Below are 144,179 nucleotides of genomic sequence, written 5' to 3'. Positions count from 1 at the left end.
GCCGGGCAGGATGGCTCATGCCTATTATCCCAGCACTTCAGGAGGCAGAGGCAGGAGGATCACTTGAGGTCAGAAGTTCAAGGCCAGCCTGGCCAACATTGTGAAAACCCGATCTCTACCAAAAATACAAAAATTAGCTGGGCGCGGTGGCAGGCACCTGTAATCCCAGCTACTCAAGAGGCTGAGGCAGGAAAATCGCTTGAACCCAGGAGGCGGAGGTTGCAGTGAGTCAAGATGGCGCCGCTGAACTCCAACTTGGGCAACAGTGTGAGACTCCATCTCAAAAAAATGAAAGAAAAAAAAAAAAGAATAGGCAACGTCAACAGATTTATTTAAACTTATAACAATACCATGTTTTTATTACCAAAAATGAATGGTGTTTATGCCTTAGCGCTCATATAAGGATTTCCTGTGTTCTTTTATATGCTGCATTAAGGGCATTCTTGGGATGGCTGAAATAGCTACAGGTCAAATTGACTTCTCAAAGCACAATTCATTTTGTGATTCTGTGCATGAAAAAGAAACAAAATACTGAAGAATATTTTTGAACAATTCTCAAAGCCGCTTCTTTTACCACAATCCAAAAGCAGTTTTCTCTCCTATAATGTAATTTTTCCTGACTTCTTCTTCCAAAGAAGACTCTAATATTTGTGTCTTTTCCATATATCAGTTATTTTCCCTAGAGGGGAATCTGTGCCTCTGTAAATGGTGTTCTAGTTGATCTTACAGATTTGTTAGCATGTTACAATCTCAGACTTAAGAATAAGAAAATCTGCATAGGAATCTTTGCTTCACTCTTCTGTGAGTCTCCTCCAGGAAAACTTTCACTGGGTCATTTAGTAATGCAAAAGAAGAGTCTAAATTTGATTCTGAAAGAAAACTTCTGATTCCAAACTGTGCTACCATAGGGTTTTCCTTCTCACATTCATTATTTTCCAGGATTTACCAAGATGCTTTAGGAAGCAAGAGGGAGGATGTGACAATGTGGAAAATCTTACTCCTTGCACGTGTGTGCAATTTCCAATAAGATCCTTCAGGAATATGTATTTGCAGAACTTCTTATTTGATAATAAAATCTTGATCATTTTACTTTAGCCCACCTACTTAGTCCAAACGATTCAAGATACCACATACTAAGCAGCTTAAAAAAAAGAATACGATTTATTGGTTGAATGGACCAAAAAAAATCTTGAAACAATTATTAGAATATTCTATAATGGGTTCTGCCATCCTCCCCCTCAGGATGGATGTGGCTTTTAGCAGGAGAATTATTCAAATATTTTTTTAGGACACAGAAATCTGGCAGAAGAGGACAGGAGCTGAGAGCATCGTTGTGTTAGGACAGATGTAACATTAATTGCCTTTATTACGACTTCACCAGCTTTTGCCTATCAAAGAGCAGAACTAGGTTTTCCCGGCTGCTCTTTTTTAAGATTGTTCTTTTCAGAAGCATGGGAGAGGGGGCTTACTTTATCTCAAGATATAGACAAAGGAAGTGAGATCTAACTATTTTTGGTTCAGTTTCTTCATTTAAATTATTTCAAATAATTCTAATGACTTAGAAGATTCCGTTACCTGGGTGGTAATTACTCAAATGATGTTATATTTTAAATCATGATTTTGATTAATAATTCATTACTATTAATATCTGAATAGTGCAATAGGCTTGTTTTTGTTTTCTTTCCTTTTATAGAGAAGATAAAAATATATAGAAATAAGTTACCAATATACTCCAAAATTGCCATCACTTTTATAAAAGATCCACATTCCAAGTTTAATTACAAATACAACTGTAAGAAATTGCCATTGAACTAGAGTATAAAAAATACCCAGAGTACATAGATGACTGAATAAATCTTCATTTAGGGTTGAGGTAGCAGCAGCTGTCTACCTCCTTTCTTGACCATCTATGTTCTTCCAATATCCAGTTATCAGAATTTGATGCAGTAAGTGATTAAAGAAACTTATCATGGGCCAGTTGTCACCAATCTCCGCAGTGTCCCCCTGTGCTCCTGGAATTGGAAGACTTCCTAATTCCTTAAAGCGAAAGGATGTGAATGATGCTCCTGCTCTCCCTTACCAGCACCTCATGCTTTGCAGTGGAGAATCTGTCCTGAGACCCAAAAGATAGTGGCCTCCACATCGTGCTGCCAGGGCAGCTGCTGTGTGCACCTGTCCGCAGCTGCAAACCTTCTGTCCTTTGTTGGTGCTTCCCCGGATGCCCAGGTCTCTATTGTCATTGCTGCCTCTTTCTCCATTTGCTTCCAGCTTTTTCCAGGTAGAGAATAAGTATTTTTATTTACACAAATGACCTAAGTTGTTTTCTCTGTCTGGATTAAAATATACATGCAAATGAGACATATGAGATAAGCACTGTCTTTTCCAGACATTGCTGATGTTATATTGGATGTTATGTGAATACAAAATTCTTCAACCAAAGCCTTCATCACTTTAGTTAAGTCCAGAGCAGCCTGTCTGGGTTACATGCATGCCTGAGCTAATGCAGCCAAATAAGAAACACACACTTGGTTAAAATGTTTACACGATGAAGGAGAAGGGAAGACAAGTCCTCTGCTTGGATATTACTAGAGGAGAAAACCCAGACTCAAACACAGATTTTTTTTTCTTTTTTAAAAGAATTGAAGGACCCAGTGACATCAACAGGAGGTGTCTGGGGGTAAGGAGAACAGAAAGGGGAGAGAAAAATCAAGACAACTCAAATAAGTTAAAATAGAAAGGAGGGGGGTCCAAAGCGAGGAAGGAGAAGTGGAGGGGACCAAGAAACAGGGAAAGAGCCTCAGAGACAAGAAGAAAAAGAAAAGAACATTTTGAGCAGCCTTGGAACTCTCTGTATAACTTGAGGAAGGGACAGTTTGCAAAACCAGGTCCTACCTGTTATGTTGTGTGTCTTATGCTTGATTTTTTAACACTAAAATAAAAACGCTCAGCAGACAGGATAGAATCAACATGGCAGTTTATGTCCCTGTTCTCAAGAACATCAGGGGGCTTTTGAGAAGCATTCGAGGACATTGGCAACTTTATGATAATTCATGTTTGTTCTGCCCCTCCATGCCTTTCATCTTTGTGTTTCTCTCTGTTCTTGCTTATTCACCAATCCCACCCAAGGCATTCAGGTGTATTATTTACTTCCTGAAATATGTGGCTCAAGTGTTTGTTCCACCAGCAGTGGCATAGGAGCACGTCCACATTGTCCTATGAGAATGAGAAGTCATTCTGGAGCACAGCTCTTCCCACACTCTGGGCCCACACACCCAGCCCCACTCCATCAAAGGAGCCCCACTGCCTGCCCACCCACCCTGGGTGCTTTCTGGCTTGCAGTCCTCTTGGCAGACATGAGGCAATGATTGCTCCCATTTGTTGCCAGCCTTCTCCTTGTGGCCCTGCTGTTTCCAGGTAAAATGGAAAGGTGACCCGGGCTTGGGTGCCAGAATCTCTCTGCAATGGTCATCCGGGGTATGGGAGTCCAGGCTGGACAGGGAGAGATGAAGTCCTTGGAGCACGTATTCTTCGTGAAGCTTTGGGTACGAGTCTCTGAACTGGGTTCATAAATGGCACTCTGAATTGGCTGATGGCACTTGCTTCCCAGGGGAGAGGGTCCCTCCCCAACTCCATTTTCTTATCCTTTTAACAGTCCCCTTTCCCTTACAGAGAAGAACATTACATTTTAGGGAATCTTAACAACTGCATTAGTGGCACTTGAAATAAATTCTCTGGCTGCGCTGGCTTTGAGGAGGTGCTCAGACTCACTGTTCATGGCATACATTTCTTACAGGTCATTCACCTTCTCCTCTCTCTACACACAGGTGCATACAACGCATGTGCACAAATGTGCACACACATGGAATACTAGCACCCTTCCCAACTCCCCCACCCAATCACTCATGCTCACTCACCTGGTAGAGTGTAGGTACCTCATGCTGACGGGTCTGCCAGGTGGAGGCCTCAGAGCATCCTCAGCCATGTGTTTCCACTTGCACAGGATCCTCTCAAGCCAGACATGTGAACCACTCAGCCACTGAGGCTCTCAGAGAACTCGGGGAAGGAGCCCCTGGGCAAGGCACAAACGGGTCTCAGCTGCTACACCACCCAGTGAAACAGGACCTCTTACCACTGCACACATCACCTTACCAAGGTGAGTCAGGGACCAACACGTGCAACAAGTGCATCCACTGGGGAGATGTAGAGGGAACAAATAGATGGGAAGGTGTCTATGTGGTCGGGGTGGGTGAGCAGTCATTGCTTGGGGAAGACATGATGTGGGTGCATTGGGCTGCCCTGCCTGTCAGGGAGGCCACAGGGTCTCACAGCTTCCTCTGGGGCTGGATCACTGAGGGCCTCGTGGAATGTGGGAGTATTGAGGGGTCAAAAGGCAAATTATCTGAGGCCATGTCTGTAATTGCTGACTTCCTCCAAGAACAGGAGCCAGAGGAGACACTGGTGGAAACATGGCCTCCTGCCAGGTTACAGCCCCATGCCCTTAGCTTTGGAGGTCGTTCCCCTTCAAGGAATTTACTGAATACCTGCTAAGTTCCAGGTGTCCACTGAGGTCTGGGAAATGCTTCCCGAGGATGGGGGCAGAGAATAGACTGTATTGTCAGTCTACTCAGGCAAGGAGGTAGCAGGAAATGGCAAGGGACAGTTGAGCCCACAGCCACCCTTCTGGACTCTTCCAGAAAGGCCAGGCTTCTGGTCAGCCCCCAAATCCCTGGGCAGGACCAGCTTCAAATCCAGAAGGGCCTGGAGGAGCCTATAGTTTCCAAGATGCTTCTTTAATCCCAAGCTCATTGCTGATCCTAAGACAGGGAGAACTAGGTTAGCAGCTCAGTGGGCAACAGCAAGAAAGACAGGAGGGTGTTGGCAAATTGCTGTGACGTCCAGCAAATAAAGTCCTGCTGAATTTGATGCCTGCGGCATCCTACCCAACCTTCTATCCCTTTCTAATTGGCCCTCAGTTCCAAAGGACTCATTCATCTGGATCTCCTCCCAAGGGAAGGGAAAAAGAAAACTCAATTATTGCACAACAAATATAAACAGGTGCAATAGTAGGCATGTGTTACTTAGTCTTACAGTATTCCTATGAGACAGGATTATTCCTTCCTTTGGTTAAAGGAGATTTAGCAGGGCAGAGCTATATATCTGGAGTTGATGTTTCAGTTTGGAACTTGAAGCTATTAACTATGGAAAGCTGTTTCATATCCATGCCATCCCCACCCTGTCCCTCACAGCTGAAATGACCACTGTTTGATTGTGGAGATGGTCTTAAGAAGCTAATGTTGGATTTTTTTTTAATGCAGAACCTGCATCAGATTTAAAAGTTGTCGACTGCAAGAGAAGTGAAGGCTTCTGTCAAGAATACTGTGATTATATGGAAACACAAGTAGGCTACTGCTCTAAAAAGAAAGATGCCTGCTGTTTACATTAAAACTGATGTCGCTGATATAGAAACAAAGCTCTGCCACTTACCTGTTCTCCTGGACCACGTTGTCCCATCAGGTGCAGGATTTTTGTGGAAGTGTCTGAGCAGCAGGGAGCAGAGGTATTGCCACTTGTGCCAGACGGTTCAAATATTTCATTGTGGCAAAATAAATGACAAAAATACTACCTGTGACCTTACAGAAGATGACTTAGCTTGACATGAACAGAATTTTCAAAATCACACAATTTGTCCTAGTAAATGCGGATATAATAAATTATTGGAAAGAATTCAAATAATTTGTTCTTTTATTTAAACACTATTTTTTGAATACCTACTTCTATTCTAGGTACTGTGCAATGGAGTCCATTCTATTCTAAGTACTGTGAAATGTAGTTAAGGTGTTAGGTGTGTGGTCAAACGCATTCTCCATCAGCCCCATTAGCTCCTATATGCAGGCCAGTTCAAAGCCCTGTTCTCTAGCAGCAGCTGAGACAGCGTGCAGGCAAATGCCTTCTGGGAGAGACTGGGAGCTGGGAATTACTGCCTGTTCTCTCTGTGCTAAACCCGGAAGAACACCCACTGGAAGTCCTCTTGTGCCCCTTTAAAACTACCCATTTGTTCTCTGTGGCCTTGGAAGTCACAAAATGCAGAGCCCCATTTGTGATCCGATGGTGCTGTGCAGTTCCAGGCTTTTGGTGTCCTGAACAAAGAACTGGATGTGATACTCAAATAGCAAAGCAAGCAGCAAAAGTGTGTGAAGCGCAGTATTACACTCCTGGAGAGGGGAGAGTGGGCTAACTCCTGCCAAATGAGATCAGCATGGCTTCGGTGTACCTTGGGTTTTTTTATGTGTTTTTTTTTTCCTTCTCTTCGCAAGGCTGCCTGATCTTTAGCCGGTGCCTGCCTTTTGATTGATAGATGTGTTGCTTAGTTACTTTAGCCTCTGTGGGCTTGTGCGTTGTCTCCATCCCATAATTTTAAGTACATGCATAATAGGTAGTCCATATGCATGAGCTTTAATGAGCTGATTGTCATATGGCGTCCTGTTAAGGATAGTTTTTCTCTTTAATGTGCATGCCCATCGCTGAAGAGCTGCCCCTTCCTGGTTTGGTCTGGATCTTGCTGGCCATGGGGTCCTTGCTCTCTTCTTTATCTCAGTTTTTGTTTTGGCTGCTTCACTTCTGCCTCTTATCTTGCTTCTTGCTCACCCACCCCTTCACCTTGCTTCTGTTTCTGCTTTTATTCATTCTACCCATTATCCAAATTCCAGTTTCCTCTGTAATTCTCCTGCCTCACATTCACTTCTAGAGATAAGTGATTTAGGAGCCAGTCCCCCAGGTGGCAGCTATAAAACTATGCTTGATGTATTCTCCTTCTAGGGAGAAGCTGGAGACCTGGATTTTTTGCTGGAGCTAGTTAAGAGGAGCAGATGCAGTGCCTACCTACCTATACCTCTGTTCAGGCTCCCACAGGTCTACTGTTCACCCTGCCCCTTTGGCTCCCAGATGCAGACCCAGAAGTCAACCCTCAAGCAGCAGATGGGAAAATGGGTAGATAAACCCCTTGCAGGTAGAAATCGGGAGGTGGGCATTTGCCTGCCTGCTCTGGCCCAAGCCTAGGGAGAGAGCTGCCAAAAGTGCTTGCAGGTCTGTGTCCAACCATCTCTTTGGTGTCTGTGGTTTAGGGAGACCTGCAGATGCCCAGCTCTATCAACCCTGAGCTGGGTGATTTAGGAGCCAAACCCCTGGGTGGGAAGCATAAAGGTCAGGGTACTATATGTGTGGTCCAAACCCTTCACTCCTCAGGGAGAAGCTAGGAGTTGGGACTTCCTTACCAATTAATTGTGAGGTGCTATGCCTGGGATAGGGATTGTGCTGGGAGTGTGTTTCAGCTCTTCCCACCTGTTTTCACATGAATATTTTCTCAGTTGCTTGATGTGTAGTAGTCTTTCAACTAGTCTTTGCCTTTCTCTCAGAAAGAACCGATCTGTGTGTTGTTATTTCTTTGGTATATCCGTGGAAGGAAGATAAGGCTGCAGCCTCTTATTCCACCATCTTGCAGATATCAGTCTGGCACACCCTTGATTATTGTGTAGTTGAGCATTTTTTCATTTGTTTATTGATCATTTTTTCTCTTCTGTAAAATTTAGTAGTTTTAGTGGGTTACTACTTTATTCTTTTTTTTTTTTTTTGAGACAGAGTTTCACTCTTTTTGCCCAGGCTGGAGTGCAATGGTGTGATTTCGGCTTACCGCAATCTCCGCCTCCTGGGTTCAAGCGATTCTCCCAGGTTCAAGCAATTCTCCTGCCTCAGCCTTCCTAAGTAGCTGGGATTACAGGTGTGCACCACCACACCTGGCTAATTTTGTATTTTTAGTAGAGACGGGGTTTCTCCATGTTGATCAGGCTGGTCTTGAACTCCCGACCTCAGGTGATCCGTCCGCCTCAGCCTCCCAAAGTGCTGGGATTACAGGCGTGAGACACCGTGCCCAGCCAGGTTACTACTTTATTCTTATCCATGTACATGTGCTCCTTTTATATCTAACCTTACATATTCTTTCCTCCATCAATTATCTTCCCTTTGTCTGGAATGCCTCCTGCTTAAACCCCAGTTATCCTTGAGATATCCTCTCATTATAGTTCAACCATAATTTTCATGCTTTTCCCTTTTGTTCTCTACTTTGCAGATATTTATTTTTATATAAGTTTCTCTTTCTGTAGAGCCCTTCTACTTTTTTTACTATTTTTGGATTTTGAAGTTCAGTTATTAGATTTTTAATTATTTTTAAATAGTCTTATAAGTGCAAACAGTCTATTTCTTAACGTGTGACTTTCTCATGGGATCTAATTCTCATTTTGCTGACCATAGTTTCTCAAATCTCATTAGGAATAAATACATATTGATTTTTTAAAAACTGCATTTTCCCATTGAAATCGCACATATTCCAGTTCAGTTAAGTCTCTTCCAGTTTTTAAAAGTGCCGACTTCACTTCTGCTAGTTTTACACTGACGGCTAACATCTACTTGCTCATGCAGACCACCTGTGGTGGGTTGCTTTGGTAGGGTAAGCAAGCAAGTGAGAGGCGGCAAAGAATGAGTGTGGGTAGAATCTGCTGTTTGTCTTAAAATTTTCTGTCGGGTATCTCTACTTCAAAGAAGTTTCATAGATGAACAGAGTATAGATATCTGCAATAGCATAAATGGATATCAAAAATATAATCCTGCATTTAAAAATTGATATAAAAGTATCCATAGCATATAATACAATTTGTATTAAATCCAAAAATCAAAACTGAGGTTCTGGCTTCCACTAATGGTGAAGTAGCTAGTTGAACTAACACTCTCACAAAGAAAAATGATGAATACTGAATAAAATAGTATGTATCATTATAAAACTTCTATATATAATACATATATGAGATATGTGTGTATAAGAAGTGAATGAGGATGTCCCCTGTGCCCTCTGTAGAAGAGATAAGTATTGAAGTTAGAATCCAGCCCAATCAACACCCTCTTTAAAAATCAACACCCTCTTTAAAAATCAACACCCTTCAATGGGACACAACAGAATCCAGAGTCTCTATAACTCTTCTACACACTCTCTAGTGCACAATTTTCAAATTCGTGAGATGGGTGAAGACACATGAAAATGTAATACATACACAAGATAAAAAAGCAGGCAGTAGACATCTCCAAAATGTCCAAGATGTAATCAGCAGACAAGAATTTGAAGGCAGCCGCTGGGTGCGGTGGCTCATGCCTGTAATCCCAGCACTTTGGGAGGCTGAGGCAGGTGGATCACGAGGTCAGGAGATCGAGACCATCCTGGCTAACACGGTGAAACCCTGTCTCTACTAAAAATACAAAATATTAGTCAGGAATGGTGGTACTCACCAGTCGTCCCAGCTACTCTGGAGGCTATGGCAGGAGAATCACTTGAACCTGGGAGCACATCTTGCGGTTAGCCAAGATTGTGCCACTGCACTCCAGTCTGGGTGACAGAGTGAGACTCTGTCTCAAAAAACAACAACAAAAAAAAAAGAATTTGAAGGCAGCTATTATAAGTATGCTCATGATGGCAAAGGAAAATATTCTTATAAATGAACAAATGTGGAAACTCAGCAGAGAAATGAAAAATAGCCAAATAGAAAAATAAGAAATAAAAATAATAAATTGAGCTTATCTATAGATCGGAAACAGAAGACACAGCAATAGAAATTATCCAATCTAAAGATACAATTTTAAAAGTTTTAAAAAGTTTAAGGAAAACGAACAGAGCCTTACAGACCTGTGGGATGATTGAGTCTGAGAAAAAGGGAGAGACAGAAAAACTTAAATGGGGTACAAAAGTAAATCTACAAAATTTAAAGAAAATAAACAGAGCCTTAGAGACCCGTGGAATGACTGAGTCTGAGAAGGAGAAGAGGGAGAGAGAATAATTAGATGGGGATGGGGTACAAAAGTAAATCAACAACTAATGTGAAAACCTCCAAAAATTGTTCAAAAAATAAATGTTTATATCCAAAGCTCCACAAAGCCCTTTGGGTAGGGGTTTTGGGAGGGGCTCATAGCAAATGCTCTTTTTCCTTTTGATTGCTCATCAGTGCCTGAACCGTAAGGCACAAGCAATATGCACCTCATCATGAGAGCTCATGACAGCAGCAAAGGAAGCAGCAGCTCAGAAAAGAGAAGGCCACTGTTCTTGCTTGCATGACAGTAGCACTTGTCAGAGCAACTGAGTGACATGCATAATTCTCTCCAAAGTGAAAGTCACTTTTGCTTCTGCAGTTTTACAAAAGACCATCCCTGGGCCTGTCCTGAGAGTGTGCAATAATAAACAATGTTCAGATGACTACCCAGGCATTTAGTAATGATAACCAGATCAGATGAAGTGACCACAGGGATATAGCCTGACTCTTGGTAATCAGGACTGAAGTGCTGACTGATTAAGGTGCTGTGTTTTCACTGCCTTGACAGGCAGCAAACTGCCTGCCAAACACAGGCCAAACCTGACGACACATCAGGCTGGAGCAGAGTTAATTGACCATTTATGTCTAAGTGATAAGTGTGCTTTAGTGTGGGCAGGGAAAGCAACTCTTGATAAAGGCCCCAAACTGCTATTTAGACCAAAGCAAGATCATGCTACTGCATTCCAGTCTGGGTGACAGGGTGAGACCCTGTCTCAAAAAAAAAAAAAAAAAAAAAGAATTTGAAGGCAGCTATTATAAGTATGCTCATGGTGGCAAAGGAAAATATTCTTATAAATGAACAAATGTGGAAACTCCAAAGCACCAGCAACTGGTGCTTCTGACTGAGGTGGCTTCTAATGTATCAAGAAACCAGCAGGCCAAAAGCAGTTAAAGTTGAGCAGATGTCCTCAGTTATGGGTGGTTAATCTGGTTTGTGTTGTGAATTGTTTGAGGGAAAAATTACCCCCCTAGGTTACTGGAACAATTAAAACCATGGCACCAATCACTGGACTAATGAGATTGACAGCAGTTATTCATTACATATAATCATGGAAAGAGAGAATTATGTAAGGTAAACAGACACACACAGGAATTGCACTTGGGAGCAAAGAGAACAAACAGGAGTTGTCTGGGGAAGGCTTTGTAGTATCAAGGGATGAGATGCTCCTGGTTCCCACAGGAGGTTGTTGTTGATCCGTCTGAATAATTCTGTGATCTTGGGGGAAACTGAAACACATTACCCTACCAACTGCTAAGACTGCAATAACATACTATAATAGTATAATGCAGTAATGTACTATACACCATAATACTAATTACAATATGTTCTCACTTTGTTGATAGGTTCTTGGAAACTGACTTTAAGTGAAACAAAATATTACATACCTTAGGAAATTAACTCTTGTTTGTATCAATTAACCAGTAGTAAAATTGGTTTTATTATATGGTACATTGTTTTACTTAAAGTCTCAGATTCCAAGAATCTATCAATAATGTTAAGTGAGCACTTACTGAACGTGTATTTTAGTGATGTGTAATAGAAAGTAGCTATATAAAATATACTATATAAAGTATACTATTCATGTACAAAACTACATGTGCTACACATTACAGTCATGAACCACGTAACAGTGTTCTAGAAATTGACAGACCATATATATAACCTCGTTTTTTCATGAGTAGGTGTATGTAAGCCTACCTTTAAAGGCCAAGGGTGTTGAGAGATTGAAGAAAGAGGCTGAGAAATCAAGTTTCTCAGAAAGAAACATTTAAGAGGGACTCATGAATAGAAACTATGTCTCAGATGGCTGAAGATGGTGGATCCCCTCACTGTTACCTCCTAAACCCAGACACTTATCACAGGAAAGGAATGTGTAGGACAATTGAAATCACTATATAAATTTGCCTAAGGGTAGGATTAATGCTAAGTACCGGATTCAAGCAATTCTTCTGCCTCAGCCTCCTGAGTAGCTGGGATTACAGGCACCGGCCACCTTGCCTGCCTAATTTTTGTATTTTTAGTAGAGAAAGGATTTTGCCATGTTGGCCAGGCTGCCTTCAAACTCCTGAGCTCAAGCAATCCACCCATCTTGGCCTCCCAAAGTGCTGGGATTACAGGCGTGAGCCACAGCACCTGGCCAATGACAATTATTTTAAAATTTTAGATTTTGCAATCTTTCTGGCCTCTTGGATTTTGAGGAAGACTGAGCTTTGAAAATAGGTAACCCTCTATTGAGCAATGTGCAATAGAAGTAAAATGTGAGCCACGTGTGTCAGTAAAAATTTTGTAATAGCAGCATAAAGAAAAAGAAAAATTAGTAAAATTGATTTTGACAACTTAACCCAATATATCCAAAATATTTTAACATATAATCAGAATTAAATTATTTAAGATATATATATATATATAAAACTAAATCTTTAAAATACTTTCTTGTATTTTTACCCATCGTGTATCAGTTCATACTGTGTACAATACAGGTGCTCAATAACCCCTTATCGCCAGTGGCTGCCACATTGCAAGTGCATCTCTAAGAGCTCTGACTTTTCTGACCTTAGGGAGGTAAAGGGCCTGAATCCTCCTTTTCTGCCAGATGGCAGGGAATGCCCCTTCTCTGCCAATATCTTTCCTGTTTCAAGGGTAAGAGAGGTGGCACCCCGAGAGATGGATGGGGCGTACAAGAAACAAGTGTTCACAGGTAGGCCACTGTTGTCCACTGCTGCTGGGTGTAGACTCATCACTCCTCCAGAGATCAGACAGCAGTCCAAAAAAGATTGGGCTCCAGACGGGGAAAGCCTCATGGTTTTAGATTTGTCCATAGCCTTTATCTCCAGAATTTAGGTGTCAAAAGAATGGAATAAAGGCAAACTTTTTATCTTGCAATTTGGCCTTGGCAAATTAAAATAGAGAAAAATAAAAACATGTCACCATAAATACCAATTAAACACAAAGGAATGCAATAAGAACAAAAAATAGGATAAAATAGCCACAACAAACAAATAGAACCATTAACAACATGGAAATAGTCAATTATTTCCAGAATTAAAATGAATATATACATGGAGTAAATTTCCAATAAAAATACATACATTGGCTAAACAGATTTTAAAAAAACAACAAGATTTATTTTTTGCTGTCTATAAGAAGCTCACTTTAGATCTAAGCAAACAGATAGGCTAAAAGTGGCAGTACGAAAAATACTTTGTAGGAAAATTGCAATCAAATGACAGCAAGAGGGGTCATAATTATGCAAAATACACATTAAGTCAAAACTGAAATAAGAGACAAAGAAAGATATGATATAATGACAAAAAGGTCGATTCACTGGGGAAGTTGTATTAATAATAAATATATGCACACTTCACATAATGGTTCCCAAACATATAAAGCTAACATGGACACAAATGAAGAAAGAAACAGCTATGCAAAAATAGTAAGAGACATAATTATCCCACTATCAATAATGAATAATAAAGTCAGACAGAATGTTAACATGAGAACAGAGGATTTGAATAACACTGCAGACTGTATAAACCTAAAAGACATATAGAAAGCACTAGTCACAGTGAACAGAAGAAAAAGAAAAAAAACACTTCACACAACAACATTAGAATACACAATCTTTTCAATAGGTCATGAAACATTGTCCTGGGTAGATGACGTACTAGGATGTAAAACAAATTTTACTAAATTTTAAAATATTAAAATATGGGCCAGACATGGTAGCCCATACCTATAATTTCAGCATTATGGGAGGCTGAGGTTGGAGGATTGAGTGAGTTTAGGAGCCCAGCCTGGGCAACATAGGGAGACCCTGTCTCTACAAAATATAAAATAAAAAAAAATAGCTGGACATGCCTGTGCTTCCAGATACCAAGGAGGCTGAGGTGGGAGGAGTTCTTGAGCCTGGGAGATCAAGGCTGTGGTTAGCCATGATTGAGCCACTGTGCTTCAGCCTGAGCAACAGAGCAAAACCCTGTCTCAAAAAAAAAAAGATTAACATATTATAAATTATCAGTTTTGATTAAAAGGAAATAATATTAGAAATTAAGAGCAGAAAAAATACTGGAATATCTACAACCACGTAGAAATTAAACAACACACTCTTGAGCATGCTCTTCTTCAATGGTTGGAAGACAATATTGTGAAGACCTCCACAGTACCCAAAGTGATCTACACATTCAATGCAATCTCCATCAAATATTAACTGTCTTTTCAATGTGCAGAAATACCAAAACACTTCTAAAACTCATATGGACTCTAAAGGGACTATAAAAAGCCAAACAATCTTCAAAAAAAGAAATTATATCAGAGGCATCACACTCCTTGACTTCATAATGTATTAGAAAACTATTGTAACCAAACCATTTGGTACTGGCATAAAGGCAGACAGACAGACCAATGGACCAGAATAGGGCACAGAAATAAACTCCCATATATATGGCCAAATGAAGAGTTATTTGTATATCCATATTCATTGCAGCATTATTCACAAAGGCTGACAGGTGGAAGCAACCCAAATGTCCCGCAATGAATAAGCGGATAAAGAAAATTTGGAATATACAAATAATGGAATATTATTCAGTTTTTGAAAAGCAGGAAGTCTGATTATTTTTACACTAAGGATAAATCTTGAGGACATTATGTAAGTAAAATAAACTAATCACAAAAAGACAGACACTGTGTAACTCCAGCTAAATAAGATATCTAAAGTAATTAACCTCCTAGAAACAGAAAGTCGGATAGTATTAGTCAGAGCCTTAGGGGAGGAGATAAAGGGGTAGTTGTTGTTTTATGATTATGGAGTTTCAGTTTTGCAGCATAAAAACATTCTAGAGAAATGTTATGTCTCAATGCAAATATATTTAATAATATTTAACTATGTACTTAAAATATTTAAGATGATAAATTGTACATGTTTTTGACACATTAAAAATGAAAAACCTTCTACAAAGATACATATTTATAAACATTTTCAAAAATTACCTTCAAATCATAAAAATAACATAAAACCAATAAAGACACCAGGTGCAGTGGCTCATCTATGTAATCCAAACACATCGGGAGGCTGAGGAGGGAGAATAACTTGAGGCGAAATGTTGGAGACCAGCCTGGGCAACATAATAAGCTCTCATCTACAAATCACAAGCAGAAGCAAACTGACAAATGAAAAAATATATGAAACTTAAAACACCACACTCTTGACCTTGTGTTCAAGGGTCAGAAAAGTTAATATTGTTAAGATGTCAATACCACTCACAGTGAAGCAGAAATTCGAAGTATTTTCTATCAAGATCCCAATGCTACATTTTTTGCAAAAATATTATTTGAAGTCCTAAAATTCATATAATATCTCAAGGCCAGGCTGGAAGGGTTGCTGAGACTTTTTTTGTATAAATATTATTTTAAGTCCTAAAACTCATATGGAATATCAAGGGACAATGAGTAGCCAAAATCGCTTCAGAGAAGAACAAAGTTAGAGGTTTCACACTTCCTGATTCCAAAACATATTACAAAACTATAGCAATACAAATAGAAAGACAAATAAATGATGGGACAGAATAGAGAACCCAGAAGTAAGCTTTCATGAATATCATAAAATAATTTTTAATCAAGTTGCCATGACCAAACAAAAGGGAAAGAACAGATTCTTTAACAAATAATGTCATAAATCTGAATATCAAAATGGAAGAAAACGAAATTGGACTTTTTACTTGCACCATAGACAAAAATGTCTTAAATGAATTAAACACTTAAATGTAAAAAGATAGCTATACAACTCTTAAAATAAAATATCGAATAAACAATTTATGACATTTTTCTTGGTAATTTTTTTAATATGACATTAAAAGCAGAAGTAACAAGAATAAAAACAGAAATATCGGACTATATCAAGTGCCATAAGCTTTCTGGACATCAAAGAAAACATTGAATGGAGTAAAAATGCCACTGAAGAAATGATAAAAAATTGCAAATTATATATTTGATAGAAGATAATATCCAAAATCTATACTTCTAAACTCAACAACTTCTAATACTCAACAACAAAAAGTGAATAACCCTCTTTAAAAATGGGCAAAATGCTCAACAGATGATTTTACAAAGCAGATATACAAATGGTCAAGAAGAATTTGAAAAGATGCTCAAAATCACAAATCTTTATAGAAATAAAAAGCAAAACCCCAATGAGATATTACCTCACACTCATTAGGATGGCCACTGTCAAGCAAGAAAAAATAACAAATGTTTTCAAGGATGTAGAGAAATTGGAACATCGTGAACTGGTGGTGAAAAAAATAATAATGCAGCCATAATGAAAAATAGTAGAGAGGTTCTTCAGAATATTAAAAATGCAATTATCATATGATCTGGCAACCCCCTTTCTGAATATCTATCTAAATGTGCAAAGCAGGACCTGAAAGAATCATTTGCATATCCATGTTTATGACATAATTATTCTCAAAATCCAAAAGGTAGAAGCTACTTCAATGTCCCTTAACAGATAAATAAGTAAAGAAAATATGATATATACATACAATGAAATATGAGTTAAAAGGAAATTTTATCACATGCTACAGCAACAATAAACCTTTAGGACATTATGTTAAGTAAAGTATGCCAGAAAACAAAGTGACAGTGAGTGTATGATTCCACTTATGAGATAGCCTAAGTAGTCCAACTCATAGAAACAGAAAGTAGAATGTGTTTATCAAGGGCTCAGGAGAGGTTAAAATGGGCTGTTGTTGTTTAATGGGTATTGAGGTTTAGTTTTGCAATGGAAAAGCTATAGAAGCCTGTTGCATTACAATGTGGATATATAATACTACTAAATTATGCAATTAAAAATGTGTATAATAGTAAATTTTTGTTATGTGTTTATATTACAAATAAAATATTGTAAAGTGATACATAAAAGAGATACAGAGTTAGAAACTTTTCAGAAAGTTTCCTTAAAATTAAAAAGTGTTGTCGTTACACAAACATAATATAGATTTGTCAATAAATAAAAGGGTAAATTAAGACTATTTACATGACTACTTTCCTGAACAAGACCAAATGGAATTATTTCACAAATGCAATGTTGACATATCCAGTAATCAATCAATGTATTACAGAAATAATAGGATAAATGAAAGTAACAGAAAGATCCTTTCAACAGACACAGTGAGCATTTGACCAATCCAATATTCATTCACATTTAATCTCCCTGGAAAGGAGGAGTGCAAGCAAACTTCCTAGATCTGCTAAAGGGCCTCAATGCCTGTCAAAGGTCTGAGGAGGAGAGAACACAACCCACAAACTGCTCAGAGCCTTAGGAACATGCCTAGAGCCCCTTGTTTAATTTAAAAACAAGGCTGAGGTAAGAGTGGGTTGGCTACTAGGCTGGAGAAAAGTATGGAGGAGTGAAGACTGTCTGAGGGCCTTGGGATATCTCTGAAGCATTTTTTGGAGTAACTGAGCTAATGTCCTCTCAGTATTAAAAATATTAATAAAAACACCAAAGATATTAATAATAATACCAATAATAATTCATGCCAACGGCCCAGCATGTGCCAGGACTTACCTTTATTTCATGAGCATGACTCTGCTGAATCGTCAAGACAGACCTAGGAAGTGGGTGCCCTCATCCCCACCGTACTGGAGACTGACCTCATGCAGGCCAGATGCAGCAGGTCTCCATCGAGATCACACAGCTGGTGTGTTGCAAATCCCCACCAACCTCACCACCACACTTGTGTTCCTACAGTATCACACCTCTTCCCATTTGGGAATTTCTGTGTTCCGGGTCTGAGTGTCAGTGCTAAAATGACACAGGGGGAAGTGTGTGTCCGTACTACTGAGGATGCCCAGGCTCTACCACGTTTCATGACCCATGCTCTTAGGAAAATACTAGATCACTTGGAAATTCTCCAAAAGCTTTGTTCTCCTGTTCTTTCCTATCTCAGAAAGGGCCCCACCATATCTCTAGAAATTCTCTTGACTTGCCTAACATGTAGCGGTAGTTTTAAAGACCCTTTCCCCGTTTATGCAACAAACCAACAGTCCTATAGCCTTGTGCTCACATGAATCCCCAATCCACCTGCTTCATTTATTATTATTATTTTTTTTGAGACGGAGTCTCCCTCTGTCGCCCAGGCTAGACTGCAGCGGCACGATCTCAGCTCACTGCAAGCTCTGTTTCCTGGGTTGATTCCATTCTCCCGCCTCAGTCTCCAGAGTAGCTGGGACTACAGGCGCCCGCCACCATGCCCGGCTAATTTTTTGTGTTTTTAGTAGAGACGGGGTTTCACCGTGTTAGCCAGGATGGTCTTGATCTCCTGACCTCGTGATCTGACCCCCTTTGGCCCCTGTAATCACAGTGCTGGGATTACAGGCATGAGCCACCGTGCCTGGCCTACCTGCTTCATCCTTATTCCGCATCACTCAGTCGAAGCCACCATCACTTTCACCTGACCTGAGAAAAAGGCTCCTTGTTTCCATATTTGCCCTCTTTAGAACTAATTCTCCATGAAGCAACTGGAAAAAGCTTTTAAACATACGAATCTGATTGTACCTCTTGCGTAAAACCCTCCAAGGACTTCTCACAGCATGGAGAATGAAATCACAGTCAAGTTTGCATATCTCACCAGAACTCTGCGACTTCACGTCCTCCCTTTGCATTCTGCACACCCTCTCCTCTGCCACTTGTCTCTGGTTCCTCAAACTCACCCTGTTCACTCCAATTTCAGGGCCATTGCTCAATAGAATTCCCTGCCTGGAATTTTCCTCCTCAGAATCTTTGCATGTCATTCATTTTATACTCCTTGATATGGTTTGGTTGTGTTTCCACCCAAATCTCATCTTGAGTTTTAGTTCCCATAATTCCCAAGTTTTGTGGGAGGGGCCTAGTAGGAGATAATTGAATCACGGGGGCACATTTCCCTATAGTGTTCTGGTGGTAATAAATAAGTTTCACCAGATCTGATGGTTTTATAAGGAGAAACCATTTTTCACTTTACTCTCATTCTCTCTTCTCTTGTCTGCCACCCTGTGAGACATGCATTTCACCTGCCATAATTGTGAGGCCTCCCCAACATGTAAAACTGTAGGTCCATTAAACCTCTTTCTTTTGTAAATTGCCCATTCTCAGGTATGTTTTTATTAGCAGGATGAAAATGAACTAATAACAATCCACTCCACTGTTTGAAGCAAAACTCCTGGCTCTATGGGGTCTTCAATTTACTGAATGTTTCCTAGATGCTTGTCACTAATTCCCTGATGAGTCAAGAAAACTGCCACCTTAAGGTGCTCACTGGGTGACTGGATTGCTAACCTCAGTGCCCGCCACACAGAACCTGAAGCAGGGGTGGTTGCTCCTCTTAATGGTAAGAGCTCAGGGTTTCGGGTCATTGGGCATGTTCTAACTGTTTAATCTTCCACATTGAAACTAAAGGCTCTCTGGTAAAGGACATTCTTTATCTGGCTTCAAATCAGAAAGAATTTTAGCTGCGGATCTGTCAGATAATTCATTTTGGATTCCATGGAAAGGGTCTGTTCTCTGAAAATACTGACCACAATTAAGCTAGAAACAAAGACTGAATCCATGTGTAATGCACAGGTCATCACTGCATGCCAGACCTGTGCTTCTTATTGAAAGAAGCACGGTTTAGAAGGCCCCAGACCATTCTTGGCATGATAACTGCATTGGTCTTTGGCCCACTTCTTGAGGTATCCATCATCTCTCACCTTTAGCATAATAATCAGCTGACTCCAGCCACACCATGTGTCCCTTGAAGCTCATTCATGTAAACTTTAGGGTTTTGAGGCCACTTGCATTTTAATCACGTTGTAGCTTTTATCATTATATCTGTCAACATGGCAAACTGATTTTACTTCCTTTTTTTCTCTGGGTCCACACATGTTGGTTAGGTAATTTGTTGGTTGAATGTGACATTTCCCTCAGCACTCAAAAATCTTTCCTTGACTGACTCCAAGATGAAGAGAATATCACTGAGGTCTATAGGCAACCATTTTCAAACTTTGAGATTTCTCACTGACCATTCCTGGACAAGATGTATCTTTCATTTACTTAACTGCAACCCCAGGCAAATCTGGTTTTTACATTGTCTGAATGACAGTCCAGCCCAAAGAGGGGTTGTAGTGCTCAACTTAGTTATAGTGAATTTTATATAGAAGTTCTTGTGTCTATATCATCTCACTCTACTAGAAAAAAATGAAATGACTAGAAGACAGTACAGGTGACTAGACTAGAAAAAATGATTACTTAAAGTTATAGGTACTGGAATAGGACACAAAAATTCTGTGGATGTAGAGGGAGGACAAAAACCCCAAACCTAAAAATGAATAAATTAGACCCCAGAAACTACAGAAATGGAGGGTCATTAATAACTTTCTGTCTTTCTGAACTATCCCTAGTGAGGCCCAGAGAAGAGTTTGGGAATCTTGTTGTGCCAGGAGGAGGAGTAGTATTAGTTAGACCAAATGGTAGAACAGGACCTGTGGGTTCAGCTTCTCCTGGGAATTCCATCTCTCTGTGATGTAGGCATGGAACCTCAGTGAACATCCTGCATTCTCAGTGTCCAGCTGTCTGTGACCACAGTTGTTTTCTGATGATCAAGGACAACTGCTTTTTTTCTGAGAAGATTTAGCATCCCATGGCTGAGGTAAGCTGGATTCTATAGAGCACTGATTTCATTTTCTCATTCCTCTGTGAGCTGTGACTCTTTATTTTGTTTTTCATCTGAAGATGAAATTATATTTGTCAATGTTTGTGTAAAAAGATATATAAGTCTGGCAACTAGACCCCTAGAGGCAACCCTCAGCAGAAATTTTTCCCTGTTTATCTTCTCACTTTTATTCAATTATTGGCACAGAAAGATGCCCTGATATGTGGTCTCTCAGGAGTAATTAGAACGTTGGACTTCTAGAGAAGCTGGTGGGACAGGGTAGGGCTTCAAGTGAGGATCCAAGCTTCTGTCCAAATCTACCAGTCTATCTGTGTATGGTAGGTGGATTCAGGAAAGACCCTAGAGCTTTGCAAAAGATCATTAATAGAAAACAAAATCCCTGTAAATTAGAGTACTAGGGCACATATTCATCAGTCACCTTCAGTCATATGCTCAGGGCTGAGCCTCTGTGGGAGAGTACAGAGCAGTGCATGCCTGGGAAAGCCTCTGATCATGTGTGAATGGTGAGGCTCTGCCTCAAGGAGAAGTCCTGTGTCTGACAGAACATGATGCTTTATCAGGGGAACCAGCTCCCAATATTTCAACATAGGTTCTTTTCTATTTTCCCTAAGTGTCGGCCAACCTGAGAAATAAAGGGAAAGAGTACAAAAGAGAAACTTTAAAGCTGGATGTCCAGGGGAGACATCACATGTTGGCAGGTTCTGTGATGCCCCTTGAGCCACAAAACCAGCAAGTTTGTATTATGGATTTCCAAAGGGGAGGGGTGTATGAATAGAGAGTGGGTCACAGAGATCACATGCTTCAAAGGCAATAAAATATCACAAGGCAAATGGGGGCAGAGCAAGATCACAAGGCCAGGGTGAAATTAGAATTGCTAATGAGGTTCCATGTCCCACTGTGCATGCATTGTCATTGATAAACATCTTAACAGGAAACAGGGTTCAAGAGCAGAGAACCGGCCTGACTAGAATTCGCCAGGCTGGGATTTCCTAATCCTAGCAAGCCTGGGGGTGCTGCAGGAGACCAGGGCATGTTTCATCCCTTATCTACAACTGCATAAAGCAGATACTCCCAGAGCAGCCATTTTAGAGGCCTCCACCTGGGAATGCATTCTTTTCCCAGGGCTGTTAATTATTAATATTCCTTATTAGGGAAAGAATTCAGTGATATTTCACTTACCCATTTTTGGCAACAAAAGAAATATAACTCTGTCATGCCTGGCTCCCAGGCAGTCAGATCTAGTGGTTATCTCCCTTGTTCCCTGAACATCGCTGTTATCCTCTTCTTTTTTCAAGGTGCCTAGATTTCATATTGTTCAAACACACATGTTTTATGAACAATTTGTGCAGTAACACAATCATCACAGGGTCCTGAGGCAACATACATCCTGCACAACATACATCCTGTTACGAAGATGACAGGATTAAGAGATTAAAGTAAAGACAGGCATAGGAAATTATGAGTATTGATTAGGGAAGTGATAAATGTCCATGAAATCTTCACAATTTATGTTTAAAGATTGCAGTAAAGACAGGCATAAGAAATTATAAAAGTATTAATTTGGGGAACTAATAAATGTCCATGAAATCTTCACAATTTATGTTATTCTACCATGGCTTCAGCCAGTCCCTCTGTTCGGGGTCCCTGACTGCCTGCAACAATGCTTCTGGGCATGTGAGATTCAGTGCCCTTCCTCAGCAGAGGACCACTGAGTGAATAATTGTTTTAGATCAAGCATATGGAGGCCAACTTTAATTTGAATTTCTTAAAGACAGAAACAGAAAACATTTTTACACACTTTGAAATTGAGTAAGAGTGTCAGAAACTTCAGTAAAAAAAATCACAGGAGGAATCTCTGGGGTCATATTCATCCCCAGGGACCACAAAAATCCGGATACAATCTGTAAGAATTCACCTTTAAAAACTTGACTTTTTTCACCATACAGATTTATCTTTCATTTGATCTTTATTTTATTGCAGGTTATAATTAGCACATTCGTTTTTACCTTTATGATAGAAACATCGGATTCCTAAACTCAAAGTGTTAATGATGCCACCCCAACTGTAGTTTGTATTGCCAATTAACTTTTTGCTATGGCCTGATTTTGTGTCTACTTGTAAAAACTCATTTGTAAAAATTTAATCCCTAATATGCTAGTTTTAAAACATGGAGGCTTTTGGGAAGTGACTCACTCAGGAGGGCTTCATCTTCATAAATGTAATTAATACCCCATAATAGAGCTTGAAGGGAGCACACTTCTCCCTGCTGCCATGTGAGGCACAGCAAGAAGCACCATTTATGAGAAACGGGACACTCACCAGACACTGAATTTGCTGGTGTTTTGATGTTGAACTTTCCAGCCTCCAGAACAGTGACCAAACATTTCTGTTGTTTATACATTACCCAGTCTAGCGCATTTTGTTTTAGCAGCCTGAACAAAGGCACTTTCTTATGCACTGTGGTTTATTTTTGAATTTATGGTTCCACTGAACTACCATGTATTCATAAATCAACATGTCTCATAGGGTGGAATAGCCACTCTATTTTTTTCAGAGTTTTCTCAGCTGTTCTTATTTGTGTTTTCATCTATAGGAGTTTTGCAATAAAATACCTGCTTCCAATACCAGTTGGTATCTTTATTGGGACAAAATTAAATTTATAAATTACTTCTAAAAATTGATGATTGAGTAATATTGAGATATTCTACCTTAGAACATGATGTGGTTTTCCATTTGTTTATGCTGATTTTCTTATATTTCAAGGACTTTTTCTGGTCTTTATCATATGTTTTACAAATTTTTGTTAGATTTATGTATAGCTAGTTTATTTTATTCTGTCCTGTTAAAAAGTAAACTGTAGCACAATACAAATTTTAAAAGTTTTTTTGGCAGGGAATGGTGGTTTATATCTGTGATTCCAGCACTTTGAGAGGCCAGGTTGAGAAGATTACTTGAACCCAGGAGTTTGAGGCCAAACTGGGAAACATACTAAGACCCTGTCTCTACAAAAAAATAAGAAGAAATTAGCCAGGTGTGGTGGTGCATTCCTGTAGTTTCAGCTACTCATGGGGCTAAGGTGGGAGTATGGCTTTTGCTCAGGATGTAAACCTGCACAGAGCTTGGATTCTTTATACACATTCCACGTGAACAACAGAGCAAGAACCTGTTTCAAAAATTTTTTCTTGAGTAAGAAGCAACTTATAAATTGTGGAACACCAGAGCAAAAGAGGTTTAGCATTTCAATGGCAAAGTGTCAGAGGTAAGATTGTATCGAAAAAAAATGAAGTAGCAAACAATAAAATTCTTTGATTTATTGCAGTTATAAAATTGTGTTTTTTGCTTTACCTTATAGACATATATTACTATAAGCTTCTTGGGTACTTCTGATAACTTAAGCTTAAGTTATGTTTTTTTTTTTAATACAGGCATTCACAAAAAAATAGCTCACATTATGTTTTTGCTTGTTTGCAAGTCAACAAGATGAGGTCACTGAGGATGTCTAACTGATTCTGTCCACTCAGGAATGTTTTGGTCTACCCTTTAATTTTCTTTAAAATCATTTTGTAATTTTTATCTCCCACCCAATATATAACTTGTCAATTACCTTTATACATATGTAAACATCCTTTATGTATAATTTCTAGGTATAATACTAGCAAACATTTATTGTTACAGAGGCATACCTAGTCTTATTGCACTTTATTTTTCTTTATAGATATTGGATTTCTCACAAATTGAAGGTTTTTTGCAACCCTACATTGAGTGACTCTATTAACACTATTTTTCCAACATCATGTGATTTTTTTGTATGTGTATATCTGTGTCAGCCTTTTTTTAGCAATATAGTACTTTTTTTATTAAGGTTTGTACCTTTTATTATAAACATAGGCTATTTCAGACTTATTCTACAGTATAGTGTAAACACGACTTTTATATGCACTGGGAAAGAAGAAAAATTGTGTGACTCACATTATTGTGATATTTATTTTATTGTACCTGTCTAGAGCAAAAGCCATATATCTCTAAGGTGTATCTGTATATTTTAATTGAATTGGCTCCATTTGCTGGAATGATGCATCACTGTTCTTTGACTAAAACAAGAGTTGGGAGTGTGAAGGGTCAGGAAGAAAATAAAGCAGAAGTGAAGGTAAAAATCCTCCAACTCACACATGGAGTAAATAAAAATTCAGTGTGGATAAAATAAAAAACATCTAAAATTGAATATTCTCAAAAACATTAATGTTTATATCATTATGTATATGAAAATTATGAAGCAGAGAACAAAACAAAAAATACATTTAGGTGATGAAAGATTTCATAATCTCACTGTAAAATGCAAGATGAAAAATATAAAATGTAACAATATGTAAAATAAATGACAATATTTATATTACATTTAATATCCTACAATACAGTGTGATCAACTGAGTTGTATAAAATAGAAGAAAGTTTAAATTTAGAAAATTTAAGATGAGGTAAATATGAGTCAGGTGAAGGATAAATAATTATGATCAATTACATTTAACATATCTTGACTTCAATTTTATGTAAAAATATTATTAGTAAACACCTTGTGTGGTGATTTCACCATAATTTTATTAAACTGTAAAAATATATTGACATTTTCCCATGAAGAGTACTATTAAATGTTTGTGGATATTAGTGTTCCTTGGGTTCAGTGTGGGAGAGTGAGAGGCTACAAGCTTTTGTGAATTAACAGAGAAGAACATAATTTTATATTTATTTTGCTACAATTTAAAATATGCAAAGGCAAATGAATGATTGCATCTTAATATTTGTCTGATTAGATGGAAATGCCTGACTGTAATGAGACATCCAAGACATCAAACGTCTAACAGGAAATATATAATTTGTGTATAATCTTAGCCCTCTACAAAATGCAAGGTTCAGTATTTTGAGTATATTGTTCAAGTTCCTTTCTTATGACTGCTCAGGTTCTGTCATTTATTAACACTGTGCATCTAAAATCGTCACTGCTGGTCATTTGGAAGAATCTGAGAAGGAGCAGTTTCTTGCTTTCATTCCAATAGCGTATTCCCTGCTGAATAGGGTGAGGGTGCACCCAGCTCAAGCCTCGTCTGATCAACTGACAGGCTCAGTTATCTCCTGCCCAGGCAAGGGGTGGGCTTCTCTATCCAGAGCTGAATCCTCAGGGCCAGGCAGTGTGGCTGAAACAAGCCAGTTCTTAGCAGGGAAGACATAACCTGCCTGGGTGGCCATGGTGTAGAAGGTCTGCACCTGGGCACACAGAGGCCCCCAGAGCCAGGCAAGCTGAGTGAGCTTCTCCCAGGTCAATGGAGAATGGACCTGCTGCACCAACACATGGGATGGGTTCTGATAAATGGCCTTTGACTCACCTTGGAAGTTCACTAAGCTTTCCAAAGTGATGACTATTGAACTCCAGGAGCCTGAGACTTGTGCCTCTTGCTGCGCCCAGTGCAAGCCATGAAAGGACCTCTATGGTGGGCATCACAGGTGTCCTGGATTTCACTGCTTTGCAAAACGGTGGGGGACTTTAGTTTCTTTTTGAACATCAAGCTGCACTCTTCTCCTGGACAGTTCCCTGCAGAGGAAGCATGTGAGTGAGAGACTCTCCAGAACAGTGCCCACAGACCCTCATTTCCACAACCTCCCATGAACCTTCAGGTGAACCTCATTTGTCTCTTCTCCTTCCTGACTATTTTAATGAAGTGAAGCTTAACCCCTTCTGAGTCCCCAAATATCCTCTGAGTGCCAGGAGCTCCAAAATTATCTCAGTCACTAAGAAGCCCTCTTACTGCTCAACCCCTGTATAAAAGTCTTCTGCTTGTTTGCTCTTTATGGGGCAAAAAAAGCAAGATTCTACCTGCTCTGTCTTGGAAGCTGTCTTTGGAGCTGATTTTCCTTTACTTGGAGTTTCCCTCATGCGAGCTCTACTGTGGTTCTATTGATAAAATTAGAGTTTGAGTAAGTGCCTTCTACCAAACACCCTAGAAGGCTTAGTTTATCCTGGACACACAGAAAATGAAGTTGCAACCAAACCCATCTCTCCTCTGTTCTCCAGAGTCCAGAATCTATAAGGTCCTGGCTGCCAAAGAGCTCCCAGTTTCCTTGCCAGGGGAGACTGTTTTGCAGCACTGTCTCTTTTTACCTTGAAAGAGTCAAATTTTATCTGACCTCGCAGTGCTGTTTCTGGCTTTGAGCTTAGTTTCCTCAGAATTCTTTTCATTTGGATTAGACTTTCAGCCTAGTGCAACACGGAGTTTAGGTGACTCACCTCTCCCAGGCACAGAGTCCCATAGTCTGTCTCTGACAAATATTTGTGAATCAGCTTTTCAAGTGAAGCTCTTCCGCCAGTGTCATGAGTGAACACATTTCTCAAGGTCTCCTCAGAGATCTAAGCCATTTCCCATTCAAAATTTCAAAATAAAACCCTATCAAAGACACGTAGCTCAGTATCCCTGATTCCAACCCTCCTTGAAGACTTCATAGGAACAGCCTAAGGCCTTACCTGCCTTTGCATGTGCTTCTCACTGGAATGGGAGGAAGAGGTCTTGTCTTTTTCTATGAATCGTTTCTTCTCATCTGAGCCCTTTTCTCTAAAGGAGATCTATTTGAAAGAAGGCTGGTCAGTGGGGCACTGGATGGAGGAGCAGTGCAGCATCAGAGTTTTCATTTCCTTTTCCCATGTTCAAACTCAAGTGAAAGGTGCTCTCTCTCTCATGTCACGATTCAGAGTGTGAGTTATTCTGCTGGACCTGCCTTTTATATGTCCCTCAGTTGGGCATGGCTTATTCTTATTGGCTAAGTTTTCTTTTCCTGGCTCTCATTAGGGCCTCAATAAGAAAAGTTTCTTGCTGTAGTGTTACTAGGGACTTAGACATAGTTAATGGGAGACATTTTCTGGGTCTTGCCATAGTGTGAAAAATAAAAACAAAAAAACAGAGCCAGGGGCACAGGAATCAGAAGATAAGGGAATCATTTTATAATAATTTCTGTCCCAATTCCTACCTGGAATTATTTATGTTACTGCTTATTATTCAAGATGCAGAATTAAACATACCTGTAGAAAGTAAAAAAAGATTCCTCTTTAAAATTTCCCTTTTTGTTAAAGAATAATTCATAAGTGTTAGAGATAATAGTTTCTTTTAAAGACTAACTTCCTTCAAGCCTCCTTGATTTGTGCTAATAACTCTTTGTTATGCCCTATCCTATGTAGCTGTCAGATATAAGGGAAATAGTACATTCTATGTCCTTGTACTTTAACCGAGATATTTGTTTTAGATGTCACAGCTCAGAGCCTATGCCCCTTCCCTATTTTGAAATGTTATTACTTTTCTAAGTTTTTTTGCAAGCAACTTCATCTTTTTCTTTGTTCTCCCTTGCCTTTACCTATTTAGGAAAGTTTTAAGTTATCAGCCAGTCAGGTTTAGCTTAGACTGTGAGGTCCAGCTCCAGCCAATGGAGACAGGACACAGTTGCAGGGACAAGCTGCATAAAGCATAAAAATTGTTTTTCTCGTTTGTTCAAGTGTGCTGTCACCATTGTTCCATCTGCGAGGAGCACTCTTTTTGCAAAAAGTAAAATTGCCTTGCTGAGAAAAATTTTTGTCTGAATGCTGATTTTTCCTTGCGGTACTGAGGAACAAGTATTCTGTTTCTGAATAAACATTTTATGTATAACAATACCTATATTGAAATGTGTTATACATTTTGCAAAGAAAGAGCATTATACATAGTGTTAAAATAATGTACATAGATATTATAATTTCTCAAATGTTAGAAATGTCAAATTAAAATTTGGTTGATTATATTAGATACATACATATATGATAAAATAAAAATTTGGAGAAAAAGTAAATACCAAATAAAATGGCCCATTCTACCTTAACATGAGGGAAGATAATTAGATCAAATACAGTAGAATCAATTTGATTAGATTAGAGCTGATGGTAATTTAGTCAGCTTGTGATTCTTGAAGTAGCAAAAAGTCTAGGCAGAGAGAGAAACTTCTCCCGTTTCTCACCTTTCCTCAGTCATCCTGGGAGCTGTACTCTGTTCTATAGAATTTATTCAGTCTCCTTAGTGAAAATGGACTTGGTCCCAAACAGGTAACCCAACTGACCACAAGAAAAACAGCCTAGATCCTGAGCATTCAACTCCTGTCTTCGCACAACAGACACCACGTGAGTCCCGTTGAAGCCTGGTCATTTCCCAACATCCACCATCAGACATATTCCAGAGCAGCCTCCCAAAATTGTCTAAATGAGATGGGACAAGATATGGTGGAGCTCCAGGCTCAGGACAGCTGCCTCATCCCTTCCTACTGAGAAGTCTGTATCTGATAGTTAGGGCTCCCAAACTATAGAAGGCTTAGTGTATGTCCCAGCAAGTGTCCCCCAAAAGGACCTTCTTGTTTTTCCCTCTTCTAAGAAAACATGCAGGAATAAGACCTTCTGTGTTAGGGATTACTTGCCCTCTGCTCTCCAATTACTTGGTTGACTGATGAACTGATGCCTGAGGAGGGGAAAGATTCAGGGAAGAGCCTGTGCTAAGTGAGTCTGTGTTTTCCCAGGTGTGCTGTCTGTGCAACTAGTGGACCCCAAAAAAAATCTGGTGGTAGACAGACACTCCCTTACAAAATTGTCTGAATTTAAATAGGATTTAAATGAAACTTATAATACCATTATATATTGATACCATATTATCATATAAAATTTATTTGATATCTAAACCATTTTGATATGTTATAATATAAAGCAGTCATTCACACAAGAGCAGATAATATTCTTGGGTTCTATAAGTTTATAAGTTAAGGTTGTAACAAAATTTAACTCAATTTTCTTATAAAATTACCTAACAAAATTTTATTATATCATAATAATGCACATGAATTATATCACAATATATTATGATGTCACAATACATACGAATTATGATGTCAAAATATATTGTGATGTCACAGTGTACGCAAATATGATGTCATAATATATTGTGATGTCACAATATATGAATTATGATGTCATATGGTGATGTGCAATGCATATGAATTATGATGTCATAATATATTGTGATGTTATTATACATATATTATGATATCTTAATATACTGTGATGTAAAAATGTGAATTATGATATCATAATATATTGTGATGTCATAATATATACAAGTTATGCTATCATAATATATCATGATGTCATAATACCATATGTGTATGTATTTATTATATTTATATAAAGTAAAAAAATTTTGTCAGGTAATTTTATAAGAAAATTGAGTGAAATTTTGTAACAACATTAACATATAAAGAAGCTTATAATCATGGTGAAAGATGAAATAGGAGCAGGCATACATGGTAGAAGTGGGAACAGGAAAGATGGGGGAGAGATATGCCTCACTTTTAAACCGCTAGAACTTGTGAGTACTTCTTTTTTTTTTTTTTTTTTTTTTTTTTTTTGAGACGGAGTCTCGCTCTGTCGCCCAGGCTGGAGTGCAGTGGCGCAATCTCGGCTCACTGCAAGCTCCGCCTCCCGGGTTCACGCCATTCTCCTGCCTCAGCCTCTCTGAGTAGCTGGGACTACAGGCGCCTGCCACCACGCCCGGCTAATTTTTTTGTATTTTTAGTAGAGACGGGGTTTCACCGTGGTCTCGATCTCCTGACCTCGTGATCCGCCCGCCTCGGCCTCCCAAAGTGCTGGGATTACAAGCGTGAGCCACCGCGCCCGGCAGAACTTGTGAGTACTTCTTATGACAAGGGCAGCACAGAGCCTGATGAATCCATCCCCATAAATCAACCACCTCCCACCAGGCCCACCTGTAACATTAGGAATTAAAATTCAATATGAGATTTGGAGAGGACATCTAAACTATATCATATGACCATTAGAAAAACAGATGAAACAGATTCACGCTTTCTACTGTCCAGATACTTTCATTCCAGAGCAAATGGCTAAATAATTGAATTCAACATTCTGTGGTCAGAAGAGAGAAAGGAGGTGTACAGGGGACTTTGGCTACATTTGTTCCACTTCCCTTATGCTGTTGTGAGTTCTGATGTCATCATCTGAAGGGCTATTCATCGACAGAAGAACTATTGCTATTGTTGAGATTATTCCCATTTCTTTAACCTAAGTAAAAATAATTTTTTTAGTTGTTCACATAATATTCCTAAAAAACTCTAAGAATTTTGGTTAACTTTCTTGTTACTGTGTTATAAAAAATGACAGGGAAATGGCTAAATAGATTGAAATTACAGAAACTCTAGGAGTCAAGTTTGTCTTGGGCAGGATTAGGTAGACAGAACTGGAAATATTCCACCAGCATAGGCATCAGATGCATGGGGCCCACTTTCTGTTGCATCCCTGCTCAGATCCACCCTCTTCTAAGGCCTCATCCAGGTCTGGCCTCACCCTAGAATCTCCTTTCACAAAACTAGTTAAAGGAGACCAGAAATTTGACAGATGGATCCTGCTGCCTCTCCTGAGCTGGTGCCCACAATTTCCTGAAAATGAAAAACAGATAAATGGGAGCAAATAATTATCTATTTGTGAACCACAATTTCTTTTTCACTGAAGGCAGTTCTTCTACAGATATCCCACCAAGTAACCTGTTTTTTTTATTTCTGCAAATCCAGTAGTTCCTCTACAAGGCACAAGAAAGGCAATATAAATACCAAAAATCCCTCTGAACAGTCCACCCTTTCTCTATCCCTCTCATGTGTCTATATAGTTTTTTTCTACATATTTTCTTTTTAAGGTAAATAATTTTAAAAATGAAAGAAAAAATGGAAATGCTGGGCCCTTCATTTAAATCCTGGAAATTACAGAACACTTGGCACCCAACTCCCAGGGAGCCATGAGGATCCGCTCATGTCACGTGATATTTCCAGCACAGTGCTCTGTACATACTTCTAAACGCATAGTACATGCTAAATATACATTCTATTAACTCATGTGTACATGGTTTCCAAATGCAGACCTACTCAAACATTGATGCCTTCTCTAGCCTCTGTAAACTTTACAGAGCCAGCTGAGAATAACATGTTTCTGAATGGTGATTGGTGGTTTCCACTTTGGGCCAAAAGTATTTATGTTGTGGTAAGAGTGTTGGGTGTCAGGAACTCTGTGTGCTGTGCCTACTTTCTCTAGCTAGTACCACTACAATGGATGTACTGGAAGAAACATCAGCATTAAGAGGAGACTTTTTAAAGAAGTCAATTCATGGACCCCTTCCAAACCTGCAGAATCACATTACTAAGAGAGAGGCCTGGATTTGGAAATGATTTATGTGTACATTGAAACTAGAGAGACAATTCTTAGCTAAGTGTCTCTCAGCCTAGGCGTCCAACCATAGTCACATGAGCACTTTAAAGATAATACCATCACCTGTGCCCTCCCCACAGATTTTGTCTGTTGATCTTGGTGGGCAATGCATATGATTTTAACTAGGAAGTCAAATTGTCCCTCTTTGATGATTACATAATATTATATCTAGAAAAATCTAAAGACCACCAAAAACCTTTTAGATTTCATAAAAGATTTAATAATGTTTCAGGATACAAAAATCAATGTAGCATTTTTATACACTTTTTTATAGCGTTTTATACGGCATCGTATACATAATAATGAACAACCTGAGAACCAAATTAAAAAGTCAGTTCCTTTTACAATAGCTAGAAAAAAGGTGAAATAACTAGAAATACAATTGATCGTATAGGCTAAAGATATCCACAAGGAAAACTACAAAATATTGATGAAATCAATTGTACATGACACAAACAAATAAGAAAAACATCCTATGCTCATGGATTGGAAGAATTATTATCATCAAAATGACCATACTTCCCCAAACAATCTACATATTAAACGCAATTCCTACCAAAATGCCAATGTTATTTCTCATAGAATTAGAAAAAGTTAAATTCATATAGAATCATATACTAGAAGGCTTTAATAACCAAAACAGCATGGTACTGATATAAATAGAGGCCTAGATCAATGGAACAGAATAGATGACCTACAAATAAAGTCACAAACCTACACAAAACTGATCTTTTACAAAGTCAGCAAAAACATACACTGGGAAAATGACATCCTATTCAACAAATTGCGCTGGAAAAATTATATTGCCATATGCAGTAGTACGAAATGGGACTTGTCGCTCTCACCATATACAAAAATCAGCTCAGTATGAATTAAAAGACTAAAATGAAGACCTAAAATTATAAAAATTCTAGAAGAAATCCTATGATAAACTCTTCTGCACATTGGCCTGGACAAAGAATTCATGACTAAGATCTCAAAACCAGATGCAACAATAAGAAGAATAGACAAATGGAACTTAATTAAACTAAAAACCTCCTAAAAGGATCTTTTAATTAACATGTGAGCAGACAACCTATGGGATAAGAAAAATGTTTGTGAACTATGCATGTGACAAAGAGCTAATGTGCAAAATATACAAGGAAATCAAACAACTCAACAAGAATAAAACAAGTACCCTCATTTAAAAGGAGGCAAAGTATGGGAACAGATATTTTTCAAAAAGAAGACAATAATAGCCAACAAGCATGTAAAAGATGTTCAACGTTGCCAATGATCAAAGAAATGGCAATTAAAAACCACAATGAAATACCATTTTACACCATTCATAATGGCTAATTATTAAAAAGCAAAAAAATGAAAGATATTGGCAAGGATACAGAGAAAAGGGAACACTTACACATTGTTTGTAGGAATGTAAATTTCTACAACCTCTGTGGAAAACAGTATGGAGATTTCTCAAAAAGCTAAAAATAGAACTTTAGAGTTCTATTTTTAGAGTGATTCAACACTCCCTTTACTGGGTATCAATCCAAAAGAAAATAATTTGTTACTTAAAGAAGATACCCATACTCATATGTTTATTGCAGCACTATTCACAATAGCAAGGATATGGAGTCAATTTAAATTTATCAATCAATGATTGAATAAAGAAAATGTGCTATGCATTTATACATTTATGGAATACTATTCAGCCGTAAAGAAGAAAAACATTTCTTTTGCAGCAACATGAATGGAACTGGAGGCCATTGTTGTAAGTGAAATAAATCAAAACAGAAAATCAAATACTACAGTGTAAAATAAATAACACAAAGATTCATAGCAATGACAAATTAACATATTTTCAATCATATTAGATGATATTAAAACCATTATAAAATTTGCTGTTTTGTATCATAATAAAGAATCATAAATTTTAACTTCATTAAAAAGTTTGACTAGGCATACAGATACATGAGCAGCAGGTTTACCAGTAAACAGAGGATATACAGTATTTTCAAAGACCAAAATTATTTTATGTATATTTATTTATTTTGGTGGAGGGAGCAGCTTTATTTGCTGGGGATATAGTGGGGTCTTCTCTCTGGAAGGTGGGGTCTTCCACTAGTCACCCCCGGCAGTGGTCCAGGAGGCGCCATGCAATTTAGTGCTGGGGTCAGTTGTGGGCTGGGCCTTGGAGAAGGCGAACTGTGCAGGGAAGCAGTAGCTGTGGGTCCTCACCGCCCGCTCCGTCTGGATGCACTGGGTCTCCTGGTACTCCTCAGACTCCCGCCAAGCCTGCGTCTCTGTAGGGCAGTGACCCATCCGGCACGGAACCTTATCCTCGAAGCCCAGTTTGATGCAGGCCAGGCATTTCCGCTTCCTCCCCTGGGCTGGACTTTGCACTAGGGTTTCATCCATTCCTTATTCTGGCCGCTTGTCTTCCCGAGCTTAAATTCCAGCCTCGTATATGTTCCAGCTAGGAAGGGCTTGTCCACGGCGTCGTCCACACTTGTCTCCTGGAAGACACGGGCGGGTGATTCCTCCAGGGCCACCTGCAGGCCCCAGACGCTGGGCCCTGTGAGCTCCGCCCAGCTTAGGCCCCCCAGCACCCACCCACCGGGCCAGCGGCATCTGCAGCCGTCGATGCTTCCGCTGTCATCCCGGCCCTGCAAAGCGGGTGTGCACCCCTCAGCTCTCTGAGCCCGCCAGGAGCCGCCTCCTCCCCTGCCCTGCCCCTGGGGGGACCATGCCCCCAGAACTTTGGGCAGAGGCGAAGGAACCGGGAAATGTTCCTTCCTCCAAATTGACCCTGAGGTCCGCCTGGTCCTCTCCACTCCCTCCCACCCTGCCCACACTGTTCACTGGGCACTGCAGTTTCAGCAAAGTTCCCTGCCCCCTGCCTGTGCCGAGAAGCAGTCCTGTTGCCCACTCTCACCTTTAACCTCTTTTCTGGCCCATTCTCGGTCCCCACTGGGTCTCCAACACGACCCCTCTCCTCCCTACTGTCCCCAGAGCCCCTCTCTGTTTCTCCCGCTCAGCCTCCTCCCTGCTTGCTTCTTCCTCCCCATGTGGAATCTCCCAGCTTCCATGGGGTGCCCTTCATCCTGGGGCCCAGACAAAACAGATAAAATTATTCTAAATGGGAACATGTGAATTACATTGAATTCATGACAGCAGTAATTCATCTGGTCATATTTTAAAGAATTATGAAATAATAATAGCAACTATCAATTTAAAGTGTTAACTAGGGTTAAAAATGCCCACCATTTCACCACCACCACCACCACCAACAGCAACAAAACCTTGTTATAGCTAAGAAACTAGTAAAGTTGCAGGATACAAAATCAACACTGAAAATCAGTTGCAATTTGATTCAGTAACAGCAAAATATTCTGAAAAAGGAATAAACAAAACAATTCCATTTATAGTATTATCAAATAGAATGAAATAATTCATTAAATAGAATGAATTTAACCAAGAATATTAAAGATCTGCATACTGAAAACTATAAAAGGTTGATAAAAGAAATTGAAGAATACAAAATGGGAACTATATCCTGTGTTCATGGATTCTAAAAATTAATATTGTTAAAATATCTGTACTACACATAGTTATCTACACAGTTAAATAAATTTCTTTTTCTATTATTATACTTTAAGTTCTAGGGTCAAATTTCTATCAAAATTTTAATGCCATTAAAATAAATGTAGAGCAAACAATTGTAAAATGAGTAAGGAGCCACAACAGAATCCAAATAGCCAAATACTGAGAAGAACAAACAGGCTGAAAGCCTCAAATGTCCTGATTTCAAACTATAGTACAAAACTATAGTCATCAAAATAGTATGGTACCTACATAAAAACCAATGGAAGAGAATGGAGGAGCCAGAAATAGACTCACACATATACAGTCAACTGTTACCACGGAATTAGAAAAGAAACAGAAAATGACATCAAGAAATGGTGTACAAAAAACTAGATATGTGCTCACAAAAAGTGAGCTCTTTTCTTATATCATCCCAAAAATGAGTTTAAAATAAATTAAAGATTTATACATAAGAACCGAAATCATGAATTTTCTATAAAAAACAGGAAAAAGCTCCTTGACACTGGTCATGGCAATGATGTTTTCGATTCGACATAAAGAACACAAGCAACAAAACAAAAATAAGAAAGTGGAACTATACCAAAGTAAAAAGTTTCTGCACAATAAATAAAACAATCAACAAAATATAGAGATAGTATATTGGATGAGAGAGAATATTTGTAATCCATATGTGGGATAATATGATACTATCCAAATTATATGTCACACTAATCAGTATGAAAAAAAAACCCACAGCAGAACAAAGCAAAAAACAATTTTATTATTGATTGGGCAAAATATCTAAATAGCTATTTTCCATAGACTTAAAAATGGACAGCAGATCTGTAAAAGCATTCTCAACATCACTATTTATCAGAGTAATTAAAATCAAAATCACAATGAGATATTACCTTATCATGGTGTTAAGATAGCTATTATAAAAAATTCAAAAGATAAAAAGTGTTAGAGTGCAAAGAAAAGAGAATATTTGTACATTGTTGCTGAGCATGACCATTGGTGCAGACATTGTTAAAAAAACAGTATGGAGATTCCTTAAAATTTGTAAATTAGAAGTACCATTAATCTCAATTTGGAGTGTGTCGCCAAAGGACATAAAAACAGTATCGCCAAGGGTATCTGCGCTCTTCTGATACAAATAAATGGATAAACTGTGTGAGAGAGGTAATTTCAGCTGTAATAAATTATCTCATTTACAACAATATTGATAAACCTTGAAGACATTATGCTAAGTGAAATAAGTGAAATAGGAGAAAGACAAATACTGCATGCTTTTATTTGTGGAATCCAAGAGAGAGAGAGAGTGAGAAAGAAAAAGAAAGAATAAAAAAGAAAGAGAGAAAAAGAAAGAAAAGAAAGAGAAAGAAAAAGAAAGAAAGAAAGAGAAAGAAAGAAGAAGAAAGAAAGAAAGAAAGAAAGAAAGAAAGAAAGAAAGAAAGAAAGAAAGAAAGAAAAAACAGAGAGTCAAATGTTAGTTACCATGGGCTAGGAAGTGGGGAAAAGTGGGAAGATATACACATCTCAAAGCACTCTATTTTACACCCTAAATGTATACACTTTGCAATGTGTAAATCATAGCTCAATAAATGTGGAAAAAATTTAAGAGTAATCAGCAGGTCCTATCTAGCCACACGTAAACTTTATTTAAAACTCTCTTGGCCACTGTTTCTGGCTCAAGCCAGGAAGGACCCGAGCGCTTCTGGCCCCTTGACTTCTCCTACACTCCTCCTGCTGTTGCTATAGCTGAGGAAGATGTAATAGTTCCCAGGAGTTTTCTGGGAACTCCCTGCCCCGTTGGTCCTGTGTATCCCCCAAGAAAAATACACACCTCTTGCCTGCAGGTGGCATTTTTAACATCAGCTGTAGCCAGTGCAGACGGGGAGAAGGCTCGGCTCCGTGGGCAGCTGAAGGAGCCTGCTTCTGGGCCCATGCCAACAGGTGAGCCAGGTGCCAGCCCAGAAGCAGCCAGAAGCAGCAGCCGCAGCCCCAGGGACTGGGATCGATTCTGTGTGTGGGGAGACCCACTGGACCCTGCTGGCAGCCATGGAGAACCCTCTCTCGGTGCCTGGGAGCTCAAAAGTTAGATCTTCTCCCAATCTTAGTGCTTGGGGCTCTCCTCATCACACCCTTGGGCCCTTTCAGTCACTCAAAAAGAGACAGCCTGATGGGAAGTGGCTGTTCCCATTGGCCTGGCTTTCCTTTGAGACTGGGGATGAGGAAAATGAAACAGCAATTACCATTTCCTGGGTGTCCTGGGTGTTTATGGCAGGCCCTATACTTGGCATTAACATAAAAATAATAAGAAATCTCATTTACGCTTCACAAGTGTAAGTCAAACAATACCACCCTTATTTTACAGATGTGAAAAGAGAGGCCCAAAGAGCTCAAGCAATTTGCCCTACATCATATCCCTAGCAGATGGAGAGGTAGGATTCAAATCCAGAATTCTTAACCAGGACCCAACAGTTCTTCCACAATCTTAACAAGTACCCTCTACTTTCCTTGGGCCCCCTGTCCCCAGGAGCCTGGCCAGCCAAGACTCACATCTCCAGGTGAGTGTCAACCACCAGAAGTGGTTGTCTCAGGGTTACTGCAAAGGTATAAGGGTTCTCCAAAGAAACAGTACTAATAGAGGAGAGAGAGAGAGAGACAGAGAGACAGATAATAAATAGATAGATAATATATAGATAGATAGGTAATAGATAGATAGATGATCAATAGATGATAGATGATAGATGAATGACAGATGATAGATATAGATAGATAAATGATAGATGAATGATGGATACATGATAGATGAATGATCAATATATGATAGATGATAGATAAATAGATGAATGATAGATGATCGATAGATGAATAATAGATGATAGATAGATGATTGATCTGATAGATGATAGATGAATGATTGATATATGATAGATGATAGATAGGTGATAGATGAATGGTAGATGGATGACAGATGAATGATAGATGATAGATGAATGATAGATGACAGATAGATGGATGATCAATATATGATAGATGATAGATGAATGATCGATATATGATAATAGATGATAAATAGATGGATTATAGACAGATGAATGATAGATGAATTATCGATATATGATAGATAGATAACAGATGACAGATAGATAGATGATAGATAGATGAAAGATCGATAGATAGATGAGATGAGATGATTTATGATGGGAATTAACGCATGGGATTATGGAGGCTATTCTGAAATAAAATGGAAGTTTTGTCTTTGTGTCTGTTTGAGTACCTGCTCAGGAACCCTGACCTTAGTTCTAGAAATGCAACAAATTCTAATTTTTGGATTGCTAATTCAGGATTAAAGAGAATCCCGTACATTCCCACTTTATTATCAACCACCTTAAATGTGGAAAAAGGAACCTGTGAAATTATGGTTGAGGTGAGGGGTAAATATGGATAAAAAGAAGGGAGCTTCCCTGTATTCACCAGACTTTTATTTTGTTCCAGGGCTTATGACGGAGCCCAAGAGAGTCAGAGCAGCTTTCTACAAATTCAGCTGTCGCATTCATTTTCTTACACACTAGAGTTGCCACTTAAAAATACTCAAATAAAAAAAAATTGATGTTGACCATCTAACAGGAATACTTGACTCAGGTACTAAGTTACCAATTTGCTTCATTTTTGGAAGACATCTAGCATCTGAGCATTGGACTTTTCCTAGAAGTTCACTTGGTAACCTCAGGTAAGTCCTGGTTCATCCTGGAGAGGATCCGAGGGGAAAGCCTGATGGGACCCACGGCCGCTCTGAGAAGAAAGCGGTGCTGTGGGGTGCGGGAGGAGGAGGAGCTGGGAAGCAGGAGCGTCCGGGACTGGATCTAGCTGGAAAGGGGGTAGACGCTCTCCCAGAATCATTGTAGGGACCCTCTAGGAATGGGACGTTCCGAGAGGGGGTGTGTCTGGAACATTGGCTAGGGGTCCTTAGAGGTGATTTCTGGGAAGGGAAAGTCTGGGGCAGGGCTGTGAGGAGTCAGGAAAGAAACTGTGGAGTCCGTTCCTCACCCACTTCCTGAGCCCTAGGTTCCGAGGCCCCCAGGATTCGCTTCAACATAGGAGGCTCCAGCTAAAAAACAAGTCTGAAAGACACTGATCTTATCCAGTGTCATCTTACAGAGGAGTTACTCTATTAGTACTCTATTAGTACTGTTTCTTTGGAGAACCCTAATACATACACTCTTTTTTCCTGGCTCTTTGAGTATAAGATGATTGGCCAGGATTAAGAATGTAGCCTCCTCGGAGGTAGCAGTGAGCTGAGATAGCGCCACTGCACCCCAGCCTGGGTGAAAGAGGAGACTCTGTCAAAAAAAAAAAAAAAAAAAAAAAGCACTTAAGTAGCATGTGATGTGAAACAGCTGAAATGTTTCAAAATACATTCTCCAACAGAGAAACCAGAGAACCAGCAGCTACAGGCCCAGCTGAGCCTCATGGCTCTCCCTGGGGAAGGTATGGGAGACCACTCAGAGGAAGAGGAGGGAGCCCAGGAGGAAGGGGGGACTGTTAGCAGCATAGGATTGAGGAGTTTAGAACAGCTGGTCACTATGCCGACCAGGTTTCTGAGTTAAGTTCAGCATCAAAACTGTGACCTCCTGGGAGTGGAGAGGCCACCAGGTTGCCTAAGGATGGGTGAACTGGCCCAGGTCAGAAATGAAGCAGGTCAGAACTCCCCTGCCATACGGTAGTGGGACTGAGCCTGGGCAACATAGCGAGACTTTGGTTCTAAAAAAATAATAATAATAAATTACAGCTGCTCATTCCCCTCTGGGGAGGGACTGGCCCAGGTTATACAGTGAGGGTTGAGGCAGAGGTGGGCCCACCCTAATTCCCTTGTTGGGTTGTATGAGGACCCCTCTGGCTATGCACCATAGGAGATAGACTGGATGGGGGCAGGGGGAGAAGGAGGGGAGGGGAGGAGGAGGAGGAGGAGGAGAAGGAGAAGAAGAAGAACAAGAAGAAGGAGGAGAAGGAGGAGGAGGCACCTTGGCCCATGCCGAGCATCCTGCAGGACCTGGAAAGCCAGGAGTCCATGGTGAGCCTGACTCCCCCTGCCCCACCTTTGCCCCCTCCCTCTGTGTCCCTTCCCAGACCCTCTTATGCTTTTGGTTTCCTGCTTTCTTATTTATCTGGACCCTCACCCCTTTCCTGGGGAGCCAGTGTTCAGATACCATTTGACCTGTGACCAACAGGTGCACACTCTGAGGCCCCAAGCGAAGGGCTCCTCTCCACCTCCCTGCCCCATTGGTCCTGTGTATCCCCCAAGAAGAATGCACACCTCTTGCCTGCAAGTGGCATTTTTAACATCAGCTGTAGCCAGTGCAGACGGGGAGCAGGCTCGGCTCCGTGGGCAGCTGAAGGAGCCTGCTTCTGGGCCCATGCCAACAGGTGAGCCAGGTGCCAGCCCAGAAGCAGCCAGAAGCAGCAGCCCCAGCCCCAGGGACTGGGATTGATTCTGTGTGTGGGGAGACCCACCGGGCCCTGCTGGTAGCCATGGAGAAACTGCAGGTGAGTGAGTCTCTCCTGGCATGGGCCAAGAAGGGTGGGAGCGAGGCAGTTCGCTGCCGAGATGTGACCCCATTCTTTTGGCTCCAGAGCTGCTTTATGCAGCTGACGCAGGAAAAGGTGGACCTGAAGGAGCAGGTGGAGGAGCTGGAACATCGCTGCATCCAGCTCTCTGGAGAGACAGACACCATCGGTGAGGCGGAGGCCAGGGCACAGCAGGGGGAGCTGCCCAGCGGGTGAAAGGAACCCAGCATCTGAGCCCTGTCCTCTGGCAGGAGACTACACCACCCTCTCTCAGCCAGGGGGCAGCGCTGAAGGAGCAGCACCCAGAGGAGGAGGAGCACATCCACAGGCTAGCCCAGGACAAGGAGGAGATGAAGGCAGGGCGTGGAGCTTCTCCACCCGGGGGGGTGGCCGTGGGGTGGGTGTGGGTTCAGGCATGGCAGCTGAACACGCTTTCCTCCAGGTGAAGCTGCTGGAGCTGCAGGAGCTGGTGTTGCGGCTTGTGGGCAACAGGAACGAGGGCCATGGCAGATTCCTGGCAGCTGCTCATGAGCCAGCTCCAGGGGCCCCAGCCCCCCAGAGCTCAGGGCTGCCGACAAGCAGGGTGGTGAGTAGTGCCCTCAGGCGGGGTGAGCAGGCAAGAGCAAGGGAGGCTGGCAGTGTGCTCAGAGCCCTCCTCCCTCTCTCCAAACATCTTTGCCAGGTGAGCCTCGCCGGCAGCGTGGAGCCTGCACAAGGAGAGGCCGGGGAGGGTTCTCCCCGCGACAATCCCACTGCACTGCAGATCATGCAGCTGTTTGGTGAGATGCAGAACCCTCAGGAGCGCCCAGGCTTGGGCAGCATCCCCTGCATTCTGTTTTTCTACCAGGCTGACAAGAACCACGAGGTAAAATTACCCTCATCTGAAAGCCAGTTGCCTTCAGCAAAGCCAGGAGAAGGGGGGCTGGAGGCCCCGCCCCCACCATGTCCCTCCCACCCCTTTCCAGTCACCCCTTTACCCTTAGAGTAAATGGATTTAGCCATACTGCTTGACCTGGCATATCCTGTTTCCCTCACTGGGTCCTGGGGTTTGTGCCACTGAATGGGGACCCCAGAATGTCTGAGCTGGGCTGCTGGGGACCTTCCAGGCCTGTTACCTGCATGCTGCCTGGTGACACCTGGGGGATTCCACAGGTGGAATGGCACCCATGGGGGACAGTCTGGCCCTAATGGCCAACAGGCTCAGAAGCCTGATCTCTCGGTGCCTGGGAAGGCAGGGTGCCAGCACCCAAGGGCACTGACTTCGATCCAGCCCAGGTGACTTCAGTCCCATCCCCCTGCCTCCCTCACCTGCCTGTGCCTGGTGGCCTGTTCTGTCCCTCCCTCCAGAGTACAGATGCCCCACAGGCTCCCTCCAGGCTGACCTCATGGCCCTGCTCCTAGTGGCCAGAGCTGGCTTCACAGGATGAGACAGCTAAGCTCCAGGGGCTTTCCAGGAAAAGAGTCCCTTGGAAAGGATACGGACTTTTCACCGCTTCCAACAGCCACGAAACCTCTGAGGCAGGTTTGGATGCCATAGGATTGAAGGGGGCGGCAAGGGGTCCAGAGCTGCAGACAGCTGAGGGCGACCACTGGGGTCTGCTCAGGCAACAGCCTGGAGTAGGTGACCACGTCCAAGGCAAACTGTGACTAAAAGGAAGGGCTGGGTTGGCTGGGAGTAGAGGAGGCCATTCAGGGCTGAGAATCCCCAGGGGATCTCAGAGAGGGCGTGGAAAGGGCCATAATGGGAGGGCAGAGGTGAGGAGGGGATGATGAAGTCACAGTGCTGAGCTGGGGGCTGGGGAGGGAGTAAGTGGAGGTGGAGGGAGTAGCCTGTTTAAACCTGGGGCTCATCCCTATGAACACGAACTTCTGGCAAAAAAATTTTTTTTAAAAGAAAAACTTAATAAACTTAGGGGTCAGTAGGCCCTTGATAGGGGAGAAACAAGCCTTTAGAGTGAGCGAAACCCAGGACTGAGGGTATGAGGTCTGTGCTGAATCTCCTGGATTCAGGATTATATTCCCTGAGGGTCCGGCCGGAAGGCTGGAACAGACTTGGGCACCTGGAAAGCTGACATGGGAAACAGGTAGCAGGTGAGACAAAGTGGGTCCCTGATGCCAGGAGGAGAAGTGAGTGCTGGGCCTTGAGGCCTTGGGTCCATCCTAGGAAGTGCTGGAGGCTCACACAGGAGCCCTGCCTGGCTGGGGTTTCTGGGAGCCAGAGGAGGGAAGTTAGGTCTGGAGGGAGCAGAGTGAGAAGTGCAGGTACTAGCAGCCTAGAGACTTGGAGGGAGCCAGCAGTCTCGACTTTTAGCCAGGAAGGGACTTAGGAAATGGGTCGTTCCCTGGTGGGTTGTGGTTTGGAGAAGTCTAGAGGCTCTGGGGATGGTCGCTGACCTCCCTGGGGGATGGGAGGATGATCTCTTCACAGAAATTCATCAGCAGCCCTGAGGTCAGCGATCCCGATCCCATGACCTGACAGGTGCCTCCTGCAGCCCCTCCACAGCCACTTGCCAGGTCGTGACCCTGCAAGCACGTGTGTAAATGTGCACACATACGTTCCTGCTTTCCTCAGGCAGCACCTTGCAGGGTTCTGAGCTCTTTATTCCCACTCCTCCGTTTTGCTCGCTTTCCTGCCATAATTTCTGTGCCCGTGAAGCCTGCTCTTCTTCAGGAGATAGGAGGAACACGAGCTAATAGGGATGTGCTGGGCCCAGGCTGCAGGATCAGCCATGCTGCAGTCCTGCTGGTAGCCATGGGGAGTGGGGCTGACAGAGGGTCTCAATGGGAGGTGGAAGCACCTCCTCAGTGGTGCTGTCAGTGGACACGTGGAGGGTGATGGTTCAGAGGTCCTCTCTGTCCTTCCTTCTCCTGGCCTCCTGGAGGGCAAAGAATGAGCCTAACCCCTCACTGGAATCCCTGTTTCTCCAGAGGGTGTGGCATGTTTGTGGAAGGAATAAATGAAGGAATGGCTGAGAGTCCTGCAGTAGGATGCCATGGGCGGGGGCATAGGTGGGTTCCAGTAGGAAAACGGCCAGCTGTGTCCTGGTATCCAGGTCTGCATGGCTTGTCAGAGCTGATGGTTATTTCAGGCCTAATCTGGACAGACCCAGGGCTTAGGGCCTCCTTCCTTTGATCAGCTCTCATGCACACGCTTTCCTTTCCCCAGTTCCTCTTGACTAGTGCCCTTGTGTCGTGGGCAGCCTCCTGAGTGAAGGTGAGGAATCTCCCTCCCCCGAACTCATCCACATCTACCAGGAATTTGACTTCTAGGTGTTCTCCTTCCAGGCACCCAGCCATGTGGTGACAGCCACCTTCCCCTACACCACCATGCTGTCCACTGGGCGGCTGCCCGCCATGTCCATTCTGCCTTGGACACCTACATCAAGGTGAGGCACAGGCCTGGAGTGTGTGTGTTGGGGACAGCCAGGTCCCTTGGGTGGAGCTGAGTAGGACTGCCCAGAGTGGGAGGAAGAGGTAAATCACCTCTTGGGGAGAGCAGCACTCTGGGGCCCTCATGGAACAGGTACCTGTGGAGCCAGGAAGATGGGCAGAGGTTGTTGGCGTCTCTTTCAGATGCCCAAGACCTTGTGGGAGCCAGAGCATCTCCCAAGAGCATGGAGAGCTCGTTCATGAGCCTGGTCTGGTTGGTTTGGCTCTGGCTTTGACCAAAGACATCCTTAGTGCTAATCCCACACTCCTGGCTCAGATGGAAGGACAGTCCACTTTTCTCTCCCACTGCTAGAGGCCTGCAAAGCAAGGACCTGAGGCTCCCCGTGGCTGGGCAGGCCCCAGGTAATCACGAGTTGCCCTTGGCCCTGCCTCTGCTATGCACCTGCTCCCTGAGCCCGGGGCTGGGGCAGCAATGGCAGGCCCTTCTCCTTTACTTCCTAACCTGGTCACTGGCCATGCTGGCAGCACAACCTTCCTGGAGGAAGGAGAGCCAGCCACCAGGCTGTCTGACAGAGGTCTGTGTGTCTACAGAGATTTTTTTAAAACTTGCCCTTTTACGCATCCCTCCTCTCTAAACGTTTTGTAAACCTGGAAACCAGGGAAATGACCCATTTGGGCTTGGAAGTGACTGTTGATTCATTCATTTAACTTGTTTATTTTCTGTGTGCCAGGTGCCATAGTGGGCATAATGTGAATGAAACTTTGGTGCATGAAACAGGCATTTACAGTGAGGTGGTGAAGATAGGTAATCAATGTCAGACAAAAATGGGACATGTGCTAGAGAAGGAGAGGGTGAGAAAAGTCAGGGAACCAACTTGAACAGATTGGTCAGGGACAACCTCTTGGGGAGATCACCTCAAGGCAGAGTCCTAGAGGAGACTTTGGAGAGAGGAGGTAAGAACATTCTAGGCAGAGCTTTGGTCTAAATGCAGCAAGAAATCACTGCAGTGTTCCAACCAGGAAAATAAGAGAGTTGGAGCCATGTGTTTACAAGGTGGGCTGTCCCATTCCCAGGCAGGAAGGGGCTGGACCACAGAACTGGGGCGAGGTAGAGGTGCTTAGGAGGCTGTCATGAATCCTTGTGTGAGTGGCGGTGGCTTGGGCAGGCCCAGTGGCTGTAGAGATGCAGACAGGCACTTTTGGAATAGAACTCATGGACTTCGGGTGGATTGGCTGTTGTGGGGACAGGCAGTGAGGGAGTCACAGTGGGCTCTGCTTCTGTCTGGCCTGGGCATGTGGGCAAGCATGTAGTGATGCTTTTCACTGATGTGTGGGGAACTGAGGGAGGCCCTGGTTTTGGGGGGAAGCCAGGTTCTTGGGCTATGTCAGGGGAGCTGCCTGAGATACATCCAAGTTAGGCGTGTGGAGTGGGCAATGGTACGTGTGGTCTGGAGTTCAGAAAGGACTGGGCTGGTGGATATGTTTGGGGACATCAGCCTGCTGGCGGTATTTGACCAGGGAGGCTGCCCTGTGCCCCCTGCCTCTGTGGGGCCAGGTAGGCCATGGACAGCCTGGGGCAGCAAGGGCTGGGCAGAGGGTGTGGTCAGTGTGGCTGGGGCAGGGAACAGGACAGGAGAGTCTGTGAGAGTGGGAGCTTGGCACACTTGGAGGATCCTTGCAACTTCGTTCACCAGAGCACGTTGGGAAAAGGGACAGGGCGGTGGGGATGGAAATGGAAGCTCAGACGGCTCCTGGATTCTTCGGTCAAGGCTGAGGAGTGAATCCATGAGGCCCTGGGTCACCAGCTGTGGCCTTGGTGGTCAAGGACAGGATTGAAGCATTGGGAGTGAGCAGACCTGGAAAGGGGAGGGCTGTCACGCGGGGAGGGCAGGGCGCGGGGAGGATAGAGGGAGTTTCCTTGATGAGCTGGAGAGTGGTGGCAGGAATGGGTGCTGAGCAGGAAGTGCTTGGCCGGCTGCAGTTGGACTGGAGGTGGGGGGCGTGTCACTGGCGGTGATGGCAGGAAGGAAGGTATCAGTGCCCGAGGCCTGCTTAGCATGCCACCTCTGGGGAGCCCTCCCCATTTCACTCCAGGAAGGCGTCTCCCTTCCCATCTGTGCCATCCTCAACCTTAAGGGCCCATCTGGAGAGACAACTCCCTGGAGGAGACTTCTTGGGTTCCAGGCCTTTGAACAGGGCATGTGTCCTGTGGTGTGGTGGCGAGCGACTCAGCCACCAGAGGCTTTTCCTGGCTTCAGGGTTTTCCTTTGTTTGTTTGTTTTTTGTTTTTGTTGTTTTTTGAGACTGAGTCTTGCTCTGTCACCAGGCTGGAGTGCAGTGGCGCGATCTTGGCTCACTGCAACCTCCACCTCCCAGGTTCAAGTGATTCTCCTGCCTCACCCTCCCGAGTAGCTGGAACTACGGGAGTGTGCCACCACGCCCAGCTAATTTTTTTGTATTTTTTTTAGTAGAGACTGGGTTTCACCATGTTGGCCAGGATGGTCTCGATCTCTTGACCTCGTGATCCACCCGCCTCAGCCTCCCGAAGTGCTGGGATTACAGGTGTGAGCCACCTTGCCCAGCCCAGGGGTTCATTTTTAGACACCTTTGTCCAGATTTCCCAGCCCCTGACAGCTTCACAAGTTGCCTGGTTTTGACGTTACCTGTTTGATGAAAGCCCTTCCTCTTTTCTCCCCTTCCCGTGGTAGCCCGTCAGCTCTGCTCTGGACTCAACTCTCCTGCAGTGGGGGTTGGGACACGGAAGCCAGGGATTTGTGGGAGAGCAAGGGGCTTCTCCCAGAGACATCTGTGAGGCATGCTTATGTGGGCGTGGTCACCAGTAGAGGGAGCGAGGCCGGGCTGCCCACTGAGGAGGCATGGCCCAGAGTCCTGCGCTTGTTTTGGCGGTAGAATTGGGGTGTTTCCTCTGTCCCTGTATGTTGCCTGACCTTGCATCTTGGGGAACAAAGCCAGGGGAGAGATGAGGAAGGGGCTAGCTCTTTGTGCTGGCCACAGCCTGCCAGTGGACAGAGGCAGCTGTGTGCCTCTCTCAGCCCAGGAGAGAGCCAGGAGAAAGTATAAGGCTCCCTCCCATCCCTGCTGCCATCTCCACCACCCTGGGGACAGAGAGGAGATTACCAATGAGACCCGGTGCTTCCGACTGTCCCAGCTCCCACAGCTAGCTGCCTTTAACTGTGTGTGTGTGCCCATGCGTACACTCTTCCTCTTCTCTCTGGATCTGGGACTGCTGTGAAGGTTCTTCAAATGGAATGACAGCAGCCATCAGCTTTCTCTTTCAGGAGGGGTGAGGGAGGACAGGAGCCCTGCTGCCACGAGTTCTCGGGGGAGGACTGGGCAGGCTCACCTGCCTTCTCAGAGGCTGGCTGAGGGCCAGGGTGAAGGGAGCTTAGCTCTGGGTTTGGGAGGTGGAGCGCAGCTGCTCTCCTGGTAGTTGTAAATGTGCCTGAGCCTGGGACAGGATTGGTCTCATGGGACAGAGGGACCCAGGGGTCACTGCGAGAGGCCCAAGGAGAAGGATTTGTCAGGACTCTTGGCATTCTGGAAGGGATGGCTGACTGCAGCTTTTGTGGCTTGATTGGCAGCCTCTGGCTCTCTGGCCAGCCTTCCCCAGCTTGGCAGCCTGGAAACTGCTATAGGGACTGGAACTGTGCTTTTCTCTATAGAAACTGCTAAGGGCCCCCAAGCTGAACACTCAGTCCCCAGGAACCCGTGGGTACTGTGTGACCATCACTCCATATGGAAGTGCCTCAGCTTTGTCAGGCTGCTCCATTGGAGTCCAAGGAGGTGTCCTCTAGGACAGGAGGAAACCCCTCCTTAAGTCCCAGGAAAGGGTGTCTTCTGGCAGCTGCAGCACGGACAGAGCTTGCTTGAAATTGCAAACCTGCAGGGGAGAGTTGGGGCTCAGATGGGAGCCCAGGTGTTCGAGACCAGCCTGGGCAATGTAAGTGAGACCCCGCCTCTAAAAAAACAAACAAAAAAAATTAGCTGTACACCTGTAGTCCCAGATACTCAGGAGGCTGAGGTGGGAGGATTGTTTGAGCCTGGGAGGTCGAGGCAGCAGTGAGCTATGATCACGCCACTGTACTCTAGCCTGAGTGACAGAGTGAGACCCTGTCTCAAGAATAAAATAAATGAAGGGGCTCAGTGGCTCACACCTGTAATCCTAGCACTTTGGAAGGCCGAGGTAGGTGGATCACTCTACCTCAGGAGTTTGACACCAGCCTGGGCAACATGGTGAAACCCCGTCTCTACAGAAAAAAATACAAAAATGTTAGCTGGGTGTGGGGGCATACACCTGGGGTCTCAGCTACTTGGGAGGCTGAGGCAGGAGAATTTCTTGCCCAGCAGGCAGAGGTCGCAGTGAGCCGAGATCATGCCATTGCACTCCAGCCTGGGGAAGAGGAGTGAAACCCCGTCTCAAAAAAATAAAATAAAAGTTAAAACATTTTTTAAAAATGAAGGAAGGAAGCGAAAGTAAGGCAGTAAATAAGTCAGGCAGGGCCCCCAGACTGTGGTTCTCAGATGTTCTGGCTGTGCTGAGTGCCCTGTGGCTGTCAGCCTGTTGGGGGGTGGGGGTGGGGGGCGCTGCACTCAGACCCTTCCTTGCTTCACCTGGAGTAGTTCTGCCTGTGGGTTTTACAAACCGGGTGCCTTGAGCATTTGTATGGAAGGACGCTTCAGGGGCTCCACTGATTTGCAAACCTCTGTCCTGAGAGAGGGGCAACACGGGGCAAAGGCCACCTCTGGTCCCACCAGCTGAGTGTGTGTTCCCGATCCTGAGGATGCTGCGATACCTGCAGTGTGAGGGGGGCTGGAGGAAGCAGGGCCCGGCCCTTGGGCAGGTTGGGCAGGGGCTCCCAGGAGAGGCCGTTGTTTTGAGGGGAGCATGACTGATTGAAGGGGGACCTGGAGGGACCCTGGGGAGCTGTAGTTTGGAGATGTCCTGGGGTGGTGGTGACTGGACTCCTGAGTGGCAGATGATGGTGTGGCAGTACCAAGGGGCAGCCAGCTGGGAACTAAGGCCTGTGGGCCCTAGCAGGGTGCCTGTGGAAGTGGGCAGCCTGTTGAGCTGTGGGCTGGAGGATGCTCGAGGCAGCCTGGTCACAGCCTGTGCTCTGGCCAGTGGGTGCAGAACCCCGTGTGTGCTTCCTCTTAGCCTATCTCAGGGACCCTAAGCGAGATCTTGGTTGGTCTGAGTCCACGCCAGGGCCACAATACCAGTGGGCCATGGCAGGGTACAGGCAGGTGAGGGAGCCCGACAGGAATGTGAAATCTTCGGTCATTTCCCTCTTCCTGCCTGTCACCTTTGCCGAGCTAATGTGGGAGCTTCCAGACTTTAATCTTAACAAGGGAGGCCCTCTTGGCATCTCAGCTCAGTCACTCATTCAGTCACAGTTTACTGAGGTCTCTTGTATGTGTCATTGTTCTGTGCACGGTGGGACCAGCAAGGACGCATCACAGAGTCCTCATCCAAGCCAGCATCACCATCGTTTTACTGTGGGAGACTGAGGCCTAAAGAAGGAAGGTGCCCCGAGGTCAAGGGATGGAGCAGTGGCTGAGGCCAGACTGGATCCCCTAGGCTGAGGATCCTTCTGATGGCTACCTGCCTTTATTTTATTTTATTTTATTTTTTATTTTTTTGAGTCTCGCTCTGTCACCAGGCTGGAGTGCAGTGGCGCGATCTCGGCTCACTGCAACCTCTGCCTCCTGGGTTCAAGTGATTCTTCTGCCTCAGCTTCCTGAGTAGCTGGGACTACAGGCATGCACCACCACACCCGGCTAATTTTTATATTTTCAGTAGAGACGGGGTTTCACTGTATTGGCCGGGCTGGTCTTGAACTCCTAACCTTGTGATCCACCCGCCTCAGCCTCCCAAAGTTCTTGGATTACAGGCTTGAGCCACTGCGCCTGGCCGGCTACCTGCCTTATGCCACTCTGTCATGTACATAAGTGGGGCTGGATCCAAGAGGCTGAGGATTTGTCACCAATTTGGGATACGCTCAGGATGGTGCGCCGGGTGGGCCTGGGATGGCCGCACTGTGGCCCAACACCCCCTTGATCTTCTTTCTCCAACCCTGGTAGTCAGCGTTGGGGGCTGAGGCTTCAGGTCTAGGAGACTGCTGGGCCAGAGGCAGAGCACAGGGAGAGCCTGTGTGCCCACCTGCCCAGCAGGCACTCCTTGCTTACATGTCCTCCTCTATATTTCATATTTTTAAAACATCTCTTCAGGTGATTTTCTTTCTCATTTTAATTATTTGAAATTATGTTGATAGATTGCACTACAATCATTTTTAAGTTTATGGCAATTGAATTTTGCTTATTTTTCTATCATTTATTTTCTCTCATCACCTTTATTTGGAGTCTAGCATATGTGTAGTCCTATGCATGATATTCTATTTATTTTTTTCCATTTTTACTTGCACTGGTAGTATTCTCAATTCCAAGGCAATATGAGCACTAACACATAAGGATTCTATAATTTCCCCAGAAATAACTCTTCTCCTTAGAAGTCAACTGACTTCTTTGCTCCTGAGGCATCTGATCCAGTTGGGCAGTGGCTCCTGCAGGGAAGTGTGGGTCCTAGCTCTGTGGTGGCCCCTCTCTTCAGGTGTCTAAGACACCAACTGGTATCTAAGACACCAATACCAGACAGACAACAGCCCCTCTTCAGAGGCCTTGGTTTCAGTTCTGCAAGGCCCGTTTTCCAAGCTTCTGAGTTTTACTAACCTCCTCTTGTTTCCTCAGATTTAGGGAGTGGTATGTGTCTCCTGCAGTTTCTACTTCCATAGTACCTTACAATCCTTTCTGTCAAATCCCCTCTGTTAATATAACTGGCCGACTTCAATTTTCTGAGTGGTACATGCACTATTGATATCAACATGAATGCACTCTTTCTTCTTTCCTTATCTCTAAGTCACATTCAAATGAAAAGTAGAAATGAACACATCATCCAACTGCCATGGGCGACCAGCTTTGTATCTAGAACATTTAAGTCACCCCAGGTATCTTCCAGAATTTTTTTTATTCTAAAATTTATTCTTAAGTATGTCAACAAAAAAGAGAAGGATCACTACGATCAGTAGATTTTGCAAATTTTTTAAAGCGGTTTCTATTCTTTCTCTTGTCTCAGTGTTGTTGTCACCAAACTCATTACATTGCCTTTTACTCTATGGCTCCCTTGAAATAGTTTTCTTCTGAATTCCCTGCACTATTTCTTTATTACTGTCAAGGACAACTTGTTATTCTTAAGATGCTACAAGGAAAAGTTATGTTTCCTTAATTTTTACACCAATTTGTCAAGCAGTGATAGCAGTATGCACTCTTATAATATATGACTGGAGATCAGCTCGGGAGGAAGTCTAATATGAGACAATCTGCAGGTTATTTGAACCATTCATAAAGTGTGCAGATTTTCTAAGCTTCTCTGGAAGATCGATATTTTAAAATGTTTTCTCACTACTCACACTTATAAAGCTGTCTTTATGTGCGCCACAATCAATATTTGTCCACAGTATGACCGTAAAAATAACCCTAGACTAGGGCAATAGTTCCCAAATATTTTTGTTTCAGGAACACTTTATACTCCTAAAAATTATGGAGGATCCCAAAAGTGTTTGTCTATGTGGGTTATATCTATACATATTTATTGAGTTGGAAGTCAAACTTTAGAATTTAAACAATATTTTAGTTTATTTAAAACTAACACATATCGTAAATTACACACTTTTATGAAAACTGTGTGTTATTTCTGCTTCTTGCAGATCTCTTTAACATCTGGCTTTAATAGGAGACAGCTGATTCCCTTACAGCTGCTCTGCATCCAATCTTTTGTAACATGTTGTTTTGGTTGAAGGAAATGAAGACTCCAGCCTCACATTTATATCTAATTTGAAAACAGAAGAATCTTTTAGTAACATTTTCAGGTAGTTGTGAGTAGTCTCTTTTGATATTATACAAAAATTCAAGTGATCATTTCTTAAAGTTCAGTTGCGATGTGAGATCTGAAAGCTTATTAATGAACTTTATCTACTCTGTATATTACAATCTGCTGGTGTCTTGTACTTTTACCCCTCCTTGGTTTTGTAACATGATATATTATCCATTTGGAAACTCTTGATTTGTCGAGTTAAATGCAGTCCTCCTGAATGTTGGCATATTTTATTATATGTTATTAAAAACAGCTTTCATTAAAATAGCCACTGAGCTCATTTAAAAAGTCCTTAAGTATTGAGAAGTAATCAGACTCACAGTGGCAAATAGCAGTTTGCCAAAATTCTAATTTTTGCTTGAAAACTTGCATTTTATTATTGGCAATAAGCCTGTCAATTGTTTTCCTTGAAGTAATTGGCTTTTTTCATTTTGAAGACATTATCAGCCAAATGGACAAATCTGCACAATGATAGTTTATCTGCATTCTTTGAAGTAAAAATCGTGTTCCTGAAAGAAAGCCCTGCTTCTGTTTGCAACTCAAAATATTGCACATGTCCTATTACTTGAGAAAACCATTGTACTTTGTTATACAACAGAAATGCTTTATGTGTGCCACATTACATCACATAGAATATTTAAAAGATGTAGACTAATGGACCAAGATTTAATAAAATTGATAATTTTTACTGTTTCATGAAGGAAATTCTAAATTGAACCCTTTCTTTTTTTTTTTTTTAGACCGGGAGTGTATAGAGAAGTTGTTGGGTGCCATGGCCTTATGTAGGGCTAAGGCACAAGTAGCTTTGCTCACCTTTGCTTTTGCACCAACAGTGCAAATGTGAACACAGTGAAAGAAGTAAATAACACTTTAGTATAATAATAAAAACGCTGTTGATCTTTCTAACTCCTGAAAAGTTCTCTAGGACCTCTATGGGTCCACAGAATACATTTTAAGGACTGCTGCCCTAGAGCAATATTTTGATTTCACTCACAATTCAGAAATCTTAGAGGTAAAATACTAATTCATATCGGTTGGTTTTAAAAGCACACACTTTTTTTTTCTATTTTCAATAATTAGTTTAACCAATATGATTTTTTTTATTTTTAGTAAGAGTGTTATTTAATACCATATCTCATGGCTCAAATGGTAGTAAATGACCAAAACAGCAAAGGAGAAAGTAGCAAATGTACGTTTGGTCTCATCATAAGGAAAGAATAGTGCTAGAAAAATAAATGGTCTTTTTCTATATCATCTGTTGTAAGGACACTTTGCATGGAAAATTGGAAAGACTTTTTCTTTTATATATATTTATTCTCACCATGTTTGCCATTTTACCATTTAGCTACTCCACTTGTAAATTTTTATTACTAAAATTGTCTAATCTCATTAAAATGAGTTTATACCAGTAAATGGTGGTGCTTTTGAGTCTAAACAAAAATATACAAATTTCACTTCATCATATTTATGGTAGGTGGCTCACTCGAGCAATATTTTCCCATTCTGACATGTGCTGTCAGGATCTATGGACTTTCTCAAGAAAGAAAGAAATTCTCTTTGCAAAATAGAGTAAAAACTCAGCTTCTCTTCTGAATTTGTAAATTATCCTTTCCTGACACAGACATGAACTGCTGCTATCTTAAATCTTGCACTCCCAAAGGGAAGTGCGCCTTCCCACTGTCTTTTCTTTCTTTATTCTCACCCCTCCGCATATAAATCTAGTCTGCTCATGCTTTCCAGACTGTCTACACTTTTTACAGAATAGCAACAATGGATGAGACTACTGAAAAGATGTACCATGTTGGTATAGTAGCTATTATTTCAACAATGCCAAGGAATAGCACAGCAAAGGAGATGCAATCTTCCTAGAATTAGTTTTACTTTAAATGAGAACAATATTAGTAAATCTGATAAATTAACAAAAATAAAACCCTCTGGTTACTTCAGATAAAGTGCAAAGAAAACAAGCTCTTTCAATTTCCTCATTTCAAGTGAAGTTCACAGGGGAATCATTTGACTTTACAACTTCATGATATGTTTAGATGCATTTTTAGTACTTTGTGTATTTTTCATTGTAACATTTTAAATGACTGTTAAGGAGTTAGAGTGACCATCCACAGCACACATGGAAAAATGCTGCTTAGAAGCATGGGACTTTAATAAGTGAACTGATATTTATATCTTAGAATTTGTTTACTTTTTTGAGAATCTCATTAGAAACCTATGCTGGGTTATAAAATTCTTTTGGCAGGTTTCACCAAGTAGAGCCAATTGTCCTTTGTTTCTTTTGCTGAACCCAGTATTGCATAAAACTGCCAATGCACAACCAAGCTGTGGGCTGATGGAAAACAACATCAGCCAAGAGATTCACCTAGAAGCCAGCTAACGGAGCTGGGTTCCCTTTTGGTGTGATGGCATCAGGAGACCATCAGCTCTAGAAATAAAACTGAAAAAAAACAAAAAAACAAAACAAAAAAACAAAACAAAAAAAACTCTGGCAAGCTGTGTAGAGAAAGACTATGGCTGACAATACATAACTCGTCTTTATCTTTCCAAGGTGATGTGAGTGTTCTTAATTCACTTTTGTCTTTTTGGAGATGCCCAGAAAATAGTTCTAGGCATTTTGAAATCATCGCTAATAGAATAACAATACGTACAAGTAATATGGTGCTAGATTTTGAATGGCTGTTAGTAAGACAAACAGCTCCACAGAGTCAACTCTCTCCTTAATATCCAGTCTCCTAAACATTTTGCATTAGTCTTTCTTGTTCTCAGTACCTTACGTAATCACATTTGCATCCCATCTTTCCCCACCCCACCGTGACTTTTCCCTCCATTTAGAAGGGAAAGTAAAGAAAAATATTTTCTTACAAAATTCTTTTGCTCTCTCACTGTTTCTGCATTGACACAGCAACCAAGCCAGCTGTCAGCAGAGGCTGCTTGGTGCCTTGAAATGTGTATCAGCAGAACACATTCTGTCCTTGTGCCAGGGCAAATTAGAGGAGCAGCCAGCATGGTGGTTACTGGTTCTCGTAAGGAGAGAAGAGTCTACTCAGCACTCACTTTGCTATCCCTGCCCATCTGCCCCTTTCTGTCCTGACTTCCTGCTTGCAGGGATCCTTCTTTCACCTCTCTGGGGCTGGTGCTATGGAGCTCTGAACTAACCAGTTATTATGTTGATTGTGAGGTTTCAATGCTCCTCCTAACCTGCAAGAAATCATTAGAACCTGCTCCTTCTTAACCCCACACCACTGATTTTCAAACACAGGTGCGTTGTGTAAAGCGTGAAGCATCTGAGACTTTGTAGGTATGCAAGGGATCTTCTCATTTTTAATAAATATAAGGTAATTTTAACTAAAATAATCTCAAGATTAATTGTGAGAAACATTTAAAAATTGTATTTCCACCTCTTCTTAGGGCATCATGCAACCTTGGATATGGGGAAAGGAGGACGTTGGAAAAACTTCCAAGTGAATCTGATTCTGGACCCGTCCTTGACAACCATTTCTCTAGACCAGGAATCCTCAATTCTGGCTCTACCTTAGACTCAGCTAGGGAGGGCTTTTTGTTTGTTTGTTTGTTTGTTTTTTAATGTAGATACCCAGATCCATCCACCCCCAAAGATTCTGATTTACTAACTATTGGTATTTTTAAAAATCTCCCCAAGTGACTCTACTATATAAGTCTCAAGTAGAGGTTCTCCAAGTGTGGTTCCCAGATCACCATCACTTGAGAACACGTTAGAAATGCACATATTCAGACACATCCCAGATCTACTGAATCAGGAATTCTGGCACTGGAACCAGCAACCCATCTTTAAAGACCTTAGGTGATTCTAATACATGCTAAAGTTTGAAAACCACTGCTCTAGGCCAAACTTCAAACTTAAAAAAAATAGATATTTAGATAATACAGTTGAAGCTTAAACAACATGGGTTTGAACTGCAGGGATATTTTTTCAACTACATGTGGATGGGAAATACAGTATTTATGGGATATGAAACCTGAGTATATGGAGGGCTGACTTTTTCCATATGTAGACGCCAACTGCGGGGACTTGAGTATATCTTCCATCTCTTCCATGTTAGTATAATATTTGCACACGTATACCTTAGCAAATAATCTAATGCCATTCCTAACATAATGGTTGATTTGCTATGGGAAGAACATTTAATTAATTACAGTCATAGAAAATAATATAACCTCCCCACCAAGAGATGTAGGATGCAGTTAACCTTGCTACTCATTACTGTATCATGTTTAGTGTCAGCATTCTTTAAAATAAATGTAAGAACTTAAAAAATGAATAAAATGCTGAAAGAGGATGAGCACAAATTTATAGCATTTCTCATCTCTCCCCCAATATTACATGGAAAGGGTAGAAAATATGGCATTCAATACATTAAGCAGCTTTCTAAATGTGGCTTCCTTTCAAATTCATTTTAAAGTTTAATAAAGTTGTGACATTTATTTGGCAGTTATGCAGTAAGATATTTTTATATACCAATGCAGATTCTAAGAGTATACAAGTATCAAATTCCTTAGTCTTCATAATAACATTTGAGGTAGGTATGGCTACAATATAAAGGAGGGAAGCAAGACGAGGAGAGATGAAGTAATTTACCCAACATGACCCAGCTATCAAGTGGCTGAGCCTATGCCCTTAGTAACTACATTATATAGGGAAAATCAAAGCTGTGGATTGGTTCTTTAATGTCTTAAAACTTTATTTTGGTCAAAACTTCTTTTTCTCCATGACCTACATTTTTCTTCTTATTTCTCAAGTGTTTCTTTTTGCATTTGTTTATAATTTTTCATTGTTTTTTGGGGAAAATGTTTTATGTCACTTCTGTTTATGACTTACATTATGATTTTTCTGTTTTTAATCAGGTGGGGTAAGTAACTGAAAAAAAAATCTGCCCTTTCAATTACAGGATGTTTTGAATCTATTGTTTTAACTAAGTTGAGATATTATTTGCATAAGTAAAAAGAGATAAACATATTTCATTTTCAAATTTTCCAAGGCGAGATTAGCAGATTCCTCTACTTCTTCCAAGAAAGATGAATTTGACTATTGGAATAAAGTCTCCACTGAATTTAATCATTTTCCCAGGATTTGTTTTTCATATTCTTTATCACATTGATAGGTTTCTACATGTTGTGGGTTTAGCAAGGTATTATATAGAAGGGCCAGAAAACTAATGTCTTGATATTTCTGTGTCAAAATAGTCAGAGGAATTCAAGCTGTCGGGTGTCAGAGGAAGTCTACACCTTATAAATTCTTGGCCCAGTTTTGTAAACCTAGTGCTTTTGAATAAACCTCCAGTTTTCTCATTTATGATGAACAATGTGGTGTTTTCTTGCACCATAGTTTACATTTTCAGAAAAAAAGGAAGGATGAAAACAAGGGAAGTAAGAGACGGGTGATTTCTAAAATTCTAAACTGAGTACATAATAATTAGAAGATATATCAAAAGATTAAAACTGACTAGATGTTACTGAATATGATGAATAACTTAATAGGACTTATTTCTGCTGCTTTCCGACAGAACTGAGGATGGAGAAGTTTATTTGGACCAGTCAGTGTAGTTAGTAAGAGAGGTGATTGATCTAAGGGCCTATATTTTCAACCTCTGTCATTTTTTACCCCTCTACATTTTTATTTCTTATACCTCTGGGCACAAATAAGATCTACATGGCTGTGCAGGCCTGGGCCTAAGCTGGTTGGAGGCCCCACATTTTGGGCAGGTCCTCAGGTGTTCACTACTCTGCTCTTCTGTATTCAGTCCTGTGGTGCTTGTGTTGAGCCATTTGTAAATCCTGGTGTAGGTGAAAGTGCCTGACGTGTAGAGGGTATAGTGTCTTGGGTGTAAATCCTGACGAAACCACATTGCTGTATTACTTCAGAAAAGTGACTTAACCCCTCAAACACTCATTTTCTTCATTTATAAAACTAAAATACAAATATCCACCTTATAAATTTATGATGAGTCTATGATTAATAACAACACCAGCGGCAGTGATAACATTAACAATAACAGAACAATGCAATAGCCAGACCCTCTTCTGAAATGCCGAGCACAATATTAGCTCAACAAACATGATCTGGTATCTTCGTCAACTTCCCTAATTGCTAACAGAAGATAGTCTAGATATCAAGCAACATTAGATTAAGTTTTCTGCACAAGCAGATATTAAAGAACAATGTTGGAATCCCTGAGTTGGGTAAGGTTAAAACTTTTGCCCAAATTTGTATTTTTGCAACCTCTATTAATTTCTAGTGGGAATTATGCAAATGTCTCAAAGGATTGAATCTGGCCTTAAATCATTAAAATTTGTGTGTCTGTACTCCTTTAAGTGTTTTAGTATGATATCGGCTGTGCTTTGGGATACATCCACGCTTTTCAAGGCAATGTTAGGCTGCGTGCCTAACCTCAGTGAACGCAAGTGGCCAAAGGCCTGCACATTGTTAGGAATCCTAATAGAGTTTTATACAAAAATTTTCATGGTGCTATCAGCATTTCATCAGTAGTTGGACAATCTGGTTTTTATCAATTCAGATACACAGCTTATCTGTAGACAGCCAGAAAGTGAGCAGAATATCTCCAGGAAAAAAAATTATACTTTCAGATTGTTTCTTGGAAAACAAAAAATAACAGGAGTTAGTAATTCATGGCCAAGGAATGCAAACACCAGAGAATCAGCCATATTGGGAAGAAGTAAAATAATATTCAGTGTATTGCTTTCTTAAACTTACTGCAAAATGGCACTTGATAAAGTTGTGTCTGGGGCTGACTTTCACGAGACATGCTTTACATTCTAAGTGATGAGAATAAAGGTTAAAAACTTTTATCTGTATCCTTTTCACTAGCGATGCTCCCATTGTTTTGAAGTGTTAAATGTTAGCTATTACCACACATCTGCAAGTGCAGGGTGTAGAAGATTAGCTTGTTTAAATCAGCCAAAAAGTTGGTGATGCACCCTGATGACCCACATCTCTTCTTCTCCTTGAGCCAATAATGTGCATGAGTCAGAGAAAAACACACTGGTTCAGTCAACAGCAGCTCTTTTTCTTCATTTTAGAAATGACTGGGACTTAAGAGCTGGAAATGGCTTAAAAATATGTATCTAGTCCTTACCCTGTCCAAAGGCAAGCATATGGTACACAGTATTTTCATTATGAATCATATCCTAGAAAAAAAAATTTTACAACTTCCTCGAACACATTCAAGTGTCTAGATTCCACACACTGTAATTTATCAGTTCTTTCTTTTGCCACTTTTATCTAAATTTTTACTGCTGAAAGTTGCACTTATTTGACATCACTCTACTTTGTGCTGAAGAGACGGAGTCTCGCTCTGTCGCCCAGGCTGGAGTGCAGTGGCCAGATCTTGGGTCCCTGCAAGCTCCGCCTCCAGGGTTCACGCCATTCTCCTGCCTCAGCCTCCCAAGTAGCTGGGACTACAGGCGCCCGCCACCACGCCCGGCTAATTTTTTGTATTTTTAGTAGAGACGGGGTTTCACCGTGTTAGCCAGGATGTCTTCTATGTTCTTCAATGCTATCACTGACTATGGCATTTAAATCATCATGGTGGCACATTTTTGGTAAAAGAAATATGACTAATTATCTCTTTATAAAAACATATAGTGTTCACTAATGTGGCCTCCTTATGTGTCCTTCGAAGCTGTTTTATATCTATGAGTGTGTGGACAAACGAAATATACAGTGGAGAACAATAGAGACTTTGCTTTGCATTTTTCTTGCTCCCTAGAACGAACAGAATTCTTTGTTAGAGTTTGTGCTCCTTTATGTGACATCATCCTACAGTGTATGAGCTTTGTAGCCTATGGTAGGGATGCCTCCAATACCTTTCCTAAAAATAGATGAATGGGGCCGGGCGCGGTGGCTCACGCTTGTAATCCCAGCACTTTGGGAGGCCGAGGCGGGTGGATCACGAGGTCAGGAGCTCGAGACCATGGTGAAACCCTGTCTCTACGAAAAATACAAAAAAAAAATTAGCCGGGCGTGGTGGCGGGCGCCTGTAGTCCCAGCTACTCGGAGAGGCTGAGGCAGGAGAATGGCGTGAACCCGAGAGGCGGAGCTTGCAGTGAGCCGAGATTGCGCGACTGCACTCCAACCTGGGCGACAGAGCGAGACTCCGTCTCAAAAAAAAAAAAAAAAAAAAAAATAGATGAATGAGGCTGGGCACGGTGGCTCACGCCTGTAATCCCAGCACTTTGGGAGGCACAGGCGGGCGGATCACAAGGTCAAGAGTTCGAGACCATCCTGGCCAACATGGTGAAACCCCGTCTCTACTAAAAATACAAAAATTAGCTGGACATGGTGGCCCGTGCCTTGTAGTCCCAGCTACTTGGGAGGCTGAGGCAGGAGAATTGCTTGAACCTGGGAGTCAGAGTTTGCAGTGAGCTGAGATCTCACCGCTGCACTCCAGCCTGGTGACAGAGCAAGACCCCATCTCAAAAAATAATAATAATAAAATAAAAAAATAAAAAAAAGATGGATGACTCTGAAGTCATATGGTTGTTTGTTCAAGACTCTCTTCTTTTAGAAGCCTTAAATTAATATTTAGTGAAAAGGAAAAAAAAAAGATGCACAAATGTGGATGTAATGCATATATGGAAAGGAGGAAGGAATTTTCCATTCCTAAACACAGTTCCTAAATTTGATACTAAACTTAAATAAACAAATGCACCAAAAATAACTAGTGTGAAAATAATGGCACCTGTTTGGGCTGAGAAGGTATGGTCTCAGCTCACTTTTCCCATGTCTTCTGCTTCCTGTGTCCAGCATGTTCCCCAACCTCCTTAAGTAAATTATTAGAAGGACTAGTGGAAAATAAAGGATAGGTGAAAAATGAAGACAAGGTCCCAGGAAAAGTATTTACTCCAATCAACTTCCACTCTCATGAGCAATTACACTGAAGCTTTCATTTATTTGCCGTTGGGCTTAAGGCATGCTATGTCACAGTTATAGAATAATTCATATACATTTAATATAAAGATAGTTTCCGTTTCATTTGTTGGTAACATCTAGGTATTATTCTTGGTAATTTTGTTGTTGTTTTTTTTTGAGACAAAGTCTCGCTCTGTCACCTGGCTGGAGTGCAGTGGTGCAATTTCAGCTCACTGCAACCTCCGCCTCCTGGGTTCAAGTGATTTTCCTGCTTCAGCCTCCTGAGTATCTGGGATTACAGGCAGGCACCACCACGCCCAGCTAATTTTTCTATTTTTAGTAGAGACAGGGTTTCACCCTGTTGGTCAGGCTGGTCTCAAACTCTTGACCTCGTGATCCATCCACCTCGGCCTCCCAAAGTGCTGGGATTACAGGCATGAGCCACCGCACCGGGCCTATTCTTGGTAATGTTATATAAGTGAATCAGGGTTATTTTGGTTTGTCAGTGATGGAAATTGAATTCAGTCTTAATCTAAACATGAATTTATTGGCTCACATGATCAAAAAGCCCAGGAGGTGGATATAACTTTAGGTATGACCCCTCCAGACATATATTCTCAAACAATGTCTTCAAGAATCTCTGTCTTTCTCTTTGTCTTGGCTCTAGGTGAGCTCGCTCTCTGGGGTCTGTTTTTTTATCATCCTAATCATGAAGGTTCTGTCCTCCCAAAGGCCCAACTTCCTCATATCATCACCTTAGATTTAGGATTTCCACATATACATTTTGGGGAGAATCAAGTGTTCAATCCATAGCATTGCACAAGTTAAGAACAAAGTTTGTCATGAGACTTCTTCAGTTTCAGATGCCAGCCACAAATTTGAGTGTCTCCAAACCACCCTCACCTCTTCCTGGCTGGCTAAAAATCCAGGGCTTTTTACACCCACCTCAGGTTCAGTAATGTGCTACAATGACTCAGAACTCACTGAAGGTGCTATATTTATGATTATAGTTTTTTGAGTAAAGAGTATAGATCAGAAACACAAATGGGGAGAGGCATAGGGCAAGGTTAGAGTGGAGGGTGAGAAGTACACAGTTCTATGCCCTATTCTCCTGGAATCCAGGCATGTCACCCTCCTCCATATCAATGCGTTTACCAACCAGGAGTCTCCAGTGAGCCCTAGTGTCCAGAGATTTTCGTGGAATTGTATTTTGCAGGCATGATTGATTAAATCATTGGCCATGTGATTGGACTAAATCTCTAGTCATTCTCCGCTTCCCAGAGGTTTAGTTGGTGCAAAGTTCCAATGCTCTAATCACATACTTGGTCTTTCTGGTGACCGGTCCCCAACCTGAGGCTATTCAGGGTCCCAACCTGAGTTGCCCTATTAGCATAAAAAAGACTCTCCTTATCGCTTAGGAAATTCTAAGAGTTTTTGAAGCCTTGTGCCAGGAATGAGCAACAACAACCAGATATGTATATTTTGTATTATACCACAAACACATTCTTCTAATTTCTGAACTTTATGTGACATGGTTAGGAGAGTTAATAAATTGGTACACTTTTTTTTTTTTTTTTTGAGACAAAGTCTCGCTCTTGTCCCCAGGCTGGAGTGCAATGGTGTGATCTGGGCTCACTGCAACCTCCACCTCCCAGGTTCAAGTCGTTCTCCTGCCTTAGCCTCCTGAGTAGCTGGGATTACAGACACCTGCCACAACACCAGGCTAATTTTTATATTTTTAGTAGAGATGGGGTTTCACCATGTTGGCCAGGGTGGTCACGAAAATTGGTCCACTTTTAGTGAGAAAATTCTGCCTGGATTCCAAGCTAAAAATTGTTCTTCCATTAGGTAGAAATGTGGATGTCATGACATTTCTGCTGAAATAGCTGCCTAGTCTTCCTTAGCAGGTCAGGAACTTACTACGTAACCCTTTCAGGATATACTTTCAGGTGAGATGAAAAACTGCTTCTTAAAATTAAGTATTTATGTTTTATTGTAGGAATTGCATGTTTTAAGTTACTCACTAGAGGTAAAGCCTTAACTGATATTTAAATGTTTCTTGAGCCTCTGTTATATATAAGATACTTCAGATGCAAATTAAAGTGAAAAAAAAAACAGTTTCTCTTTTCTCTAGCTCTTAAATATGGATTTAAGAGCTGAGTAACAGTATATGTCACTCGTTTTCAAAGTTTATTCTCATCCATACAGAGCTATTCTTGTTGAACTATAAACTAAAGTCCTTCACAGAACCTCAGGACTTGGATTAACACAGCATAAAAAAAATTACCAATAAAGGATACATTACAAAGAATTTTACAAGGCAAAACACAACTGACTAAAATAACTAGGATAGACAAAGTATATGAGAACAGAGATATGAGAGACAGACTGTAGAAAGCTGAAGTTTCCTGTGAAGCCTACTCTGGATAAACAAAAATGAATAAAAGCCTTCTGTGTGTGGGGGGAATAAAAGAAGTTCTAAAATGTGTTTCAAGACACCATAGTTTACTCTCCATTTCAGCTGGAGCATAATGTATACATAGATGAGTAATAATTTATGGTATTAAGATATTCTATCTGGTTGGCAAAGGGAGGAGATGAAGAGTTTTGTTTTGTTTTGTTTTAGAGGGGAATTGAATGTTTTTAAGAGGGAGACTTGTAGGATGGATTGGGGCACATAAGACTTGTAGGCTAAATAACAGTTTTGGCCAGGCGTGGTGGCTCACGCCTATAATCCCAGCACTTTGAGAGGCTGAGGAGGTAGATTGCTTGAGCCCAGGAGTTCAAGACCAGCCTGGGCAACATGGCAAAACCCTGTCTCTACTAAAAACACAAAAAATTAGCTAGGCGTGGTGGCGTGCACCTGTAGTCTCAGATACTCGGGAGGCTGAAGTGGGAGGATCACCTGATCCTGGGAGGTGGAGGCTGCAGTGAGTGGAGATTGTGCCACTGCACTCTAGCCTGGGCGACAGAGAGACACCATGTCTCAAAAAAAGAAAAAAAATTAAAAATTAAAAACAGTTTCAAGGAAAATTGAAAATGTTTAGGCAGGAGGTGATTTCAACCAAGAGTGATAGTAGATGTGGAAGGAAAAGTAGAGAGGGACATTGTTAACTTTCAAAAGGATGTAGTCACAGCAGTTGACAAGAAGAAATGAAGAATAACTTAGGTGAAAATACCAGAAACTTGAGGAAAATATAAGATCACATTTGGCTGACATCCAATAATACTTTTTCAGGCAAAAGAAGGGTCCATTAAAATCAGGAGGCTCTTCCTTTGTAATGAAATATTTAGGTTTATATACTACTTGGAGAAAATCAAAGGAATTGGTTCTATTCACCCATGTATTCAAGTTTTTAAGAACATAAGATGACTCAAGAATGTATTGTAACCACAATCTCTTTGATAATCTACATTATTGTTAAAATACATTACTGCATATCAATGTTACACATGGAAATAAAGACGTGACATTGCAGTACCAAAGAAGCTTCTCTTTAGGTACCGTACTTTGTGGAGTGTATAGAACACTAAAGCCACATCTGAACAATACTTGCTTTATGAAGCCAATTAGGTAAGCAAACATCGTGATGGCATTCTTACAGCTGAAAAGCAGATTTCAAAATAAAACAAAACAGGAAGGCAAGTTTAAGGTAAACATTTTCAGGATGAACACCTATTTCAAACATTGCCCTGAAACTCCTCAACAGAGTTCAGCCAGCTGAAATCTTTTGCAGATTGCTCCATTCTTGGCTTCTGTGCAGCACCCTATATTGAGGCTGTCTACAGGAAGTCATTGATTCAAAACACTTCGGTCAAACACTTTTTTCGAGGCACTAGCCAAATAATTTTTTTTAAAGCAAAAATATTTTGCGGATAGACTCATTGAAGTACTAAGCACACTGCAGTCTGTGGCTTCTTTTCCCTGAAATCTGAATGAATTGAACAGTCTGGTCTATGTATGGTTAATTACTAGAAGCTTAAGGTTAATTACTATGTATTCATACTATTAATTCCCTTCACAAAGAGCTATGCTGGTTGGTTTACCACATCTAACAATCCACGAGTAGTCAGCCATCCAGCTAACACAAGAACCAAGTGAGGAAGAGACAACCAAATCACTGGCTGTTTGTGATTGTTTTCATTCTCAGGGGCCTGTTTTAAGGATGAGAGAAACTGATTTTCTCCTATTTTTTCCTGGAAGAGTTTGAGATTGTCACATAAAGTCTTTGTGTTCCTGATGAATAAGGAACATTTTTCTTACTTTTAGACTTCAAATTTCCTTTTTAACTTCTTATGTAGAGTTGGAAGCTTCACTGTACAAACTGATTTTATGATTGTGAGTAACTTGACTGATGAGGATAAGCATGTTTGGGCTCAGAAACCAATATCCCAAAATATGGTGCTTTGATATGCTGAACTGAAGGAGCTTCACGATCTGTTTGACCTTCTCCCAATTCATGTCTTTCAATTCCCTGTCTCTCCTGAGTATGGAATAATCACTCCATTTTAAGGTCAGCTGGTTAGCAATCTTAATTCCATCTGCAACCTTAATTTCCCTTTGCCAGGTAAACTATTTACAGGTTCTAGGAATGATGACAGGGAGTGACCTTTGGGAGGTCACTATTTGGCCTACCACAGTCATGAATGTATTTTAAAAATATGTGGCCCAGGCACGGTGGCTCACACCTCTAATCCCAGCACTTTGGGAAGCAGAGGTGAGTGGATTACCTGAGGTCAGGAGTTTGAGACTAGCCTGGCCAACATGGTGAAACCCTGTCTCTACCAAAAATAAAAAACTTAGCCTGCTGTGGTGGCACGTATCTATAATCCTAGCTACTGGGGAGACTGAGGCACGAGATCACTTGAACCAGGAAGTGGAGGTTGCAGTGAGCCGACATGGCGCCACTGCACTCCAGCTAGGGCGACAGAGTGAGACTGTCTCAAAAAACAATTTTTTTTTTGAAAAAAAAAAGAACTTTTAATGTATTCGTTGTCTTTCTACTTCTACTTATTATTCTCCATTCATTAGCATGTATTTGTTGAGCATCTGCCATATATACAAGGTAAAATTCCAGGCTTTGGGAATTCCTGAGAACAATTAAAACATTCTGTATTCCCATTGTAGTGGGGAGAGACAGGTAAAATGGCAATTGCTATATAACATAATAAACACTTGATAGTTGTTTCATCCAGTCTTGTTGATCATGGAAGATTTGATAAAGGAGAAGGATGAATCAAGTATGAGATTTGAGAGGTAAATGGTTTTAACGAGATGAAGGAGTCAGTGCAGGAGGGAAGAAGGAGTTTGAAACAGAAGAAATAAGATGTGCACATACTTGGAGGTGTGAAAGAGTGTGGGGGATGTTGGTGGAATTGCAAGTAGTTTCCTATGGCTGGAAGGAAGACTGAGGTGGCATAAGAGTCAGAGAGCCTTGAAATTCAGCTGGATAGTTAAGTAGGGGGCAGATTTTAGTGACTTTTGGGAAGGTGCTTGGTGACCTTTAGAGATGGTGCTTGTACTTTAACCAAGGACAATTGCGAATTCTCAAATTCACAATTCCTATTATACTATAAAGTGTAAAAGGAATTGAAATTACATTATACAGTTTTATACTATTGCTATTACACTATAAACAGAGATTCATTGAGATGTGAGACATGGAGAGATTTTGCCTTAGTACCCAAAAGCACTTCATTGTGATGTGAATCTAAGGGGTACAGTCTGAGTGATAGCAGTAGAGTAATGCCAGGATATTTCAGGGCTGAACATAAGTCACTTTTATGTATTTAATGGCCTGCTATAGCTCCAAATTCCAATAGTAATAAAGGAGTATGAAATGGCCTTTCCCATTGTTTGTTTAAACATAATTTTTAGCACCTTCATCATCTATTAAAGTACATTGTAGAAAATAAGTAATTAGTTTCCTTCTTATATTTGCATTCAAGATTATCAAGTCAAATTATTTTGTAATAACTGTAGTGTGAATATAACATGTTAAATAAAATCCAAAGTTAGTATAATACTTTAATTACAAAAAGCTATTATTTGGGAAAAATAGTCAATATTTCGGGGGGTCTACTCCCATCATACTAAATTCAACAAATTCTTCTTCTCTTTTTTTTTTTTTTTTTTGACACAGAGTCTCACTCTGTCACCCAGGCTGGAGTGCAGTGGTGTGATTTGCACTCACTGCAACCTCCACCTCCTGAGTTCAATCTCTGCTTCCCGTGTAGCTGGGATTACAGGTGTGCACCACCATCCCTGGCTAATTTTTATTTATCTATTTATTTTTATTTTTAGTAGAGATGGGGTTTCACCATGTTGGCCAGGCTGGTTCTGAACTCTTGACCTCAAGTGATCCACCCGCCTCAACCTCCTAAAGTGCTGGGATTACAGGCTTGAGCCACCACACCAGGCTTCAACAAATTCTTATTAAATTTCTACTTGTGTGTATGTGTGTTGCTTAATGTGACTTTTCATAAGTTAAATGTTCAAACTGCAGTTTAGTCATGGAGAAGATGATTTTGTGGAGTATCTAGAGTTTTTATTTCTCTAGTTCCATATATTCATTTTATTTAACAGATATTTATTGAGCATCTGTGTTTTTATTGTTTCTGCTGATTGTTTTTAATTCATGTAATAAACAATGAACTATAACTATGTACATTGACCGCACAGCTTAGTTAGGGAATCAGGCATGAACTAGAGGAATAAAACGGACCAATAAAAAAAACCCACTTAGGAATCATTAATACTCATTTAAAGACACGGTCAGCAGGAAGAAGATTAACACAAACACACATTTATTACCCTCCATTTTTTATTATTTATCTATTATACTCATTTATATATTCAAGCCTTCCATTAAGAAAGACAATTGTAAGTTTTCCTATTCTTTTAATTTACCAAGCTGGATTCAGGTTGTATTTCTGTAGTTAGGAAACACTTTTAAATGACCGTAAATCATGTTTAATTGTGTGTCTTAATTTTCTTTCCCTGTACTTGAAAAAATCTAATTCTGAATATATTTCATGACTTAAAGCAGTTCTGTATCATTATATCATTTACATATAGTATATAAACTGGCGGAGTCTTGTGACTAAAACTAATGAATACTAATCTTGTAATCTATATGCCCTGGAGACAATTGTATATAAGTCAATATAAGTCTATATAAGACAATTGTATATCAGTTTTTCTTATATACAATTAATACCGTGTATAATTTTCAGACAGCTTAAGTCCATTGATCACCATTACAGGCTGATTTAACTTAATTCATTTGCTCAGTTACAGAAGTATGCACACATAAAATGATGCTGCAAGCACCATTTGCTGTAATTGCATCATTTGTTCTTCTATACAGTTACATGATACAGAAGCCTGCGGTTCCTGAGACACTTGGCCTGATTTTCAGAAGTTTTAAGATGGAGTTTTCTTGATTATGTTGAACAAAGCCTTTCTAAACTAGAAGAATCAGCTTGCTTTCATGTTTACTGAATTTCTGTTCCATGATAATTCAATGCATAAAATTTACAGAGCTTTCAAAATAGGGAAGAATTGAAAATATATTTATAATTTATGATTTGCTTGGCAGGATAATTATTGTTCTGTTCTCTGTCATGGAATATGTACAATAACACTGATAACACCAAGATATATTTTTCCAATAAGACTTTTTGATATGTTGCTAAATGACTATTTGCTTTTAAAGAAAGGGGAGAACAACAACAAAAAAACTAATCCTCTAGTGTTTTTTTTTTCTGTTCTGGTATATTATTGTCAGTTTTAGTTTAACCTTGACAGAGAAAGCATGTACTTCTTTGTGACCACTCTGTCCTATTTACTTATAGAGTATGGGAAGGGGGAGTCTGTTTAGATGTTATCCAAGTTCACGGAAAAAAAAATAGTTAAATGTTTTAATCATTATATCTAATTGTACTAGAAAATAAATCACTGAAAGCAACGTGAGAAGTTTTTCAAACCCAATTTAAAATAAAGACTGGTAATAAGAAAACAGGAAACTCCCTGGAACATAATTTAGTAATAAGTCAAGATGTGATTTAGGACTTGTAGGTCCCAGCCCTGGAATGACGACTGCTTTTCTCTCATGATTTCCATGCTTTAGTTTCCTCGACTACAAATTGTTAATAGCATAGACTACTTCAATTACGCTGAGGCCATTAGAGTCCAGTGCCCTTCTCAGAACTGATCAATAAGCTACACTTATTAATGGAGACCAGTTGATTCTATTTATCATAATTACTCATTTGGCTGGGAAACATTACAATCAGTTCACACACGGCATTTGGCCATATAGGGAACTAGAACTTTTAAGAGTCATAATGACTTCTTTATATTTTCATACTTTGAAAGATGTTCTTGACATTCATCTAGAGCATTTCTTACCATGAATTCATTATTCAAATAAATATGATGTTTACCTTTACTTGGTTATAATTAGCCGTAGTTGCTTTTATAGCAATCATGACCGTAACTGTACAATGTAGAGAGTTTGGATCATTAAGAATCAACTATCTGGAAACACAGGAATTAGCCATCAAAACAGCATAATTTGTAGGATAATATGCAACTTTCTCTTTCATGTTGGCTTTGGAAATCAGTCCTTCCTTTATTTTGATACATAAAAATAAACAAAATTTTACAATTCTGTGACAATCAAAATAAGAAGTATTTTGTTTTTGTTTTTGTTTTGAGATGGAGTCTCACACTGTCGCCTGGGCTTGAGTGCAGTGGCATGATCTTGGCTCACTGCAACCTCTGCTTCCTGGGTTCAAGCAATTCCCCTGCCTCAGCCTCCCGAGTAGCTGGAATTATAGGCGCATGCCACCACGCCCAGCTAATTTTTTGTATTTTTAGTAGAGACCGGGTTTCACCATATTGGCCAGGCTGGTATGGAATTCCTGACCTCATGATTCGCCCCCAGTCACATATCCACTGTGAATTGGACCATTATATTTCCCTAGGAAATTTTATGAAGAATTATCTCCAAGGCATATAGATTAGAAGATTAGTATTCATTGGTTTTAGTCACAAGATCCTGCCAGATGGGATACCAAAATAACTTGAATCCTATGCCTACAACCTGTTTAATGTTCTAGTAATAAATTACTTTTATTGGGCACGTATCATGATTCCACTTTTGGAAAGACAAAATATTACATAACATCACAAAACAAATTTTGGTTACTGGGTTTCTTCTGCCTATGTCACCTCTTATTTATTAAAATGTTCTTTAATCTTAAATCCTCATCTCTGAGAATAAAATAGGGCTTCCTGGGCATATTTTTAGTATATGATTCTTGATGGTTGCTATGTCTTATTGTAATTAGATATTGCTTTGCCTTTTTTGGAATAGAAACTCTATCTCCATAAAAGTCATGTCAAATATTTGAGCTCAATTCTATTTTGGATCCCAACATGATTTATGTGTCATTATGTGTCAGATCCCTCTAAAAAGATCTGAAGTTAAATTCACAGGAACCGGTGTAATAGACCAAATAACATTTTGATGAACAATGGCATATTATTTCTAAAAGCTGTACATTATGGCACGGTTCTTGTGACACTTAATATGCTGAGTTTTCTTAGGTAATTAATAAACCAATTGTGATGAAAAATTTTAAAACCTCCTTAATCTTCTATTCATTAACCAACCTAGATCTTTATAAAATCTAAGGATTTTATAGATATTATATATAACTTCGATCATAGTTATGTGGATTTTTAAATTGTGCTGTTTGTATGATTCCCTCAGGGAATAAGGACAATGAAAATCATTTTCACCAATCACATGAAATAATGCAACACCATGAAATCACCAGTGGTATCCCTTGATAGCAGACTAGTTCTTCCATGTGAGGCAGAAACATGGAGGCCAGATTAGTTTTGCAATTGTCCTTTGACACCAGCAAGCTCATGACCAGAATTGGTTTGTTTTTCCAGGTATAAGGGCTACAGCCCAAATGGCTCTAAGTCTTTAAAAGTTTCACTCATCCTTATGTATTTATTTAAGGATATTTGTCCTCTCCAAAATATGGAAGGAGTTCCAGCTTGGTTTAATTCTCAAATATAAGTTTAGGTAACTTATCCATGTTTCCGATTTTGAAAAAACAAACCAACATTTCCTTGTTTCCAGATTTCTGTGTCAAGGTATATCATCGTAGGTTGACATCATATGAATGCATATCATTACACAGGCTTTTCTTTCAGTATGCATAACTTCTATTCAGAATCCATTCCACAATATTTATATTGAGAATATTATTTTTAATAACTAGAGATCAACAAAGAAATAATGCAATTTCTAGCAATAAAGTCTGAGTCTGAGAAGTATAATGAGCACCTTTTTTTTAAACTACTATGAATTTAACTTGCAAAGATGTCCCCTAGATGGTAATGCCTGTTTGCTTTCACAGTAACACTGTTGAGCTCTGTGATAAAGGGATAGTGATGTAAGCCCATCAAAAAGTAATTTGTATTTCAAGATACCTCTTTTTTTGATGAGTAATAAAGTTGGTACAATTGAACATGTCAACTGGAGTTGTGAGAAAGATTGTAGTAAAATGCAAGGTGGTTTTGCGTTTCAGTCTTCATGATTACCTTTATCTCCCTCATATTACAAATCTGGAGGAAATGCAGGGAAAAAAGGAGTCTGTGAGAAAAATCTCAGAATATAACCCTGCCCTCACTTCCTAGCAACATCAATGGCAACAGTGCTTAAATGTGCAACCTATTCTTTGTAAGTCAGATGTTACTTTCATGTAGATCAGTAAAAAACAATGTGAGAGAAAATGAAACCCTCATCCTAGTTCCTATTAAAGTCAAAATATTAAACCTAAACAAATAAAAATAAAAAATCTAAAATACTACTCAGAACCTACGTCTGTCATCATCAAATTTGCTTCAATCTTCAAAATCAATTTTTCCCTCACTCCTCGGTTTGCTAGCTTTCCTCTATCTGCCCTTCCTTCCTTCCCTCCCTCCCTGCTTCCCCCTTCCCTCCCTCCCCCTTCCCCCTTCCCCTTTCCCCCTTCCCCCTTCTGCTTCCTTCCTTCCTTCCTGCCTTCCTTCCTTCCTCTCGTTTTCTTCCCTCTCTCCTTCTTTTCTTCCCCCTTCTTCCCTTCTTCTTCTTTCCTATTTTCCTCCCTTCCTTCCTATTCTTTCTTTCATGAAACATTCTTTGTATGTCCACAAATGCCAGCTGTTAATGTATACATACAGTGAAACCAGCTCCTGCCCTCAAAGAGCTTGCAGTCTAATGTTGGAAATAGAAGAAACCACAATATACAATGACAAGAGTTCAGGTGAGGTTGGGAGATGGGGAAGGAGAATAAAGCAGAAAGGAGTAGGACTGTATTCTATACAATAAGAAAAAAAATTAAGAAGGTGAGTTTTCAGAAAGGCCTTTCCTAAACTGCTTTTCTCACTTTTGAAAAGAAAGATATGCTAGTTTCACCTATAGGGATTTTAGCTGCACTAAAAATAACTTTTTATCCTATGGTTTCAAAATCAGACTAAAGTATCTCCTTGGTTGCAGTTGTTTTGTATTTTTGTGTTCAAAATGGCAGGAGTCACTTCATCCCAGATGGCATTTCACAAGACTGCAAGCTCCTTTTTCAGAGACAAACCACCTTGGACAGGAAAACTTACAGCTGTTGGTTCTGTCCTCTGGGTGAATTAGTGTCCTCTGTTTCTTTTATGTAACTTGATAAAGAGATTGAATTTCAGCTGCATAAAGCTATAATTACGTTGTCACTACTTTCATGTTCTTTTATCAAAAATAATTAAGGCTGGGAGGAGGGAAACCCAGTTCCATTCAAAGCGTTTTAAAGAAAATGCCTGCTTAACATCAGTGTGACTACAGAATATGAAAATTTCTGGAAATGATTGGTTAGGGCTAAGCTGTACTTTAATGATTAAACACAGTGAGGAGTGATACATTTAATAAACATATTAACTCTAGGGACATGGGCATAGTAATGTCACACAAAAGTTATTATGTGGGTCAGTTAAATTTTTGTTTATAGAAACAGTATTTCCATTTTTTAGGGCTTCAAAATTTCTGGAACTTGTGCAATTACCTAAAATCTTTTTTTTTTTTCAATTGTGCTTTAAGTTCTGGGATTTGTGTGCAGAATGTGCAGGTTTGTTACCTAGGAATACACATGCCATGGTGGTTTGCAGCACCCATCAACCCGTCATCTACATTAGATATTTATCCTAATGCTATCCCTCCCCAATGCCCCCACCCTGCAACAGGTCCCAGTGTGTGATGGTTCCCTCCCAGTGTCCATGTGTTCTCATTGTTCACCTCCCATTTATGAGTGAGAACATGCAGTGTTGGGTTTTCTGTTCCTGTGTTAGTTTGCTGAGAATAATGGTTTCCAGCTTCATCCATGTCCCCGCAAAGGAAATGAACCCATCCCTTTTTCATGGCTGCATAATATTCCATGGAGTATATGTGCCATATTTTCGTTATCCAGTTCTATCATTGATGGGCATTTGGGTTGGTTCCAAGTCTTTGCTATTGTGAACAGTGCTGCAGTAAACATACGTGTGCAGGTGTCTTTATAGTAGAATGATTTATAATCTTTTGGGTATATATCCAGTAATGGGATTGCCGGGTCAAATGGTACTTCCGGTTCTAGATCCTTGAGGAATCACCACACTGTCTTCCACAATGGTTGAACTAATTTACACTCCCACCAACAGTGTAAAACCATTCCTATTTCTCCACATCCTCTGCAGCATCTGTTGTTTCCTGACTTTTTAATGATCACCATTCTAACTGGCATGAGATGTTATCTCATGGTGGTTTTGATTTGCATTTCTCTAATGATCAGTGATGATGAGCTTTTTTTCATATGTTTGTTGGCTGCATAAATGTCTTCTTTTGAGAACTGTCTGTTCACATCCTTTGCCCACTTTTTGATGGGGTTGTTTGTTTTTTTCTTGTAAATTTTTTAAAGTTCTTTGTAGATTCTGGATATTAGCCCTTTGTCAGATGAGTAGGTTGCAAAAATTTTCTCCCATTCTGTAGGTTGCCTGTTGACTCTGATGGCAGTTTCTTTTGCTGTGCAGAAGCTCTTTAGTTTAGTTAGATCCCATTTGTCAATTTTGGCTTTTGTTGCCATTGCTTTTGATGTCTTAGTCATGAAGTCTTTGCCCATGCCTACGTCCTAAATGGTATTGCCTAGGTTTTCTTCTAGGGTTTTTATGGTTTTAGGTTTTATACCTTTAAGTCTTTAATCCATCTTGAGTTAATTTTTGTATAAAGTGTAAGGAAGGTGCCCAGTTTCAGTTTTCTGTGTATGGCTAGCCAGTTTTCCCGTCACCATTTATTAAATAGGGAATCATTTCCCCATTGATTGTTTTTTTTGTCAGGTTTGTCAAAGATCAGATGGTTGTAGATGTGTGGTGTTATTTCTGTTCCATTCCATTGGTCTATATATCTGTTTTGATACGAGTACCATGCTGTTTTGATTACTATAGCCTTGTAGTATAGTTTGAAGTCAGGTAGCATGATGCCTCCAGCTTTGTTCTTTTTGCTTAGGATTTTCTTGGCTATATGGGTTCTTTTTTGGTTCCATATGAAATGTGAGGTAGTTTTTTCTAATTCTGTGAAGACAGTCAATGGTAGTTTGATGGGGTAGCATTGAATCTACAAATTATTTTGGGTAGTATGGCCATTTTCACAATATTGATTCTTTGTATCCATGAGGATGGAATGTTTTTGCATTTGTTTGTGTCCTCTCTTATTTTGTTGAGCAGTGGTTTGTAGTTCTTCTTGCAAAGGTTATTCACATCCCTTGTAAGTTGGATTCCTAGGTATTTTATTCTCTTTGAAGCAATTGTGAATGGGAGTTCACTCATGATTTGGCTCTCTGTTTGTCTGTTATTGGTGTATAGGAATGCTTGTGATTTTTGCACATTGATTTTGTATCCTGAGACTTTGCTGAAGTTGCTTATCAGCTTAAGGAGATTTGGGGCTGAGACCATGGGGTTTTCTAAATATACAATCATGTCATCTGAAAACAGAGACAATTTGACTTCTTCTCTTCCTATTTGAATACACTTTATTTCTTTCTCTTGCTTGATTGCCCTGGCCAGAACTTCCAAAACTATGTTGAATAGGAGTGATGAGAGAGGCCATCCTTGTCTTGTGCCGGTTTTCAAAGAATGCATCCAGCTTTTGCCCATTCAGTATGATATTGGCTGTTGGTTTGTCATAAATAGCTCTTATTATTTTGAGATACATTCCATCAATACCTAGTTTATTGAGAGTTTTTAGCATGAAGCGGTGTTGAATTTTATCGAAGGCCTTTCCTGCATCTATTGAGATAATCATGTGGTTTTTGTCATTGGTTCTGTTTATGTGATGGATTACGCTTATTGATTTGCATATGTTCAACTACCCTTGCATCCTAGGGATGAAGCTGACTTGATCATGGTGGATAAGCTTTTTGATGTGCTGCTGGATTCGGTTTGCCAGTATTTTATTGAGGATTTTTACATGGATGTTCATCAGGGATATTGGCCTGAAATTTTCTTTTTTTGTTGTGTCTCTGCCAGGTTTTGGTATCAGGATGATTCTGGCCTCATAAAATGAGTTAGAGAGTATTCCCTCTTTTTCTATTGTTTGGAAAGTTTCAGAAGGAATGGTACCAGCTCCTCTCTGTACCTCTGGTAGAATTCAGCTGTGAATCCATCTGATCATGGACTTTTTTTTGGTTGGTAGGCTATTCATTACTGCCTCAATTTCGGAACTTGTTATTGGCCTATTCAGGGATTTGACTTCTTCCTGGTTTAGTCTTGAGGTACTGTATGTGTCCAGGAATTTATCCATTTCTTCTAGATTTTCTAGTTTATTTGCGTAGAGGTGTTTATAGTATTCTCTGATGGTAGTTCGTATTTCTGTGGGATCAGTGGTGATATCCCCTTTATCACTTTTTATTGTGTCTATTTGATTCTTCTCTCTTTTCTCTTTATTAGTCTGGCTAGTGGTCTATCTATTTTGTTAATCTTTTCAAAAAGCCAGCTCCTGGATCTAAATTCTTGACTACCTCACCAAGTTATTCTAGGGTGGTTGTTTGGGAAAATGGAGGCTGGAAAGGAGTTGGAGAGGATAAAGGAAGATAAGTTCTGCCACTGAATTATCCTGTTTTACTCTATTTAAATTGCCTAAGTCTTTTTCTGATTTCTACATTCTTTCATGTAGGCCTGACTTTTGGGAGGGATTTCCTTTCAAACAACTAATATGTCTTCTCTGAACCTTGTTTGTTATTAATACCTAATCCACATATCATACTATAGCTATTCACAGATCCGGGTTATCTGAGTGAATCACTAAACTGTGCTCCTACAATGCCATCTTTTCCCTTTTACCACATTTATGTAATTCCATTGTAGTTATTTTTTTTCTTGTGAAGGCTAGGTGCCATTTGTCTTTTCTTGCTCACTCGTACATCCCAGAACATAAAAGAATATTTGGCATGATACATTTCTGTTCAATAAATGAATAAATGAGTTTGCTTGAATACACACAAAAAAAGTGTGCTCAGAAGAAATACAGCTTTTAAATGTCATTGTCATACTGTTGAAGAAATTTTTCATGTTGTTTTTGCTTTAAGTCTAATGGCTTATATGCAGAATCTTAGGGCTTCCATTTTGCAAAATTTACATTGAGTAAATTATACTTATTTTTCAGGAAGATATGATTATTAAACACCATGGCAGATTTTGTTTTCAAATATAGCCTATTCCTGTGCTTTTCTTGCAGTGTGATATTGACATTTCTCCAAAGAAAGAAGATATTTTTATATTCCCAGTACTGAATATGCGCTAGCCTTAGTAACTTGCTTCTAAGGGATGGCATGCACTGGATACAGGAGGTGACTTCTGAGAGGCTAGGTCATAAAAGGTAAAACAGCTTCCACCTGGCTGTCTCTTCTCTCTCTATTGAGACATTTGTCCTTGGAACCCAGCCACCAGGCTGTGAGAAAGCCCAGACCATGTGGCAAGGCCATAAGAAAGTGCTACAGACAACCTCCCCAGCTAAGGTCTCAGCCTTCACATGTCAACCAAGCGTCCACTGCCAGACATGTGAATGAGTGAGACTGCAGATTATTTTACCCCCTTGAAGCCTTCCAGCTGAGGTCCCAGACATCACAGACAAAAGCCATCTTACTCTGTCTCATTTCAATTCCTGAACCACACAATACATGACCAAAATAAATGGTTGTTTTCTGCCACCATGTTTTGGGGGTAATTTTTTAATGCAGCCTTGGTGACTAAAGATCTAGCTTTTGTTTTTGTATTACTTGTTGAAATTATTTTTATTAAGCTATACTTCACATACCATAAAAACTCACCATTTTAAAGTGGACATTTCAGTGGTTTTGAGTATATTCACAAGGTTGTGCAACTATCACCATTCTCTAATTCCGGAACATTTTCATCACTCTGAAAAGAAACCCCTTTACAATATTAAAGTGGATGACTAAAATCCATCTCCTTCAGCTATTCATGGAAAACCGCCCCCACTCTTGAGTAGTTTCATCTTGCCAGGACTGTGAAATCTTATGTGCGTATCTAGGGCTGACATTCTGAGGCTGCTGCCAGGGATTTAGCATTTGGAAGCACTATAGGAACCACACATATGACCACTGTGAGACAAAAATGTTGGCAGGAGAATGACCCTGGAAATTGTGACTGATTAGTCAGATGAAGCTTATGAGATAACATAGAGCTTCCTCTCTACCAGGCACCGACGTAAGGACTTTACGTGTATTAACTCATTTAATTCTCATAGTAACCCTGCACAATAGATCAACTGGATATTGGGGAGAGGCTGAGAGTTAACCTCTGAAATCCTTGTTATAGATTGTCATTAGGCTCAGTTTGTTCCAAGGAGACTCTTGATCACCACACTGGCCAAAATCTACAGCTATTCTGCAATTTCATGTGACTAATGAAAGGATCACCCCTACCTCCTACAAATATACTCCAAATTGTTTGGGATGACAAAACACTTTCTTTAGTGCACAAGTATCTATCAACCCTAAGAAAATCTAGACTTAAGTTTAGAAATATTTAAGAGAATTGGCCAGGCGCGGTGGCTCACGCCTGTAATTCCAGCCTTTGGGAGGCCAAGGCGGGTGGATCACGAGGTCAGGAGATCGAGACCATCCTGGCTAACATGGTGAAACCCCGTCTCTACTAAAAATACAAAAAATTAGTCGGGCGCAGTGGCAGGAGCCTGTATTCCCAGCTACTCGGGAGGCTGAGGCAGGAGAATGGTGTGAACCTGGGAGGCGGAGCTTGCAGCGAGCCGAGATCACGCCACTGCACTCCAGCCTGGCCCAAAGAGTGAGACTCCATCTCAAAAAAAAAAAAAAAAAAGAGAATTAAACCTTTATATCATTATGTTTGTGTTAAGGAACCTATTCATATTTACAGATATTTAAGATAATTTGGACTTTGAATAGATCAGACTCGGAGTTCTCATTTGAAAGTTTTGCTAAAATGTATATACAATATTAAAATATTTTAACAGCATACATATGTATTTTTATATATATCTATGTTCCTAGAATATATATATTAAAATATTTTAAGAATATGCACACATACATATACAATACACCATATTTTTAATCTTTTTCATTAGATGCATAAAACTACTTGAGTACCTGAGAAGGTTCCTTAATCAGTCAAATGAAGTACTCAAAAAAAAAAGAAAGAAATAAAAGAAATATATTAAATTTACAGATGCAGAGTTGATTTTGCCTTCAAACGGCAGAGTCTCTACTGTTGCCTCCCTAGAACTTAAAAATGACTTCTTCACATGCTGTCTCTTTTGTTACTGGTCTATGGTGAGACTCAGGTCAGTTTTTCTCTCCAACCTAAAAATGCTACTCCTTATATCCTGTACTACCATATCTCACACAACATGTATTAAAAATTACAGATTTATCATCAAATATTGTGGTGTAAGTTGATTATGCAGTTTCTGAAATTTTAGCGCAAACTTATAAAACTCTTAACTGAAATAAGTGCAGTTGCAAAGATTGCATTTATTTTACTAAAGCACACACACATAAAACTAATTTTAAAAATGTGAACTGTGAATGTTTTCATTTTCTTTACTGAATTGGCCCTTATGCAAGAAAGGATGCTCATGACTGCTAACTTGAGGGCTACAGTGTAGAGAAACATTTTTTCACATTATGTATGTTTCAGGTTGATACACTAAATTACTTTTTTTTTTGTAGAAAACGTGGCCAAATATAGGCAATTTCAATGGTTCAATCTACTAATTAGGTAATTCCATGCTTACTAGTGTCTCTAAACAGAAACATAGTCATAATTGTCACAATTAATTAGTTTTTAAACTGTATTTGCATTTCTAAATTATCTTTAGAGAATATTTTGAATTGTACAAGGTTTATTGTTACTATATTGGAAGAATAAAATGGCAATATATCTTCTGTAAGCGTAAATGACCCAAGAAATTAAGTAAAAAATTACTCTTCTTTATATTCATTGTAAATTTTAAGTCAGTCTCCATATTAGTTAGGATTAGATTTAACTATAAGTGTCAGAAAATCCAAATTAACAGTGACTTTTCATTTTAACTCAATATATTTAGTAACCAAATAAAAGCAAACTGGCCGGGTGTGGTGGCTCATGTGTATAATGCCAACACTTTAGGAGGCTGAGTTGGATGGATTGCTGGAGCCCAGGAGATCGAGACCAGCCTGGGCAACGTGGAAAAACCCCATCTCTACAAAGAATTAAAAAAAAAATAGCCAGGCTTGGTGGTGGGCACCTGTAGTCTCAGATACTCAGAAGCTGAGGTGGGAGGATTGCTTGAGTCCAGATCATGCCACTGCACTCCAGCCTGGGTGACAGAGTAGACCCATCTCCAAAAAAAAAAAAAAAATTACTTATTATTTATTTCCCTTTAAAGTCAACAAATCTAAATAAAAACAGGAACAACTCTAATATTTTGTATTATAATGTAACTGGTATGATCATTTTGGAAGGCAATTTGGAAATTAGGGTGCTCTTGCATTGTTATAAAGAAATACTCGAGACTGGGTAATTTATAAGAAAAAAGGTTTAATTGGCTCACATTTCCGCAAGATCTAGAGAAAATGTTGTGCTAACATCTGCTTCTGGGGAGGCCTCAGGAAGCTTACAGTCATGGCAGAAGGTGAAGGGGGAGCACGTATCTCCCAGTGCAGAGCTGGAGAAAGAGAGTGGGCAGGAAGGTGCCACACACTTTTAAATGACCTGCTCTCTGGAAAGAACCCACTATCAGGAAGACAGCACCAGGCTATGAGGGATCTGCCTCTATGATCCAAACACTTCCCCAGGCCCTATCTCCGGCACTGAGGATTATAATTCAGCATGAGATTTGGGCAGGGACAAATATCTAAACTGTATAAGGCAATATGTATAATATAGACAAACATTTTGATTAAGGGAATTTGTCCTGTGGAAATACTCTAAAAGAAATAAAAATGTATAAAATAACATATTTATTGCAGCATTTTAAATAGCAGTCCCTAATTAGAAACCACCCAAATATTGAACTATAGAAGAAGAGTTATGTAAATAATGATACATCAGTAAAGGAATACTATTTAACTATTAAAAGTGGTAATTGAGAAATTTTATAAACAACATTAAAAATTATAGTAGTATATTAAATTAAAAAGACACAGACAGTTATACATAAAAACCTATATGGGGACAGGACCAAGATGGCCAACTAGAAACAGCGGCATTCAGAGGCTTCCATAGGAAAAAACCGTAATAAGCATGTGAATCCTTCACTGGCAACCAAAGCATCCAAGTTTTCTCATCAAAACCGACTAGAAGGCTGGTGTGACCCACAGAGAGAAGAAAGAGCAGTGTGGTGTGGTGGCCCACTTGAGGACCGCTCGGGGAAGAGGAACTCCCTCCTCCCAGCCAAGGGAGGTGATGAGTGAGCATGCTACTTAGCTGGGGAACTGTGCTCTTTCCACAGAACTGTGCAACCCATGAATCAGAAGATCCCACTAGCGAACTCACGCCACTGGGGCCTAGGATCCCAACCCCAGAACATGCAGATTCTTACAGCCTTTCAGCTGGAATCTGCTTAAGCCTATGGAACTCCTGGGGGAGGGGTGACCAGCACCAGGCATGGCTGCCTGCTGTCTAAACCATTTGAGCTCCTTGGGGAAGGGGCAGCAGCCAGCACTGGGGCTTGCAACTGCCTAACAAGCTAAGCTCCCTGGGTTGGAGAAGGGCAGCATTTCTATAGCCCCAGGCTGCACTTTCCTCCTGCTGGAGCCAGGGAGGCTGGACAGCTTGGTCCCAAGACTTGTCCCCACAGCCCAACACACCAGCTGTGGCAATCTGTGGCCAGAGTGCCCCTTCAGGCCTAACCCTGACCCATCCTTCCTCATTGGATGGGGCTTCCCTGCAGGATCTCCAATAACTCCAGCCAGAGGCTCAGGGAAAGAATTTGAATCTCCCTGGGCTTGAGCCCCTAGGAGAGAAGTAGCCTCAGCCTCTGCAGACCAGCAGACTTAGCCTTTCCTCCTGGTTGTTCTGAAGAATCTGGGGAGCCCAGGTGAGTGGGTTTCCCCACAGCAAAGCACACCCTCTCCACCAAGGGACAAAGTGTTTTGTTAAATGGGTCCTGCTCCCCACGCCACCCAACCAGGTGAGACCCTCCAACAGGGGTTGTCAGACACCCTATATAGGAACGATCCTACTGGCATCAGGTTGGTTACCCTCAAGGTCAGAGGTCCCAGAAGAAGGAGTAGGCACCCATCTTTGCTTTTCTCTAGCCTCCTTGAGTGACATTTCTAGGCATAGGAGCAAATCAGATGAATAGGGCCTGAATGAACCACCAGCAAACTGCAGCAGCCCTACAGAAGAGGGACCTGACTATTGAAAGAAAAATAAACAAGCACAAAGTGACTATGACAGCATCAACAACAACAACAAAAGGCCCCCACAAAAACCCCATCCAAGGATCAGCAGCCTCAAAGATCAAAACTAGACAAACTCATGAAGATGAGAAAGAATCTATGAAAAAATGCTGAAAACCCAAAAAGACAGAGTGCCTCTTCTCCTCCAAATGATTGCAATGTCTCTCCATCAAGGGCTCAGAACTGGGCAGAGGATCAGATGGACGAATTGACAAGAGTAGGCTTCAGAAGATGGGTAATAAAAAACTACACTGAGCTAAAGAAGCATGTTTTGACTCAATGCAAAGAAGCTAAGAACCTTGATAAAAGGTTAGAGGAATTGCTAACTAGAATAACCAGGTTAGAAAGAAACATAAATGACCTGATAGAGCTGAAAAAACACAGCACGAGAACGTTGTGAAGCATATGCAAGTATCAACAGCCAAATCGACCAAGTGGAAGAAAGGATATCAGAGTTTGAAGACCACATTACTGAAATAAGACATGCAGACAAGAATACAGAAAAAAGAATGAAAAGGAATGAACAAAGCCTCCAAGAAATATCAGACTTCATAAAAAGACCAAACCTATGATTGACTGGAGTACCAGAAGGAGAGGGGGAGAATGGAAACAAACTGGAAAACACACTTCAGGATATTATCCAGGAGAACTTCCCCAGTCTAGCAAGACAGGCTAACATGCAAATTCAGGAAATACAGAGAACACTGTTAAGATACTCCATGAGAAGATCAACCCCAAGATACATAATCTTCAGATTCTCCAAGATCAAAATGAAGGACAGCCAGAGAGAAGGGCCAGGTCACCTACAAAGGTAAGCCCATCAGACTAACAGTGGACCACTCAGCAGAAACTCTACAAGCCAGAAAAGACTGGGGTCCAATATTTAACATTCTCAAATAAAATAATTTTCAACCCAAAATTTCATATCCAGGCAAACTAAGCTTCATAAGCGAAGGACAAATAAAATCCTTTCCAGACAAGCAAATGATGAGGGATATTGTTACCACCAGGCCTGCCCTGCAAGAGCTCATTGAAGAAGCACTAAATATGGAAAGGAAAAACTTGTACCAGCCACTGCAAAAACACACCAAAATATAAAGACCAATGACAGATAAAGAAACTGCATCAACTAGTGTGCAAAACAACCAAATAGCATCGTGATGACAGGATCAAATTCATACATAACAATACTAACCTTAAATGTAAATGGGCTAAATGCCCCAATTAAAAGACACATAATTAAATGCAAATTGGATAAAGAGTCAAAACCCATAGATGTGCTGTATTCAGGAGACCTATCTTACATACAAACACACACACAAGCTTAAAATAAAGGGATGGAAGAAATTAACCAAGCAAATGGAAAACAAAAAAAAGCAGGGGTTGCAGTCCTAGTCTTTGACAAGACAGACTTTAAACCAACAAAGATAAAAAAACGACAAAGAAGAGCATTACATAATGGTAAAGGGAACAATTCAACCAGGAGAGCTAACTATTCTGAATATATATATGAGCTCAATACAGGAGCACCCAGATTCATAAAACAAGTTCTTGGAGACCTACAAAGAGACTTAGACTCCCACACAATAACAGTGGGAGACTTTAACACCCCAGTGTCAGTATTAGATCAACGAGACAGAAAATTAACAAGGATATTCAGGACTTGAACTCAGCTCTGGGTCAAGTGGACCTAGTAGATGTCTACAGAACTCTGTACCCCAAATCAACAGAATATACATTCTTCTCAGAGCCACATGGCACTTTTTCTAAAATCAACCACATAATTGGAAGTAAAACACTCCTCAGCAAATAAATACAAAAGAGCTGTAATCATAACAGTCTCTCAGACCACAGTGCAATTAAATTAGAACTCAGGATTAAGAAATCCACTCAAAACCACACAATTTCATGGAAATTGAACAACCTGCTCCTGAATGACTCCTGGGTAAATAAGGAAATTAAGATAGAAATCAAGAAGTTCTTTGAAACAAATGAGAACAAAGAGACAATGTCCCAGAATATCTGCGACACAGCTAAAACAGTGTTAAGAGGGAAATTTATTGCACCAAATGCCCACATCAGAAAGCTAGAAAGGCACCCTAATATCACAATTAAAAGAGCTAGAGAGGCAAGAGCAAACTAATCCAAAAGCTAGTAGAAGACAAGACGTAACTAAGATCAGAGAAGAATTGAAGGAGATACAGATATCAAAAACCTCGAAAAAGTCAATGAATCCAGGAGATGGTGTTTTGAAAAAATTAAAAAAATAAATAGACCACTAGCTAGACTAATAAGAAAAGAGAGAAGAATCAAGTGGACACAATAAAAAATGACAAAGGTGGTATCACCACTGACCCCACAGAAATACAAACTACCATCAGGGATCACTACAAACACCTCTATGCAAATAAACTAGAAAATCTAGAAGAAATCAATGATTTCCTGGATGCATACTCCCTACCAAGAATAACCAGGAAGAAATTGAATCCCTGAATAGACCAATAACAAGTTCTGAAATTGAGGCAGTAATTAATAGCCTACCAGCCAAAAAAATCCCAGGACCAGATCGATTCACAGCCAAATTCTACCAGAAATACAAAGAAGAGCTGGTACTATTCATTCAGGAACTATTCCAAATAATTGAAAAGGCGGGACTCCTCTCTAACTCATTTTATGAAGCCAGCATCATCCTGATACCGAAACCGAGAAGACACAACAAAAAAATAAAACTTCAGGCCAATATCTCTGATGAACATCGATGCAAAAATCCTCAATAAAATACTGGCAAACTGAATCCAGCAGCACATCAAAAAACTTATCCACCATGATCAAGTCAGCTTCATCCCTGGCATGCAAGGCTGGTTCAACATATGCAAATCAATAAACATAATCCATCACATAAACAGAACCAAAGACAAAAACCACATGATTATCTCAATAGATGCAGAAAAGGCCTTCGATAAAATTCAACACCTGTTCATGCTAAAAATTCTCAATAAACTGGGTATTGATGGAACATACCTCAAAATAATAAGAGCTATTTATGACAAACCCACAGCTAATATCATTTTGAATGGACAAAAGCTGAAAGCATTCCCTTTGGAAACCAGTCCAAGACAAGGATGCCTTGTCTCACCTCTCCTATTCAACATAGTATTGGAAGTTCTGGCCAGGTTAATTAGGCAAGAGAAAGAAATAAAGGGTATTCAAATAGGAAGAGAGAAAGTCAAGTTGTCTCTGTTTGAAGACAACATGATTTTATATTTAGAAAACCCTATCATCTCAGGCCAAAAGCTTCTTGAACTGTTAAACAACTTCAGCAAAGTCTCAGGATACAAAATCAATGTGCAAAAGTCACGAGCATTCCTTTACACCAACAATAGGCAAGCAGAGAGCCAAATTAAGAACTCCCATTCACAATCACTACAAAGAGAATAAAATACCTAGAGATACAGCTAACCAGGGATGTGAAGGACCTCTTCAGGGAGAACTACAAATCACTGCTCATGGAAATAAAAGAAGACACAAACAAATGCAAAAACATTCTATTCTCATGGATAGGAAGAATCAATACCACAAAAATGACCATACTGCCCAAAGTAATTTATAGATTCAATGCTATTCCCATCAAACTACCATTGACATTCTTCACAGAATTAGAAAAAACTATTTTAAATTTCATATGGAATCAAAGAAAACCCTCTACAGCCAAGACAATCCTAAGCAAAAAGAATAAAGCTGGAGGCATCACACTACCTGACTTCAAACTATACTAAAAGGCTACAGTAACCAAAACAGTATGGTGCTGGTACCAAAACAGACATATACACCAATGGAGCAGAACAGAGACCTCAGAAATAACACCACATATCTACAACCATCTGATCTTTGACAAACCTGACAAAAACAAGCAATGGGGAAAAGATCTCCTAGTTGGTAAATAGTGCTGGGAAAACTGGCTAGCCATATGCAGAAAACTGAAACTGGGTCTCTTCCTTATACCTTATACAAAAATTAATTCAAGGTGGATCAAAGACTTAAATGTAAAACCCAAAACTATAAAAACCCCAGAAGAAAACCTAGGCAATACCATTCAGGACATAGGCATGGGCAAAGACTTCATGACAAAAATGCCAAAAGCAATTGCAACAAAAGCCAAATTTGACAAATAGGATCTAATTAAACTAAAGAGCTTCTGCACAGCAAAATAAACTGCCATCAGAGTAAACAGGTAACTTACAGAATGGGAGAAAATTTTTGCAATCTACCCATTTGACAAAGGTCTAATATCCAGAATTTACAAGGAAGTTAAACATATTTACAAGAAAAAATAAACAGTCCCATCAAAAAGTGGGCAAAGGATGTGAACAGAAGCTTCTTAAAAGAAGACATTTATGTGGCAACAAACATATGAAAAAAAGCTCAACATCACTGATCGTCAGAGAAATACAAATCAAAACCACAATGGGATACCATCTCACGCCAGTCAGAATGGCAACTAGTCAAGAAACAATAGATACCGGTGAGGCTGTGGAGAAATAGGAACGCTTTTACACTGTTGGTGGGAATGTAAATTAGTTCAACCATTGTGGGAGACAGTGTGGCGATTCCTCAAGGATCTAGAACCAGAAATACCACTTGACCCAGCAATCCCATTATTGGGTATATACCCAAAGGAATAAAAATCATCTTACTATGAAGATACATGCACATGTATGTTTATTGCAGCACTGTTTACAATAGCAAAGACATGGAACCAACTCAAATGCCCATCAATGATAGACAGGATAAAGAAAACGTGGTACATAATAGGCCATCAAAAACTATGCAGCCATAAAAATGAATGAGATCATGTCCTTTGCAGGGACATGCATGAGGCTGGAAGCCATCATCCTTGGCAAACTAACACAGGAACAGAAAACGAAACGTTGCACGTTCTCACTCATAAGTGGGCGCTGAACATTGAGAACACATGGACACAGAGAGGGAAACAACACACACCAGGGCTTGTTGGGGGTGGAGTGGGAGGGGAGGCAACTTAGGGGATGGGTCAATAGGTGCAGCAAACCACCATGGCAGACGTATACCTATGGAACAAAATCGCACGTTCTGCACATGTGTCCCAATTTCTTTTTTTTTTCAGAAGAAACAAAAGAGAGAGAGAATCACATACCTCATACATAGTAAAGCCTTTGTAAGTAGGCTAGTTTTTGGTAGTATAATCTGAATGGTTCATCAGGTTTTATATTAGTATCATTTATTTGTTGACCTAAAAGGGAGAAGCTGAAGCAAAATTAACATGGAGAGAGTATTTGGGACAAGATTGAGGACTGTGGCCAGGGACACACTTCCAAGTTGCCTTGGGAAGGGCTCTGGCAAACAAAGGAGGGGCTCAGGTTTTTAAAGAAAAGGCAGGCCGGGTACGGTGGCTCATGCCTGTAATCCTAGCACTTTGGGAGGCCGAGGCAGGTGGATCATGAGGTCACGAGTTCGAGACCAGCCTGGCCAAGATGGTGAAACCTCGCCTCTACTAAAAATACAAAAAATAGCCAGATGCAGTGGCAGGCACCTGTAATCCCAGTTACTCAGGAGGCTGAGGCAGGAGAATTGCTTGAACCTGGGAGGCGGAGGTTGCAGTGAGCTGAGATCGCACCACTGTACTCCAGCCTGGGCGACAGAGCAAGACTCTGTCAAAAAAAAAAAAAAAAAAAAAAAAGAAAAGGCAAATCAGGAGAGGGGGCAATTATAAAAGTAGTTCATCAGGAATTCTTACTCTGTTACAGAAATAGCTTTGATTAGCAACTGGTTATATATTGTTAAACTAAGAGTAAGGGTAAGAGTTACAGTAGTAAGAGTATGGTATTTTATGGCTACTTGCCATCAGTAGTCACAAAATGCCCACATAGCAAGTGGTTTCAAGAGGTAATTAGTTCAAGGGAAAGTGAGACTTGTTACATTTTAAATGCCTCTTTGGGACTGATAATTTAAAGGAGCTCTCATTGCTCAGATAATTTTTTTCTTTCTCACATTCAATATTTATTCAACAGATGCCTGTTGAATGGATGGATAGATGGTGAATGATAAAATGAAAAAAAATTCAATGGTATGCAATTTCAAAGAAACTCTGTGATAGCATGATTAAAACATCAGCTTAGAGTCAGACATACAGGGATTCAAATCTATCTGCCACTAATGAGCTGTGCAGTCTTGGGAAATAACTTAGATTCTCTGAGTTTCATAGTTGTTTTGTGTATGTGTATGTGTGTCTGTAAATTGATGACAATAATATCTGCTTTGTAGGTTGCATAGGAATGCTAAATGAGCTAATATGCCCAAAATAAAATACCAACTGCTACTCTTAAAAATAAACCTATATAAACTGTAGTTACATACTAATACATAAAAGCAAAAAATGCATTGAGTATTATGTTTTTTTCCTATATTTTAACTTATTGAAATACATTACTTTTATAATTTATTGGATTGGATGTATATGCACTTTAAAATCACTAATAGAGGGGCACTAAAGCACCATATTTGTCTTCAAGAAATCTCATATATTTTTATGTAATATCTGTACAACTAATGAAAATACCTAAAAGGAAGCATTTGTTTGCTCAGAAAGCTAGTTGAGACAGGATGACATAATACCATTAGGTAAATTAACTTCAATGTTCTACTTTGCTGCAAAGTTTTAATTCTCTGTTTTCTAGGCAGGTATTTTGGAACTCATCCATATGTAGAATGATCAGTTTGTACTTTGACCCTCTCCACCCTTCCCAAACAATATTGCACAAATCAAAAGATTCATAATAAGTACTTTTAGTCTTATTTTTTCTGTCTTTACATTTAAATTTTTAAACGTGAGAAGAAAAGAAACAATAAATAAAAACAAAAAATTCCTTCCACCTGGATATTTAGTAAAAGTAACCCTTCCTATGTTCTCCCCTCATTCCTACACACACAGTTTTCCTGAATATTTTTTGCATTATGGTACAATACAAATAATATAAAATTTGCCATCTTGGCCATTTTTATAAACAGCATTGAAAATTATAGTCCAGCTCAATGGTATTAAGTACATTCATTCCTACACACATTTTAAAAAATTACAAGAAGGACATTCTATGGCCTTAATACTTTGTTAATTTACTCAGCAGCTGGCTTAAACTGGAGAAAAGCAAGTGTCAAAAAGTTTCATTCTATGAGTTTCCAAAGGGTACTTATTTCCTTTGATGTCAAAAACTAGCCAACATTTCAGGAAGATTTCTCCTATTTCATTGAAACTAGTAGACAAATCCTTCAAGCACAGTCATTCTGCTTTTACTAACTCTTTCTTGAAGAGCAAAAGCAGGGTTGAAACTTTCCCAACCACATCATTTAACATTTCAGTACCTACTATGTGCCAAGTTTTACCTACAAAGCCTAATTATAGCAACAGTCTTCCAATTTAGGTGGTATTACATGCACTTTGTAGACAGGGAAATTGAAGGTCTCTTTTAAGAGGCTTAACTAGAGCATGGTAGAACTGGGATTACAATCTAAATCTTTGGTCTACATGCCCACTGCTGATTCTACCCACCACAACTACCTTCTGAATGTTCGCAGCATCTTTCAAACAAACCCAGGTGTGGATATCCCACAGTCTGACTCCCAAAATGCCACACAACGCTGAATGTTCCTGATACAACTATTTATCTCAACCACTCTTTGGCATTTATTGCTTAAAAAAAGAACTACTCTTGAGTGGAGATGTGTTACATTCTTATGATTATATTTTAGACACGATTCCATTCTGGGTTATATTATTGGCTCTGGTAGATGATTTTCTTGTTTGATGGTGTACCTGCTAAACTAGCACGTAAAGAGCAAGTCTGCAGTAAATAGGTATAGGTATAGCATATATAATATACAGACCATATCTAGAGAGAGTAGAGTATATAAAATGTACAGAAGGTTAGTGCTAATTCTAGGGCTGGGGTGCTCACACGTACACTGCAGTTCCTCAGATGCTAGAAAGACCAAAGCCTTAGAGCAATAAGGAAGAATTCTTCAGGATCTGAAATTTGTTGAAAGGATAGAGTTTAAATAGTTCTGTGAGTGAATACAAAGAAACAGATAGATGATAGAGGATAGATAGACAGACAGACACACAAACACAGCTTTGCTATTGGGAACCCTGAGGATAACTGACTTTCATTTGACTGAGGGATTGGGATTGATCCTTTCTTTCTCTCTCTTTCCGTCCGTCCATTCCTTCCTTCCTTCCTTCCTTCCTTCCTTCCTTCCTTCCCTCCCTTCCTCCCTCCCTCCTTCCTTCCTTCCTTCCTTCCTTCCTTCCTTCCCTCCTTCCTTCCTTCCTTCCTCCCTTCCTTCCTTCCTTCCTTGCTCCCTTCCTCCCTTCCCTCCTTCCCTCCTTCCTTCCTTCCTTCTCTCCCTTTCCCTCTCCCTCTCCCTCTCCTTCACCATCTCCCTCTCCCCTCCCCTCTCCTCCCATTTTGGACAAAAATCTAAAATAGATTGCATATTTCCTTGTGTTCTGTTAAACTACATTGTTTATATGTCTGTCACTGAGCTAAACACACTAACTGTACTCACATTTCATCCTCACAGTCAACCTATGGAGTAGGTATGTCACCCTCATTTCACAAAAGAACCTGTGGCCTAAAGAAGCCAAAAACATGGTCCAGTTCTCATAACTAGAAGGAAGAGGTGAAGCCAGGATTGAAATGCAGGTCCTTCTGACCCTGTCACCCCCAAACTTATTTCATTACCTTACTATATTATCTCTCTGAATAATTTAAGTCTTTGTGATAATTCTGTATTCTAAACTTTAATATTGAATTGACCTGCATCATAATAGAGTGGGCCATCTGGCCCCATTTGTATATATGTAGTATTGTAGTCTAGGACCACTGCATACATATGTATTATCTAGGCCACTGAATATAAATACAAATGGTATTGTGGAAGACAGTGTGGTGATTCCTCAAAGATCTAGAACCAGAAATACCATTTGACCCAGCAATGTCATTACTGGATATATACCCGAAGGATTATAAATCATTCTGTGAAGACACATGCACACGTATGTTTATTGCAGCACTCCAAAGACATGGAACCAACACAAGTATCCATCAATGGTAGACTGGATAAAGAATATGTGGCACATATACACCATGGAATTCTATGCAGCCATAAAAAAGAATGAGTTCGTGTTCTTTGCAGGGACATAGATGAAGCTGGAAACCATCATCCTTAGCAAATTAACACAGGAACAGAAAACCAAACACCGCATGTTCTCACTCATAAGTGGGAGTTTAACAATGAGAACCCAAGGACACGGGGAGGGGAACATCACACACTGGGGCCTGTTGGGGGTGGGAGGCAAGGGGAGGGAGAGCTTTAGGATACATACCTAGTGCACGTGGGGCTTAAAACCTAGATGACAGGTTGATAGGTGTAGCAAACCACCATAGCACATGTATACCTATGTAACAAACCTGTACACTCTGCACATGTATCCCAGAACTTAAAACAAACAAACAAACAAACAAAAAAAACAAATGGTAAGCGTTTCTACCTATATTTAGTGACACAAGACTACAGTGCTTTTATGGGTTCATGACAGTTAATTTTTTTCTTTTCTATGCCCCCTTTTACTGAGCAGGAAGAGATGTGGTTCATAGTTAGAGAGGTGTATTCAATTCTAGCTCTGACACATACTATCATTGTGATCTCATTTTCTTCATCTTTAAAATGGATGTAACATTGCCTACTTTGAAGAGGATGAAAGGGGTAAAGTAGTTAAGTGTCTAACACTGCGACTGGCAATAGTAAGTTCTCGACCGATGTCAGTCATTATTATTATAGCATATCACTGCTGTCAGGTGGCTAACCCTATTTTCTCACTGCTATCAGTGTTCCTGTTATATCTGGCTCTTTAATAATTTGTAGAGTCTAATCTGTTTGGGCTTAGAAAACAGTTCCTGTATTGGTAACACTGCAAAAGGGACGTGTGCAGGGTATTGGCACAGAGACGGGAGTACAAAGTCAAGCCAGGAACAAAACAGGGGTAGAAATGCTGAGAAAACATGGTCACTGTTCCAACGCTCAGTCTGTGGATTTGAAACAGAATCAGAGACGTGACTGTGGCCAGATATTGGGGTAGCACAAGAGATAACAGTGGGAATGCCAAAGTCCATGGCTCCGTCTGGGTTTGCAGGCTGACAGGAGAAAACCAGAAGACAAAGCCCAGTGGTTCAGGAAAGACAGGCTTGCCTGGGAGCACTTCTTGTAGCCACTAGTTTGTGCTAACCCTCCTTTTGGAGCCTGGAATTTCCCCACAGCAAGTATACTTTTATATTTTTTGTAAGCACAATTCTCCAAAACTAGCATCTCTTACTCAGAAAAGAAATTCTTGAGATCTGAAGTTAAGGTTCATAGATACTGAGTGAAGGCATAGGGAGCCTTTCCTTTAGCAATGACCATGAATTTTAACGTGTACATTTTGTTTGACTGACTTAGGTATCTTAGTCTTTATCATTACATTCTTAGCTAAATGATAAGTAAATGAATTTTCTTGAGCACATTTATGTGTAAATAAGGTTGCCAGATAAAAGGCAGGATCTTTACTTAAATTTGAATTTCAGATAATAATTCAATTTTTAGAATAAGTATGTTTCAAATATTGTATGAGACATACTTATTCTAAAAAAGTATTCATTGTTTACCTGAGATTCAAATTTAACTGGGAATTCTGTTTTTTTTCTAAATCTGGAAACTCTACATATGAATGACTACAATAATATGAACAATAGTAATTATTGAGCACTTTCAGGAACAGTGATACTATTTTAACACACATTATCTTACTTAATTTTTACAACAATAGATCAACACAATTATTATTCTCATTTTCCAGTTATAAAACTGGAACTAGAAGGATTAATTTCTAACAGTTTGCAAATGGTAAAGCTAAAATTCAAACTCAGATCTGACTCCGTAAATAACACACACATATACTCTGTGTATATGGATGAGAAGATAAATGCACCTGTCCTGGCATTCTGTCATTTTTGGATATTTGGATTCCAGATGCAATTGTCATTTATTATTCCTTATGGTAAATTCATAAAATGCAACCATTTTATCTCTCTGTATGTTTTCTTTGATCACAAGGAGAAAACCCGTTTTCTATTACTTGAGTTCAGACAGGCATGTGGCTTGGGCCTGAGAGGTGAGGCTGGGTCCTGCGGGCACTAGAGAGAAACTGAGGGTGTCTGAGCAGATGAGCCACAGTATCCAGGCTGTGCTTCAGAGCAAGACCCTTGAATACCTGGGAGATGGGGATGAAGAGCCAGAGCCCATAGCCAAATTCTGTACAAGGATAACAGGAGTTAGCTGAGAGTAACAGTGACTTTTTCTTCCCAGATACCCCCAAGCCAGAAGGCGATCCTTCCACCACAGCACGGCTTGGTTTTCCCAGCTCTCCTTAGGGAACTACCTTTGGGTGTGGAGGTGTGGGGGGACCCACAGGAGGTCAGGCCTCTCCCCTTCATCGGCCGGGGCACTGGAACCTGCTCCTTAGCCTCTCTGGCTTCCCCCCTCCTACCTCTCCTCCCCCAGGAATGAAAGCACAATGTCAGCTTAAGGATTGGGGCTACTGGCTTTCTGATACCCGTGGGTCAATCAGCATTGTCCAGGGTGGAGAGGCGGTCAGGGCCGGGGGTCCTGGGATGGAAAGTCTGGCAGCGGACTTTGGCTTGGGCACATGGTCTCCCTATCATGGGGTGGTCCAGGGGTGCCAAGCTTCATGGCTCAGTTAGACCAGTGGCTGCTGGAACAGCCTTTTGCTCTCAGATTTACACATAGGACAGCAGTGCCAGGCTCCTGGGTGCTTTGCCCACCTGCCCTAGAGTGTCATCCTGGGTCCTCAGACTAGTGCATTCTGGAGTCAGGGACCCTGCTGTTAGGGTGCTCTATGGGTGCCGCCCTCAGCAGGGCTTTGGAATGTGGAAGAGACTGAGAGGCAGAGCCAGCCCTTGGGGCAGAATAGGGACAGTTCCTGGGGCCATCCAGGAGACAAGGGAGTCAGGGGCCCTGGAGGGCTCATTCTAAATTCTACAACTCTCTGACTAGGAGCAGAAGCTGTGTGTCTACCCACTGCTGGAAATCTACCAGCAAGACCAGATCCATTTCATGTGCCGCTGGCGCGGCTGGGAGACATCCAGGTGCCTGAGGTGGATGAGACAGAGCAGACATGGTGGGGGCTTGTGGAGGCCAGGGAGGCCCAGGTGGATGGCACAGGTACAGAAGGCAGGGTGTGAGGGTGGGGGCCTCCTGGAGCTCCTGTCTTCTGGACTCCGGGGGCTTGGGTGAGGAGGCTCTTCCCTCTCTGAGTTGGCACTGTGGGTGTCAGGCTATGCTTGGCAGAGGGAGGAAGGAGATCCGCCTACCCAAGGACCCATCTGTGGAGTTGCCTGTTTCCAGAAACATGGATCTGCATAGATGTGGATTCACACACATTATTACCTCCTGGCAACACAGCTACAAGGACCCTGCCTGGATTCTCTTTAGAGGCAGCAGGAGGACTCTTGGAAACAAAGATCACAGACAGATGGATGCTCATGGGAGGGGGCCGAGGCTGCTCAGGACAGGGGTCCCTTGGGTGAGGCTCAGCAGGAAGTCAGATTGGCACTGGATCTGGAAGGGAAGGATGGGAGCAGAGTGTTCTCCTGCCACTCAATACAGGGCCCTCCGCAGAGCCAGCTGCTTTCTTCCTGCCAGGGAACAGCCGGGGAGCTTACAGAGGAGAACCAGGAGACCATCCCCTGTGCCTTCCACCAGGGCCACTCCTCACTCCAGGTGGCAGTGCAGTGCCCCAGTTCCAGGCTGGAAGGCTGCTTGCCTGCCCCCTCTCTGCCAGGATCCCTGTGACCCCAGGCTGTCCCAGGCACCAGGGGATCTGCTAGTTCCATCCCAGAGGGTCTCAGGGAGCCTTATTCTTGGCCAATCTGGTGGATTCCGTGACTTCTAGGCATGATGCAGGGCTGTGGGGAGAGGAGCTCTCCCTCCTCCCCTCCTTTAGCAGATGCTGCCCATCTAGTCTTCAACAGCCAAGGTCACCCTAGGGAGAGATGTGTCAGCCAGGCTGGGCAGGAGGGTACTGGGAGCAGCCTCTACTCCCCAGGGGCCTGTGTCCAACACAGTTAACTGTATCTGCCCCTTAATGACCTCCATGGGGTACAGCTCCCGTCTGCCTGGCAGTGCCCGGAAGACACTCTTCAGTGCCCCTGCAGTGGGCACAGGACGTGGCACAAGGTCATCAGGTTCAGGCAGCCTCCAGGGCAGGAAGACCGAGCACCTTCCCTTTCCTGTGACCTCCCTCTGCTGCCTGCCTCCCCCTCCTTGGCCCAGCCACCCAGCTTCCCTCTGTCCCAAACACCACCTGCCAGGGGCAGGGAAGGACCACTTGGCACCTACCACAGCTGGCTACAGCCGCAGCTCCACACTCACCAACTCCTCAGCCTGTTTTCCTCCCCTCCAGTTCACCCACCCATGCCCTGATGTGGGTGCCAAGGGGTCTGCCCACCTCTGACAGGGCCCGTCCCGACACTTCAGGAGGACTCTGGGTGTTTGCCCACCAGGTGCATGCCCCTGACACAGCAGGTGGTGGTGGGTGCATGGAGGGTGCCTGACTGCCCAAGGCTTGGCCTGTCCCTGCCTGCCTCCCTGTGTGGCCCCAGCTTGGGCTGGAGGTAAAAGGGGGTGATTAGCTGCCTTGTGCCTGTTATGACACGAATGTATGATTGAGCTCCAGAAAGGAGGTGAAAATTTGTTCTTCTTGCCCTGGCTGTGGGCAGAGGAGGAGAGAGGGAGGGATTGGGGTGAAGGTGGTAGCTTTTCATTCCCTGCCCCAGTGGCCATAGAGATTGAAGTGGGGCCCTGCCTTGCCTGGTATCTTCTCCCCAGGGACGCAGGCACAGGACTTTGTCTATTTTTGTGTTGATCCTAGTGGACTATAGAGATGCCACTTCCCTGCCTTGGACTCCACCCCCACCCTCCCTTTTTTTTTCTTTTTAGGCAAGGTCTGGCTCTTTTGCCCAGGCTAGAGTGGTGCAGTGGCCAGATCTCCGCTCACTGCAACCTTCGCCTCCCAAGCTTAAGCCATCCTCCCACCTCAGCCTCCTGAGTAGCTGGGACTACAGGTGTGCACCACCACGCTTGGCTAACTTTTCTATTTTTTGTAGACATGGGGTTTCACCATGTTGCTCAGGATGGTCTGGAACTCATTAGCTCAGGCAATCCTCCTCCGTTAGCCTCCCAGAGTGCTGAGATTACAGGCATGAGCTGCCACGCCTGGCTATGTTTCCTTTGCTTGAAGTGTACATATGTCCCCAGGGGCTGTCCTCATCTCATCAGGCTGAGTCCTGGCCTGAAGGAGGCATCTTTAGGCTCTTTCCTCTGAACACTCCTAGCCTAGGAGCTGGCTGGTAGGAAGTGGCATGCTGGGAAGCAGGCGTATTCCTGTACCCGGGGTCCCAGGAGAGCCACTGGGTGGGTGGGCAGACAGAACATCCAGTTTAATAGGGCCACGGAGAAACGAGCCCTCTCCTCTGCTCTTTTCAGGCCTGCAGCACCCCGGGCACTGATGATTGTTTAAGGAACAGTGAGAGCCTAGGATTCTTCCCCCTGCAGAGGTAACTACCCAAACTCAAATCTCCCTCAGCTCCCCTCCACCTCAGTCACAGGCCTCTGCCCTGAGGACCACACCTGGAGCCTCAGGAAGAGGAGGGCCCCGGGCCAGGAGCCTGGGCTTCCAGGACTCACCTTGCCTCTGCCAGTAGCATCCAGAGGGCATATTCTGGAGGCTGAGTGTGTGGAGGTGGTAGGGAAAGACCCTGAATTCCCCCCCCCCCAAATTCTTCCACCCCCCACCTAAGCCCCAGCGGAGGCTGAAGGAGAGCCCCAGGCTGAGTCCAGGTGACAGGCAGACCCCAGCTGCGCCTGGCTTGGGCTCCATTGACATGGAGACATTTTCTTTTCTTTTTTTTTTGAGACCAAGTCACGCTCTGTCACCCAGACTGGAGCGCAGTGGCATGATCTTGGCTCACTGCAAGCTTGGCTTCACAGTTTCAAGCGATTCTCCTGCCTCAGCCTCCTGAGTAGCTGGGACTACAGGAGCGTGCCACCATGCCCTGTAGAGCCACCACACCTGGCTAATTTTTTGTATTTCTAGTAGAGATGGGGTTTCACCGTGTTAGCCAGGATGGTCTCAATCTCTTGACCTCATGATCTGCCCGCCTCGGCCTCCCAAAGTGCTGGGATTACAGGCATGAGCCACTGCACCCAGCTATGGAGACACCTTCTGTAATGTTCCACAGTTGCCCCTCTCCCCCTCACACAGGAAGGGGGGCATAGCCACTGTCTCCCGATCTGGATTCCTGCACACAGTGGGTCTGAGCCTGGGTTCCCCCTTGCCACCCCCACTGCATTCAGTGCCTCTGATCTAGGGAGATGGACCCAGGGGTTGCTCCTGGACAAGGCAGATGAAGGAGCTGCTTGCCTGGAGGACGCATTGGGGATGGAAGGAGCAGGTTAGAAGGGGTTTGGGCCATAAGCCCAGCTCAGCACTGGTTTGGGGCTCCCCAGCCACCAGCAGAGTGGTCCCCTTTGCTGTCTTGTGGCTCAGGAAGCACCAGTTGATGGGGGTGGGGTGGATAAGGGTTTCTCAGGGTCGACCCAAACACAGGGGTAGAAAGCCCTGACCGGGTTCATCCCAGCCCCCACCTCTGTGCAGCGGGTTGAGTGTTTCTGGGGACTTCTCCAACCTGCTTGTGCTTCAGTCCCTCCTCAAGCGGGGACTTGGTTTGGGCCAGGGCAGGGGCACTCTGTGTGGGGAGGGTGGAGAGGGGCCTCCTGCTCCACTCTGCAGTCCTCATGCCCTGTGGGTAATGTTCTGTAGCTGGCCCTGGACTCAGCTCTCTCCAAGCCTGAAATGGGTGTGGTGGAATGTAGGGGTGTCTCTCTGTTCTCCCTCAGCTCCTCAAGGCAGGGCTGAGTGGCCCTTAATAGGAATGGGGGAAGAGCAGCAGGCTTTGTGGAGGTGCAGGGAGCTGAGCTAGTTCAGCATGGGAGGAGGAGTGCACAGCCACTTGCTCACTCCCCGTCTTTTTATCTTTTTTTTTTTTTGAGACAGAGTGTCACTCTGTCACCAAGGATGGAGCACAGTGCACGATCTCGGCTCACTGCAACCTCTGCCTCCTGGGTTCAAGCGATTCTCATGCCTCAGCCTCCCGAGTATCTGGGATTACAGGCGCATGCCACCATGCTCGGCTCATTTTTTTGTATTTTTAGTAGAGACAGGGGTTCACTGTGCTGGCCAGGCTGGTCTCAAACTCCTGACCCCGAATAATCCACCCGTCTTGGCCTCCCAAAGTGCTGGGATTACAGGCATGAATCACCGTGACTGACCTTCCCTCTGCCTTTTTCCCATTGCCCCATCAGGGCAGAAGGTAGCTGCAGTGAGCGCCCTGGGACCAGGTGGCTGCATTCTTGATGACTGTGCTGTGTGCGGAGCTGCCTCTTCCTGGGGGAGAAGGCGGAGTGGACCTGGCTAACCTGGGCTCCCTTTTCCTGGCCACAGGAGCTGACATGATGAGTGACACGAGTTCTGGAAGCTTGGAGGTGAGCCCTGGCAGCCGGGAGACTTCATTTGCCACCGTGTCACCTGCAGAGAGCGGCCGCAGCTGGGAGGATGGTGACACCTGCAGTGAGTGCAGCTACAGCGGATCAGGCGCCAGCGGCTCCTCTTTTGAGGAGCTGGACCTGGAGGGTGAGGTGCTCTTGGAAGAACCACGGCTGGACCCTGAGACTGAGCTCTTGCAGGCTACCAAGTGGCCCTGAGAGCCCAGTACCCTGAGAAGAGCAAGGAGTAACCCATGACCAGCCCCCTCCTGTGGGGCAGTGCTGCGGAACCCAGTAGACTCTCCAGCCATCTTCCTCCTTCCCCTGGGGGTGAAGGGTTCCCAGGGGACCTGACTCCCCCTGCTCTAGGCCTCTTGTGAAGCCTTCTCCTCACTGCCCTTTAGGCTCCCAGGGCCAAAGCAGCCAAAGACTATTTTCTGCACCAGCCCTGTGGGCCGCCACCCCTGTTGTATCTCTTTTTCAGACCATCACTGGAGCTTCCAGGACCCAGAATAAAACCAATGACTGACTTGTTTCACCTGGATTTGGGCTGTGTATGTTTGACAGTTTCACCTTTGTGAAACTGGCCTGTATAGACAGGCCAGGAGTAGGAAGGAACCTCCCCTCCCCAGGACAAGGAAAGGAGGGACCATGCCAGGTACCCTGGGGTGGGGGAAGAGTGGCGATGGAGATCCCCCCCACGTCCTGCTCTGTGACCCCCAGCGGCCAGCTGCCCTCCACTGCAGCACTTTTTCACAGAGGTGGTTATATCTCTAGGATATGTTCCTTAAACTGGGATTGCCAGGTCTAAAGGTGCATGTGTGGCCATGAACAGGGTTAAGAACCCTTGCCAAGCTCCCTTCAGTGGAAGATGTTCTCATGTATCCTCCCAGCACTGAGACATGAGAGCTGGAATGCTCTCGTTCCTAGCTTTGTATTATGGAAATTTTAAATTTTCATACATACAGAAAAGTTGAAAAACAGCAGCATGAGCACCCATGTGCCTGCACCTTGATTTAATGATTATTAGTTTTCATAAGCCGTCTTCTTTCTCTCCCTCCCTTTCTATTATTTCATTTGTAAGTCAAAGACATCATGTCATTTTATCTCTAAGTACTTCAACATGCCTCCTTTAAAATTAAGAATATTATTTTCTAGCCACAATATCATTATTACACTTAAAAAAAGAAAAAGCTAACAATTCCATAGAATTACCTAGTATTCAGGCTGAAATTCAGACTTCCTGTTTGTCTCAGCTGTCTTTCATAGCTACAGATGCTATAGACAAGCTACAAGTGCCTAATATGTTGTTTGCAGTCAGTTTCTAAATTTAGAAAACTTGCAATAATTTTATGAATTTCATTGAACTCTGTTTCATGTATAAATCTCACTGAAAGGCATTATTCAGTAGTTATTTCCCTCAGTATTTTGGGGAATTTTCTATTGCTTGATTCCAAACCAACATTATTTGAATCCTAGTCACATCTAAAGCCCCAAATGTAATAACAAAAGGACAGCAGAAATGAAGCCAAGTTACCCCAAACAGTTCACGTCTAATATTATTATTAATTATGACTTGCATACTTGGACACATGAGGTGTGTAAAAGTTTATTAGGTGCATACTTTTTAATATTAAGGTGTCATATTTTTAATACCTGGACCCAGAACACGTGCAGGAATGTAAATTCCATTCACAGACCTTCCCACAGGTGTGACTGTGACATATATTTTTGCCCAGCCAGAACTTGACTGATTCGAATATACTGCCCGAAGAAAGCCCGCAGTTTTGATTTTGACATAGAACTAAGTCAATAACCTTGGTAATGTGGCCCTCCTGCCTAGTCCCTTCTCACAGATGGCATTGTGATATACCTCTGGCCTAATTTCCAGGTCATGCGATGGTCCTTTCCTGCCTGGGCCTCATTCCCAAAGGGGATTGTAACATTTTGCTGAGCCCAGCACTCATACAATGTAATTCTTCAGCTTGGATTCTGCCCACAGAAGACATTGTGACACATCACTTGTCCCAGCACCATAGTGACATGAATTTTTTACCAGCACTCAACTCACAGGAGGGACACTAATATATATCTGGCTCAGTATTCAGGTGATGTGACTCTCCTGCCTGGTTCTGCCCACAGGTAGGATTGTAACATATACCTAGGTTCAGTTCACAGGAATAATGATGACTGTCATATGACAGCCCAGCCAATAGAAGAGATTTTCACTCTCATAGTTAAGGTTAGAATAATCAGTAAGGTTCTCGTTCTCCTAATTTTATAAAGATTACAGATGATTATGACACTTATGACTATTTTGTAAAATACTTGGGATTATCAGAGTCCATTACAGAAGTAAAATTTTGCCTCTCATAGGCACACTATCCAAAAATTGGGATTGTCAGTCTCACACATGGACAAAGCCCACTGGTGAGGTTGTAAATCTCACATGTGCAAACAGTCCAGAGTTAGAATTGGGACTGTCATATGTGTATCTGGCACATATAACAGATGTTGGAAGGTGACTCATTTCTGAACCCAGCTCATAGGCATGTCAATGTCTCTCATGCCTAGTCCCAGGAAATAGAAGACATGTTGACTCCTGTATCTAGGCCTACAACAACAGATAAGATCCTGGGCTTCCTACTTTTACAGATGTCTCAAAGAATTATAACACTCATGCATATTGTATAATGCCCTAAGGTGGTACAGAGAGTATTAAAACAGAGCCCAGCTCAAAATTCTTACTGGGACTCTTGTACGCACACAGCCTACAGTTAGGATTAAACGTGAACAGAACCCACTCATGAGGTCCTGGATTTCACTCACAGAAACGATTCACAGTTGGAATTGTGAGTGTCATATCTGGATCCATCCACAAATGAGATTGTTTCTCATTTCTGGACTCAGATCACAGGTACATTGATGACTCTCATACCGGAACTTAGGGCAACATGTAAGATCAAACCTTAAAGATGGTTTATACCATCATTAAGGTCTCAGAGCAGGTTTCACTCTCATGCAGACCATATGAAGCTCTTAAGTGGCACAGAGGGTGTCTTATAAACACCCAGCACACAGTTGATATTGTGACTGTTCTGTGCACACAGAACATACACTGAGGTATGTCATCTTCCCATAGAGACACAGTCCATTGTTGAAATTCTGAATATCATATCCAGATCAGTTGAAAGTTGACACTGTGACTCTGAAATATAGAACCAGTTCACAGGTAGAATGGTGACTTTTATACCAAACATCAGCACCCCTGTGAGGCAGTAACTACCCTAATTAGACAATGATTGCAGTTGAAGTTGGAACTTTCATACATGAACTCTGTCCATCACTGATATTGTAATTTGTGTACCTTAACACAAATCACAGGTGCTGTCTCTTATACCTTGAGCCAGAAAATGTGTGGCGCTGTGAATCTCATCCCAAGGCCTTCCTGCACATGTGACTTTGACATATAATTTTTTCTCAGAACTTGATAGTTTACCTCCCTGCATAAGCCCTGTCAGCAGCTGGTATTGTGACATATACCTAACCCAAACAGCTAAATGATGTGACTGTCTTCCCTGAGCCTTGGCCACAGGGGGCATTGTAATGTATCTCTGAGCCCTTCACCTAGATGATGAAACTCTGCTTTCCCACTGTGCCCTGCCTCCGGTAACAGAAATAGGGGAATATTACCTAGGTAGTATGACTGTCCTCTCATAATTGGGCCCTGAGAACAGAGGGGGATTGTGACATATTGCTGCACCCAGCATCTAGGTGATGTGACTCTTTTGACTGGATTCTGCACACAGTGGGCATTGTGACATAATCACTGAGCCTAGCACAAAGGTGACGTGACTTTCCTGTGTGGGTCCTGCCCATAGAGGGATATTGACATTTCCCTGGCCGAGCATTCTGGTGATGTGACTTTCCTTCTTGGTTCTGCTCACGGGTGGGCTTGTGACCTATACCTTGGACCAGGCAACTGTCATGATGATGGCTTTCTTACACGGACCAAGCTAAAAGGAGAAATTTTGACCCTAACAGCTAGGCTTAGGGCAACAACTAAGGTCCATGGTCTACCAATTGTAAGAAGGTCACAGAAGATTATGACACTCACATGTATTTGATAAAGCCCTTCGGGTGTATAGAGAGAGTCACATAACACAGCCCAGCAAACAGATGAGCTTGTGACTCTCAAAGACACTTGTAGCCAACAATTAGGAATGTCACCTTCATACATGGACAGAGTCCACTAGTGAGATTCTAAATCTCACACATGGATGCAGTTCAGAGTTGAAATTGTGACTGTCATATGTGGATTTGCCCTCAGGCTGGATGATGACTAATATCTGGATCCAGCTTACAAGCATGGTGTTGATTCTCATACTTAAACCAAGCCAATAAGACATATATTGACTCGTACCTAGCCATAGGGCAAAGGGTAAGATCCTCAGTTTCCTATCTGTACAGAGGTCACAGAGGAATATGAAATTCTAGCATATTGCATAATTCCCTCAGGTGTTACAGAATATGCAGAAACAGGGCCCAGCACACAGTTGAGGTTGTTACTTTCATATATACATCCAGTCAAAATTAATATTGTCACCCTCACACACAGACAGTGCCCACTGCTGAGGTCCTAAAACTTTTGTGCATGCAGTTCACAGCTGACATTGTGATGGCCACAGGTATGATGGTGATTTATTTCTGGACCCTACTCACAGGCATATTGATAAATCTCACTCCTGGACACACCTATAAGAGAGATGTTGACTCTCCTGTCTGGGCTTAAAGCAATGTGTAAGATCGTGTGTCTACCCAAGCATGCAGGTTTCAGAGAGTATTGTGACTCTTATGCTTATTGTATAATTCCCTCAGGTGGTACAGAGAGCATCATAAAAGGGCCTAAAATACCGGTGAGATTGTTACTCTTATATGCACTCCCAGCCAACAGTATTGTCACTTTCCACATGAACACAGACCACTGTTAAAGTTCTGAATCTCACATCTAGAAGCAGTCAAAACTTTGCATTGTTTCTGTCATATGTGGATTCTATGCACAGGTAGGATGGCGACTCTGGACCAAGATTCAGCCCTTGTGATGTTTTTATTTTTTACTGGGACACTGTGTGCAGGCAGGATTGGGACTCTCATGCATGGGCTTAGTCTACTGTTGGGGTTGTTACCTGCCTTTTGGGTGCAACTCACAGGAACTATTGCCTCTGAATCTGAAGCTGGGGAATATGAAAGATTGCAAATTTTACCTCTGGACTTTTACACATCTGTGACTGTGACATACACCTTTGCTCAGGCCCAGGCTACAATTCAGATTGTAAAATATACTCAGGTTTAGCACACAGATAATGTGACTTTCCTGCCTGGACTCTGCCATCCAGGGAAATAGTGACATATCTCTTGCCCAGTCACCTAGGTAATGTGACTCTCCCTTTCTGCCTGGGCCAGTCCACAGGAGTCATTGTGAAATATCATTGGGCCCATTGTTATGTTATGTGACTCTTTTTGTCTTGAGTTTGTTTACAGGAGGAATGATGACATATTGCTGGGACCCTCACCTAGGTGACATGACTGTCTTCTGCCTGGAACATGTTTACAGGGTGGATTGTGACATATTGCTTTGCCCAGCACCCAGAAGATACGATTTTTATTGCCAGGACCCTGCCTACAGGAAAAATATTGACATATCTCTGGCCCAGCACCTAGTTGATGTGACTCTCCCTCCTGGTCTTTGCCCACAGGTGGGATTGTCACATATAATTAGGTCCAGCCCACAGGTATGACGAAGACTCTCTTATATGTGGACCCAGGCAGTAGAAGATATTTTGACTCTTATAGCTAGGCTTAGGGAAACAGGTAAGTATCCTGGTCTTCTACATGTAGAAAAGCCACACAACATTACAACACTCATGCATATTTTATAAAGCCCTTGGGTGATACAGATCACGTCATATCAGGGCCCAGCACAGGGGTAAAATTGTGACTCTACAGGCACACCCAGATGACAATTAGCATTGCTTCCCTCACAAATTGACAAAACTTCCTGGTGAGGTCCTAACTTTCATATGAGGACACAACACACAGTTAGAATATTGACGGTCAAATGTGAATCTGGCCAAAGATCGGAGGGTGAGTCATATCTGTACCCAGCTTACAGGCCCAGTGATGACTCTTATAACTGCACCCAGCCAATAAGAGAGCTGTTGACTCTCATAGCTAGGCTTAAGCCAAAAAATAAAGTCCTGGGTTTTCTACTTTAAAAAAATAATAACAACACGTGATTACCACACACACGTGTATTGTGTAAAGCCCTCAGATGGTACAGTGAGTGTCTTAATAGGACCCAGCACAACACTGAGATTGTGACTATTGTATGAACACCCAGCTGACTGTTACAGTTGTCACCCATACACATGGACAGAGCAGAATAATGAGTTCCTGAGCCTCACCGACAGACATAGTCCACTGTTGGAATTGTGCCTGTCAACATGTGGATTGAACCACAGGTGGGATGTTGACCCATTTCTTTACCCAGATCACAGGAATATAAATGGTTCTCATACCTGGACCCAACAAACAGGAGAGACGTTGACGGTCATGCCTGGTCTTAGGGCAGTGAGCATATTTATACATTTGACTTTGTAACATACACCTGGGAAGGCACAAAAATCTCAAAGCAGATTCTGCACATATGCCATGTAAAACCATCAGGTGGCACAGACAGTGTCATAACAGGGACCAGCAAACAGGTGAGACTGTGACTCTAATATGCACACCTGGCTGACAGTAAGGATTCTCACCCTCCCACAAAAATCCAGCCTACTTATGACATTCTGAACTCACACTCAGAGGCAGTCAAAAGTTGGAACTGTGACTCTCATACATAGATGCAGTCCACAGGTAGGATGGTGACTCTCACAGCAAGATTCAGCACCCCTGTGAGGCTGTGACTCCCCTACTGGGACACTGTCTGCAAGAAGATTTCAGATTGTCAGGCACAGATCAAGTCCACTGTTGAGGTTGTGACTGGAGTACTTGAACACCCCTCACAAGATATATTGACTCTTGTAAGTGAAGCTAGGACTTTAGTGGGATTTTGAATCTTATCTCTAAACATTTCTTCAGGTTTGATTGTGACATATACCTTTTCCCAGCACCTGGTTAATTTTACTTTCTTGCCTGGGCCCAGTGCAGAGTTGAGATTGTCACATATACCTGGACCATGCACTTTATGTATGTGCCTCTTCAGCCTGAGCCCTGCCCTCAGGGGAAATTATGATATATCTCTGGGGCAATCCTCAAAGTAAAGTGACTCTCCTTTCCTGCCCAGGCCCTGCCCTTAGTTGAGATTGTGACATATCACCGGGCTTTTAATGCAAGTGATGTAACTTCTCTGCCTGTGTTCTAATTAGAGAAGGCATTGTAAAATATCTCTGGGCCCATCACCTAGGTGATATAACTCTGCCTTCCTGCCTGAACTTGCCCCCAAGAGGCATTGTGACATATCACCAGGCCCAGCTCCCAGGTGATATAACTGTCCTGCCTTGGCCCTGCCCACAGAGGGCATTTTGACACATTGCTGTTTCCAGCACCTAGGTCATATGACCCTCCTGAATTGCCCCTGCTCCCAGGGGGGATTTTGACCTCTCACTGGGCCAATCACCTAGGTGATGGGGCTCTCCTCGGCTGCCTAGATCCTGCCCAAAGTGGCAATTGTGACATATCTGTGGCCAGCATCTAGGTGATGTGACTCTGGTGCCTTGTCTCTCCCCATAATTGGAATTGTGAAATATACATGGGCACAGCTTACATGTGGGATGATGACTTATACCTGAAAATATTTTGACTCTTGTAGTTAGTCTTAGGGCAAAAATGAAGGTCCTGGGTCTTCAACTTTAGGGTGGTCATGGTGTGTTTTGACCTTCGTGCACATTGTATAAAGCCATCAAGTGCTACAAAAAATGTCATAATGTAGTTCAGCACACAGGTGAAATTGTGGCAGTTGTATGCACACACAGCCAAATGTAAGGATTGTCACCCTCCGACATGAACAGAGCCCACTGTTGAGATTCTGAATCACATGCCAATAGGCCATAAAGTTGGAATTGTGAACCTCATAAGTCAATCCAATCCACAGATGGGATGATAACTCCAAGATGAGGATTTAGAACACCTGTGGACTGTAATTCCCCTATTAAAACAGTCTTCAGGTGAGATTTGGGTTCTTGTGTACTGATTTAGTCCACTGTTATGACTAACTTGCATACTTGGACTCAACCCACAAGAGGGGTTGACTCTAATACCTTTAGCTGGAAAATGTCCAGGATTGTGAATTTCTCTTGTTGACTGGGCCCAGGTATAAGTTTTATTGCTATGCCTGTGAGATGGGGTCAAAAATGAGTCACTATCTCACCTGTGGCTGCATCTATGTATGACAGTCACAATTCCAAATCTGAATTGTGTTTGCACATGAGATTTAGGACCTCACCACTGAGTACTGTCCATGTGTGAGCGTAACAATTCTGTCACCTCGATGTACATATGAGAGTCACAACCTCACCTTTTCTGGGTCCTGTTGTGACACTCTCTGTACCACCTGATGTCTTTATATAATGTGCTTTGGTGTCATGATACACTATGACGTTTGTTAAAGTAGGAGACCCAGGATCATGACTGTTGCCCTAACCCTAGCTGTGAGCGTCAAAATCTCTTCTCTTAGCTGGATCCCATGGATAAGAGTCATCATTTCACCTATATATATATATATGTCACAATTTCACCTGTGAGCAGGGACCAGACACAAGAGTCACATCACCTGGGTGCTGGGTCAGCTATATGTCACAATTCTTACTTTGGCCAGAGTCCAGGCAACAGAGGAGAAACACATCACCCACATGATTGGCCCAGTGATGGGTCACAGTCCTCTCTGGGAGCAGGGCCTGTTCAGGAGAGTTGTATCACCCAGCTGCTTGGCCAAGAAATATGTCACAATGTCCCCTGTGCACAAAGCCAAGGCAGGACAGTTACATCACATGGGAGCTGGGCCCAACAATATGTCCCAATTCCTCTTGTGGAAAGTGTTTAGGCAGAAGGGCAGAACCACATCACCTAGGTGATGGGCCCAGAGATATGCCACAATTTCATCTGTGGGCTGGACCCTGGGAGAAGAATAACATCACCTGGTGCTGGGCCCAGCAATATGTTACAATCCCAACAGTAAAAAGGTTCCAGGCAAGAGAGGAGAGTCACATCACCTAGGTGACTTGCCCAAAGATATGTAATAATATTCCCTTTGGGGAGTGCCAAGGAAGGAGTGTCTCAACTCCTCCATGCTCAGCCCAGAGATATGACACAAAACACAATGTAAGGAGGACCCAGGTAGGAGAGAAGAGTCCTATTAAGTAGGGGTTTAGCCAAGTGATATGTAAAAATTATTCCTGTCGGCAGATCCCAGCCCCCAACCCAAAAGAATCATATCACTTGGGTGCTGCTTCCCATGAAAATCACAAGCCCTTTTGAGTGCAAAGCCCATGAAGAAGAGGCGATTCACATGACCTAGGTGATGATCCCAAAGATATTTCACAGCGCTCTCTGTGGGGAGGGCCCAGGGAGACAAGTCACTTTGGGCTCAGAAAACATCACAATCTTCTCTGATGGAAGAGCCCAGGAAAGAAGGAAGAGCCACATCACTTAGATGCTGCACCCAGTGATGTGTCAAAATCTCTATTGCGAGCAGAGTCCAGGCAAGTGAGGAAGAGTTACATCTTTTAGGTGATTGGTCCAGAGATATTTCCCAATGCCCTCTGTGCACATAGCCCAGACAGAAGACACACACTACCTTGTTGCTTAGTCCAGTGATATGTCACAGTGCTTCTTGAGGGCAGGGCACAAACAAGATCAGACAGTCACATCATTAAGTACTAAGCTTAGCAATATGTTATAACCTTACCTGTGAGCAGGGTCCAGGTAGGTGGAAAGATTTATATCACCTAGGTGCAAAGTAGAGAGATATATCACAATTCCTTTGAGGGAAGTGTCTAGGCAAAATAGTCACATAACCTAGGTGTTTATCCCAGGTATAAGTCACAAGATATCTCTGTGGTGAGCCCAGAAGCACTGTCAAATCACTAAGGTTCTAGATGTATGTCACAATTATACCTGTGGGAAGGCCCAGTAATGAGACCCCCAAACCCACACATTTCTCCATTCCAGGTAGAAGAGTCAGCAACTCCTGTGAGCTGGGTCCAAGTACATGAGTCACAATCTCAACAGTGGACTGCATCCTCACGTGAGAGCCCCAATTCCTTCTGCAAGCTGCGTCCTGGTAAGGGAGTCACAGCCTCAATGCTGTGCTGAATCTTGGTGGGAGAGTCACCTTTTCACCTGTGGACTGAATCCACCTGTGAGAGTCACAACTCCAACTTCCGACTGCCCATGGGTGTGAGGTGTAGAACCTCGGTTGCGGGTTATGTACATGTGGGCATGTGACAATTTCTACTTTTGGTTGTGTGTCCATACAGGTCTCTATATCTCATCCACGTACCAAGTCCTGTTATGACACTCTCTGTACCACTCAAGGGGTATATTCGACATGCATGGGTTTTATAATCCTCTGACCTTCATACAAGTAGAAGACCAAGGACTTTACCCATTGCTCGAAACCTAGCTATAAGAGTCAAAATCTCTCCTTTTGGCTTGGCTCACATATAAGATTTATCATAGTGCCTGTGAGTTGGGCCCAAATGTATGTCACCTTCTCAATTGTGGAGATCCACAGGCAGATGCAGTGAGAGTTGAGATGGGAGGAGGACGGAGATGTTCTCTGTGAGGGTGTAATTATTGTCCTGGGGTTCTTTCTAGATATTTTCAAATAAAATAAATTTAGAGACTTTAAACTAAAGAAGTATTGCAGTGTTGGAAGCACCAAGCATAATATCTGCAAACATCTAAAATATTACGCAGAAAAGAGCTGTCTTTGAAATGCGGGAGCAAGGTATATTAGAAAGAAGGGTGGGAGGAGAAGGGCACAATGGAGGGTGGCAAAATCCATTCAAGATTAGAGAAGTTTTCACCCTGAAATCAGCCTGTTCTTGGGAGGGGCATAAACAGGGGTTGTATGTTTACTCAGACTGAAGGTGCAGAGGCCAGGGGCCTGGGGGAAAAAAGAAACAAGTAAAATGTGCATAACAGTATTTTCTTCCGAACTCTGAAGACAAAGTATTTAACTGTTTATGAGAAACAAATGGGAATGTGGAGAATCTGTGAATCTGTGGTATCTAAAAGAGGATATAGCAACTAGGTAACAATGGTAAAGGTGTTTCTTTGCAGTAAGCTGTTCTCACAGAACACAAAGAATTAGAGAGTTTTCTTAAACATCACTATTTTACCAGGACTCACTACCCACCCTGTCTTTCTTTTCTACTTTTCTTTGCCATATCCATTTTTTCCATTTGGCTTTTTCTGAATTGTATTTATTATAACAACCTGGCAAACATAGGTGAAATGTTTTGCCAAGTACTGTGAGTAGTTTTATTAATTATTAAACTTGAGGAAGAGGGTTATGGGAACTTATGATTTATAGATAGATGCTCAGAAGCATAGATGTGCTCCTGTTGCTTGTGACAGGCATGTGCAGTGGGGACAGTGTTGTGGGACTGAGTCCTGAACTCGTGAGGTCTATGCCGACTCTGGGTGGTGTCAGAATTAAGATGTTAGACTCTCAGTTGGTGTTGATGAATTAGCTGGTGTTCAACAAACTCCATGTATTTGGCGTTAGAACAAAGATATCACAGCAGCCTCGGCTGGAGGTATACTGTGGGTCTCTTGGGGAACAAAGACTCTTCCTTTACACACATGCTGTCACAGTGTGAATTGTCTTGTGATAACAGGTCCCATCTAGGGGTCAGAGGGAACTGAGGATTAAAAAGGATGGAGTTCTGAGGGCAGACACCTCTCCCCACCCTGCTGCTATAAAGTGATTCCTGCACACTCACACACATGCACACTAGGCAACGATGTAGCTACACCCCTCCCATGAAAAGGCTTTACCCTCAGGAACTGTGCTGACAGAACCTCTGCTTCTAGAGTTTTCCAATAATATGCTATGTAAGTGCCCAGTGGACTCATGGCTTACTTCTATGCCCAGATCTTTCATCTGCAGCAGTGACCTATTTTCTCCAGTAGCCTAGGCTTCTCGACCCTCTGTCCATCTCATCTGCTGGCATACACACATTTAGAAATCAGAGTTACCCTGTGTAGGCCAGTGTCTATAGCACTAACCAGTCCTTTCACTAACTGTGCACTGTTCCCTACCCATGGGTTTTTTGTATCACTTTCTCTTAGTCTGCTTATTTCTTCTCCACAAACCCTCTTTCACAAACCCAAGGCCACACCTTAGGTGCCTAAATGCAAACCCTACTGGAAATAGAATGTCTATGAGTTCAGGATAAAATTTTGGAACCTGTTTATTGTAAGCATAAACACAAAATAAAAGAGGTTGAATCTTTCAACTTGAAAATAAAAAAGAAAATTTACTCTTCTCGTTTTCTAAATTATTTAATTTAGATAACTTTTTTATGTAAATTATTTCTCTGCTTTTATCTTTTTTGTTGTCTTTCAAATTTTTATTGAATCTGTTCTTTTTTTATTATTTTGTGTATTATGTTAACATTGGGAGTAATTAGTTTTTTTCAAGGTTTTTGCAAATCGAAGTCATCTTGTTTATTTGAGATCTTTCTTTCCTCTTCTTATAGAAATATATCACTGTAAACTTTTGTCTTGGAACTGCTTCTTTGCATCCCAGAAGTTGTTGTATGTTGTGTTTTTATTTCTATTTTCTCAAGATACTTTCTGATTTCTTTTTTCTTTTCCTCTTTAAACCATTTGTTTTTCAGAAATATGATGTTTAATATCCACATATTTGTGAATTTTAAAATTTTTTTCTGTTATTGATCTCTGGTTTTAAAAAACTGTAATTTTAAAAGTTCACGTAATTTTAATCTTTTTAAATTTTAAGAGATTTTGTTGTTGTTGTTGTTGTTGGCCCAACATATGATATGTCCTGGATAATATTCCATGTGTGCTCGAGAAGAATGTGTATTCAAATACTGTTGGATGAAATATTCTGTTTATCACTGTTAGGTGCACTTGTTCTACAGTGCTTTCTAAGTACATTGTTTTCTTACTACTTAAAACATTGTTTTAAGTAGAGTAATAACATCTTCTGTTATGATATTAATGGTCTGTTTTTTTCTACAGTCATATATAAAATATTATTATATAGATATTATATAGACATAATATTACTATATTATATATATATACACATATATATGTGCTCCAATGTTGGGTGCATATATAGTTATAGCCTTTTGACAGATCAGCTTGTTATCATTATATAGTCAACTTCTCTGTATCTCCTGACATATTTTTTCTAGAAGTCTATTTTGTCTGATATAGCCACTAATATACTCTTTTAGTTATTATTGGCATAGTATATTCTTTTTTTATTATTTAACCAGTAACCTATGTGTGCCCTTTAATTTAAAAAAATTTCTTATGCAAAATATACTGGTAAATTTGTTAATCTCTTTAGACATTTGTGAATGTTTCAGTTCATTTTCTGCTTCAATAACAGAATATCCTAGAGTGGGTAAATTATAAAGAATAGAAGTTTACTTAGCTCCTTTCTTTAGATGCTGAAAGTCCAAGAACATGTCATTGCCATCTGATGAGAATCATATTTCCACGTCACAAAATGGTCAAAGGCATAAGGTGGACAGAAGGTGTATACCAGAGAGCTTACTTTTATAATGGAACCACTCTCATGACAACTAATTCATTCTGGAAATAATGACATTAATTCATTCATCAGAGTAGAGCCCTCATGGCCTAGTAAATTTTTTTTTTTTTTTTTTGAGACGGAGTCTCGCTCTGTCGCCTAGGCTGGAGTGCAGTGGCGCAATCTCGGCTCACTGCAACCTTTGCCTCCCAGGTTCAAGCGATTCTCCTGCTTCAGCCTCCCGAGTAGCTGGGATTACAGGTGCTCACCACCACGCCCGGCTCATTTTTGTATTTTTAGTAGAGATGGGGTTTCACCATGTTGACCAAGCTGGCCTCAATCTCCTGACCTCGTAATACACCCACCTCAGCCTCCCGAAGTGCGGGGATTATAGGCGTGAGCCACCGCGCCTGGCTTTTGTTTTTGTTTTTGTTTTTGAGACGGAGTCTCACAGTGTCGCCCATGCTGGAGTGCAGTGGCCCGATCTCTGCTCACTGCAAGTTCTGCCTCCCAGGTTCACACCATTCTCCTGCCTCAGCCTCCGGAGTAGCTGGGACTACAGGCGCCCGCCACCACACCCAGCTAATTTTTTGTATTTTTACTAGGGACGGGGTTTCACCGTGTTAGCCAGGATGGTCTCAATGTCCTGACCTCGTGATTCGCCCACCTCAGTCTCCCAAAGTGCCAGGATTACAGGCATGAGCCACCGTGACCGGCCAGTAAATTCTTAAATGTCTATCTTCCTTATTTTGTAACAGTGGGAGTTAAATTTTAACATAAACTTTGGAGGGGACATTTATACCATAACAATGTGTTTTTATTGGATAATTAGACTTTTATATTTAAAAAATTATTGATAGGTAAGTACTTATTACTGCCAATTTGTTAATTGCTGTCTGATCATTTAGTAGTTTGTTTTTTATACTGTCTTCCTTTGTGTTTTTGTTAAATTTTTTTTTTGCTTTTCTTGTTACACGCTTTGATCCTTTTTCTTTTTTGGATCTATTGCAACTTTTTTCTTGTAATTACCAACAGACTTACATAAACACCTCATAATTGTAAGAGTCTTGCTTGAGATAATAACAATTTATCTTCTATGTATAAAAAGACTCATCAATTTTACTTTTTTCAACACACAATTTATGTCACACTTTAAAGTACATTGTCCTAGAACCTTCCTCCATAAACTTTTCAACATTCTCTCTTGAAGCTTCTATATGGGCTCAGAGCAAAACTGCAAATGACCACAACACTCCCTTGTGTTAGAGGCAAAACGTTAGTCCCCAGCTTACTGACTAAGCTCCTAGGCTCCTGAGTGGGCTGCCTGTGACCATTTTATAAATTTCAGGCCAGCCTCTTCTGTCTTTTGGGGTCTCATCAGCCGACCTGGATTTCATCTTCTTCAGAAAATCTTTGGCCTTTCTTAGAAGAAACTTTAGTATTTCCTCATGGTTTTGATGCCTCATTTGGTCCAAGAGTGCATCGAGATGGGCCTCCTGGACCTGAGATCTGCCTCCAAAACCAGAAGAGGCTGAAATGAGACACCAGAGCTCAAAAAGTTTAAATGACATGCAAAGATTCTTCAAGTAGAATTGAAGACACCCAGACAGGTGCAGAAACCTTATTACTACCAAAAAAGGTACCAAATTTGCCACTGACACCCCCATTTTTCTCTGCTTTGGGTCTCTGAGCTCCTCTCTCTTTCTGGAATGTTCTTCCCTGCTCACTTTCCATCTACCAGGACCCAACACATATCACATTCTTCAGGGAAACTTACCCCACCTATTCAGTCCCCTTCTATATTTTCCTGTGGCACCTGCTTCTAACTTTTCTTCTCACCATCTATACTTCCATTCAGATACAATATACAACCCCTGTTCACATCCTAGAGTTTGTCTTGATGCCAGACAGAAACACAAAATCAGCCCAGGTATGGTGGTTCACACTTGTAATCCCAGCACTGTAGGAGAATTTCTTGAGCCCAGGAGTTCAAGACAAGCCTGGGCAACATGTTGAGACTCCATCTGTATAAAAAATTTTAAAAATTAGCTGGGCATGGTGTTGCAGGCCTGTGGTTCCAGCTACTCAAAAGGCTAAAGTGGGAGGGTCAATTGAGCCTGGGAGTTCTAGGTTTCAGTGAGCTGTGGTCAAACCGCTGCACTCCAGCGTGTGGGACCGTGAGACCCTGCCTTTAAAAAAAAAATTATATAAAGATATAGCTTCCTAAGAATGATATATACATATACAAATATATAATTCTCTAGCGTCATAATGATGGTGCACAAAGCATTCTATTTCTTTTATAGAATCTGAAAGACTAGAGCATAAAAACAATCATAAACCTTTGTTAATGGATATGTTATATAAAAATATAAAAACATACATATAAAATGTAATTTAAGTTTGAGGAGAGATGCAAAGAGAGAAAATTTTGTATGCAATGAAAGTTAATTTGTTACCAGCTGAAAACATATTTTAACTTCAAGATATTTTATTTAATCATCCTAATTACAATGAAAAATACCTGTAGAGATACAGTAAAGACAATGTGAAAGGAACCACAGCATATTACCACAACACAATCCATGAGACACAAGAAAAGCAATAAGAGAGAAAACTGGAAAAAAATAGCTACAAATAAGAAACACAAGTAACAATATAACTGATATGGTTTAGCTCTGTGCTTCCACCCAAATCTCAAGTCACGTTGTAATCCCCAGGTGTCAAGAGAGGAACCTGACGAAAGGTGATTGAATCATGGGGGTTAATTTCCCCATGCTGTTCTCATGATAGTGAGTGACTACTTATAAGAGCTGATGATTGAAAAGTGTGGCACTTACCCTTTCTCTCTCTCTCCTGCTCCACCATTGTGAAGACATTCTTGTTTTCCCTTTCCTTTCTGCCATAATTGTAAGTTTCCTAAGTCCTCCTAGTCATGCTTCCTGTTAAGCCTGTATAAGTGTCAGTCAATTAAAATTATTTTCTTTATAAATTATTCAGATCCATATAGTTTTTATAACAGTGTTATAAAAAGACTAATACAATAGCCATAGTAAGTCCACCTGTTACTAAAATTTACAAAACATACATGATGTTCATCATCACTTGAACATCCATACAAGAAATGCTAAAAGGAGGCTTTTATGTCGAAAAATACAACAATGCTAGACAGCTAATTATAAAGCCATATAAAAATATAGAACTCTCTGATAAAGGTAAATATGCAAAGAAATAGAGAATTTTCTATTATCATAATGATGGTGTATAAAATACACATAATTCTGCTATAAAATTGTAAAAAGAAAAACATTAAAAAATGTGCATGTTTGTTAATACAAAATATAAAAATCTATGTTGCAAAATTAATAAGATAAAATTTTATTGTATTAACATAATAAGGTAAAGAAAAGATGTAAAGAGGTGTTTTTTGTACACAAAGTTAAGTTGTTATGAGATAAAATATACTGATATAATGTTAAAGTGTTTTATATACTCTCTATTCCTCCTGGTGATCACAAAAGATTATCTATGAAAGGTGCACAAAAGAAAATAAAAAAGAAATCAAACTATGTCCTTACAAAATCAACAATGACCAAAAAAGGCTGTAAGAGGGAAAAGGAGAAAAAAAGTAACTAAAAGAAACAGAAAATAATTGAATGGAAATGGAAATTCTTTTTACTCAGTAATTACTTTAAAGATAAATCAATTAAACTTTCTATACAAAAGGCATAAAATGCATAAATGGATTCACAATAAATAATATCCAAAAATATGCCGTTTTTAAGAGACTCACTTTAGGTCTAAGAAACTAAATAGGCTGAAACAAATAAGATGAAAAAGGATAATCCACATGAATAGTACCAAAATAGGACAGGGTCACCATATTTATTTTAACCCAAATACTCCTTAGATTAAAACTGTCAAAAGAGACAAGGAATAATATTATGTAATGATAAAAGAGTCTATTTGCCAGGAATCTCCAGCATGTATAAATCTAAATAGGCACATAATATAGGGGTTCCCAAATATGTAAATATTGACAGAAGCAAAGCAAGAAGTATACATCAACACAATAATCGTAGGAGGCTTTAATACCCCACTCTTAATAATAAATAGAAAAAACAGGTAAAAGATCAACACAAAAGAAAACTTGAACAACATTAAAGACTAATTAGACCTAATAGGCATATATAGAGCTTTTCAGTCAACCATAGAAGAATAAACAATATTCCCAATCACATGACACACACTTAAGGATAGACAATACATTAGGACACAAAACAAGTGTTATTAAATCTAAAAAGACTGAGACTATACATCTTTCTGGCCACAACAAAATGAAACTAGTAACTAAAAGCAGAAGGAAAATTGTCTATCCCAAAATATGCAGAACTTAAGCAATACACCCTTGAACCCACTCTTGTTCAAGAGTCAGACGACTTCATATTGTTAAAATGTTAATACTGCCCACAATGACATGCAAGTTCAATGTAATCCCTAGGAAAATTACAATGGTATGTTTTTGCCAAATCATTAAAAAAATCTAAAATGTATATGAAATCTCAAGCCACCATGAATAGCCACCATAGCTTTAGAAAAGAAGTATAAAGTTAAAGGCATCATATGTTCTGATTTCAAAATATAGCACAAAGTTACAGAAATAAAAACAGTAAGGTACTAGTATAAAGACAAAGAGGTAATGAAATAGAATAGAAAACCCCAAAATAAACCCTTGTGAACATAATCAGATGACCTGCACATGGGTTGCTATGACCACACAATGGAGAAAGAATAGTCTTTTCAACAAATGATGTTGGAAAACTGACTATCCACCAAACCAAAAATAACAATGTAGGATGCCTTTTTTGCACTGTATATAAAACTATCTTAAATATTTCAATGTAAAAACTATAATTATAAAATTTTTTGAATAAAATGTTCCAAATATGTTTTACAAGGTGAGATAATTATTACTTTCATCTTGACAATACTTTCTTGGATATAACATAAAAAGCGTAAGCAACAACAACAAAAAAGTAAAAGGAGACTGCATAAATCTATACATAACTAGTTTATATTAAACATCACTAAAATACATTTTCGGTAAGTGTCCACTTAATGTCATCAACGGAATCTTGAAAAATAACATTTTTTAAACTATTATTTTAAGTTCAGGTGTAAAAGTGCAGATTTGTTAAAACTTGTATCATGGGGGGTTGTTGCACAGATGGAAAATGACTAAGTGAAACATTGTACTGTATGCCATAGAAACTTAATGCTTGTTTATATCAAGCACTTATAATAAAAATTATATTAAGCACTAGTGTATATAATTGTATGTGTAAAATTATACATATAAATAAACACACACAGTTGTCCTTTATATGGTTGTCCTTATGCATAAACATGTATCCATAGGGGATTAGTTCCAGGACCCCCTTGGGATGCCAAAATCCTAGATGCTTAAGTCTCTTATATAAAGAGAAGGATTATTTTCATATAACCTATGCACAATCTCTTGTATATTATTTGATTCATCTCTACATTACTTACTATATTTAATGCAACATAAATACTATTTAAATAGTTTCGTATTGCTGAGGGAATAATGACAATAATGTCTGCACATGTTCAGTAAAAAGTAAACATTGTATGCTTAACTACATTTTATTCAAGGTTGGTTTGAATTCACAGATGTGGTATTCATGAATATACAGGGCCAAATCGTGTGTGTGTGTGTGGGGGGGGGATTGTATACAAATAAATTCAACACCCTGAACCTACCAATTACTTAATAAAACTTCACTCCTACATCTGAAGCTGTCTGTATTGTCTACACAGTCTTTCCCAAATACAACTCTTTGCCTCTCTACCTCAGAAAATCATCATTCATCCTCAGTCTTGAGAAAGTATAATTCCTTTGACTTTTGTTATTAATTATATACTACATATGTAGGTCTCTCTAAATAATACATTATTTAACTTTGTAAGTTTTAAAACTTTCTGTAAAGATGCATGCTGTATAGACTTCTACAATGCTCTTTCCTTACTCAACATTGTAATTTTAAAAGCCTTTCATGTTTTAGTTTCTTATTCAAATATATGTATTGTTTATAAATTAGCCTCTTAATTGAAGATACTGAAATCTACCTCAAAGAGAGTTCATGAGAGATAATGAATACAAAGTTCTTATAGCAGTGCTTGACCCATTGTAGTTGTTCAATAGTGCATATATAATAAGAGTATATAACGTTATAAAATTAATACATGTAGTATTGTGTTCTGGGCAACTAAATATGTTACTTTTCAGAAAACTATCATGGCAGCTGCATTTGCGCAAATGCGTTCGGGAGCACTTTATCACCCAAATATAGCTATTGGGGAACCGGTGGGCTAAAATGGTGGCAACATTTTCTAGACTCCAATTTTCCAACTGGTAAGTCGCAGGATGACAACTCATAATTTCATGGTAATTTTGCACATCCCCGGGGAAGAGAGAGGAGGTGACGGCTGCGGCTCCCCCTTCGCACGCTCCCCGAAGGTGTCCGGCCCTCCAATCCCTCCCAGGCTGCGGCCAGCAGGAGCAACTCGGCGCTGCGCTGCGAGCGGGCTCAGGCCAAGGAGGACGCGGCAGGCTCTGCAGGCGGCGCCCGGCGGCGGAAGAGGGGCTTCACGCACCGCAGCTGCGCTGGGTTCACGGTTCTGTCCTGAGAGCACGACGAAGCGTTTTTGATTCCAAGTTGCGGTAGTAGGAGCAGCAGCGGCGTCCACCGCAAAAGCCTGAGCTTATTGGGAGGCAGAGGGTGGGTGGTCCTGAAGCAGGGCCTGCGGCAGGACACTCAGCTGTCGGGTATTCCGCCAAGCCGGAAGCCCGGGCGGGTGGGTCGCATACGTCAGAGACCGGCGTCAGCCCGCAGCGCCGGATTTCATTGTTTCTGTGGTTAAATCCTATTCCATTGTGTATGTACACAACATTGGCTTTATCTGTTTATCCGTTGATGGACACTAAGATTGATTCCATATTTGGGCTACTGTCAATGGAGCCATGATAAAGATGACGCGGATATCTCTTCAATATACTGATTTTATTTTCTCTTAATATACACTCAATAGTGGAATTACTGGATTAGATCGTAGTTTCATTTTTAGCTTTTTCATTTTTGTTTTGTTTTGTTTCTGTTTTCGTTTTGAGAAACCTGCATACTTTTTCATGGTGTCTAATAAAAAATAAATACATCTAAAAATGTACTAAATTTACATTCATGCCAACTGTGTATAAGTGTTCCATTTTCTCCACATCCTCATCTAACTTTGTTATCTTTTGTCTTCTTGACAATGGTCATTCTAAATGGAATGAGGTACTATCTTATGTGGTTTTGGACTGCATTTTTCAGATAATTAGTGATGTTGAGCATTTCCTTGTGTCTTCTTTGGAAAAATGTCTATTCACGTCTTATGCTCACTCTTTAGTTGAATTTTTATCGCTGTTGAGTCTCATATATTTTGGCTATTAACTCCTTGTCAGATGCACATATTTTCTATTATTTTATAGGTTGTCTTATCACTCTGTTAACAGATTGTATGCTGTCCAGAAGCTTTTATTTTAATATCTTATTGATATTAATTTTTCTGTTCTCTAACTTGATACAAAGGTAAGAGTTTTCCCTCAGCTTCACAGGTTATCTGTGTTCTATCTCACTGCCTTTAAGAGTTTTTCTTCTTTTCGGTGTCATGCAGTTTGATCATTCTTCTTTTTTCAAGATGTATTTTATTTATAATTGGTGCATAATCATTGTACATGTTTATGGAGTACAGTGTGATGTTTCAATGCATGTGTATTCTGTACAATGACCCAATACGGGTAATTTGCATAATTAGCACTTTAAACATTTATTATTTATTTGTGCTAATAAAATTCAAAATCTCTCTTCTAGCTGTTAGAATAAATAGTACTTTATTATTAGCTGTAGTTCCTGTGTAATAGAACATCAGACTTTATTCTTCCTAACTGTAACTTTGTAACTTTGACAAACCTCTCCCCATTCCTTCATCCCTTCACTCTCCCTAGCATCTGGTAACCACCATTCTACTCTCTCCTTCTATGAGATCAACTTTTTTAGATTTCACATATGAGTGACATCATGTGCTCTTTTTCTTTCTGTGACTGGCTTATTTCACTTAACATAACGTCCTCTGGGTTCATCCACACTGACATAAACGACAGAATTTTATTGTTTTATTACTGAACATTATTCCTGTGTGTGTGTGTCTGTAACATTTTCTTCATTCGTCTGTAAATGGGCACTTATACACTATTGGTGAGAATGTAAATTGGTACAACCATTAGGGAAAACAGCATGGAGGTTTTTCAAGAACTTATAAATAGAACTACCATATATAAGATCCAGCAATCTCACCACTTAGTATATATCAAATGGAAATAAAATCTGTGTGTTTGAAAGATAATTGCACTCCCATGGTTATTGAAGCAGTATTCACAATAACCAAAACCATTATTTCTTTTAAGTATTTCTTAATTTTTTTTGACTCATTACACTCTAAACTTTGATAGGATTCATGCCTTGTTTCTAACTTCTGAAACTTATGAGCCACCAATTCATTGAATATTGCATTCCTGTTTATAAAGTCTAGTAAAACAATTAAATGTTTTTTTATTTCTTCTCATTTAGTCTTGATGTATAAATATATTTGTATTTTGTATTAATTTGCCTTCTATAGAGTATATGACTACATTAATTGTACCCAGCATTCCAGTTTACTAGTCTTCTCATTAGCACAGTCTATTTTAATAATGTAATTTGTATGCCGTAAATTATTTACTACATTTTCAATACTTCATTTTCCATTTGCCTCTTTTCCAAATATGATTTGACAAGCTCATAGGTTTTTTCCACATTATTATGGTTTCTTGTTTATTAATGATATTGGCAAACATTTAAATATAAGCCTCATATCTGAGTTTTATGTGCCATATAATTTATCTAATCCTTCACGCTAGTAGTGTATATCCTTTTCTGCAACATAATTTATAATTTAGTTCTCACATGTGGAAGACAGCACACTCCAGATGCCAGCAGGCAATTGATCTATGTTTATTCCATTTGCCTTGTCAGAAGCTGAACAACCCACATAGATGTGACATCCTTGTGATCAGATCCATCTGAATGGAGCACTGACCTCTTTCGTTGATACTTCTTTGGATCATTACCATTATTTTCTTCTGGTCCTGAGAAGTTTCCATATTTTTCTTTCAACTATATTAGGCATTTTGTGAATTCTTGCAACTTATTGGTAATTTTAGTTATCTGCATTAAGTTTTTAGAGCACGTCATTTTCCTGAAAAGCAGAAATATCAACATTTGCATACATGAATAAAATATTTTACATAGATTTTCTATGGCATAGATCACCACCTCATGAGAAATTCCAAGTTTCTTCATCTGAAATACCACTCTCTTCAATAGACAGTATTGTAGTAATTTGTAGGATGTGTTTCCTTTTTTACCATTAGAAAATTAATTAAGTATTATGCACAGATTTCTGAAATACTTTACTGCAGTAAATAGTATATGGTCAGAATAATTGTTTCCTTTAACATAAAACTAATATGGGCAAAATTGTTTACCTGAATTCAGGTCTTTTGGCTTTAATTGCCATTCTACCTCATTAGCATTTACCTACCTCCATAAAAACTATCATTTAAATTTTTTGTTTAATTCGTAATTTATTGAAAAGAGTGTTTTAAAATTTTTTATAATGTTTGTATTGCAATTGAGGACATTTTCAATAAATAAATGGAGACCCTCACTAAGTATTCCTTTTGAACTAGAAATCAGATTTCTCCGGTGCAACTCCATTGCCTGCCATAATATTTATGAAAACTACAAATGCCAGCACACTGTTTCAATACTCAGTTGTTCATATCTAAATATCTTGTTAGCTATGAAGCAAGCCAAATATAAATGCTGAATATGTAGTACCAATAAACAGCTTCTTCACAGAAGAAGACAGTAAAACACTAATTTTCTACAATATGTCACTAGTTTATTAGCTCTTCAATAATATTATTTAGGTTATATCAAGTATAAGAGGTTCTTTTACCTGGGTTCCAAAGGGCATAAACAAGGATGCATATAGTCAGATTTATTTTTATAAACTTTTGATGTTTCTCTTGCTGTGCATCTTACTGTGAATATATGGAGAAAAAGACAAATGTACATTTATTAGTGGTTACATGAGTTTTGCCTATATGGTTTTTTGCTTATATGGATGTCATAAATGACAAGATAAAATAAAATAATGAAGTTTGATAAACTCATCTGTGCCCTGTAAACTTTAGTCTACTAACTGCATACCTTGATTCAGTTACTATTTATTGGTTTAAAAAATCATTTTGAAGAGCTGCAAACCAAACTTTATTACACATTTCTGAATCAGGAAAGGTTAAACTCTGACATAGTTCCTGTGTGCCACAGACTCTTTGGGGAATAAAAGTTCTGCAAAAAATGAAATGAAATAAAATAAAATAGATAAGAGTTTCCAAACTCTATTTTTAAGAAAGTTTGAGTTTTCCTCTATGATTAACCTGCACTCTACAGTCCCTTTTACCCAAGGCATGGTCCCTAGGTAATTTTTTAAAGGTTTAGTTTCTGGGAAGTTTTCAGCAAACCTATCTCGTGCTTTGTCCCAGTTTGTTTGTTTTTGTTTTGGAGAAGGTGAACATCTTCAGTTGAGGATGGATTGCCTGTCTCCAAGCCAACACGTGTTCGCTGAAGCTGAAGCTGAATCGGTTTTCATTCCCAGCCATCCTTCCCCAGGCCTTCACCTTTTATCCAACCCATCTTCTCCAACATCTTACTTTTGTTGCTGTCGGTAATTCCAGAATGAACAGAGGCAGGAGAATTATCTCTTTGGAAAGTTCCTTCACTTCCAGTCTGCTATGTTTTCCACCTCTATTTTTATATTTTAGATTCTTCAATGACTATTTATCTTCATAGTCTGTTTCTGTGAACATATTTTACTTGTATTTTCTTTAATTATTTTATTTCCAACTATTTTTTCTCCTTACTTAGAGTTGGTCCAATTAACAATTCATCTTTCTTATCAAGGCAAGGGTGAGCTCTAACTTGTGGTTCACAGCCAGCCCAGGTATCACTGCTAGGGTGAGTGTAAAACGGTAACACAGTCTCTCCAATTTTCACTTCATGACTATGCTCAAGTACATAAGGGTCACATTAATTTCCAGTTGAACAATCCATTTTCCATTGACAATTGTCCCCTTTTGACTGCCTTGATCTACAAGGACATAACTTTGTAAGTCATGGTCAAAATAAATTTCTGCATGAAACTTACTGACACCAACTTCAGGGATTCAAAGAGCATGCTCAGGATCATTTTCTCTTCCAATTGCAGCAGGTTTTACAGCAGTAATGATAAACAGTGACCCTGTATACAACACAGGTGATCTAATGACAATTACTCTAATACACAGGGCCAAATTTTTTTTCTCATTTTCCTCCTGAGTATCTTCTGCAGTTACATTCCCTTCACTGGTAATGTGCGGAGGGCTGCGCTGGGGCCATAATGGATGCTTGTGGAACCAAGAGGCCGTGGGAATGCAGGCATCGAAAGGCAGCCTCGCCAGGATGGCTGCTGTGGCCCCCACCAGGATGCCCTGACACGGTTGCCTGGAGCCAAACGGGGCTGTGGGCAACAAGCGAGGGGACGGCTGATGGCCCTCCCCGATCTGCAAGGCCTGGAAACCAGAAAACTTCTGGGAACTATTACATCTTCCTCGGCTATTAGCAACAGCAGGAGGAGTGTAGGAGAAGTCAAGGGGCCGGAAGCGCTCGGGTCCTTCCTGGCTTGAGCCAGAAACAGTGGACAAGAGAGTTTTAAATAAAGTTTACATGTGGCTAGATAGGACCTGCTGATTACTCTTAAATTTTTTCCACATTTATTGAGCTATGATTTACACATTGCAAAGTGTATACATTTAGGGTGTAAAATAGAGTGCTTTGAGATGTGTATATCTTCCCACTTTTCCCCACTTCCTAGCCCATGGTAACTAACATTCGACTCTCTGTTTTCTTTTTCTTTCTCTCTTTCTTTCTCTTTCTTTCCTTTTCTTTCTTTCTCTTTCTCTTTTTCTTTCTTTTTCTCTTTCTTTCTTTTATTCTTTCTTTTTCTTCTCTCTCTCTCTCTCTCTCGGATTCCACAAATAAAAGCATGCAGTATTTGTCTTTCTCCTATCTCACTTATTTCACTTAGCATAATGTCTTCAAGGTTTATCAATATTGTTGTAAATGAAATAATTTATTACAGCTGAAATTACCTCTCTCACACAGTTTATCCATTTATTTGTATCAGAAGAGTGCAGATACCCTTGGCGATACTGTTTTTATGTCCTTTGGCTACATACTCCAAATTGAGATTAAGGGTACTTCTAATTTACAAATTTTAAGGAATCTCCATACGGTTTTTTTAAACAATGTCTGCACCAATGGTCATGCTCAGCAACAATGTACAAATATTCTCTTTTCTTTGCACTCTAACACTTTTTATCTTTTGAATTTTTTATAATAGCTATCTTAACACCATGATAAGGTAATATCTCATTGTGATTTTGATTTTAATTACTCTGATAAATAGTGATGTTGAGAATGCTTTTACAGATCTGCTGTCCATTTTTAAGTCTATGGAAAATAGCTATTTAGATATTTTGCCCAATCAATAATAAAATTGTTTTTTGTTTTGTTCTGCTGTGGGTTTTTTTTTTCATACTGATTAGTGTGACATATAATTTGGATAGTATCATATTATCCCACATACGGATTACAAATATTCTCTCTCATCCAATATACTATCTCTATATTTTGTTGATTGTTTTATTTATTGTGCAGAAACTTTTTACTTTGGTATAGTTCCACTTTTTTATTTTTGCTTTTGTTGCTTGTGTTCTTTATGTCGAATCGAAAACATCATTGCTATGACCAGTGTCAAGGAGCTTTTTCCTGTTTTTTATAGAAAATTCATGATTTCAGTTCTTTTGTAGAAATCCTTAATTTTAAACTCATTTTTGGGATGATATAAGAGAAGAACTCACTTTTTGTGAGTGCATATCTAGTTTTTTGTACACCATTTCTTGATGTCATTTTCTGTTTCTTTTCTAATTCCATGGTAACAGTTGACTGTGTATGTGTGAGTCTATTTCTGGCTCCTCCATTCTGTTCCATTGGTTTTTATGTAGGTACCATACTATTTTGATGACTATAGTTTTGTACTATAGTTTGAAATCAGGACATTTGAGGCTTTCAGCCTGTTTGTTCTTCTCAGTATTTGGCTATTTGGATTCTGTTGTGGCTCCTTACTCACTTTACAATTGTTTGCGCTACATTTATTTTAATGGCATTAAAATTTTGATAGAAATTTGACCCTAGAACTTAAAGTATAATAATAAAAAAAGAAATTTATTTAACTATGTAGATAACTATGTGTAGTACAGATATTTTAACAATATTAATTTTTAGAATCCGTGAACACAGGATATAGTTCCCATTCTGTATTCTTCAATTTCTTTTATCAACCTTTTATAGTTTTCAGTATGCAGATCTTTAATATTCTTGGTTAAACTCATTCTATTTAATGAATTATTTCATTCTATTTGCTAATACTATAAATGAAATTGTTTTGTTTATTCCTTTTTCAGAATATTTTGCTGTTACTGTATCAAATTGCAACTGATTTTCAATGTTAATTTTGTATCCTGCAACTTTACTAGTTTCTTAGCTATAACAGGGTTTGTTGCTGTTGGTGGTGGTGGTGGTGGTGAAATGGTGGGCATTTTTAACCCTAGTTAACACTTTAAATTGATAGTTGCTATTATTATTTCATAGTTCTTTAAAATATGACCAGATGAATTACTGCTGTCATGAATTCAACGTAATTCACATGTTCCCACTTAAAATAATTTTACCTGTTTTGTCTGGGCCCCAGGATGAAGGGCACCCCATGGGAGCTGGGAGATTCCACATGGGGAGGAAGAAGCAAGCAGGGAGGAGGCTGAGCGAGAGAAAAGGAGAGGGGCTCTGGGGACAGTAGGGAGGAGAGGGGTCGTGTCGGAGATCCAGTGGGGAGAGAGAATGGGCCAGAAAAGAGGTTAAAGGTGAGAGTGGGCAACAGGACTGCTTCTCGGCACAGGCAGGGGGTAGGGAACTTTGCTGAAACTGCAGTGCCCAGTGAACAGTGTGGGCAGGGTGGGAGGGAGTGGAGAGGACCAGGCGGACCTCAGGGTCAATTTGGAGGAAGGAACATTTCCCGGTTCCTTCGCCTCTGCCCAACGTTCTGGGGGCATGGTCCCCCCAGGGGCAGGGCAGGGGAGGAGGCGGCTCCTGGCGGGCTCAGAGAGCTGAGGGGTGCACACCCGCTTTGCAGGGCCGGGATGACGGCGGAAGCAACGACGGCTGCAGATGCTGCTGGCCCGGTGGGTGGGTGCTGGGGGGCCTAAGCTGGGCGGAGCTCACAGGGCCCAGAGTCTGGGGCCTGCAGGTGGCCCTGGAGGAATCACCCGCCCGTGTCTTCCAGGAGACAAGTGTGGACGACGCCGTGGACAAGCCCTTCCTAGCTGGAACATATACGAGGCTGGAATTTAAGCTCGGGAAGACAAGCGGCCAGAATAAGGAATGGATGAAACCCTAGTGCAAAGTCCAGCCCAGGGGAGGAAGCGGAAATGCCTGGCCTGCATCAAACTGGGCTTCGAGGATAAGGTTCCGTGCCGGATGGGTCACTGCCCTACAGAGACGCAGGCTTGGCGGCAGTCTGAGGAGTACCAGGAGACCCAGTGCATCCAGACGGAGCGGATGGTGAGGACCCACAGCTACTGCTTCTCTGCACAGTTCGCCTTCTCCAAGGCCCAGCCCACAACTGACCCCAGCACTAAATTGCATGGCGCCTCCTGGACCACTGCCGGGGGTGACCAGTGGAAGACCCCACCTTCCAGAGAGAAGACCCCACTATATCCCCAGCAAATAAAGCTGCTCCCCCTACCAAAATAAATAAATAAATAAATATACATAAAATAATTTTGGTCTTTGAAAATACTGTATATCCTCTGTTTACTGGTAAACGTGCTGCTCATGTATCTGTATGCCTAGTCAAACTTTTTAATGAAGTTAACATTTATGATTCTTTATTATGATACAAAACAGCAAATTTTATAATGGTTTTAATATCATCTAACATGATTGAAAATATGTTAATTTGTCATTGCTATGAATCTTTGTGTTATTTATTTTAGGCTGTAGTATTTGATTTTCTGTTTTGATTTATTTCACTTACAACAATGGCCTCCAGTTCCATTCATGTTGCTGCAAAAGAAATGTTTTTCTTCTTTATGGCTGAATAGTATTCCATAAATGTATAAATGCATAGCACATTTTCTTTATTCAATCACTGATTGATAAATTTAAATTGACTCCATATCCTTGCTATTGTGAATAGTGCTGCAATAAACATATGAGTATGGGTATCTTCTTTAAGTAACAAATTATTTTCTTTTGGATTGATACCCAGTAAAGGGAGTGTTGAATCACTCTAAAAATAGAACTCTAAAGTTCTATTTTTAGCTTTTTGAGAAATCTCCATACTGTTTTCCACAGAGGTTGTAGAAATTTACATTCCCACAAACAATGTGTAAGCGTTCCCTTTTCTCTGTATCCTTGCCAATATCTTTCATTTTTTTGCTTTTTAATAATTAGCCATTATGAATGGTGTAAAATGGTATTTCATTGTGGTTTTTAATTGTCATTTCTTTGATCATTGGCAACGTTGAACATTTTTTACATGCTTGTTGGCTATTATTGTCTTCTTTTTGAAAAATATCTGTTCCCATACTTTGCCTCCTTTTAAATGAGGGTACTTGTTTTATTCTTGTTGAGTTGTTTGATTTCCTTATATATTTTGCACATTAGCTCTTTGTCACATGCATAGTTCACAAACATTTTTCTTATCCCATAGGTTGTCTGCTCACATGTTAATTAAAAGCTCCTTTTAGGAGATTTTTAGTTTAATTAAGTTCCATTTGTCTATTTTTTTTATTGTTGCATCTGGTTTTGAGATCTTAGTCATGAATTCTTTGTCCAGGCCAATGTGCAGAAGAGTTTATCATAGGGTTTCTTCTAGAATTTTTATAATTTTAGGTCTTCATTTTAGTCTTTTAATTCATACTGAGCTGGTTTTTGTATATGGTGAGAGCGACAGGTCCCATTTCGTACTACTGCATATGGCAATATAAATTTTCCAGCGCAATTTGTTGAATAGGATGTCATTTTCCCAGTGTATGCTTTTGCTGACTTTGTAAAAGATCAGTTTTGTGTAGGTTTGTGACTTTATTTCTAGGTCATCTATTCTGTTCCATTGATCTAGGCCTCTATTTATATCAGCACCATGCTGTTTTGGTTATTAAAGCCTTCTAGTATATTATTCTATATGAATTTAACTTTTTCTAATTCTATGAGAAATAACATTGGCATTTTGGTAGGAATTGCGTTTAACAAGTACATTGTTTGGGGAAGTATGGTCATTTTGATGATAATAATTCTTCCAATCCATGAGCATAGGATGTTTTTCTTATTTGTTTGTGTCATGTACAATTGATTTCATCAATATTTTGTAGTTTTCCTTGTGGATATCTTTAGCCTATGTGATCAATTGTATTTCTAGTTACTTCACCTTTTTTCTAGCTATTGTAAAAGGAACTGACTTTTTAATTTGGTTCTGAGGTTGTTCATTATTATGTATATGATGCCGTATAAAATGCTATAAAAAAGTGTATAAAAATGCTACTACTTTTTTTACATTGATTTTTGTATCCTGAAACATTATTAAATCTTTTAGGAAATCTAAAAGTTTCTTGGTGGTCTTTAGATTTTTCTAGATATAATATTATGTAATCATCAAAGAGGAACAATTTGACTTCCTAGTTAAAATCATATGCATTGCCCACCAAGATCAACAGACAAAAATCTGTGGGGAGGGCACAGGTGATGGTATTATCTTTAAAGTGGTCATGTGACTACGGTTGGACGCCTAGGCTGAGAGACACTTAGCTAAGAATTGCCTCTCTAGTTTCAATGTACACATAAATCACTTCCAATTCCAGGCCTCTCTCTTAGTAATGTGATTCTGCAGGTTTCGAAGGGGTTCATGAATTGACTTCTTTAAAAAGTCTCCTCTTAATGCTGATGTTTCTTCCAGTACATCCATTGTAGTGGCACTAGCTAGAGAAAGTAGGCACAGCACACAGAGTTCCTGACACCCAACACTCTTACCACAATGTAAATACTTTTGGCCCAAAGTGGAAACCACCAATCACCATTCAGAAACATGTTATTCTCAGCTGGCTCTGTAAAGTTTACAGAGGCTAGAGAAGGCATCAATGTTTGAGTAAGTCTGCATTTTGAAACCATGTACACATGAGTTAATACAATGTATATTTAGCATGTACTATGTGTTTAGAAGTATGTACAGAGCACTGTGCTAGAAATATCATGTGACATGAGCGTATCCTCATGGCTCCCTGGGAGTTGGGTGCCAAGTGTTCTGTAATTTCCAGGATTTAAATGAAGGGCCCAGCATTTCCATTTTTTCTTTCATTTTTAAAATTATTTACCTTAAAAAGAAAATACGTAGAAAAAAACTATATAGACACATGAGAGGGATAGAGAAAGGGTGGACTGTTCAGAGGGATTTTTAGTATTTATATTGCCTTTCTTGTGACTTGTAGAGCAACCACTGGATTTGCAGAAACAAAAATCAAAAAACAGGTTACTTGGTGGGATATCTGTAGAAGAACTGCCTTCAGTGAAAAAGAAATTGTGGTCCACAAGTAGATAATTATTTGCTCCCATTTATCTGTTTTTTATTTTCAGGAAATTGTGGGCACCAGCTCAGGAGAGGCAGCAGGATCCATCTGTCAAATTTCTGGTCTCCTTTAACTAGTTTTGTGAAAGGAGATTCTAGGGTGAGGCCTGACCTGGATGAGGCCTTAGAAGAGGGTGGATCTGAGCAGGGATGCAACAGAAAGTGGGCCCCATGCATCTGATGCCTATGCTGGTGGAATATTTCCAGTTCTGTCTTTCCTAATCCTGCCCAAGAGAAACTTGACTCCTAGAGTTTGTGTAATTTCAATCTATTTAGCCATTTCCCTGTCATTTTTTATAACACACAGTAACAAGAAAGTTAACCAAAATTCTTAGAGTTTTTTAGGAATATTATATGAGAAACTAAAAAAAATTATTTTTACTTAGGTTAAAGAAATGAGGATAATCTCAACAATAGCAATAATTCTTCTGTCTATGAATAGCCCTTCAGGTGATGACATCAGAACTCACAACAACAGCATAAGGGAAGTGGAACAAATGTAGCCAAAGTCCCCTGTACACCTCCTTTCTCTCTTCTGACCACAGAATGTTGAATTCATTTAGCCACTTGCTCTGGAATGAAAGTATCTGGACAGCAGAAAGCGTGAATCTGTTTCATCTGTTTTTCTAATGGTCATATGATATAGTTTAGATGTCCTCTCCAAATCTCATATTGAATTTTAATTCCTAATGTTACAGATGGGCCTGGTGGGAGGTGGTTGATTTATGGGGATGGATTCCTCAGGCTCTGTGCTGCCCTTGTCATAAGAAGTACTCACAAGTTCTAGTGGTTTAAAAGTGAGGCATATCTCTCCCCCATCTTTCCTGTTCCCACTTCTACCATGTATGCCTGCTCCTATTTCATCTTTCACCATGATTATAAGCTCCTTTATATGTTAATGTTGTTACAAAATTTCACTCAATTTTCTTATTATCTTACCTGTCCCTTCTTGTAGTAGTATCAGAGAAGCCAAGTTAAAACAGAAGATCCAGAGTCTCACAACACAATCAAAAATATCCAACTTTCACTTGAAAATCCCTTGTCATACCAAGAATGAGGAAAATGTCAAAAACAATAAGACAATCAACAGATGCCAAAACCAAGATGTCAGAGATGATAGAATTAACTGGCAGTGATTTTAAAGCAGACATGATAAAAATGCTTCAATAAGGAATTATGAACGCACATAAAACCAACGAAAAATGAAAGTCTCAGCAAAGAAGTAGATGATATAAAAAACCAAATGGAAATTTTAGAACTGAAAAACACAATAACGAAAATAGAAACTCAGTGGATGTGCTCAACACAGAATGAAAACAACAGAGGAAAGAATCAGTGAACTGGAAGATAGAACAATAAAATTTACCCAATAGCAGAGAAAACATACTGAAAAAGAAAAGTAAACAGAGCTCCAAAGTTCTGCTGGAACATAATGAAAGATCCAATATTCATGTCATCAGAGTTCTGGAAAGAGAAGAGAAAGAGGGTGAGGCTAAAAACACACCTGAAGAAATAATGACTAAAAGCTTGCAAATTTGACAGGATTTGGATAACAAGCCTACAACAAGAAGCTGAGCAGACCACAAACAGGATAAACTCAAAGAAATCCATGCCAAAATACATCATAATTAAACTAGTGTAAGCTAAAAACAAAAATTTGAAAGCATCAATGAAAATTTTATGCCTTACCTATAGGAGAGAAAATGTGATTGACAGCATCAGAGACCATGGATGCCAGATGAAAAAGACACAGTATTGTTCAAGGGCTAAAAGAAAAACATTGTCAACCCAGAATCCTATAACCAGTGAAAATATTCTTCAGGAATGAAGAGGAAATCAAGATATTCTCAGAAGAAGGGAAAAAAAGAAAATTTGTCACCAGCAGACCTATCTTCATAGAATGACTAAAGGAAGTTATCCAAACAAAAAAGAAATGATAAAAGAGAGGATCTTGGAACATCAAAAAGAAAAAAAACTCATTAAGCCACGATATAGGTAAATACAATAAGCTTTCCTTCTCTTGAGTGTTCTAAATTATGTTTGACATTTGAATCAAAAATCATAAAATTATCTAATATGGTTCTAGATGTATGTATGTAAAGGAAAAGTTTAAGACAATTATAAAAAGGAGATGGTAAAGAATAAGAAAGGGAGGCAAGGTTTCTACACTTTACTTGAAATGGTGACACCAGTAAACTGTGATGCTATGTACATATCATATATACAACCTAGAGCAACCACTAAAAAAGCTATACAAAGAGATATTCTCAAAAACAAATGCAATTCTGAAAAATGCTCGGGTATCCACAGGATGGCAGAAAAAAAGCAAATCAACAAATGAAAAGCAGAACAAACAGAAAACATAAAATAGCAGACAAAAGACTTAACATCAATAATTAAATGTGAGTGGTCTAAATACAACTAAAAACAAAGATTGCCAAATTGGATTAAAAACATGACTCAACTGTATGTTGTCTACAACTCACTTCAAACAGAATATAGGCAAGTTGAAATTAAAACAATAGAAAAAGACATATCTTGGAAACAATAATCAAAGGAAAGCAGGTGTGCCTATATTAATATCAGATAAAGTAGACTTTAGAGCAAACAAAATTACCAGAGACAGACATAAAGTAATCATAAACATGCTGACTCACCAAAAAGACATAGCAATCCTGAACGAGCATACACCAAATAACAGAACTGCAAAATATGTGAAGCAAAAACTAATAGCACTGAAAAGGCAAACAAACAAATTCAGTTATAATTAGAGATTTCAACACCCCTCTCTCAACAATTGACAGAAGAAAAAAATCAGAAAGAATACAAAAGAACTCAACATCACCAACCAATTTGATCTAGTTGACATTGTATAGAATATACCACGCAATGACAGCAGACAGAATGTGAGAATGACTCACTTTCTTTTCATTTGCTCACAGAATATGTATCAAGATAGACCATATCTTGAGCCATAAAAGAAACCTCTAGAAATTTAAAAGAATTAAAATCATACAGTATGATTTTCACCACAATGGAATGAAACTGGAAATCAACAACAGAAAGGTAATAGTAAAACTCCAAATATTTAGACACTAAACAACACACTTCTAAATTCTGCATGAATCAAAGTATAAAAATAAAAAATATCAAAATTTACAAAACAGCTAGAGCAATGCTGAGAGACAAGATTATAGCATTAAATGCTTACATTAGAAGAGAGAAAAAGTCTCAAATCAATCATCTAATCTCTCAGGTGGAAAACCCAAAACAAGCAAAATAAACCCAAAAGAAGCAGAAGGAACAAAATCGTAAAAAGAACATAAAAAAGTAAAAATTAACGTTAAAATTAAATTTAAAAAAAGAACTAAAATAAATGAAATTGAAAACAGAACAATTATCAAAAAGAAAAAAAATACACAGAACAATGAAACAAAGAATTGGCTCTTAAAAGAGAGAAGACACAAACTACCAATATCAAATATAAAACAGGTATCATTACTATACACCCTGCAGATATCAGAAGAATAAGGAAATACTACAAACAATTCTATAAATATAAACCTGACAACTTGGAAGTAGTGGTCCAATACCACAAAAAGCACAAACTACCAAAATATACTCAACATGAAATAGGTCATTTGAATACCCTTTTAACTATTAATGAAATGGAATTCATAATTTAAAAATTCCGAAAGAGAAATCTCCAGGCCCAGGTGATTGTGCTGGAGAAATCCATCAAACATCTAAAGAATGAACAGCAATTCTACACAAGCTCATCTACAAAATAGAAGAGAAGGGAACACTTCAGTATTCATTTTATGAAGCTACTATTATCGATAAAACCAAACAAAGACAGTGGCACAGAAAACCAAAACTAGAGTCCAATATTCATAAATATAGATGCAAAATTTCCTAACAAAAGATTAGCAAATATAATTCAGCAATATATAAAAAGAATTATATACCAAGACCAAGTGGGGTTTATGCCACAGAGGCAAGGCTGGCTCAAAATTTGAAAATCAACCATTGTAACCCACCATTTTCTGTTTTCCAATAAGAAAAATCATGTGATCATATCAATATATCCAGAAAAAAACATTAAAAGTCAGCCTATTCCTGAGAAAGGAACTCAGAAATAAAGTAGTCAACATCCACTTATGATAAAAATACTCAAAAAAAAAAAAAAAAGAAAAAGAAACAGAGCAGAAATTCTTCAACTTGATAAAGAGTATCTAAAAACCTGGTCAACCTTATTTTTTGATGGAATACTAAACATATTCTCCCTAATATCAAAACCAAGGTGAGGAGGTCTGCTTTCATAGTGCCAGAAATTCTAGCCAGTGCAATAAGGCAAGGGGGGAAAAAGGCATAAAGATTAGAAAAGAAAAAAGAGAACCTGCCCTTATTTGCAGATAACAATACTCTCTATATAGGAAATCCCAAGGAATCTACAAAAACATTCCTATAAGTACGGTTTAACAAAGTCATAGGATATAGGATAAACATATAAAAATAAATTATGTTTCTATATATTAGCAATGAACATATGGACATTGAAATGAAAAATATCACGATCACTCAAAAAAGTGAAATAATTAGGTACAAATCTAACAAAACACATATAACCTTTGTATGCTAAAGAGTATATGATGCTGATGAAAGAAAACAAAGATTTGACTGGGTGTGGTGACTCATGCTTATAATCCCATCACTTCGGGAGATGGAAGCAGGAGGACTGTTTGAGCCTAGGAGTTTGAACAGCCTGGGCAACATGTCAAGACCCCATCTCTACAAAAAAATAAAGTAAAAAATATTAGCTCGGTGTAGTGGCATGCACCTGTGGTCCCAGCTACTTGAGAGGCAGAGGTGGGAAGATGGCTTGAGCCCAGGAGACTGAAGCTATGCCATGAGCCATGTTCATGCCACTGCACTCCAGCCTGGGTGACAGAACAAGATCTTATCTCAAAAAAAAGAAATCAGAGATTTTAAGTAAATGGAGAAATACATTGTGTTCAAAAATTGGAAGGCGTTAATCCTTCCCAAATTGACATATGGGTTTATTAAAGTTCCTATCAAAATCTCAGCATGATCTTTTGTGGATATAGACAGAATTTTTTTCACATTTGTATTGAAAAGCAAAGGAACTTGAGTAGCTGAAACAATTTTGAAAAAAAAAAGTAGGAGAAATCACTCTACGTGACGTTAAGACTTAATGTATAGCTACAGGTACTGGTGGAGGGATGGCTACACAGATTAGTGAAACAGAATAGGAAAAGAAATGAACCGTGACCTAAACCTCACACCTTACACCAAAATTAACTAGAAAATGGATCACAATCTTATGTAAAATACAAAGCTATAAAAATTTTTTTTAACATAGGAGAAAATCAGGATCTATGGCTAGGCAAACAGTTCTTATCACCAAAACCTCGACTCATAAAAGGAAAAACTGATACACTGGACTTCATCAAAATTAAATACTTTGTTCCATAAAAACCCATATGAAGAAGGTGAAAAGACAAGCTACAGAGTGGCAAAAAATGTCTCCAAACCACATACCTGACAACGGACTAGTATCTAGAATATACAGAGAACTCTCAAACCTCTACAGTAAAGAAGAACAAACAATCCAATTAGAAAATGGGGCAAAAGTCACAGATATTTCACTAAAGAAGATATAAGGGTGGCAAATAAGCATATGAGAAAATGCCTGGCATCATTAACAACTGGGGAAATGACAATTAAAACCACAATGAGATATCACTACAGACTTAATCAGAATGGTGAAAACAAAAAATAGTCAAAACACCAAATGCTCTTGAGGACATGGAGAAACTAGACCACTCAAACATTGCTAGTGGGAATGTAAAATGGTACAACTACTCTGAAAAACATTTTAGCCATTTCTTTAAAAAAAACAACACTAAACATGGAACTACCATATGACCTACAATTGCATCCGTGGGCATTTACTCCTTAAAAAATGAAAAATGTGTTCACACAAAAACCTGTACCTGAATGTTTACAGCAGCTTTACTGACAACAGGCAAAAACTGGAGACAATCTAGACATCCTCCCACAAGTGACTAAACAAACTGTGGAACAACCACGCATTGGACTATTCCTCCACAGTAAAAAGCAGCAAGCTATTGGTACATACAACGACCCAGGTGAAGCTCCACAGAACCACACTAAGTGAGAAAAGCCAATCCCAAAAAGCCACATACTGTGTGATTCCATTTCTACATTTGTGAAATGAAATCAGTAGAAGTGAAAAACAGCTTAAGGTGTGCCTGCAGTTAAGGAAGTGGTTGGTGGGAGAGGCAGGTGACTTTGGCTCTAGGAGGGCAGCATGAGGGGTCCTTGTGGTGATGGGAATATTCTTCCACCTGACTGGATCGATGTCAGTATTCTGGCTGTGATGTTGTACGACAGTTAAACAAGATGTTACCGTTAGGGGACACTGGTGAAGGGCATAATGCAGGATCTCTCCCTGTTATTTCTTACAACACTATGTGTATCTACAATTACAAACATAATTTTAAGGACCTAAACCTCTTTTAAAGCTATATAAAGTAATTGTGAGATTTATTACTTTTCTTCTATCATTTAAAAATGCTTCATGAGAAGACCCTTGCACAGTTGAGTCTGACTGACTTGGTAGAGATGACTGTCCGAAGACAGTGGGAGTACACACATACATCTTGGTCCCATATTTCATATATTCGTTTACAACTTCAACCCAAACTACTTCCCCAAGAGGACAAGAGCTTTTACCTTGGCTCCATATAAACTGAGTTCTTCCTTAGAAACTCTGGCGATGTCCACGCTGTGACTCTGGTCGTCTCACACTGCAGCACACAGTTTTCCAGCGTAGTCTTACCACGGTGAACAACTGGGAAGAAAATACACGCTGACTGTTTTAAGAAGTAATGTGCCTTTTCCAATGTTAGAGATAGCCTGGCGCTGACATTAGCTATGGTCTAAATATTTCTCAACGGTTACCATTTAAATTTTCTTACCTAATTTACAAATTCATAAAATATAAAACAATGACTATTTTGAGTTATTTTCTACAATCTAAAAGCACCATTCTTTAAAAAGAATGACTTGACCTCAGATACAAAAGCACTTTCCATTACCAGAAAACAAGAAAAGTATCAGAGAGCAATTTTTCTGAGTATCTCGGAAGAAAAAAACCTTGATTCAAGAAAGGGGATACAAAGATTCCAGGAAACAAATCCCACGTGAAGATAACTTCCGTCTAGTGCTACCTTGAATACACAGAACACAGACCACAACACTGGTTAAGTTTTAAAAGAAAAAAATCAATACACAGAAAAGAAACTAATATTAAACAAGTTATAATGAATAGGCTATTTTTCACTTCAGGGTTAAGATTGCTAAGTCGTCACACTAGGTACATAAAAAAATAATTTTTTAGGCCGCATGCAGTGGCTCACACCTGTAATCTCAGCACTTTGAGAGGCCAAGGGGGGTGGATCACTCAAGGTCAGGAGTTCAAGACCAACCTAGCCAACATGGTGAAACCCCGTCTCTACTAAAAAATACAAAAATTAGCCAGGCGTGGTGGCGGGCACCTGTAATCCCAGCTACTTGGGAGGCTGAGGCAGGGGAATCACTTGAACCTGAAAGGCAGAACTTGCAGTAAGCCGAGATCACTCCACTGTACTCCAGCCTGGGCAACAGAGAGCGAGACCTCTGCCTCCTGGGTTCAAGCGATTCTCCTGACTCAGCCTCCTGAGTAGCTGGGATTACAGGTGCCTGCCATCATGCCTGGCTAATTTTTCTATTTTTTAGTAGAGACGGGGTTTCATCATGTTGGCCAGGCTGGTCTCAAACTCCTGACCTCAGGTGATCTACATGCCTAGGCTTCCCAAAGTGCTGGGATTACAAGCATAAGCCACTGAGCCCAGCCTAAATGAATTTTTTTTTTTTTTTTTTTTTGAGACAGAGCCTCGCTCTGTTGTCTGGGCTGGAGTGCAGTGGTGCGATCTCGGCTCACTGCAACCTCTGCTTCCTGGGTTCAAGGAATTCTCCTGCCTCAGCCTCCCGAGTAGATGGGATCACAGGCATGTACCACTACACCTGGCTAATTTTTGTATTTTTAGTAGAGACGGGGTTCCACCATGTTCACCAGGCTGGTTTCAAACTCCTGACCTCAGGTGATCCACCCTCCTTGGCCTCCCAAAATGCTGGGATTGCAGGTGTGAGCCACCACACCCAGCCTCATAAATAAATAATCAGACTTCCATACACACTCATATCCCAGAGATATTGCAGGTTGAGTTCCAAACCACCACAATAAAGGAAATATCACAATTAAAGTGAGTCACACAATTTTTTTGGTTTCCCAGTGCATACAAAGTTATGTTTATGGGAGTCTGTGGAGGGTGGATGGCTTGAGGCCAGGAGTCTGAGACCAGCCTGGGCAACACGGCAAGACCCCATCTCTAAAAAATAACAAAAATTAGCCAGATGTGGTGGCACACGCCTGTAGTCCCAGCTACTTGGCTGGGCAGAATTGCTTGAGCCCAGGAGTTTGAGGCTACAGTGAGCTGTGATCATGCTATTGCACTCTAGCCTAGATGACAGTGAGACTGTCTCTAAAAACAAAAAATAAATAAAACTTATGTTTATACTAATGAGCATATGAGTTTATACTAATGAGTACTATGTTTATAATGCATCTATTAAGTGTACAAAAACATTATGTTTTTTAACGATGTATACATCTTAATTTAAAATACTTTATTTTGCTAAAACATGCTAACAATCCTCTGAGCCTTCAGCAAGACATAATTTTTTTTTGCTGGTGGAAGGTCACCTCAACGTTGATGGCTGCTTACTGATCAGAATGGTGTTTGCTGAAGGTTAAGGTGGCTGTGGCAATTTTAAAAAATAAGACAACAATGAAGTCTGCCACATTGATTGACTCTTCCTTTCATGAAAGGATTTCTCTGTAGCATGTGATCTTGTTTGATAGCACTTTACCCACAGGAGAAGGTTTTTGAAAATTGGAGTCGATCCCATCAAAATCTGCCTCTGCTTTACCAAGTTTACATAATATTCTAAATCATTTGTTGTCATCCAACCATGTTCACAGCATCCTCCCCAGGAGATTTCATCTCAAGAAACCACCTTCTTCGCTCATCCGTAAGAAGCAACTCCTAATCTGTTCCAATTTTGTTATAAGATTGTAGCAATTCAGTCACGTCTTGAGGTTCTCCTTGCTATCATCAGGCTCTAGTTCTCTTGCTATTTCCACCACATCTGCAGTTACTTCCTCCATTTGAGTCTTGAATCCCTCAATCATCCATGACGGCTGGAATCAACTTCTCCAGAATCCCTGTTAATGTTGAGATTTTAACCTCCTCCCATGAATCATAAATGTTCTTAGTGACATCTAGAATGATGACTCCTTCCCAGAAAGTCTTCAATTGACTTTGCCCAGACCCATCACTATCAATAGCTCGTATAGCCTTATGAAGTGTATTTCTTAAATAGTAAGACTTGAAAGTTGAAATTACTCCTTCATCCGTGGGCTGCAGAATGGATGTTATTAGCAGGCATGAAAACAACATTTATCTCCCGATACACCTCCATCATAGCTCTCAGATGACCAGGTACATTGTCAATAAGCAATCATATTTTTGAAGGAATCTTTTTTTTCAGCAGTAAATCTCAATAATGGGCCTAAAATATTCAGTAAACCACGTTATAAACAGATGTGCTACCATTCAGGCTTTGTTGTTCCATTTCTAGGGCACAGGCAGAGTAGATCTGCCATAATTCTTAAGGGCTCTAGGATTTTCAGAATGGTAAATGAGCACTGGCTTCAACTTAAAGTCACCAGTTACATTCGCTCCAAATGAGAGTCAGCTGTCCTTTGAAGCTGTGAAGCCAAGCACTGACTTCTCTCTAGCTATGAAAAGTACACAAAATTTATAAAATATTTTTAATATGTGTGACACAGTGACATCCAGGTTTTGTGAAATTCTCTGATATGGTAGATGAATAAGAGAATGCATTTCCCCTAGGGGCAGTCAGAGCTAATGACCCTATCAGTAAAGACCTCTACACATGTGAATAACCAATCAGCCACATGCAGAAGGCATACTTTCCTTGTTGTTGTTGTTGTTGTTTTGTTTTGTTTTTGAGACAGAGTTTCACTCTTGTTGCCCAGGCTGGAGTGCAATGGCGTGATATCCACTCACTGCAACCTCCATCTCCCAGATTCAAGTGATTCTCCTGCCTCAGTCTCCCGAGCAGCTGGGATTACAGGCGCCCACCACCATGCCCGGCTAATTTTTTGCATTTGCAGTAGAGATGGGGTTTCATCACATTGGCCACGCTGGTCTCAAACTCCTGACTTCAGGTGATCCACTCACCTCGGCTTCCCAAAGTGCTGGGATTACAGGAGTGAGCCACCACGCCCAGCCAAAAGGCATACTTTCTAACTACTACATTTGGTATGCAATAGAAAATGAAAACACACAGACACAATCTCACACAGAAACATAAAAGAATCAGTTAAAATACTCAGACAGTCTCTCTGTGCAGATTAGCTCACAGAGCACAATACCACGGTCCTGGAATATTTGTCACTAAGCCAAGACGAAGACCATCACACTACCAACAGAAGTCAGCCTCTTATTTCACACTGATTATGAAGAAGTACAGGAGTGTCAACTACAATGAAGAAAGTCAACAGAAGGAGCTGAGACAGGACATCCTCAAGCAAATGTCTTTTTCATCACAGCAGCCTAACAGCCTTATGCATCCAAGGATGGTTAAACTACTTTGCCCAAACAATAATTAAGCAGCCAACCATGCTGACCCTTCACTAAAATAAATTATCTAGTATCGGTCACTGATACCCCTACTCAGGCAGCATGTTTTATCCATTTCACAAAGATTCCCTGTGGACTAATAATAAAGAGAGAACCTCGTGTGACTGTTCTTTATCAGAAAAAAAAAGTTAAGAAAAAGGCAAAATGAATTTTTAAATCTTTCATCAAAAAACAAAAACTCACATTTTCAATGTGACAAATATAACTTATACTTGCAAATTTGGAAAAGTAAAATTAAATATAAGAATTGTATTTCTTATAAAGTTTATTATAAGCAATAAACAGTTCAGAAAAAAATGAACATGGAATAATTATGGGCACTCAAGTAAAAGAAGACAGACTTTTTTGTAATTCTCAGATAGTCTTCAAAAGAAATCAGAGCAACTGAATTGTTACATGCTTCAGAAGTTTACAAACAATTACGTGTTTACATATAAAGTAAAAGCTCATGGATGCCATGAATCTTTTTTTTTTTTTTTTTTGAGACGGAGTCTCACTCTGTTGCCCAGGCTGGAGTGCAGTGGCACAATCTCAGCTCACTGCAACCTCTGCCTCCCAGGTTCAAGTGAATCTTTAATTCAGTTGCAATTCCTTCAAAACCGTCTAAGACCAGACGATGAATTAAACCATTTTAAACACTTCGACATGTGATTTCACTAAGAGCTGATACAGGGTTATAGTAAGAGTAAACTCATACCAAGTACTGCTGGTCATGGTCCTCAGAGTGCAGCAGATGAAGGGCCCACAAGGCTCTGCTCATCAGCAGTCTTCTGGATCAGGGTCTTCTACAGGTAGATCTGGCTGATCTTGAATCATTGTGGATACCAAATTCATTATGGAATCCACCTGTAACATGTGAGACACAAGAAACCCACTGAGGTGAAACCATTGACATATAAAGCCACTGTCAAAAGTGTTTCCAGTCATCAAATTACAATACAGTATCAACAAGATAGTCCTTTTTTTGGTTAGAAAGTCAATACACATGTATGTCATACACACATATACAGACAAAAGTCTGGAAAGATACGCACAAAATGTTAATTAACAGTGGTTATTCTCTATCTGGTGGAATTGTAAATGTTTTATAATTCTTCATACATCTCCAATTTTCTAATTTATATAATGAATAAGTTACTTGTAAATTTTCTTTAATATTGAATTACCCTCCCTTCCCATCTCAGGTATCTAGGTCCAAAGTCTAAAATTGTAACGCTGTTTCCCTAAAATAGCACGTAGATATTCTCTTACCTGGTCTTGAGAGACAAAGTCCAGAAACAACTGATGCTCTTTCTGGACTCATAGTCAAAATACTCAAAGAGTGGGTGAAAATGTTTTAATTTCAAGACTGTTAAAATATTTTTGTAAGTGTCAACTGGTATCTTCAAAAGTCTGGTGAATTCCTTTGAAACTGCACTGCTGGTAGCAATACTACAAAAAGAAAAACAGAAGTCTTAATGAATAAAATTAACTTTCTATATACACAAATAGAACTTGTTCCATAAGAATTAGAAATTTTTCATTACACATTAAAGGAAATGGGTCAAGTGACTGATACTACCAGAAGACTATAACAACCTCCTTTCAAGGGGATAAAAATGCTTATCTAAACACAAACATAAATTCATCTATTATTTTTCTGTTGATACAAAACTAGATACAGTTTCCAACTCATGAACAGATGGTATAGCTGGAGTTAACATGACTGTCTAGAATTTGATGACATTTCTAAGGGAAGTATTTTAAGTGGTAGTTTTGTTCCCAGGGGGTAGCCAACAAGTATTGTATATTCACGATGAAAACAAGTAGGAAAAAAATCCATGCAAAACCAGCAATTCGACACAATAGAAAAATATATAAACTATTTCCTCTGCATCAGATTTTGGTGATTAAGGAAAAGCAGGCTGACTGACTTTTAGGTAGTGGTTAGTAAAAGCTCTGTAGATATTGAGGCATATTGGGACATTTATTATGACCTCTTTAGAGGTTGTTATTTCTAATTATTTTGTCTATTTTTACTGTAAAATTCACTTGGGGGGAAAGACATAGATACATCATTTAGTTTTTTTGATTTAAAATTTTTTAATTTTTAATTTTATTTTTTATTAGAGATGAGGTCTTGCTAGGTTGCCCAGGCTGTTCTCAAACTCCTGGGCTCAAGTGATTCTCCCAACTCAGCCTCCTGAATAGCTGGGACTACAGGTGCAAGCCACCACACCTGGCACATCATTTCATTTTCTCTCACACTTAGCATTCCGTATCTGGACTTGTTTTCAGTTCACACACACACAAACCCAAAAATGACCAAAAGAAAAAAGGTAATACAGAGGGGAAAAAAAAGAAGAAATTTTCTTGATGCACGTAAACCACTGGAAGGGAGATAGAAAGGGGGAAGATTACATGAGGTAAAATTCTGAAGAATATGGGTCGGGGAGGCGGGTCTGGCTTAACCCGAGTCCAGAGCAATGGCGAATGGGGCAGGAAGGGAACTGCTGGGGAGGGTAACAGGATCAGAGCTGCCCACAGTGCCCACTAGAGGACGCCATAGGTCTAGGA

The 144,179-nt window shown here is 40.5% G+C and overlaps 1 protein-coding gene and 3 pseudogenes across 1 annotated transcript; 2 read left to right on the top strand and 2 right to left on the bottom strand.

Moving 5' to 3' along the window:
* Positions 1-34,642: 34,642 nt before the first annotated feature.
* LOC100593328 (golgin subfamily A member 2-like) lies at positions 34,643-44,016 on the top strand. Its single transcript, XM_030808375.1, is given in 11 exon segments — positions 34,643-34,710; positions 37,178-37,560; positions 39,919-40,010; positions 40,487-40,565; positions 40,819-40,901; positions 40,903-41,034; positions 41,122-41,229; positions 41,310-41,411; positions 41,498-41,625; positions 41,677-41,920; positions 43,984-44,016. Coding segments are annotated over 11 exon segments (1,452 nt in total).
* Positions 44,017-44,020: 4 nt separating this feature from the next.
* LOC100586709 lies at positions 44,021-99,269 on the top strand (annotated as a pseudogene).
* Positions 99,270-119,262: 19,993 nt separating this feature from the next.
* Positions 119,263-127,180, bottom strand: LOC100586381 (annotated as a pseudogene).
* A 10,352-nt stretch (positions 127,181-137,532) lies between these two features.
* Positions 137,533-144,179, bottom strand: part of LOC100585716 — a 14,896-nt pseudogene continuing 8,249 nt past the window's right edge.

The sequence above is a fragment of the Nomascus leucogenys genome, unplaced genomic scaffold, assembly GCF_006542625.1.
Source record: "Nomascus leucogenys isolate Asia unplaced genomic scaffold, Asia_NLE_v1 Super-Scaffold_518, whole genome shotgun sequence".
Lineage (NCBI taxonomy): Eukaryota > Metazoa > Chordata > Mammalia > Primates > Hylobatidae > Nomascus > Nomascus leucogenys.
Note: the sequence above shows the minus strand (reverse complement) of the source record. Positions and strands in the feature narration are given on the sequence as shown.